General features: G+C 42.3%; 4 protein-coding genes across 5 annotated transcripts; 2 read left to right on the top strand and 2 right to left on the bottom strand.

The window, feature by feature from the left end:
* Window positions 1–4,387: 4,387 nt before the first annotated feature.
* Pak2 (p21 (RAC1) activated kinase 2) lies at window positions 4,388–71,029 on the bottom strand. Of its 2 annotated transcripts, none has more exons than XM_038345318.2 (15): window positions 70,810–71,029; window positions 42,980–43,187; window positions 31,695–31,795; window positions 29,700–29,847; window positions 28,552–28,583; window positions 27,540–27,647; window positions 25,060–25,192; window positions 23,421–23,484; window positions 21,001–21,049; window positions 20,112–20,224; window positions 17,127–17,244; window positions 13,376–13,475; window positions 11,161–11,357; window positions 7,984–8,121; window positions 4,388–6,736 (listed from the first exon to the last, which is right to left on the bottom strand). In XM_038345318.2, exons 2-15 carry the CDS (start codon window positions 43,164–43,166, stop codon window positions 6,650–6,652), a joined length of 1,575 nt encoding a protein of 524 aa, XP_038201246.1. In that variant the 5' UTR covers window positions 43,167–43,187; window positions 70,810–71,029; the 3' UTR covers window positions 4,388–6,649. The 2 variants fall into 2 exon arrangements, with proteins under 2 accessions (XP_038201246.1, XP_038201247.1); XM_038345319.2 differs by lacking the exon at window positions 70,810–71,029 and adding an exon at window positions 70,359–70,733.
* A 5,468-nt stretch (window positions 71,030–76,497) lies between these two features.
* Pigx (phosphatidylinositol glycan anchor biosynthesis class X) lies at window positions 76,498–96,467 on the bottom strand. The gene is made up of 7 exons (XM_042055823.1): window positions 96,360–96,467; window positions 93,725–93,956; window positions 92,018–92,081; window positions 86,883–87,024; window positions 84,017–84,230; window positions 78,812–78,912; window positions 76,498–76,697 (listed from the first exon to the last, which is right to left on the bottom strand). The coding sequence occupies exons 1-7, from the start codon at window positions 96,465–96,467 to the stop codon at window positions 76,554–76,556; spliced, it is 1,005 nt and encodes a 334-aa protein (XP_041911757.1). The 3' UTR covers window positions 76,498–76,553.
* Cep19 (centrosomal protein 19) lies at window positions 94,143–102,432 on the top strand. Its single transcript, XM_038345359.1, has 4 exons — window positions 94,143–94,380; window positions 96,897–96,972; window positions 97,968–98,131; window positions 100,931–102,432. Exons 3-4 carry the CDS (start codon window positions 98,002–98,004, stop codon window positions 101,287–101,289), a joined length of 489 nt encoding a protein of 162 aa, XP_038201287.1. The 5' UTR covers window positions 94,143–94,380; window positions 96,897–96,972; window positions 97,968–98,001; the 3' UTR covers window positions 101,290–102,432.
* Window positions 102,433–102,441: 9 nt separating this feature from the next.
* On the top strand, window positions 102,442–103,277 carry LOC119824837 (ferritin light chain 1). The gene has a single exon (XM_038345358.2). It carries the CDS (start codon window positions 102,637–102,639, stop codon window positions 103,165–103,167), a length of 531 nt encoding a protein of 176 aa, XP_038201286.1. The 5' UTR covers window positions 102,442–102,636; the 3' UTR covers window positions 103,168–103,277.
* Window positions 103,278–122,462: the final 19,185 nt, after the last annotated feature.

Below are 122,462 nucleotides of genomic sequence, written 5' to 3'. Positions count from 1 at the left end.
TACACAAAAAAACAAAACCAACCAAACAAAAACAAATCTTTACTTGAGATAGGGTCTCCTTTTCTGCTGTGTACACCAGACCAGCAAGCCCCAATAGCTTCTTGGGATTATCCTGTCTGTACCTCCACATCTGCCCGTGGCATGCTGGGATTACATGCTCCTGCTTACACATCCAGTTCCCCCACCACAGGATTGCTCTGTGTAGCCCTTGCTGTCCTGGAACTCACAGAGATCCGCCTGCCTCTGCCTCCCAAGTGCTGGGATTAAAGCTGTGCACCCCCCCCCTCCCCCGCCACCTGGCTGGCTACACATCCAGCTTTGATGTGGGCTCTGGGTATCTGAACTCAAGCCTTGCTCCCAGTAAGAACTTTAACCCACGGGCCCATCTCTCCTGCCCAGCAACAGCTTCTCTCTCCTTGTTTTGAGTCAGTCAGTGTTGGCGGAGGCTGTTCATTCGTTCCTGGCTGCTTAGACCTGAAATAATTACACAGAACTGTATTAATTAAAACACTGCTTGGCCAATCACTACTAAGTCAGCTTGCCCAATGTAACAGAAGTCATTCAGAAAGACTAAAAGAGCTGGTAAGGGGCCAGGGATTTGGCTCAATAGTAAATGCACCGATGCTCAAGTCTGAGGATCTGAGTTCAATCCCAGAATCCACAGTGGCAAGGAGAGAACTGACTCCTGCAAGTTGTTCTGCCTTCACACACACAAGACAAAGAAGAGCTGTGAAACTTAATTAGGAAGTCATTGGTGATGTTGGCAAGTGTGGTTTTGCTGAGATCAGAGGGAACTGTCAGAGACATCAAAGAGAAGTACAGAATAAATCATGGAAGTAGTTAATATCAATCACTGAGGCACTTTCTAACTGTTCTTAGGTAAAAGTTTTTAGAACTGCAAAAAAGTTAGAAGCCAGGGATGAAAACCTGGCCCTGGCTACTTGGGAAGCTGAGGTAAGGGCACTGCTTAATTCTATGAGCTTATGGCCAGTCGGGGAGCACAGAGAAGACCTTGCTGCAAAACCAACCAACCAAACAAACAAAACCAAACTGGGACGAGTGACATGAGAGGTATGAGGTATGTGTGACTAGGATCCTCCAAAGACACTGTACATATTGAAAAAATACAATGAAATCCATTGTGTATAATACATGCTAACTTCAAAGAGAGAAACACATGCACATAAAGTTATACCATGTTAAGAACATGCATTAATTCATCTAAGTTCCCCCGCCCCAAAATGTGTAAGTTAGAACAGAACCAAACCCAAAAGTTTAATAACCACTTCACAAGCTATGCCTTGGACCCCAGCCTAAAACAATACATATTCTGTGCATTTTTCATAGTGGACGTTCAGGGGTCACACCCAAGTTATGCAACCCACCATTACAAACAACATGTCTTAAGTAATGTACTTCAGTTTTTTTTTATTGAACTATACATTTTTCCCACTCCCCTCTCCTCTTCTACCTTCTCCCTGCCCCCATGCTACACCTCAACCAGGTAAACATTAGTTTCTCAGATGGCTTCCCTCTGGCAGCCGGGGCAGTGGGTTATGTGTCCACATATGCACTAGGAGGCCAGAGGCTGATGTCAGGGGTCTCCCCCAGCAATTCTTCACCATGTAGTTTGAGGGAGTGTCTTGCCACTTACGGGACTGGCTGGACTGGCTGCCAGTGAGCCTTAGGGACCTGCCCATCTCTACAGGTCTTCAGTGCTGGGATTTTATGTGTGAGGCACCACACCCAGCTCTTTACTTGGGTGCTAGGAACCGAACTCCAATCTCATGCTTGTTTGGAGTATTTTTAAGTTTATTCTGAATCAGATTTAGAATAGAGGATTGTGTTTTCTGTCCAGCCATAGTTTATTGTATGTTCATGACTGTTTTGCTTGCATGGATGTATGTGTACCATGCCTGGTGGCCAGGGAGGTCAGAAAGCATCAGATCCCCTGGAATTGGACTTACAGATGGTTTTGAATGCTCTGCAAGATTAGGCACCCTTCACTCCCGAGCCATCTCTCCAGTCCCCTACTCAGGCTCTCTAAGGACTCCTCTTAATTTGGAGCTTTGGTATAGAGTCAAGATAGTGCTAACTGTGGCGGCACAGCCTGTAATCCCAGCTCCTAGAAGGCTGGGAAGATCAGGAGTTCAAGACAAACCTTGGCCAGCTTGGACTACATTGAGTTCAAACAAATATGGTACCATGACACCTAGAACTGGGCTAAAACAGTCACCATTAAAAACATTAGCATAATGGGTGGGGGCGCAGTTCAGTTGGTGGAATCCTTGCTAACATATGTGAAACCCAGCATCTGAGAGCTGTACTTCGTAAGACTGAATATGGTGGTATATGCCTGTAATCTCAGCACTTGGAACAGGAGGCAGGAGACGTTTGTTACCCTAGGTTGCATAGCAAGTTTGCAGACAGCCTGGGCGATGTGACAGTCTGTTCCTTCCCCTTCAAAATCCTAGTATTTTCTTTGAAAACCTTTTTTGTTTCTGTTTCTTGAGACAGGGTTTCTCTGTGCACCCCTGGATGTCCTGGAACTCACTCTGTAGACCAGGCTGGCCTCAAACTCAGAGATCTGCCTGTCTTTAACTCCCTAGAGCTGGATTTAAATGCACGTGCCTCCAACGCCTGGCAGAAAACCTATTAAGACTTTTAAATATTTATTCTTTGACGTTATTCTGACAAAAAGTGGAAATTTAAGAAAAGAAAAAATGGACATGAAAATTTATTTCTAGCTCTCAAAGAACAAAATTATTCAGTCATGAGATACAGCAGTTAAGAGCAAAGAACAGTTAATTATGTGGGCTTAAATTAAAAATAGAAGGCAATATGAAATTTGAAGACAAAACAGAAATAAGTTACTTTTTACTCAACTCAATTTCTACCTATCAAAAGAGGAAGAACAATAAATAAATAAAAAGTGACTACTTTCCAACCAAAAATTTTGAAAACCAATTATTTGCTTTGCTTTTTGATACAGAATAAACATGTTTGACAAGGTTACCGTGTATTTTCTTCTGCTCTTTGGGTAATATAGAAAGCAGCAAATGAGAAAGACTTGAGTTCTTTCAAGGAGCAGGCCAGTGCTTGACTCTGCTCCCCAATGCCACATCATCTAACCCAGCATCTTTGCCAGAGTGGTCAACGAATGTACTGACACGAGGGGAAGCCTGTTTGGATTTTTCTTACACATGCTACACTACAGGAAAAACACTAAACTACCTATCACAGGCACAAGGGTGGCCAAGGAAGACCAATCTGTTTTGTATAGTGCCATGAAATTCTGTTAGAAAAAACCAAAAGAAGTGTTTAATTGGATTTTAGCAATAATTAATTTTTAAATTATGCAATAATGTCAAATAGCAGCCTAGATTTTTTTGTTTTTATTGGAACTAGGGATCAGCTCGGAGCTTTGTGCGTGCTAGGCAAGTGATTCACCGCTGAGCTACAGCTCTGGTCCCATTAACTACAGTCTGAACTACATTAGAAACATGTAAGTACAGGACAGGGTGGTGCATACCTTTAATCCCATTACTTGGAAGGCAGAGGCAGGGGAATCTCTCTGAGTGAGATCAGCCTCATCTACCTGCATTCTAAATTAGCCAGGCCTGTACAGAGAGACCCTATATAAAAAGAGAAGAACAATTACATTTACTCATGTGACTGTGTGTGTGTATGTATGTGTGTGTGCGCACATACATATTCAGAGGTCAGGTAACAACTTGCAGGAGTCAGTACTCTCAAATCCTAGTGGCTAAGCTTGGCAGAAAATGGCCTTAGCGGCTGCTTGCAATCCCATAACGCTTTGACAGTTTACTGACTACAGATCTCAGTACGCTTCAAACATTTTCATATTCAAAACCAGATGCAAACTGTTTAACACCTCCCTTCTAACTTTAACCATGGTCTGATAAGGTGTAAACATGTTCTGGTAAGAACACAGTGTATACACATGAGCCCATGCCATGAGAAATACTTCTAGGCAGCTTAAAGTTGCCTGTCAAAGGCAAAGCCTGTTTATAACTGGGGGTCACTAGAGACGTCTTAAGCAGCTTAATATTTTATGTTGAAGGGAAGAGGGCTCTATCAGGAACTCAACACAAGATGGCAGAGCTGTGCCAGGCACGGTGTGGAACGCTGCAGTCACTTTTCTATTCTAGGTAGGAGGATAAAGTGTTCTGTAAAAGCAGCGAAAGGAACAAGAGTGATAGATACATTTGGGCCTACCACAAAGTAAGACAATAAATAAGGGAAGTTCCTAACAACACTAGAGGACTACTAAAGTAGGTTCAATGGGGCTTCCTACTCTAAGAGATGACAAAAGAGAGGGATACAGAGGAATTATTAAAAAAAATATGAATCTCAAGTCATACAATTGTCTTTTAACAGGATCTCAACATTTTAATTTAAAATTAACTAATAAATCACAATTCTATATTGCTTTAAAGATTATTTTGTTTAAAAATGACACATCTCAAAATTAACCATTACTATTAAACTACTGCAGGTTAGTCTGTCCAGGTCAGGAGAGAATAAACAACAGTGCAGCCCCCTTAACCTCGGAGTCATGTGTGAGTGACAAAGTCCGTCGCCAGCAATGGACATCCAAGTAACCATCCAAGAAATTGTAAATACAAACCCCAAACTGCTTCTGTTGAGGGAAAAGCCCTTGTGGAGTCACAGCGTATGGCGGGGGCATCGGCACGTGTCCCCCGTGGTCTCTATGACAGGATGGAGTGCCTTCTTGAGCAGCCATGGGACAGACGACCAGTTCCATCATCTCGCTGGCGTTCTACTTTGTCGGCAGCATCACCGTTATCATCTACCCAGACAACTGTTTACAAACAATGCTCACATCTGGAACTCAAGAGACACTGCAGCTTCCCAGCAGAAATATACCAGCTGTTTCTGTACTTTAGCGATGGTTGTAGAGGGCCAAATGCAGTCCAGATAGGAAGGCAATCACAGGGACAACAGGACACTAAGTGCTCTAGGTGTGGGGTTTCACTGAGAACCTTTCTGCTATGAAAACCCCAGAGACCTCTTCTTATCCTCGTATCTGAATGGGCTCAACAGGAAATGAAACTCTGACCCTTTCCCCAAGTGCCCCAAAGAGCACACCTATTTACTCATGATTTGTACTGTGCAGAATGGCAAGCACGTGTCAACTTCTTTGAAAGGGGATGGCAGGGACAGGCGCCTGAACCAACCACAGAACTTCCTCTTCTGTGGCCCCAGGAACGCAGAATGGACAATTCCTCCTCCACAGGCCAAACAACAAAGCAATAAGGAGAAGCAGAAAGGAAAGACAGGAAGGGGAGGGCAGGCTAAGAGCTAACACTACAGGTCACAGACCTCTCATTAAATCTTTAGAATAATAAGTATCACTATCAATATGCACATTGCAGTTCTCTTTCTCCAGTTTTTTTTTTTTTTTACATGAATACTCATTTGGAAAAACAAAAACTAAACTACCCAACACCTCAAATGATCCACCAAGTACTCTGCTATTTCATCTCTCGCAGTAAAACATAACAGGTGGGAGCACTGTAACCAGCTGAGTCTACAACACTGCCATTTCATTACTACAACTAGCCCAGGATGCCAAGGTTCAAATCTCTCTTGCTTTCTGCTATCCCCCAATATTTTTCCTTTTAAAGAGAAAAAGTTCTTAACTTTTAAATTCTGAAAATTCAATGGTTATTACTTGCCCGGGTGTATGTGAAATAAGGGTTGATTTGAACAAAACCCGATACCTAAAATCGCAACATATACAGACACTCATTCCCAAGGGAACAAAAGGGAAGGGACTGGCACCAAAGGCATGCAGTCCAAGCGGAAGAACAATAAATCACTTTGGTTCCTAAAGCCAAATCTGAGGAGAAACAGGCAGAAAAGACAAAAATGGTAAGAATATACAGTCAGTGGAGTCTTTCTCTGTATCAATGATTTAGTTATAAATATAGATTATTAGTCCTTTCTATACATGTAACAAATGTCAAACTCACTACCATGAAACTTCTAAAGTTGACTTTCACATTTGTTAAAAAAGGTAAAAAAATCACATACTTTCCCCTTCAGTTTAAGCTCTAGACTGAAATACATGTACAACGCTGGTCCTAGCTTCTATAAAAAGTCACAACATGTCAAGCTCTTTGGCCAATATAAAGAGCATAATTTCTGTCACACTTGCCTTGAATTTAGGCAACAACTCAAGAGGAACAGATCAGAGGAAGGGAAGGCTACAAAGGGGAGGTGAGACCAGCAGATTAAGAAACACTCAGAAAAACTCGAATCTGACATTCAAGTATGGAAGTATCCCAAAGGAGACGACAAACAGGGTCTACTGTAGTGACAGAGTCATCACACAGTGCGCAAACGTCAAGCGCTGTCTGCTGAAATGTAAGGCTAGCAAGGCAGTCCGCAATTCCTTTTGGACCCTAAAGCAGGGGCTCATCTGGAAGTCATAATTCTCTTACTGTAATTTTCTCTTGGTCATCTTTAGAAAATAGAAGTTGGCTTGTTTTTCTCCATATGATGCAGACTGTCTCTTTACACCCCTCAGAGTAACAATTTCATGTTTTAAAAAACTTCTTTTAGAAAATGGATAAAAGAATACAAGGCCCCAGTGATGGCGTTAGCGGTTACTCTTCATGGCTTCTTTAGCTGCCAGAATCAGTGGCGTCAAGCTAGATAATGGTTTGGCCAGTTTCAGGAACGGATGCTGCCAAACGGAGGGAGAAAGAAAATATAGAAATGTTACACATTTAGAAACTGAAGCCCCAAATTACCTATGGATCATTGTTTGATAAACAAAACATGTACTTTGATTCCTAAAATTCTCACAGTCAGGACATCACTTTTACAGTGCCAAGGAGAGCTGGTTTGTCTGTGTGGCATGAGCTTGTGTGCTGTTTTCAAATTTGTGTGCAAGTGTGGAGGCCAGAGGTCAGTGTCAGGAGCCCTTCTCTATCACTTTTCCTTGTGTCTTTCTCTGACCCTGGTGTCCACTGATTGGGTACACTGGCCAACAGCCTCCAAGGATCTGTCTGTTTCCCCAACACTAGAGTGTATAGAAGTGTACAGGCACATATAAGGTGTAGATACATACAGTGTACGGATATCATATATAGTATACAGACATATATAGTGAATAGACACACATAGTTCATAAACATATAATGTATAGGCAACATACATAGTATATAGACATGTATAGTGTATAGACACATATGCTGTACAGATACATGTTGTGTATAGCCATATAGTATACACATATATTGTATAGACATCATGGTGTATAGATACATACAGCATACAGACAATGTATAGACATATAGCATATAGACACATAGTGCAATACAATGCATAGACATATATAGTACATAGACATAATGTATAGATACTATAGTGCCTAGACATATGTATAAATGGAATATATAGTGTACAGATGACATAGTGTATAGACATATATAGTATACAGACATACACAGCTACACTTGGCTTCTTGTATGTGTGCTAGAGATCAAAACTCATGCTTGGGCAACAGGCACTTTATAGAGACCTACTTGGTGGAAGGAGAACCAACTCTTGCTAGATTTCTCTGACCTCCATGTCTGTCCACACACACACACACACACACACACACACACACACACACACACACACACACACACGTTTTGTTTTGTGAGACAGGGTTTCTCTGTGTAGCCCTGGCTATCCTGGACCTCATTCTGTAGATCAGGATGGCCTCAAACTCCGAGATCCGTCTGACTCTGCCTCCCGAGTCCTGGGAGTAAAGGTGTGTGCCACTACTGCCTGGCAACCACAATTAAGTTTTTTTTAAAAAAAAAAATTTATTGCTAGAAACAAAAGCCTACAGTAAAGCAACTGCCGGGCATGTGGCAAGTGAAAAGGGAAGCATCAACACTATGAAGTTCACCCTCCAAAAGTTATCTTCATCAAAGTTACCTGCAACAGTTCTTTGGCTGAACCCCTTTTCTCCACATCCATCTCCAAACACCGGTTTAAGAAATCCCGAAATATTGGAGAAAGTTTTTCTGGATTCTGAAGTTCAGGAGTTCCATTTGTTGCTATCAGGTACAAAGCCTAAAAAATAGAACATTTTGGCATATTAAGGTCACTCACAAAATGATAGTACATCAAGTTTCATACTCTGGCCTCTGCCACCCTGTGCTCCCCAGTGGCAAGCTGCCTTCTTTCCCATAACTCAGGAACCAGAGGCTGATCTAAGACCTTCACCACCCACCTTCTAACTCATGCTATGACGGTGCATGGGTGTTTGTTTCAGCACCCAGGGACTCCAGCCAACTCCTCCCCACTCCTTCACTATAGCTCTTTACACGGCGGTCTCTCATGTGACTCCTGTCCTAACCTATGGTGATTTCAGAAGCCACAGAGAAGCGTGTCACAGTCCCCCCCACTTCCTCAGATGTATGCTATGGCACCTTCCAGGACTACTGACTGCAGTCATTTTTTTTCTAGACAGGGTTTGTCTATTAACAGTCCTGGAACTTACCGAGATCTACCTGTCTCTGCCTCCTAGGTGCTGGGATTGAGAGTCTGTGCCACCACCACCTGGCTACAGCTCACCTGTTCACTCTTAGTACCCAGTGCTAGCGGTTCTGTGACAACCCCAAGCCCCAGGTCTCTCATCTTCCCAGTGTTCATCACGCCCTGTTGTGTGTGGGGTCCATAGTGGGGACAGAACCCAGGGCTGCATGCTTGAAAAGCACTTTGCTGTCAAGGCCAGCCTGGTCTACAGTTGAGGACAGCTAGGGTTGTTACACAGAGAAACCACTTTCTAAAAAATATTTATTATGTATACAATGTTCTGTCTGTGTGTATGCCAGTTGACCACAAGAAGGTGCCAGACCTCATTACAGATGGTTGTGAGCCACCATGTGGTTGCTGGGAATTGAACTCAGGACCTTTGGAACAGCAATGCTCGTAACTGCTGAGCCATCGCTCCATCCCCTAAGAACCCACTTTGTAAAAGCAAAAAGAAAAATCCATTTTTGGCTGACATCCCTTAAAACTGACATCTGCTTAAACTGGGCATGGAATCTTGGTGTGGGACAATGGTCTGTACTCTGTCACTTATATTTTAAATAAACACTGATTGGCCAGTAGCCAGGCAGGAAGTAGAGGGGGGCAATGAGAATTCTGAGAAGAGGGAAATTTCAGTCTGCAGTCATCACTCAGAGGAAGCCAGACACAGAGCAAGCAAGATGTGACTGCCTCGCCGAAAAAGGTACCAAGGCATGTGGTTATCACACACAAGAATTAGGGCTAATATAAGTTATAAGAGTTAATAAGAAGCCTGAGTTAACAGTCCAACCAGTTTATGACTAATGTAGACCTCTGTGTGCTTCTTTGGAACTAACCGGCTGTGGGACCTGGTGGGACAGAAATATCAATCAACAGAATCTCAGCATTCCAAATGCAGAGGCAAGAGGCTTACATGGTCTATGCACAGCAAGCTCTAGGCCAGGCTGAGCTTAACAGTGCCCCAGGCCCCAGCACACAAAGAAAAAGCCCAAATAAGGTAAAAATACCACTTACTAACTCATATAGATTCTTAGTGTTCCCAATCAAGAGTCTTCCACACAAGGGTCCCCTACTCCATTTATTCTCCTTCTTTTTGTTTACTTTTCTGGGGAGTGAGATGGGGGGTGAGGTTCGAGACAGGGTTTCTTTGTGTAGCCCTGAGTATCCCAAAACTCACTTCATAGACTAGGCTGGCTCAAACTCACAGAGATCTGCCTGCCTCTGCCTCATCAGTGCTGGGATTAAAGGTGTTCGCCACCACCAACTGGCTATTCTCCTTTTCTTATTCCAGGATATATTTCATTTCCCATGACTAGATCAGTGTTAATTTTATTGTAGCACAGCAAAGGTTCACACTAGAAAATAACCCCACTCACCTGTCTCTGTCTCTGTCTCTTTTTAAATTTTACTGTTTCATGTGTATGGTTGTTTTGTCTTTATATCATGTGTCTGTATATCTAGAGCCTGCGGAGGCCAGAAAAGGATGTTGTATCTCCTGGAACTAGAGTTACAGATGGTTGTGAACTGCCATGTGTTAGAAACCTAACCCTGGTCCCCTGTAAAAACAGCCAGTGCTCTTAACTGATCATCTCTCCTGACCCTCCCCTTTTCTCTTGAGACAGCATCTTGGCTTGGTAGCTCTGGCTACTCACTATGTAGAAGAAAATGGCTTCAAACTTGTGGCTATCCTCCTGCCTCAGCCTCTTGATGCCACATTATAGGCTTGAGCTACTGTTAGGAAATTTGAAGGGAGGAAACAGTGGTAGAATCCACCCTCAAATCCTAGAATACTCAGCTCAGCTTATTCTTTTGTTGAAACACAGATTTTAATATTACCATTTAGGTATCTTACCTCAGAGAGCTAACTTTTCTCATCTTTGGGACATAGCAGCCAAGGTTCATTGGTGATAACCTTGCTATATGCAGGATACCTAAATGTGTAGGAAAAGGCACCCAATGGGCTGGGGATATGGCTCAATTAATAGTGTGCTTAGCATGCATGACGCCATGGGTCAGGATCTCCACAGCACATAAACTGGGTGGTAGTGGTACACTTCTGCATGTCCAGTGTTTTCCAGAGACAGGAAAATCAGAAATCCACAGTCATCTTCAGCTACAAAGTACTCTCTACACACAACAACAAAGAAAAAACCAACTATCTAAGGTATTTCAGCTCTGCAGAAAAGCAATTACATTCACATAGACAAAACTGTTTGACTCACTACCCAAAATCCACAAACTTTTGAACTCTACACTAAGATATAATTTTTAGATACAGAAAAGAGATTATATCTCACCAACCATATTCTAAATTCTTTTCCAAGTACACAGTATGTTTTGAAGAAAAGTTCTTCTTCCTGGGCCCAAGTGATGGCACCAGGTAAAGATACTTGCTGCCAGGTCTGATAGCTTAAGAGTTAAGGGGAGAAGCCATCCCCACAAGTTTTCCTCTGACCTTCAACATGCTATGGCACATATGTGCCCCTTCCACTCAAACAAACAACAAACGTAAAACCCTTTTAAAAAAGGGAAGCAAAGTGTTTTCTTACAGTAAAGCTAGTGTTTCGTTGGTCTTACCCTCAGAGGATTTTCATTGAGGTATGGAGGCTCTCCTTCAACCATCTCGATAGCCATGATGCCCAGAGACCATATATCAACTTTGGGGCCATAGGCTTTTCGTGTAACCACCTCTGGTGCCATCCAGTACGGTGTTCCAACCATAGTACTGCGTTTGCTCTGCTCAGGGGTGATCTGGGCACAGAAGCCAAAGTCAGCTACAGAAGAAAGCAGAGTACCAGGGTTAATGGTATCAAGGGATGCTTCACCAGTTCATGTCAGCAGACATGGCTGCATCCCATCACCCACCCCCTTCTCTGGAAAGAATGAAAATGAAGCAAAGCAGAGTGAATTCAAAATTTGAGGACGTTATTTACTAGTAATTTTCACATTTACTTTTGACAACAAAGTACACATTATCAGGTATTTTTCTTCTTAATAACTAATTCTATTCTAAAGAGTTGAAATTGAAAGTGGTAAAAAAAAAAATCCAGAAAAGAAAATAGAAAAAGAATGAAAGAAAAAAAAATTATCCAAGGTGAACAATAAAACTAAATGCAGCGAGCCAGATACTGGTGGTGCATGCCTTTAAACCCAGCACTCAGAAGGCAGAGGCAGGTAGATCTCTCTGAGTTTCAGGACAGTCAGGGCTACACAGAGAAACCCTGTCTCAAAAAAAATCAAACCAAATAAACAAATCCAAAAACCTAAACGCCATGATTAAATCTGGAAATGTTCAGGACATGGAAACTGAATTAATTTCTTTTTTCCTTCCCTTCCTTCTTTCTTATTTTTACTTTTTTATTTTTATTTTATTTTTTGAGACAGGGTTTCTCTGGGTAACAGCACTGGCTATCCTGGAATTCACTCTATAGACCAACTTGGCCTCAAATTCACAGTAATCTGCCTGTCTCTGCCTACGGAGTGCTGGGATTAAAGATGTGTGCACCACCACTGTCCCCGTACAGGTTGCTGTTTTTTTAATACTTTCTTTGAACATTTATTTGTGTATGAGGGGTGCATGTGTCATAGAGCACGTGGGAGCTCACAGGACAAATTTCAAGAGTTTGTTTTCTCTCAACATGTGGGTTCTAGGAACCGAACTCAAGTTGCCAGTCAAACACCTTTACTGGCTGAACTACCTGGCCAGAAAGAATTTTAAAAAACAGCTAAAGCTGGAATTATTATGTATCCAACTCAGCAGAAGGCCTAGAAAAAGACCACACTTAACTGTAACTGCACAGGGAAGGTGCTCCAGCTGTCTCATTTACGTTCAAGGAACAAGATCCCTGGCTGGGATGAGAATTTATAATTCTTTTCTTTCCTTCTGTTGTTAAAACTATTTAACACCTTATTTTTTAGGTTTTATTCAGACAAGGTTTCATATAGCCTAGGCTGGCTTTGAACTCAAAATGTAGTCAGGAATGACCTTGAAAGCTAGTCACAGTGCACAGGCCTTTTAATCCCAGCAATCGATAAGGAACAGGTATATCTCTCTAAGTATGAGTTAGTCTGGCTTACACAGTGAGTGCCAGGACAGACAGAACTACATAGTGAGTCCCTGCCTCAAAACAAAAACAAAAATTTGAATTTGTGAATTTGTGAGCCTCCTGTAACTCAGCCTTCTGACTGCTGAGATTATAGTATGTCCTACCATGTCTATTTGGCATCCACCGACTGTGAACTTGTTACCCTTAGACTTCAATTTTACTACATATAAAAAATATGAGCGAGGTTGGGCACTGGTGGCGCACGCCTTTAATCCCAGCAATTGGGAGGCAGAGACAGGCAGATCTCTCAGTTCAAGAAGGAGTACGCCACCACAGTTCAGCCTAGGAGACCTGTTTCTTGTCACCCTGAGGTCAAGGTCACACAAGGTCTTTTTCTGGTCAAACTGTCTCCAAACATTCCCCGAGGGTGAAGGGGCAGGCTGAGAAAACACTCCAAACAATTATATCCAATCACATTTCCTACAGAATCCTATCAGGGATATCCTCTGGATATCACTTTGTTTTATTTTAATTTTCAAAAATAATTTCCAACATTAGTATTTTTCTTATTGTTCATATGAAACAAAACAAAACAAAGAGATACCAAGTAATTTGTTCAAAATACTCATCAAGCAGTAAGGTCTGCTATGAACACAAGTTGCTGGGTTCACAAGGCACACTTAACAAGTCAACACCCTTCACAGCCAATCACAGATACATTGAAATGTCACTTCATTGCTACTCACTAAGTTTAACTGAGCCTTCCATTCCCAAAAGCACATTGTCACTTTTGATGTCTCTGTGGATCACTTGATTAGCATGTAAAAACTCCAAGGCCTGTAAACACTGAACAGAGAAAACACCTATCAATGAAACGACCCAACAAGTCCAAGGGAGGTCACACACAGTGTGAGGGTCAGGGGTGGCGCACTGCTCAGCCTGGTAGAAGCCCTCCAAGATTTAACATTGGGAGAGAAAAGATGTCCTTTCACCTGCAAAGAAAGAAAAACAAACAAAAGCTACACCTTTGTTGTGCACGATGTAACCAACACGCCTGTGTCTCAGCACTGGGAGGCCGAGGGAGGAGAATGGAGAGCTCCAGGACAGCCCAAATTGGGCTGTACAAAGCAACGCTGTTAAAAAAAAAAAAAAAAAAAAAAAAAACAAGAAAAGCAGCTAGGCATTGGTGGCACAGGCCTTTAATCCCAGCACTCAGGAAGCAGATAGGTGGATCTCTGAATTTTGAGTTCAGCCTGGTCTACAGAAAATTCCAGGACAGCTACAGCTACACAGAGAAACCCTGTTTTTGACAAATAATGAATGAATGAACAAATAATAGCCTCAAAAAAGAAAGATTGTCTCCCATTATCTGCCCTTGAACTCTACTGTGGAACAGAGGATGTTCAGAGCTCCTAATCCCCCTGCCTCTACTTCCACAGTGCTGGGATTACAGGGATGGGTTATTATGCCAGGCTTATTAAATAATGTCTCATCTATTTTCCTGAGGGGTAGGTGGGCAGGATAGGGTTTTTGTTCTGTATCCCATGCTGGCTCTGAGCTCCTAGTAACCCTGTTGCCTCAGCCTCACAAAGTGCCAGGACTACAGGTACAAGTCACCGTACCCGGAGACTTTCTCCCCATCAGTTTTAATAACACTTGCACTAGAAACTGAACTCCAGTGCTCTGGAGCTCAGGCAGCATTTTCAACCCCTGTGCCATCTTCCACTGGTTTCCAACACTTAGTCTTCAGTGGCTTTGCTTATAAAATGATGACTGGGACTATTTAACTTCTAGGCCTTTTCAGGCTTAAACGCCTAAAGTTACACTGTGCTTGGTAAGCACACATAGGCTTTTGAGAAATTATCTCAACCTTAAATGGACTGTGACCGGGCAGAGGCATGGAGGTCCCAGCATTTAGTCCCAGCCCTTAGGAGGCAAAGGAAGGAGGATTTTTGTAAGGGTAGGCAGAGCTACACAGTAAGACCTTCTCCTTCTCTCTCCTTTTTCTCCATCCACATACACACAGAGTAAATCTGTGATTAGTCCCATTAGAACCGTAGCTACCTCAAAGTCTAATTAACGTAAGACACAGCCTAAGTAGTGAATATCTGGGTAGTCTGGCCCTGCTCAGGGTTTCACTGAGGTCTAAGCTGATGTCTTCACACTTTCATGGTGGAGTTCATATTAAACGATATCTACGGTCTGAGAAAAGGAGGGCAGTGGTAGGGTTCAGTGGCACAGCACTAGTATGCACGAGGCTATGGGGTTCAATGCCAGCACCTCAAAAACAAAATAAAGAATCCTTAGTATAAAAAAGTAACTTTCTGAGGCTGAAGAGATGGCTCAGTGGTTGGGAACACTGACTGCTCTTCCAGAGAACCTAGGCTCAGTTCCTAGCACCCACATAGCAGCTCACAATTGTCTGTAACTCCAGGATCCAACAACCTCATATAGACAACCATGCAGGGAAAAACCAATGGACATAAAAGTAAAAATAAACAAACTTTCCTGATGCACTGAGTATAAAAGACAAAGTTTCTCCCTTCCTTAAACAGAAAACGAGATTTTTGGGGGATAGAGAAATGGCTCAGCCACTAAGAGTACTGGTGGCTTTTCCAGAGAACCAGGGTTCACAGTAGGGCCACTGTAACTCCAGTCCCAGAGGACCAAAGCTCTCTTCTGGCCTCCTCAGGTACTGCATGCAAACCAACACAGACTATGAGACAAAACACCCATACACACAAAATAAATAAAACCTCAAACAAAATAAAACCTGGTCCAGTGTTTTTAAACATAAAAGGGGACTATAGATTGTAAATATGAGAAAAGTCAGTTGTATTTTTTATTATTTCCATCAGAGTGGAACAAAGTTTATGTACACACCCATCTTTCTTTCTTTCTTTTTTTTTTCGAGACCAGGTTTCTCTTTAGCTTTGGTGCCTGTCCTGGAACTAGCTAGCTCTTGTAGACCAGGCTGGCCTCAAATTCACAGAGATCCGCCTGCCTCTGCCTCTGCTGGGATTAAAGGTGTGTGCCCCACTTCCAGTTTTATGCACCATTTATAGCAACTAAAAATCTTACCCCAAAGGAGACTATAAATTGTAAATCTGAGAAATGTCAATTGTATTTTTATTATTTCCATTGGAGTAGAACAAACTTTATATACCAATTATAACAACTAAAAATCTCAACTACTCTTTTTTTGCTTTTTGAGACAGTGTTTTTCTGTAGTCTTGGTTGCCCTGGAACTTGCTCTGTAGACCATGTTGGCTTGGCTTTGAACTCAGATCCTCTTGTCTCTCTGCTGGAATTAAAGGTGCATCGCCATGCCTATCAACTGCTCACTTGGGGAGAGGGGAAGAGACAGATCTATCTCAGTATACCTAATCAGTTTCTTGAGAAGGAAAAAGGGTTGGAAAATATTTATACAAATTTACAAATCTGACGCAGCTCTAAAATCCTGGCACATAAAATTAAAGTGAATGGGCAACAGAACTTCTAAAACTGTGAGATCAACCGAGAAGAAGTGCTAGAAAAACCAACGAACACAAATTTTTAAATTTTAGCCAGCTTTAAGTGACCAGCATACCCTTTAAGGGATGATGCCTTCTGGAACTATTACAGAGCTCAGCTGGTAGAGTACATGAAGTCGGGGGTAGAACTCCAGCACTCAGAGGGTCTCATCCAGGTCATCCTCCTGCACATTGTTTGGGGCCAGCAGGATTCACATGAGGCCCTGTCAACATAGCAGCCAGCTGATATTTTCTCAGAATCGTGTTTTAGTCACCTCTGGCACAAGCTGAAAAAGACCTCCTGGATGCAGTCTTTCCAGTTCATATTTGCATCCCTACAGAGTTGCTGAAGGATAAAGTCAAACCACAGAGAGCCAATAGAGTCCTGTGAACTCAGCACAAACTCCCACAAGCTGTCCTCTGACTTCGATGTATGTGTCATGGTATGCACATGCCCACACATATGCATATACATACATGTAAAAATATAGTAAAAAATTAAAAAAATGTATGTAAATAACTAGTTTCTTCACTTTCAGTGGTCTTACTAAAGCCAGGGCCACTGCACAGATTTGTAAGCATTTACATCTTGATCTTGTTTGTAACATCGGTTCTAGATTCTACTGCTGACTCACACATTTTTCAGTGGTATCCCGTTCTCCTCTGGAAGGCATCCTATCTGGATGACCATCACACTGCTCAAGTCTGCCTGTGACTTCTGTACCTCACAGGACCATGTCTTGTTCCCAAATTATCTTCCACAGGAAGGAAAGGGCTAAAGATTTTTTTGTTTTTATTGAAAACAGTCTCACTCTGCATCCCCACGCCTAGCAGGATTGAAGCTCTTATCTTGGATGAAATAACAGAAACAAACAAACAAACAAACCACAAAAAGTATACAGAGAAAAAGTCTCTGCACACAAAAACATTTTCTTTCTTCACCCTGGCTAAGCGCACACCCTACCAGCAAAGGCTGCAAACCCACCTCTCTGCACACAGCTGCAATCTGCGCTTCGTCCATGCAGGTTTCTGTTACAACATCAGTGAGTGAGCCACCAGCAAGGTACTCCATCACCACAAACAACTCATCTCCTACCAGGTAACTGGAAACAGAAGAAAATACACGTGTGTTTTTACTTTTTTCTAAGAACGTGGCTCTCTGTGTTGAGGAATTAAAATGCCAACACAATGTAATAAAACCAGGGGGCTGGAGAGATGGCTCAGTGGTTAAGAGCATTGCCTGCCCTTCCAAAGGTCCTGAGTTCAGTTCCCAGCAACCACATGGTGCCTCCCAGCCATCTGTAATGAGATCTGGTGCCCTCTTCTGGCTTGCAGGCATACATGCAGACAGAATACTGTATACATAATAAATAGATTTAAAATAAATAAATAAATAAATTAATTAATTAAAAAAAAAAAACCCAAAGAACCAACAGTTTGAGAACTAGGAAGAGCACTAGATAGGCACAACAGCACACATTAAGATGTTCTCAGCTGGGTGTGGTGTGCACACCTTTAACCCCAGCAATAGATCTCTGTGAGTTTGAGCCCAGCTTGGTCTACACAATCAGTTTCTGAACAGCTAGAGCTATGTAGTGAGACCCTATCTGAAATAAACAAAAAAAGGAAACAAACAAAAAATTAAGAAGTCCTTATTCGGGTGAGGTAGTTAGTAGACATCTATAATCTCAACACTCAGAAAGCAGTTACCAAGATCGCCCTGAATGAGGCCAGAAGGGCTGGCTTATATAGACTCTGTCTCAAACAAAACAAATGAGAGGCAGAAAAAAAAAAGTTTTAGGATCATTTTACTGTTATAGCTTGCCTGCATTGTTTGTTTGAGTGTATAAATATGTTATTGCAATTAGAATAGTCCAATATTGGTTGGGTGGTGGTGGCACACGCCTTTAATCCCAGCACTCGGGAGGCAGAGACAGGCGGATCTCTGAATCCGAGGCCAGCCTGGTATACACAGCTAGTTCCAGGACAGGTTCCAAAGTTACAGAGAAATCCTGTCTCAAAAAACCAAAAAAAAAAAAAAAAGTCCAATATAAGAATTGCCAGTAAAGGGAGGGGAGACAAGCTAGGTAGCCACTGAGGTAGGAAGCTGCAAGTTCAAATACCCTCTCTCAAAAAACAAACAAAAAGAAAATATAAGATTCTCCCCCTTGTATGTTTGTGTGGGGTGGGGGAAAGTAAACAAGTGGGAGATTTGGACTTATCCAAGGTCACACAGATAGTTACTGACAAGAACAAAATCCTAAGCCAAACAAATCAATGACCCCAAAGTTTAGAGTTTGTCTAAACTTTCATTCTATGTTGATGTGAAATAATATTTTATTTAAAATTTTTTAAAATTAATTTATGTGTATGGGTGTTTTGCCTCTGTGTGTGTCTGTGTACCGATGAACAGCCTAGAGGCAAGAGAACTGGCTCCCCTAGGACTAGAGTTAGAGACATGTTAGCTGTCATGAGGGTGCTGGGAATTGAACCCAGGTCCTCTGGAAGAGGAGCCAGTGCTCCTAAGCACTGAGTCATCTCTCCAGCTGGAGAGTGAGAGGTGAAATCCTCATTCCAGAGGATCAGAGTTTGTTCCAACACCACACCAGTGGCTCATAGCCACTCTCTCTACTCCAGTCTTCGGTTCTGACACTCTTCTGGCCTCTCTAGGTACCATCGTGTGAAGTAGTGCACATAGACAAGCAGGCACACACATACACATAAATAGGAAGTTCTTAAAACTGATGGGATAACTGATATAATCACAATTTCAAAAATAAAAAGAGATTCCAAAACCAAGCAAGGAAATGGACCTGAAAATTTTGTTTCTTTGAATATAGTCTTTATAAATAAGGGTTAAAGTCTCATATTATCTTTCCCCTGTTCTAAGCAAATTTAAATACAGAAGAAAACCATCTTCAATCTATTATATATAATGCAATCTCTGCTATCATTCACTAAAGTATTATTATCTAATAATGCTATAACCCCAGCTTCCTGAGAGACCAAAGCAGGAACATGACAAGCTTGAGGCTTTCCTGGGTTATATAAAACAAAAACTAAACTCACAGTTTAAGAACTGTGTGGCTAGTCATCTCTGAGATCACAGCATGGACCACAACCAGCCATTCCTTAGTGTCTCTGCTCTGCTCATTTCAATGAACACAGCACTGCCGGCCGTCCTTCATGGAAATGTCCTCTCGTTTGTCAAGGGAGGTCCTGTCAGATAGGCCCTCTGCAGTGTGCAGTTTTCACCTTTCTTCCCTTCCTCCTTTTGGCTTACTTTTCAGCAGGGGTATCTCAGTCTAAAATGCTATGCCTGTACCAAATAATGAAACTACACATTTCTGGGTTTTTGCTTTTTTCTTTTGTTTTTTGGAGACTGTTAAGTATTAATTGTTAAATTTGTTTTGTGTGTTTTGCTGACATGTATGCATGCATGCAGAGACTGGAAGAGGGAGCTGAATGCTCTAGAACCAGAGTCGCAGGTGGGTATAAGCCATTACGTGGGTGCTGGGGACCAACTCTTGGTCCTCTAAAAGGCAGCAAGGGCTCTTAATTGTTCAGCCATCTCTCCAACCACAAATGTCAATATTTTTATCCCAATGAATGTTTCTCATTTTTTTATGTTTTAAGATTTATTTATGTAATTTATATGTGTATGTTTGCCTCACTGAGCTTACGTGCACTATGTGAGTGCTAACGGGCCAAAAGAGCAAGAGGAGTCACAGGAAGTTGTAAGTGAGAGCAGTATGTGCTCATGAAGAGCACAAGCTATTTCTTCAGCCTCCCTTTCTCATTTCTGACTTTCACGCATTCTCGTTTTTAAAGACAGGGCCAATTAGGCTCACCCCGAACTCTTCATCCTTTGTCTTAGTCTTCCAGTGCTGGAATTACAGTCATGAATCACTACCCCGAGTTGATCTCAACTTTAAAGAAAATAAACTTTAAAGAAAATATTTGTATTTACCTGTCCAAGAAGTTGACTATATTGGGATTCTTTAATTCTTTCATCACCAGAATTTCATTAATGATCAATTCCTTCTTTGGTTGTTTCTGTAAGTTAATCTGCTTAATAGCAACCTATAATAGAAACATATTTGAAACATCAAAACAGCATTCCTAATTCTCTGACAAAGTTACAAGCACCAATTAGCTAGTTATATAATATGTATACCTTACACAGTGAGATTGTAACTTACTCATATATGTTTTTACATGTATACTGCCTATGTACAATGTTTTGTGATACAGATTCTAAATTATATTTGAATTTGTGTTTAAAACATTTCAAAATGAAATTCTGTTTGTTTCATGTGTGTGGGCTGTGTTGGTGAGTGACTTTGCCTGCTGAACTATCTGACTGACCCTAGATTTATCCTGAAGTTTTTTACTAACCAACTTAAGGTCAGTCTATACAAGGAATTACTTTTTTAAAAAAAATTCTAAACTAGCAAATATTTAAAAATATTTCCTTATTCATGATCCTGAACACATCTTTTTTTTTCCCCCTAACATAATAACTGTTGCTAAAACTAGATTAATTCTTCTAATACATTCTAAGGCTGGGGAGACAGCTCAGCTGCTAAAGCACTTCCAAGTACAAAGATCTTAGTTCCTTCCATCCCAAAATCTGCTGTGGTGGCACATATCTATACATCCAGAGCTGGGGAAGTCCACGTAGACAGATCTCCTGGTTCCCTGGTCAGCCAGCCTCACTTATTTGGTGAGGATAGCCTCTGGCTACTACACATTTATGCACAGATAAGCATATATACTCCATGACCCACAACACGGTTCTATTCATTATTCCTCCTCCCTACACAAAGAGTTAACATGAAGACTTAAACAGTAGCTACCTCTTGCCCCAGTGCTACATCGGTTGCAGTAAAAACTGTACCTGAAGCCCTGTAGGAAAAAAAAAAGAATAAAGTTCTTAAGTTACACCATTTACAGTATTCAAACACTTCAGGCTTTGAACAACTGAAAAAAGATTCAACATCTTAGACTAAGACTCCTAAAACGAAAAGAGGTGAGAAAACAGTGAGGCAATTCTTGTGGCCAAAACTCACACACAAAATATTTCAGACCTATAAAAATAAAAGGAAAGAAGAAAGGAGGGGGGAGGGGAGAAAGAGGAGGAAGAGGAGGAGAAGGTGGAAGAAGAAGTAGGAGGAAGGGGAGGAGGAGGAAGAGAAGAAGAAGAAGCAGTAGTAGTAGAAAACAGCACATCCTCAAAAATCTACTTCTATGCTTAAGTGGCAGGGCATGTAGGCACACACCTTTAATCTCAGCACTCCAGAGGCAGAGACCAGGCAGAGCTCTGTAAGTTTGAGGCTAGCCTAAGTATACATAGTGAGTTCCAGGCGACATAGAGAGACCCTGTCACACACACACAAAAACCCAAACTAAAACAACAAAACCAACCAAACAAACAAAAACCCGGCAACGAAAAACAACAGATAAGAAGCCCCTCCTCGCCGGGCGGTGGTGGCGCACGCCTTTAATCCCAGCACTCGGGAGGCAGAGGCAGGCGGATCTCTGTGAGTTCGAGACCAGCCTCGTCTACAAGAGCTAGTTCCAGGACAGGCTCCAAAGCCACAGAGAAACCCTGTCTCGAAAAACCAAAAAAAAAAAAAAAAAAAAAAAAAAAAAAAAAAAAAGAAGCCCCTCCTCCAAATGAAGAAGTAAGCCAGGGTGTACATGTTTGTGAGCCCCCCACTCAGGGTTTAAGGCAGGAAGATGAGGAGATGATACTGGCTCAGTGCTAGCTTGAGCTTCAGACTGTTTGTCTCAAGAAAGCAAAACTCAAACCAAACAACAAAATCAAAGAATGAACAACTCAAACCAAACAACAAAATCAAAGAATGAACTATGACAAAACTTGAAGGTTGCCTCTCTACCCTTTGTAACAGGACCCTCTGGCCTGCGTTCCGTGTGTACTTTGGGTTTGATGCATACCACTCCTAAACATTTCTCTGAACTTCTAATCACAAAAACACATTGATATGTTTCTCAAGAAAACATACTTGACTTCATTTTTAAACCTCACAAAGTTTTGTTTCATGAATTTCTCTGCAATTTCAACACTCAATCTGTGAGTCATTCATAGTATTATTCTTGTCCACTCATCACTATTACTGTGTAACTTATCAATTATTATGTAAAAACACAAAGGTAAGAAGCCTGAGATGTAGCTCAGTAGTAAAGCCCTTGCCCAGCAGGCACATGGCTCGAGTCTACTCTCCAGCACTGAAAACAAATGGTGACTTTCTATTTATTTTTTTTTGTTATTAAAATCAGTGTTAAATTAAGACTGGAAATAAGGGCTGGAGAGATGGTTCAGTGGTTAAGAGCACTGCCTGCCCCTCCAATGGTCCTGAGTTCAGTTCCCAGCAACTACATGGTGGCTCACAACCATTTGTAATGAGATCTGGTGCCTTCTTCAGGCCTGCAGGCATACATGCAGACAGAATACCCAGAATAATAAATAAATCTTTTAAAAAAAGATTGGAAATAAAACAGTAAGCAAATAAATAATAAATAAACTATCTTTAAAATACATTATATATGTGTAATTTTTCTACCTATCTGATCCCTCACCACTTATGGAAAATGATATACAGGAAAAAGCAATGAAAGCCACACATGGCAACACACACCTTTAGTCCTAGCACCAGGGAGGCTAAGGATAGAGGATCACTAAGACTTGGACTAGTCAGTGAGTGTGGGATCAGCCTGGGCTACATAGGGAACTTTGTTGAAGAGGACTATGATGATGGAGGAAGTGAAGAAGAGATCAAGGTCAGAGAGAGAGAAAGAAGGGGAGGGAGGACAGACAATGTAAAGTTACTATTAACCAGTGCTAGATTACTTTATTTTTATAATTTTAATTTAATTTAATTTTTTGGTTTTTCAAGACAGGGTTTCTCTGTGTAACAGCACTAGCTCTGCAGACCAGGCTGACCTCGAACTCACAGAGAATCTGCCTGCCTCTGCCTCCTGAGTGCTGGGATTAAAGGCGTGTGCACTACCATGGCTCAGTCTATTTTCTGAGACAGGGTCAGGCTATGGGCTGGACTCCAGTCTGTAACAATCTTGCCACAGCATCTCAAGTGATGGTGTTGCAAGTATGCATCATTATACCCAAATTAGAAGTACAGGTTCTATTTACACAATCTCCCAAGATACCACCCAAAATAGTGAAGTGTTCAGTGTCAGAGGGTAGATGCTGTATATCTATGAATACTGAGTATGACATCAATAGAATCAAACTTACCCTTGTCCAATTTTTTCATATCTTGTGTATTTTTTCTTAGGATCACCTATGCTCACAATAGTTCCTATTTTAAACAAAAATTAGAAGTCAGTCAAGCAAACTAAATATAAATAAAATTTGATAATTATTCCTCTTAATAATCTGCACTGATTATAAAAGTACTTTTCCCTATACCAAGTTTGAAAAATAATTTGCTTTAAACAATCAACACTAAAGAAAAATAAGCAGGGGCGAGAGAACTGTCTCAACAGTTAAGATCACAGGACCTGGGTTCAGTTCCCAACACCTACACAGTGGCTTACATCCACCCGTAACTCTAGTTCCAGGGGACACAACATCCATTTCTGACCTCTGCTGGGACCAGGCATGCATGTAGTGCATATACGCACATATAGGCAAAACACTTAATACACATAACATTTTAAAGTTGAAAGGAAATTAAGAAAAATAAGCAATAAAAGGTGGTGGCACACTTTTCCATTGGGTTAGACTTTTTTTTTTTAAGAGACAAAGTTTCTCTGGGTAGCCCAGGCTGTTCTGGAACTCACTCTGTAGACCACGCTGGTTAATCCCCCTGCTTCTGCTTCCTAAGTGCTGGGAAAAAAGGCATGCACCACCATTGCCCAGCCATCTTCTACCTTTTAATATACTTAGAAAAACTAAGTATTTTGAAAAAAAAAAAACTTCAATATATTAAGAAATAAATACTAAATTCAAGAAATTAAAAAAATAATTGAAACTCATATTTACTATTAAAACTGGAGAAAATATCTCAGCACTGTCAGCTCAAGGCAATACATAAATACATGAAGCAAAGTTATAATCTACCTAAGTACTCTACCTCCAAGCTATAAAACACAAAGCCAAGACCCACAGTAAGATACCAAAAAAAGATCTGCAGCAAAAGAGGGGCAAGACGACTAGAGGTCGCGACTAAACGCTGGCACCCACTGTTCTGGTTTATTGTGTCAAAGTAGCAGCTTTCCTAAGAGAAGGATCATTATGTATTTCTACAAAATGCCACGGTAAAAGCAGGTTCATACTTAAAAGTATTAAGGAATACTTAAAAGCAATAACTAGAGCACACCCATGATTTAAACACTATCTACACGGAGTCTTTCCTTGACACCCCCCCCCCCAGGTCAGTGCTATTGGAAGCTTCTATAGATTTGTGAACAGATATTATTGTTACCTTTTAAGGCTTGACATAAGTCAACAATGGCAGAAAGAAAAAGAAGCCACCCCCTACATACTTTAAGCTGACACATATCACAGAAGGTCGTGTTCTTTAGGAACAATTTATGTTTCTTTTTTGTTTAGTGTGTATGTATATGCATGGGTGCACGCTTATGTCTCCACAAAAGGAGGTCAGAAAACTTGGGGAGTCGGTTCTTTCCTTTCTCCATGTGGATCCTAGACACTGGATTGAGGTCATCAGGCTTGATGGCAAGTGTCCTTTTATAGGTTTGTATTGAGAAGCTATATCCAACCCCTCTGACAAGAGTCAAGCTTTGTCCTTTGGATGTGGCTGGCAGGGACCAAGGGTTTTGCATACACTAAGCAAGTGCTTCCCCCAGGCAACAACTATCCCCAGTTCCGAGCCAAATGTTTTTAAGAAAATAAAGTATAGACTGCATACTTAATTTCTCCATAATCTCTTCATCTGTCATCTTGGCTTTCTTCTTCTGTTTGTCTGAAGACTTGGCACCACCATCAACATTAGAATCACCAACTGGAGCAGGAATAGGGTCGATGACAGACCGTGTGTAAATCTGCAAAGATATAGTTCATTGCTGAGACTTGAGAGGAAAACATTATCACATGGTCTTGGTAGCAGAAAATGCATCCTTTGGACTTTTTTTTTTTTTTTTTTTTTTTTGCTTAGCAAAACTAAGTTTTTTTTTTTCCCACTGTTTGGAAGAATGGGACAGTATATTCACACAAGAAACATGTAACTGGGGTTGGAGAGATGGCTCAGAGGTTAAGAGCATTGTCTGCTCTTCCAAAGGTCCTGAGTTCAATTCCCAGCAACCACATGGTGGCTCACAACCATCTGTAATGGGGTCTGGTGCCCTCTTCTGGCCTGCAGGCATACACACAGACAGAATATTGTATACATAATAAATAAATAAATAAATAAGTAAATAAATAAGTAAATAAATAAATAAATAAATAAAAGAAACATGTAACTGCCAAGCATAGTATACACGTCTGTAAGCTTACCACTCAGGAGGCAGATACAGCAAGGATATCTTGGGCTACAATAAGACCCTGTTATAAATACTCCCACTTCCCTAAAACATGTAACCAGGAAATAATGCATAATATCTTTTTTGACACAGCATGTATGTATTTTGAAAGTATGTAGCAAAAGAGGTCTATGAAATTCCAGTGTGACTACATCTAACATACATACTGAAAACAATGTAATGAAAGAAGCACACGTTACTTCTCCAAAGAACCCAGATTCAATTCCCAGCACTCATATGGCTGCTCATAACCATCTGTAGCACAGTTCCAGACGATCTGAGGCCGTTTTCTGACTTCCATAGGCATCAGGTACAATGTGGTACACAGATACACACCCAGGCAAAATAGTCACACACATAAAATAAAAATAATAAATAAGTAAAAAGCACACACCTCTATTTGGGTGCCTAGAAACAGGCAGGAGGATCAAGAGTTCTGGGCCAGCCTCAGCTACATATTGAGTTTGAAGCCAGCCTATACCACATGAGAACCTGGCTCAAAACAAAAACAAAACGAACCCAGCACAGCTTAGGAACAGAAAAGAATAAGAGTCTTGACGTTGAAATAATTCTAACCACCTCCCCCCGTAAGTTTTACAAACTCGACACTGATCATTCCCTTTCCAACAGCCAGTCCTAAATCATAAAGAAATAACAGTCCTCTACTACCACGTCAGTCTCAGCTCTGCCTGCTGAGTAGAGCAGAGTCCTAGGCAGCAAAAAGCACATCCTGCAACCTACCGCATTACAGCGGGAAGGGCAGGACTGGCGCAGCTTCTCACTGCTTGTCTCTACTTAAGGTCCCTATGCTTAAAATTCTCTTAGTAAGTAATTTCACTCTTAAATGCCTCTTGAATAAACACACAGTTTTTGAGCAAGGATAAATACATAATCCAGGGAATAGTAATGATTTAGTTTCAGATATAATAGTTACCTATATTGAGAAAGCTAAAGAAATAGATCCTCCTTAGAATAGAGGAATAGAGAAATACAGAAAGAAAAAACCCAGTGAGTTATGTAGCTCTAGTTGCCCTAGAACTCACTAAACTATGACCTTCACTCACAGAGATCCACCTACCACGCTGGGATTAAAGATGGGCACCACCAAGCCTATTAAAGACATTACTTTTCAAAGTAGTTTTATTAATTTTAATTTGCTTATTGTGTGATGTGGGAGGGTCTTCTGTTTTAATAAAGAAACTGCCTTGGCCAGCCCTTAGGTGGGTGGAGTAGACAGAACAGGAAGAAGGAAGTGAGGTAGATAGCTCAGTCAATTGCCACGCCTCTCCTAAGTGAGACAGACTGCCATGCCTCTCCTCAGTGAGAGAGATGCGATGGAGCCAGCCGCCAGGTCAGACATGCTGAATCTTTCCTGGTAAGACACCATTCGTGGTGTTACACAGATTATTAGATATGAGTTAGTCAAGATGTGAGTAAGAGGCTGAAACTAATGAGCCAGGCAGTGTTTAAATGAATACAGTTTGTGTGTTGTTATTTCTGGGGCTGAGCTAGTCAAGCAGCCGAGAGCGGGGCGGGATGAAAAGCAGGCCTGCCTACACCTCTTCACTACAATTGTGTGCATGTACACATGCACCAGAATGTGCATGAGGCAGTCAGAGGGCAACTGGTAGGAACTGGTTCTCTCTCTCTACCTGTGGGTCCTGGGGACTGCATGCAAGCTGCCAGGCTTGGTAGTAAGCAACTTTTACCTGCTGAGTTCATTAATCAGCTCCAAAAAGTAGGTTCTGATAAATAACCAGTTTCTCCAGACTACAGTAGTTTAAGCTTGAGGGCCTTTAAACAACTTCAAGTCAAATGCAGAGCAGCGTTTTCAAACACACACAGTGAAGGTCATCAGTCAGTCACTCACTGATTTTGTATGATCAGGCCGCGGGGCAATGACAGGAGGAGCAGCATCTTCATCATCATCATCTTCCTCTGTCACTACTGCTGATGTTTCTGATCCCTTGGTATTCAGCTGCACTCATCACAGGAGCAAAAAAGGAAGATAAACCAATAAAATTAAAAGGTTAAAACGTGACTACCCTTTTAAAATATTTTAAAGAAAAACCTAAAGCTCAATAAAAACAAAAGAATTTTTAAAAAAAAGTTTATTTTTTTCAACAGCTCATTTACAAACAATCAAACTTTAGTGGTTCTGATACAATCAATTAAAAAGTAAATGAATATATGTGGTGAATATAATTTTTAGTGGGGAGGAGGCTCTGCTAAGGATCGAACCAAGTATGTGTATGCTGTAATGCTCTAGCACAGAACCATGACCATGGCTCTCGAGTATACTGGAGTACTATTCTTGCCCTTTACATATGTACACACAGTGCTCTATAAGGAAGGAATCGACTTCATGGGAGCAAAGCAAAGGTCCTCTGGATGATGTAGACACAAACCTCACTTTGAGGCATTTGAAAGATCCTGGTTTACCAGTTAATAAAGCAAGAAAAGATGCTGATATGTTATAACTACTTAGAATGTGCCATAGTTTATCATACTCTGAATGATACTGATAGGTTTGGGGAGAAGAGACTATGCCATTCAGGTCACCATATTCAAGTTCAATATTGCAACACTGGAGAAGTAGCTAAATTGCTCTGGAGGGCATTATAAAGTTTAGTGGCTTCTTCTCTTCAACTAATCAAGTAGCTAACTTAAAAAAAAAACAAAGTAGCTATTTATTTTATTTTACTTTTGTTTTTTTGAGACATGATCTTATCCAGTCCTTCAAAGTGAATTCACTACCTTGATGAGTTATGAGGTTAGAGACATGGACTATGACATCTGTTTTTATATTTTAGCAAGCAAAATAAAGATTTGTTTTAGGTAACCTAAATTAGAACATAAACTATGATAAATGATTAACTTACTGCTGGTGTTCCAGAAGGGAAGCCATCTTTCTCTAAATGTGAAACAGAAAAGACATTACCAATTTGAGAGAGAAAACCAAAAATAAATAAATGAATGAACAAAAAGGCAGACAGGGTTTTTGCAATGTAGCTCTGGCTGGCCTGTTATCTGCTATAATCCCTGCTAGTCATTCTTTTTTAATTCCTCCCCACCCCCAGTTTTAGACTTCATTTCTTTTGTGTGCATATGTATTCTGCCTTCATGCATGCATGCGCACCACATGTGTCTGGTGCTGCCAGAGGTCAGAGGTGGCACTGGATCTCTTGAAACTGAAGTTAGGGATGATTGTGAGTCACCACATGGGTGCTGGGGATTGAACCTGGGTCTTCAAAGAACAACTAGCTCTTCTTAAACTAATCCCAGAGCCATCTCTCCAGAAGTTTAAATTTTTTTTTGTTTTGTTTTTTCAAGACAGGGTTTCTCTGCAGCTTTAGAGCCTATCCTGGAGCTAGCTCTTGTAGCCCAGGCTGTTCTCGAACTCACAGAGATCCGCCTGCCTCTGCCTCCCGAGTGTTGGGATTAAAGGCGTGCGCCACCACCGCCCGGCTAAGAAGTTTAAATTTTTTAACAGATTTTTTTTTCTTTTCTTTGAGACAGGGTTTACTGTTGTGTATCCTTGGCTGGTGCAGATCTCAAAATGTAGACCAGAGTGGCCTTGAACTCACAAAGACCTGCTGCCTCTGCCTCCTGTGTAATGGGATTAAGGTGTTTTCCAGCACACCCAGATGAGTAGAAAAGCATTTCATTTCAAAGCCTGCCATTTATTTATAAAAACTCACTTCCATTTATACCACTAACAATAACCATCTCTAGCATGAGCTTGTCTATTAATTCAGACCTTTTGCCTTCTGATCCTGGAAGTCATTTAAAAGCATCAAAGAGGAAAAGACTGAATAAACAGAGTCAAAACATCCACCAACTCCATTTCTGACAAAATGAGGAGGTTAATACAACCTGCGGACACTCAATCATGACATGGGTCATCCTCATCACTTTCTAAAGGCATATTTACGCAGGAGAGGAGGGACAACAGCAACCCTTCCAGTTTTTACTTTCCCAGAAGGAATCTTTTCATCTGGCAAGGCTCTGGCACTGTCTGGTGTCTTACCAGGAGGAGTGAAGCTCAGGTACTTCTGCTTCACAGTGTTAGAGTCGTAGAACTTCAAGACATCCAGCACAGCCTGAGGGTTCTTCTTCTGCTCCAGTTTGGTTATGTTGGAGGTCTGCAGCAGTCTCGCCCACTGTTCCGGCATGCCCTAACAGGAAGAAATTCACAATTCAGTTAGGATTTGAATTGCTCTAATAAAGAACATTTTCATAGATCAATGACAACCAACCAATACACATAAATTTTAGGTTCGGCTAAAATGATGGGGATTTTTTGTTTTTGTTTTTTCTTTAAAAAAAGTTACTATTTTTTGATTTATGCATGAATGTTTTGTCCACATATGTCTGTCTGTACAGTATGTGTCATGGATGGTTGAGTTGTGATGTGAGTGCTAGGAATTGAACCTAGGTCCTCTGCAAGAACAAGTGCTAGTAACTACTGAGCCATCTCTATATAGCCCTTATTTATTTAGGTTTTTTTTTAAGCTTTATTTATTTATTATGTATACAGTGTTCTGTCTGCATGTATCCCTGCAGGCCAGAAGAGGGCGCTAGGTCTCATTACAGATGGTTGTGAGCCACCATGTGGTTGCTGGGAATTGAACTCAGGACCTCTGGAAGAATAACCTCTGAGCCAGCTCTCCAGCCCTTTATTTAGTTTTGAAACAAAGTTTTAACTATATAGCTCAGCCTAGCCTGGAACTCACAATACTACCCTCAGGTGGCTAAGTTTTGGGATTATAAAAGTATACTCTTTTCTGTTTGTTTTTGAGGTTGGATTTCTCTGTGTAGCCCTAGCTGTCCTGTAGGCTCTGTAACTGATAGGCCTGCTTCTGCCTCCTAAGTGCTGGGATGAAAGGCTTGAGCTACCACATCTGACCAAAAGTATAGCTTATTTTTGTTGTTGTTGTTTTTTTAAAAAAGGACTATGTGGTCAAAGGACAGACTCTAGTGTGGTCCTCAGATGGCTTCCAACTTTTGTTTGAAATAGGGTTTTCAACTGACCTAAAATGTTACAGGTAGGCTGGGAATGCAGGATTACTCCCAGCATAGCATCTGGATTTTATTTGAGTTTTAGGGACCTGAATTCAGATCTTTTCATGCTTACAAAGCAAGCATTTTGCCAACTGAGCCATTACCTAGACCTAAAATTCCATTTCTCTGTATCTGTTTTTCCTAACTATAATTTATAGGCTCAGGTTAGAGAAAAAGGTCATCCAATTACTAATTTCTTTAAAGGTTATTTTATGAATATGAACGTTTTGCCTGCATGTATGTAATTCAGAACCACATCTCCAGTATTTTTATGACAAGCAAAAAACAGTAAGAACTGATAACTAACACTGGTCATGATAGTCAGCGTGCAGCCCCACACTCTCAGGAGCACTCAGAGTTTCAGGCTTTACTGGGATCATAGTGAGAATTTGCTTTAAAGAAACGACAACAAAGGAAAAGAAACTAATAATCACATGGGATTATTATTCAACCCCAGTCATGTTAGCTCATAGCTGTCACCCCAGCACACAGACAGGAAGGCAGAGAGAGATAGGAAGGCTGAGTTCAAGACCAGCTTCAACAACAAAATGAGTTTATAGGAAGCCAGCCTGGGTTACATAACAATCATGCCTCAAAAAACCAGAGAGAAAAACTGATTTAAAACTCAATCCTAAAAATGCCTGAGTATGCTTTTTCGGTTTCTTGAGTGTGTGCACATTTGCAGAGGTCAGAAGATCACCTCAGTCATCACAAGGTCTCCTGTTTTCACTACTTACATCATATACCACGCTCGCTGCCCTGGAGCCTTCAGAGACACTCTTGTCTCCCATCACACTGTACGAGTACCACAATTACTTCTGTATTCTGTGTTGTATGCATTCTGGGAATTTAAACTTGGGTCCTCACACATGTACAGTAAGTGCTTCTCTTCACTGAGTGTTCCCGCAACCCTTTAGCACTGTTTAGCTGCCGTACACAAACCTCCAGTAGGTAAACTTACAGTGAACTCTCCAGTGACAGCATCAAAGCCAACATGGATGGTGTGTTCAAAGTCAGACGGGGGAGAAATCTCTGGACGTTCTTTTTCTTTCTTTTTACTTCCTAGAGGGCATGGGGGTGGGGAGAGAAAATAATCTTAAACAAGGCTATTTATGGCATTTATTATTTTGTATTTTTTGTGAAACTGATTAGGAATGAAGTTATTGCAGAAGAATCCTATGCTGGGAACAGTGGCTGACAGGAAACTGGCACACAAAACATGCATCCTGCTGGAGGGTGCCTCCAAAGACACATTTACAGAGGTCACTTGAGCAACCCAAAGTCTTCCTTCTTTCCCTCCACCTTGCTTTTCTGAGACAGGGCCTCATTCTTCAGCCTACAATGGCCTCAAATTAATGGTAATTCTTTGGTATCAGCCTACAGATATTAAGGTTGAACGCATGAGCCACCACACCTGGCGTACACTTTCCTTTTTGTTACAGTTGTAAATGTTACATCTTTAAATTACCCAACTTACCTATGGCTTCACTGCACTTTTTTTTTGCACTATCAATATAACATTCTTTGCAAATTCAAACACCAGTTCCTCCTCCTCCTCCGTCTTCCTGCTCTAACCCGCAGCTTCTAAACCCGTGGTTCTATTTCTGGATGCTCTGCTCTCCTAAAGTCATCTGTCTATCATTACGGCAATCCTGTTTGCCTTGATTACTGTCATCTTTATACAAACATTGGAAGAACAGTCTAAGTCCTTATCTTTCTTTTAACCTCTTTCCTATATGCTGGGATTATTTCAGGTTCTCTACATTACAATATGAAATTAAGAATATTTTAAATTTCTACAAAAAAACCTTCTAGGACTGTGACAGGAATTGCATTTAATTCTATGAATCAATTTAGAGTTTATTGACACCTTGCCTTCTGACTCATGACCAACAGCAAATCTGTATTAATTAGGTCTTTCTTTCAGCCATGTCTGCTAGTACTGGAAAGCAGAATACAGATTCTGCCACTACCTCCATCATACTTCTGCAGAGGAATACTTATTAATTTTTGATGCTACTAAAAATGGCAGTTTTGGGGTTAGGAAATGTAGCTTAGAGATAGCTTGCTTGTCTAGCATGCTTGCAATCTTGAGTCAGCCGCCACCAGAAAATACAAAATAAAACTCATTCTTCAGGACTGATCTTATATTCTGAGACTTTCTTCTACTTATTTTAATTTTTTTTTTTTTGAGGGCACCACAGGATTGTCTATAAAGTAACATGCTGCAGTAAAGGAAAAGCTTGCGTGTCCTTTCTAATTTGGACAATTTACTTATTCATTTATTTACTTATTTAACCTAATTAAATTGGCTAGTCCCTAGTCTACAACATGGTTCAATGAAGGTGGGTTTTTTTTGTACCCCCCACAGTTGTTTTTTTTTTTAAACCTGTGCCCTGGCTGTCCTGGAACTCACTTTGAACTCAGAGATGGCCTGCCTCTGCCTCCCAAATGCTGGGATTAAAGGCGTGTGCTACTGTATTTGGCCCTGACCTATTGCCTTTTAAAAGCACTGTTGGATTACCACTGTTAAAATTTTGCCAAGATTGTCTGTCTATGTTCAAGAAATGTGGAGCTCTCTCTCTTTTGTAATGTTTTTGATATGGGTATCCAGGTAACGTGAAGCTCATTAAATGTGTTGGGAAACATTACCTCTATTCAATTTTCTGGAAATTGTATAGAACTGGTAATTACTTCTCCCTTAAATATTTCATTGATTTACTAATGAAGCCAGGCAGGTCATAAGATTTTCTTTGTGGAAAGATGTAGCCAGAAGTTTCTGTCCCACCCAGTTCTGCAACCATTCAGTACTAAATGAACAGAGTTTTATATTAATTATAAACTATTTGGTCTATTGCTCAGGCTTATTACTAACTAGCGCTTACAACTTAAATTCACCCATAATTCTTGTCTATGTTTAGTCATGTGTGTTGGTACCTTTTCTTGGTAAGGCATTCTCATCTTGCTTCCTCTGCATCTGGCTTGTGACTGCCTTTCTTCTTCCCAGAATTCTCTTAGTGTGGTTGCCCTGCTTACTCTTCCTGATTAAACTAATATTAGTGACAAATTTTTACAGTGTACAAGAGCATTGTACAAGTATACAGCAGAAAGAGTTTAGCTTTTCTAGGAAATACAGTCTTCTTTAATCTTTTTTCTTTCTTTTTTCTTTTTTTAAACTGAGCTTTGGAAATCTGTATCTTTTAAGAAACGACATTTCAGTCAGGTAGTGTCAGCACACACTTTTAATCGCAGCATTTGGGAAGCAGATGTAGGTGGATCTCTGTGAGTTTGAGGCCAGCCTGGTCTAGAGAGCGAGTACCAGGACAGTCAGGCCTACACAGAGAAATCCTGTATTGGCAGATAAAATAGTTCATTTTCCATAACTTGAATTTATCAGTACATACTTGTATAAAACATTACCTTGTGTCTTCTCAGTGGAAACTGAACCTGGACCCTATATGTTCTACCCTGACTTTTACCCCCAACCTCAGCAAACCTTTGATTTTATCCTAACATGCAAGTTCATACAAAAACGTTATATAAAGAAGTGGATTTCCTAAAGGTAGTTTCGGCTACTTATTGTTTTTGCAATCACTCTAATCAAGTTTTATTATTCTCTTCCATCTCTTGTGTCATATTTACCTGTTTAAATTGTACAATCCAATGAATTTTAGTATATCCAGAATTCCATAAACATCATCACTATGTAACTAGCATATTTTTACCATCCCCTAAAGAAACCTTGTATCCATTAGCACTTTTACTCTTACCTTACTGTAACCCTTCATCAAATAATAATCTTTTTTCAGTATATTTATTGTCATGTGTATGTGGATATGCCTGATTGAGAACACATCCACTGCTTGTGTGCAAGGTACCCTCAAAGGCCAGAAGACAATAAATAGATGACCTAGAAATGGAGTTACAGCAAGCTGCCAGCTGTATGCTGTGAGTACTGGGTACCAAACCTAGGTCCTCTGTAAGAATAGCAGTGCTCAGTGCTCTTGACCACTGACTCATCTCTATCCTCCAGTTTTTTAAAAAAAATAATTGTTTTTCTTAACTGTGTTAGTATTTTAAACAAGCATATAAGTATACCACCTATGGGAAGTGCTCATAGAGGTCAGAAAATAGCACCGGATCCCTAGAGCTGGAGTTTCAGATGATTGTGAGCCATTCTGTGGGTACTAGGAATCAAACCCAGGTCTCTGCAGGAGCAACAAGTGCTCTAACAGTAAACCACCTTCCAGCCATGGGTCTTTCCCCCTATTATTTCTATTTCCCTCATTCTATTTAATTTGTTCATTATTTGCAACATATAACTGTTTTCGTTTACATTTCCCATCTGAGTGTTTAAAAGAAAAACTCTGGGAGAATTTTCTTGATTATTTTATCAATATTTCTCAATAATTTCCTCCTATAACATTTGTTCTGTTAATTTTAATACTGATTTTCCAAGAATTATTTCTCTTCATTCTTCAATCATTTCTTCCTTCTGAAAACTCTTGTCTTGTTCATGAACTTGTTTTTGTTCCTCAAAGACCATGTTGTAGGTAGATACATGATGCAGGCTGGGTTTTCTGGTTGTTGGTTTTCTCTGAAGTGGAAGGCTTCTAACTTTCTGTTTAATAAAATTACCTGATTTTTGGAGTCAGAGTCTTGCTATCTGGCCCCGGCTAGCCTTGATTTCACTTAGCAATTCAGGCAGGCCTCAAAGGCATGTGCTATTCGGTGCTCTAAGCGTTTTCTTCAGATGCCCGGTGACCCTCTGCTGTTCACTCTTACAGAAAAACATTACACAACTGGGAGACCAGCTAGATGAAAGATGAGGATAAGGCTCAGGGTATTTAAAGCACCTTCCTCCAGAACACTCTGCTTATCCAGAGAAAGCCCCCACGTCTATTCTGAGGGCCAGGACAGACACAAAGTACTGGGAACAATCACAAGACAGAGGAAAGGAGCTCTGTGTGATGACTTGGACCAAATCTGTATTTTTTATTCTGATGCTTCAACTTTTCTCCCCTCCATACAGTCTTAAAAACCTGAATCACTCAAGATTCTTTTTTTTTTTTTTTTTCTTTCTGATTTCTCGAGATAGGGTTTCTCTGTAACTTTGAAGCCTGGCCTGGAACTAGCTCTTGTCCACCAGGCTGGCCTCAAACTCACAGAGATCCGCCTGCCTCTGTTTCCCGAGTGCTGTGATTAAAGTCCTGCGCCACCACCGCCTGGCTGTCACTCAGATTCTTTTTTTTAATATTTATTTATTTTATTATGTATACAATATTCTGTTTGTGTGTATGCCTGTAGGCCAGAAGAGGGCACCAGACCCCATTACAGATGGTTGTGAGCCACCATGTGGTTGCTGGGAATTGAACTCAGGACCTCTGGAAGAGCAGGCAATGCTCTTAACGTCTGAGCCATCTCTCCAGCCCCTGTCACTCAGATTCTTAGAGAGAAAAATGGATCCCTTCTCTCACACACTCCATTTTGCAGTCACTGTCTCTCTGTCCACTCAGGCAGGTGTCTTCTTTGCACTGCAATCTTCCCAGTGCACGTGAGAATCTTGGACACTGCTGCCTCCTCCTTTCCTTTACCCTTACAGTGACTTAGAAACAAACGACACTTAAGCTGACATTTTAGTTGGGTCTTGGGGTTTGGCATACACACACACAACATAAAGATTTTAAAATAAAAAAATAAAATATTGCAGTATCTTAAAACCCACATTTGTTTAATTCCACTTGTTTTTCTCAAGTACTTGCTGTATTTTAGTAATCTCAGGGGTAAGAGCAAAGTGTTTTTCAAACAGAATCTGAAGAATTAAAAATGTGGTCAATATGTCATATTTGACCAACAAGACTCCGCCTCACTGCTGTGTGATTAATCTGTACATAGACATGCTGGTGCTGTCCTCTGCCCCCAGAGACACTACACCTAGCACTCACAGGAAGCAATACCATTGTGACCAATAGTGACACATTTCTGCAATGTCATGCTGCCTCTAGATTCTCCAGGTATACGTATCTACCAACAGGAGATATGGCAAGAAGGTAGGTCATGCCAACTGTGGAAGGGGTCACAGGGAAAGTTTAAGCTTGCATAAAATTTTGTTGTCTTTACTACAACACACAATTACATCTATCATAAGCAACCTTTCATTTTCCACCGGACTGAGTTGAGTAATCTCAGGTCAGGACCTCTAGTTCTTTTCATATCCCCAGGCTTCTAACTTATTATACTGCAAACAGGAGAAAGGATTTGTCAGCTACTAACTAATAGTTTAATTGTTATACCATTTTTGTAAAGATGACAGAAACAAAGCTTATGTATTAAGAAAATGTTTCTTTTTATTAATTTCTTCTTAAAAATCCGATTTATTTTGTATAGTGTTCTGCCTGCATGTATGCCTGCAGGTCAGAAGAGGGCACCAGATCTCATTTCGGATAGTTAATGAGACATCATGTGGTTGCTGGGAATTAACTCCGGACCTCAGAAAGAGCAACCAGTGCTCTTAACCTCTGAGCCATCTCTCCAGCTATCTTTCTTCTTTTTAGAAAGTCCTTTGCAAGCCAGGTGGTGGTGGCACAAGCCTTTAATCCCAACGCTCGGAAGGCAGAGGCAGGCGGATCTCTGTGAGTTTGAGGCCAGCCTGGTCTACAAGAGCTAGTTCAAGGAGAGGCTCTAAAGCTACAGAGAAACCCTGTCTCGAAAAACCAAAAAAGTCCTTTGCAGAGGCTTTTCTCCTGTTATATCAGGAACTTCTTCACCATTTCCCAATGCGTATGACTGGAAAACAATGTCATTTTCTTATATGACCTTGATCACTGATACCCAATCCAAAGTGAGCATCAACAGCCCTAGTCTCCCATTTAACATTCCAGCCAACTGTTTCACTGGGTGACTGAGCTATGCCAGAATTACAAAAAACCAGCATCGCTCCAGTGACCAGATTATGAGTAAGGCCAGCTGGTGTGAAAGTTCCCTTTCCTAACACAACGAAGAAGTCCAGTTTAAATCAGCAAAGAACAGCAAACAAGTATGGGGAAGAGGAAGAAAGAGAAGTGAGCAAAAGCACTGCTAGGTTTTACTGTATCTAAGGTTCAGCAGGTTCTCCACCTTTGGGAAGTTAAAGAATAACAGCCTAGAGATGGACCTAGAGATATCAGCCCACTCAAAGGAAAATGACGGGTAAAGATGCCTGCTGCCGGGCCTGACAGCTGAGCTCATCTCGTGGACACACATCCTGGAAGGAAACAAACAAGTCTCACAAGCTGTGCTCTGATCTCTACACATGCACCACAGTTTACAGGCACATGTATGCACACACCTATAATAAATATAAATCTTTTTTGTTTGTTAGTTTGTTGAGACAGGGTCTTTTGTCTCTTTCTCTATAGCTCTGGCTGTCCTCAAATTCATAGTGATTTGCCTGCCTCCTAAGTGCTAGAATTAAAGACGTGTCACCTGGCCTAATATATGTATATATATTTTAGAAAGTGTTTCTCTGTGTAGTTCTGGCTGTCTCAGAGTCACTGTGTAGAGCAGGCTGGTCTTGAACTCACAGAGATCTACCTGCCTCTGCCTCCTGAGTGCTGGGATTAAAGGCATGCACCAGTGCACCACTATACCCTTTTGTTTGTTTGTGCTTATCTTTATTTATTTATTTAGAGATAGGGTTTTTCTGTGTAACAGTCCCTAGCTATCCCAGAACTAGCTCTTACAGACCAGCCTGGCCTTAAACTCACAGAGATCCCCATGCCTCTGCCTTAAAGGTGTACTCCACCACTGCCTGGCCCGACTGTGTGCTTATCTTTTCAATTAAAGGAAAAAAGGGAAGAAAGAAAACGACACAATATCCTAACACTAAGTCTGCTGAAGTCCACTTGTTTCTCCACAAGTACTGGTCATATTTTAGTAGATCCTGGATGAGGGCCAAAGTTTTAGAAACAGCATCTGATAAAAAGATATGAAAGTAAGCCTCAGAACAAACATGTACTAGACAGACCTGCTCTACAGATTGGTTCTAACTCTAGATGCCAACATTGGGCAGAAATAAATAATTCTGCAAGACACCCTAGCTTTGGAGAAGAAATCTATTCATGTTTAAAAATAAGTCAACTTCCCACTTTTGCTTGTCAAACGATAATCTATAAGATGTCTACAGATAACAGATCACTTGATGGGAAGTAACAGAGCATGGAAACTTCTCTGACTCACTTCTAAAACCTTTAAATAACAAAACAGCAGTAGCAGGAAGGACAGGAGGTGAAATCTTAAAGCCACTGCTTTTTCTACAACTGACCTAGCTGGAGTCACAGAACAGCCCCTTGAGAAGCTGGGCCTGGGGGTTCATCCCCACCACTCCAGCACTTGGCAGAATGAGGCTTAAGATTGTGGTGCATTCCAGAACTGAAAAGAGGAAGAAAGAACACTTATCTACTTAAATGGAAGACTCCTCAGTTTCCAGTCCAACAATCAGTGTTATCTCCAAACTCATGAAACTAAATTTGTTCCATAACACAGAAGAAAGAGTATTTATTCTCAAGGAAGTAGGTGAAGTATAAACCAGTATTAATATTAGTACTGGATTTCTGGAAAAGGAAGGAAGTTTAAATAACATCTTCATTCTTCAAAACCCATCAGATATGTAAAGTGCACACAAGCTTAATAATTGGGTGTAAAACTGCCTCGGCTGATGAACACTCATCAACTCAACACTAGCTATCTGACTAGAGCCTATAATAACCAAGACAAGGGCTCATTGTCATTTTCATTATTGAAACTACTAAATCGGCTAAAGGCTCCCGCAAAAGCCTCAGTTTCCAAGGTAGTCTCAGACCTCCAACAAAACCTAATTTCTATACTGCTACCAGTCTCCTTAAATTCTGCAATGGTTCCTCGGGAAACAAGAAAAATCGAGTTCTATCTACAGCACAGAAGACAAGGCCCTTGTGACCAGGATCTTCCCCACTTTTTCATTTCTGTTGTGTTCAGTTCCATGTGAATGTCACACTTAGCTGTAATTGTCAGGTGCCCTCTCTTTTTAAATCACACTGGCCTGCTCTCAGTGCCATGGTATACCATGACCCTGTGGCCAGGCCACTGACCATTCTTTTCTAGGCATAGAATACACTTTAACCACAACTTTATTCTAACCCTCAAGCTCCATTTTGCCTTAGAAAGCCTTCCTAAAACTCCAAATTAGTCAGACATATTACACTACCACTGTGTCAGTCTTCATAGTTCACAATTACATGCTACCACACTCCGTCCATCCCTCAAAATGAACCTAGGGCCTCACAACATGCTAAGGCAAGTGCACTACCCATGAGTTATAGTCCCAGTACCACTAGCTTTTGGACATGTGTAGTAAGGGTAGGGACACTGTCTGCTTTACTTATCATTTAATTCCTGGTGATTCACAATGGTTTGCATAGAGTATGCAAACATTAACAGGCAACCAGAAGATCCCTTCAGTGAATTTGTTATAAAAGGCCTAATTCCTGCCGGGCCTCACTTTAATGCCAGCACTCAGGAGGCAGAGGCAGGTGGATCTCTGTGAGTTCGAGGCCAGCCTGGACCACAAGAGATAGTTCCAGGACAGACACCAAAGCTACAGAGAAATCCTGTCTCGAAAAACAAACAAACAAACAAACAAAAATAAAGGCCTAATTCCATAGGATTATGTTAAACTGACATGCTTTTCCAACACACAAAAAAAGTCAACAGACTGAGGAAACATCCTGCTGGATGGGAGAAAATATTCAAACTAATTAATCAACAAGGGATCAATATTCAGAGTATATGAGGAACTCAGCAATCAAAAAACAAAAACAAAATAAAAAATTAAAAGAAAACCCTACAGAAAACTGACAAAAATAAACAGGTGATCTCAATAGATTTTTTTAAACGAGTTTTGTTTGTTTCTTTTCTGACACAAGGTCTCACTCCAAAGCTTTGGCTGGCTGGCCTGGAGCTCATACTCTGCCTCTCGGTGCTGGGACTATGGGACTAAGGTATGTGCCACTTTAGCCCTGACAAACAGTTTTTAAAAGCAGACATGTTGACGCTTTATCAGTTCCTTCTGACTATGACAGAACATAGGACAAAAATGTTACATTACCACTGAAAAATAAGAAAAAATTTTAATTTCAAATCACAACTGTGTAAGGATCTCAGAAGACTGTATCCTACTATATAGGTCAATCTTTTTTTTTTTATGTGCATACTCTGGAGGCCAGATGTCTACACTGTCTGTATCATCCCCTACCTTACTTTCTGAGACAGTGTCTCTCATTGAACCTGGAACTCATCAGCTAGCTAGACTGGCTGGCCAGTGAACCCTTGGGATCTGCCTGTCCCCTCCCTCCCAGTTCTGGGGTTATAGGTACACACTGCATATCTGGCTTTTTATATAGGTGTTGAAGATCGAATTCAGACTTTCATGCTTACAGAACAAGCACTTTACCCACTGAATTTCATTCCATATTGCCCCTTTTTTTCTTTTATGTGTGCATGTGATATGTGTTTAAATAAGAGGACCACTTGTGGGTGTTTGTTCTCTTTCATTATGTGGATGCTAGGACTTGAACTCAGGCTTTCAAATTGCCATTCTTCTTCCTTTTCCCACTGATATAGTCCAGGATCCCAGTTAGTGGGACAACCACAGTGGGCAGGTGGTTCCATCTTGATTCTAGATCAAGCTGACAACTGATATTAACCATCATGAGCATGTACCACAAATATCACTGCTATAGTTTAGTTTATATATGACTTGTTTGTTAATGGTTCATATCCTGGAGGCTTGATCCCTAGTAAGCAGTATTCTATTAAAAAAAAAAAAAAAAAAAAGCAGGGCATGGTTCTGCATGTCTGTAATTATTCATGTTCCCTGAGAGGTGGAAGCAAGAGGACTAGCAGTCATAAGGCCTGTCTCAGCTACATAGAGTTTGAGGCCAGTCTCAGTTATAGGAGAATGTCTAAACAAAACAAAAATCAACCAAACAAAAATGGTATAGAAAAGTAGTTGGAACTTTAAAGAGAAGGACCTCATAGGAGTAATGACCACCTTCAGAATGGATTAAGGGTGTCAGAGAGCACAGTGATTTCTGAGGGAGCAGATTCCCAAAAAAGGGTGGTTGCCCCTCCTGACTCTTCTGCTTCTGGGTTTTGGACATTCTCATAAGTAGCTGGCTCCTCTTCTGAATCTTCACCATGCTGTGACACGGACCTCATTAGACACTGGGGTTGTGCTGTCTGGAGTTTCTAGCCACCAGAAGTAGACAAAATAAACCTCTTTTGGGGGAGTGGAGTGAGGGCTAAGACAGTTCACTATATACCCTTGGATGACCTGGAACTTACTATGCAGACCAGGCTGGCCTCAAACTCATGGAGAGCCACCTGCCTCTGCCCCTTGAGTGCTGGGATTACAGGTGCACACCACCACACCCACATAAAGTACCTACCTTCTCAGATACTTTGTTAAAGCCACACAAAATAGACTAGGGCAATCACAAATCCCACTAATGTCAGGAAGCTATATAAAGGTCTCAGAAAATGAAGGTAAGAATAGAAATTCATTTTCTGTAGCAAGCAGAGTGAACAAGCAATCACACTTTAATAAGGTAGTTTTGCTAGGCATGACAGCACACACTGCAGGCAGGAGGACCAACAGCTTTGGCTACACATAAGACGCTGAATGGATGAATAAGTCTTTTTTTGGGGGGGTGAGTAGGGGTAGTTGTTATTTTAGAGACAGGTTATCCCTGTGTTTTCTAGTCTGACTTTGAATTCCTGAGTTCAACTGATCCTCCTGCCTCAGTCTTCCAAGTACTAAGTAAGAGTTTGAGGCATCAAGCCCACAAGAGTCTGTTTAATAGTGCCTATTATCAAGAGTATTCTTTTTTCTTTGTTAAGGTTTATTTATTTTTATTTTTTGTGTATGAGTGTTTGCTTGTGTGTATGTACCTGCAACACATGTATGAGAGGGATAGGTGGCAGCTGTGGAGACCAGAAAAGGGTGTTGGATCCCCTGGGACTAGAGTTACAGACAGTGGTGAGCTGCCGTGTGGGTGCTGGGAATCAAACCTGGGTCATCCTCTGCAAGCAGGAAATGAGCGTAACTACTGGGCCATCTCTCCAGCCCTCAAGGGTTCTTGTCGATCTATTATTCACCATAGGCAATATCAAGATGGGAAATATATCATGAGTCAATGTGAGACTTCTGAAATTAAAGCAGCTGTTTACCTTTTTCTGTGCCTGAGAATATGGAGATAATTTTGTTCCTGGGTTTCTTTTCCTCTGGAACAGAAGGCAAAGGTTTCAAACTGTGATTGGCCGATAAAGGATCTTTTCCTCCAGTGCTAAAAATGGTACTGCTCATTCGCACAGGAGGTGCTGGAGGCTTGTCTTCTAGTTCTCCGTTATCAGACATGATTCAGAATTATGAAACGGCCTGGAAGAGAGGCAACATGCAAAACATTCAATTAATAAGAAGGTTAAAGACAGCACAGACAGTAATTACTACAACTGCAAATTAGAAAATGTGATCCAGTTAGTTACATTAGCAAAATCTGGATAGATGGTAAAAAATAAAACAAATTTGCCTCAATAAAACCAATCTGCACTGAATGTTTGAAGAATATGTTCACACTGACACATTATAAGTGATTTAACTAACCAATGATTCTGAGATGATTCCAAAATAAAAATGAACATGTTTGTGTGTTGTCTCATTTTGGTCAACATGACAGAAACCAGAATCACCTGGGAAGAGAAAACCTTAATTGAGGAACTGCCTTCATCAGACTGGCCTGTGGGCAAGTCTGAGGGTATTTTCATGACTAATGACAATGTAGCCTGCGCAGGTCCTGGGAAAGCAAGCTGTGCACGACATGGGGAACAAGTCAAAAAGCAGCATCCCTCATGGCCAGTGCTCAAGCTCCCGCGCCATTCCTTGATAGTAGAGTACAATCTATATGTCAGCCTTTTCTTTCTTTCTTTCTTTCTTTCTTTCTTTCTTTCTTTCTTTCTTTCTTTCTTTCTTTCCCTTCCTCAAGTTGCTTTTGGTCAATATCTTGTTTTAAATTTTTCATAAGGTACCCATGCTTTAACACAGCATTAGAGAAGCAAATTAGAAAAGTTCAATTTTTTTAACATTTTTATTGTTGTGTGTTGTGTTTTGCCTGTGTGTGTGTGTGTGTGTGTGTGTGTGTGTGTGCGCGCGCGCGCGTGCACGCCCACCAGAAGAGGGCGTCAGATTCCCTGGAACTGGAGTTACAGACAGTTGTGAGCACCATGTGGATGCTGGGGATCAAATCCAGGTTTTCCCCAACAGCAGCCATGCTCTTATCCACCAAGTCGTCTCTCCAGCCTGTTTGTTTTTAAATAATTAGGCCTAGAACTCAAAGGACTCCTCCTGCTTCAGCCTCATAAGCTCTAGGATTATAGGCATGACATGCCACATAATATGGAGTCTTAAGAAAAACTGATTTCTGAGGGGAACAAAAGCTCTCCAACAGCCACACTGGATATCTCTGGTAGGTCTACTGTTAGAAGCAGAGATGGTCCTCGGCTCTCCTTTATATGTGCATGTATGTGCACACATGCAAAGAAGGCCAGAAGTGGATAAAGGTGTCTTCCTCAATAACTCTATACCTTATATTTTTCAGACAGGGTCTCTTATTGAAGCTTGAACTCAATAACTGGATGGAAGGGATGGCTAGCAAGTCCCAAGGATCTCCCTGTTTATACCTTCATAGTACTGGGGTTGTAACAAACACGTGGATTTATTTGTTTGTTTGGTTTTGTTTTTCCAAGACCGGGTTTCTCTGTAGCTTGGAAGCCTGTCCCAGAGCTCCTCCTGTAGACCAGGCTGATCTCAAAACTCACAGAGATCCGCCTCCTCTGCCTCCTGAGTGCTGGGATTAATGGTGTGCTCCAGCCACCACCACCCGGCACACCTGACTTTTTATATGAGTGCTTGGGACCCAAGATCAGGCCCTGTTGCTTCTACAACACTTTACTGACTAAGCCATCTCCCCAGCTCCAGTTCCTTTGCTCTTAAACCTACCAATGAACTTCTTTAATCTGATTTGATGCACAAGAGTCTTGTGATTGATTTTAACTTAGTCTTTAATATTAACTTTTCTAAAAGAATGTAGCACTGACAGAAACATATGAAATGGAAATGAGAAGTCAAGGAATCACCTAGAGGAGTATTGGTTCTCTGAAAAGAGTAAGACGACCGGGCGGTGGTGGCGCACGCCTTTAATCCCAGCAATCAAGGCAGAGGCAGGCGGATCTCCGTGAGTTCGAGGCCAGCCTGGTCTACAAGAGCTAGTTCCAGGACAGGCTCCAAAGCAACAAAGAGAAACCCTGTCTCAAAATACCAAAATCTAAAAGAGATGATGAATTTCTAGATGCATTATAGCTCACTAAACCAAGGTGAGATTTTTTTTTTTCATATAGGGTTTCTCTATGAAACAGTCCTGGCTGTCCTGGAACTCACTCTGTAGACCAGGCTGACCTTGAACTCACAGAGTTGCTTCTGCCTCCCAAGTGCTGGAATTAAAGGTGTGCGCCACTACCAACCTGCCAAGATAAATAATTTAAGTAGATCTATAACAAGCAATGATATTGAAACAGTAATTAAAAGAATAACAAAACCCTCCCAACTAAACAAAGTCAGGCCCAGATGAGAGGCATCTACTTTCTCCACTCTTATTTCAATACAGCACTTCAAGAATTAGCTAGAGACGAGATCAACAGTTTTCCTACACACTAACTAAACATACTGAGAAAGTAGGGGAACAACCCCACAACTACACAATTGCTTCAAAATCAAAAAACAAAAAATACCTTGGAATAAATTCAATCAAAGAAGTATTAGACCTCTAAAATGAAAGAAAGAAACTGAAGACACTAGAAGTGAAAAACCTCTCACACTTTTGGATTAATACAATATTATAAAAATGGTCACCTTACCAAAAGCAATTTTACTGATTCAAGGCAAGCATCAAAATTCCAATGCCACTTTTCACAGAAGTAGAAAAAAATACCATGCGGTGGTGGCCCACACCTTTAATCCGAGCACTTGGAAGACATAGGCAGGCAATCTCTGTGAGTTCCAGGACAGCCACACACACACACACACACACACACACACACGAACGAACGAGAGAGATTAAAAAAAATCTCATAATATTTGAACTAAGTTTACTATTTTGTTTTGGGTCTCTTTCTATCCATGTGGCCCATGAACCACAGGTTAGACATGCCTGACAATATACAAACTAAAAAACCTAAATAACAAGAAATCAAACACCCTGATCAATACATGGGCTAATGAAATGAACAGTTCTCAAAAACAAAATACAGGACAGTGGGGTGCCCCAGCAGGTAGAGGTGCTTGCATCCAGGTCCGACAACATTTTGACAACCCTACAAAGTGACAGGAAGTAAACTGAATTCCAACCATGTCCTTTGGTACTGTTGCAGTCACAAACACACGCACACAAAATAAATCTGAAATACCAACAGCAATAAACATAAAAATATCCAACCTCAATAAACCATCAGGGAAAAGCAAATCAAAGCCAGGTTGAGATTCCAGCTTAACACTTGTTAAGAACAGCACTCATTAAGAAAACAAGTAACAATAAATGCTATCCGGGAGTCCAAAGGGAGCCCCTTCAGCATTACTGGTTGGAGTGTCCAGTCATTATGAAAGTAACCATGGTCGAAGAGTGGGAGGAGTGAGAACATGAGCAAAGAGGTCAAGACCATGATGGGGACACCCACTGAAACAGTTTGCCTGAGCTAATGGGAGTTCACCAACTCCAGGTGAGCAGGGAAGAAACCAGCACAGGACCAAACTAGATCCTCTGAATGTGGGTGACAGCTGTAGGGCTGGGGCAGACTGCGTGGCCACTGGCAGTGGCATTAGATTTATCCCTACTGCTTGTACTGGCTTTTTGGAACCCATTCTCTTTGTAGGGAGGACCTTGGTCCTTCCTCAAAGTAATGTGCCTTACCCTCTCTGAGGAGCAGAAGAGGGGAGGGAGGAAGGTGGAAGGTATTGGAGGAGGGGGGAGTGGGAACTGGGATTGGTATGTAAAATGAAAAAAGATTTATTTTTTTAAAAAATACAATTAAAAAAGAAAGAAAAAAAGTGACGATAGAGGCTTCTCCCAAAACTAAAACATAAACTTCTGTTGAGACCCAGTTATATCACTGATGGTTTTACCAACAGACTCAAATTCAGCATGTCACAGAGACACAAGAAGGCCAGTGCTCACTACAGCACCACTCCAGAGCTATTCTATAGCACAGACATAGGGAACCATGAAGAGGATAAAGGAAATCGGGACTATACGTGACTTGGAAGTACAAGTGTCTAAAGGACAAAGTGAACTAATGAGAGAGGCAAGGAGAATGGAGCACACAGGGCATTGTGTGCTATGGATGCTGGAGTCAGGCTCTGAAAAGCTGACACATGGAACCTAACTGATCTGAGTACAACGATAAAGGTAAATGTATAACATGCCCAAGAATCAGTGTGGCTACAATGTCAAGACTATCTGTCACCTTGTAATGCTCTGCTCAGAAACATAGGTGACACACCCCCATAGTTAACCTCATTTACATTCAAGTATAGTTATGAATTTGACATTTATATTTAAATTATTTTATGTATGTGTGCTTGTGTGAGTATATTCTGCCTGTGTGTGGGTGCCTGAGGAGGACAAACAGGTATCTGATTCCTTTGTGTTGATGTTCTCTGAGTTTGTGAGCCACCAGATGTAGGTGTCAATAACTGAACTCGGTCCTCTTGAAGACAACTGCTGAGCTGCCTCTTCAGTCTCCTGTCTCTGTTTTTTAATCTTCCTGAAAGTGTGCATGTGGATGCATGTGGAGGCCACAGGGTATGAGCCCTTGCTTTCCACCACCTTTTGAATCATTTACTGCTGAGTATGACAGGCTTTCTGGCTCTTGAGCTTCTGGGAAATTCTCCTATCTCTGTCTTCCATCTTGTTGTAGGAACACAGGGAACATATGTTACCATGCCTGGCTCTCTACATGAGAGCTGGGGATCCAACTCGGGTCCTGATGATAGTTTACCATGTGCTTTACCCACAGAACCATCTGTCCAGTCCTACCTCTGCTTTCAATTTATTTATTTTACACGTACACGAGGGAACAGCTTGAGGGAGTGAATTTGCTCCTTTCACTGTGTGGGTCCTGAGGATCAGACTCAGGTCGTCAGGCTTGGAGAAAGCTGAGCTGTCTCACTGGCTCTTTAGTCCCTATTAAAACAGTGAGCTACAGCAGCTAAAGATCCCCACCTTATGTAGATCCTGATATAAAAGTATGCATGTTAGGAAAACAAACAACTCCTCAGTAAACAAAGTTTTGAATGGTAATTGGGTATTGATCTTTTGTGAGGAAACCATCGTTTATATACAATAAAAGGAGGCCAACTGCATCCATATAAAATTTAAAATAATATTTACTTCTTCAATTTAGCTCAATTTCTAGGACTTGGAGAAAAGCAGCTATAATTTGAGAATGAGATGCGGACATTATTTCCCTCTGCATCCTGCAGCTTTTATTTCTTTCAGAGTATGTCACAAGTGTTACTTGTTCTGGTGTATTACGTTGACACACATTATCTGACACATTTGATACGTTAAAAAAATAACCTACCAGAAAATAAGAGACTTACCCAAAACCTGCACACAGATCTATTATGTGCAGCAGATCTACTACCAGAATCCAAGAATCCTAGCTCCTTCCTCATGCTCTTCTCTTTGCTAACACAGTGCACTGGATGACTTTTGGCACTGAATTACAACTGTGACAATTAGTCATGATTTGTCATTTTCTTCCCCAACATTTCACTCAGTCCAAAGGGCAAGGGCTTTGCATATCTTAGACAGAAATGCTGAGTGACTCATGCCGACCATATTCTATTCCCTGACGAAGTCCACCCTTCCTGACCGGAGGAGTCATTTTCTCACACAGCGGTTTATTAGACACAGATGAAGCATGCCATATTAACAGGATTACCTTTGAAAACCTTCGTACTTGTCCCTTCACAGCTGACTTATGACCTCAGTCTCTTCCCTACAAAACAGCTTTTTTGTGTGCTGCTTCTATTGACAGTGTTAAGTGCCTAATAATGTGATAAAATCTTTAATCTTATATTTAGGAAAGAACAATAGACACAAAAACCAATTCATGGGACTGGAGATGCAGCTTCGCTAGTAGAGTGCTTGCTCGCTCAGTGTGCATGAAGCCCTGGCTACAACTCCCAGAACTGTATACAACCAGACAAGGGGTGCATGCATCCTACCACAGGGAGGTTGGAAATAAGAAGTTCAAAGTCATCCTTGGCTGCATAAGGTGTTGAAGTCAGCCAGAGGAGACCCTGTCTCAAAAATCAAACCAAGCTAAAACAAATTTCATGATAAACTGATAATGTGCCCTATATTCTGTTCTACCACTACTCAAAAACATGTGAAAAAAAAGAAAGTAAGTAGTGTCGCTCTCCAGACTGTTCACTTTTTGCTACTTTTCAGCGACAAGCAAGCAGGCGAAACAAAAAGTGCTCCCCAAACACACTGTGCTTTTTAACAGGCTCATTGTTTAACTGTGACGAGCCTCAAACACAAACAATTACTCAATTGTGTACTGAAGAAAACCAGGGGTAGTTAAATACACCGCAGAAATAAAGAAGTGGTGTCTGGAACCAGTCAGTCCAACCAGCAGAAATTAATTTATTATAATCTACTGGGATAGACTGTGGCGCAGCAAGGGAAAAACGCATCACCAGAAAACATGGTAAGAAAGTGGAATTCTAATTCATATTTCATACTTAAATTTTCAGTAACTTATTAATGGAGCAACACTACCCAGAACTCTCGCCATAAGCTGATTATCATCGCACCCCAAACGTTAAGAACCTCTGAGAGCTTAAGTATAGATGAAAACACACCCAAACTACCTATACAGTGCTGCCACACACAGACAGAGGCTTCCAAACTGGAGAGGAAGCAGTGCGTCCACCTGATGAGAACACCAGTCAGATGCCAGGTCAATATGGCAAAGCTCCATAGCAAAGAGGCAAGACAGAGAAGAAACAAAGGGAAACAAAACTGCATCAAACTCACATAAATACAAGTTTGGGTAACTGATGAAAAGATTTTAACTCATGGGGCCAGAAGGATGGCTTAGTGGGCAAAGATACTTTCTGCTGAGCCCAATGGCCTGGTTCTATCCCCAGAATCCACACCATATATGACCTCCACACATGCATATACAAATGAGCGTAAAAACAAAAGTTTTTAAAAGTTTAGTGCACAAATGATATTAGTAAATAAATGAGAAGATTTTAGTGAGTCCAGAAACAAAGTGAAAAGTTACTCGAGAGAGTAAGCCATTGCTAGCCCACTTTTTCTCAATGCTTGACCTGCCAAAAACTTCCACTTTAATGGCATCAGAAGGAACAGGCAACAAAACCAGAGTCTGCCTGAGTTTGAACACTTTAATAGAAGTCCCTTTCACATAAAGCTAGGATCCAAAAAGCTGTATTCTACAGGCACAAATCAAAATAAATCTCTCTGGGCAGAAAATGGAAATACCTTAACTAGCAAGCCTTATAATAGTGAAAGGGAGCAAACAAAACCACCGAGAAATCCTAACACCTCACTCACCCAACCCACACATGTACCTTTGCTTGCTGTGTAGTTAGGGCTGGTCTTGAACCTGTGATCCTAGTGCACACTAAGGTTACAGGAATGGACCACCATGCCCAGCTCTAAATACATTTTAATGGTCTAAACTCATTCTGTGGGACACAGCTTCATTTGGTAGCATCCTCTGGTGAGTCAAAAAACAATACAAAACCTCTTCAGGAGAAATGAGCCTTAACAACTATCAACTAATATCTAAGAATATACACAGGTCTGATGTAGACCAGGCTGGCCTCCAAACTTGCTATTTATGGAGGATGATTTTAAGCTTTTTTGAGACAGAGTCTCACCATGAAGTTCCCAAAGTCAAATGCTAGGATTAAAGGCATATGTCATCACGCCTGGTAACTTTCAACTTCTATCTTCCAAATGCTGGGATCACAGGTGTGCTTGGCCACAGCTACTTCTTAAGATTTATTTTCTGTGTATGAGTGTTTGTCTGCATGCATATATGTGTACCACATACAAGTCTGGTGCTGGTGGAAGTCAGAGGAAGGCATGAGGTCCCCTGAGTTTGAAGTTACAGACAGTTGATTGTGAGCTGCCATGTGGATGCTGAACTGAAATGTGTGTAGCTCAACAAAAATTGACTGTGAACAGTGACTGCTAACTCTCGTCTTTACAGAGTCAGACAATAACACCTACAATAGGAACTTTCTGCACTGTGTATTAAACATAAGATTCTGACACTGCCACTATCATTACCTGATATGATGTATCTTATATCCTCTCTTGACTCTATTCTTTGTGAGGAGACACTAATTTTATAGGTTTGCAGAGGGAGGAACATAGGGTCCCTACATAGTCAAGGGTGGATTTGAACTTTGTCTTCCTCAGCCTACAGAATGTTGGGATTACACGTGTGTACCACCATGCCTGGCATAACGTTTTTCAATTAACTACAAGTACACAGCAAGGTGTTATACAGGCAATAAAATCTGAAAATGTTTTTCAAATAAATAATGCTAGGTGATTTAAACAGACAGCTGCCATTTAAGTTGTATCTTGAAAACAAAGTCAACCTTTACTTTTAGACTCTTTGTTCAATCACTAAGTAGGTTGAGTAACTCTGTATTGCCTACTCTTTCACAAAGGGTAGGGTGGGGAGAAGGCAAATGTGGAAAGTATTTTGAAGTTTCATCAGTGACATTTCTTGTTGCTGTAGTAAAATATGTAACAAAAATGACTTACAGAAGAAAGCATTATTATTCTGGCTCACAGTTTGAGTGCACGGTCCATCTTGGTAGGGAAGGCGTGGTGGCGGGAACAGGAGGCTGCTGGCCACACTCTAGCCCATTCAGGAAGCAGGCAGGGGAAATGCTAGTTCTTAGCTCCTTTCTACTTTTTATTCAGTCTGTCCCAGCCCATGGAAAGGTGGTGTCCAGAGTTAAGGTGGCTTGTCCCACAATCTAGACACTCCCTCAGACATGCCCAGAGGTCTGTTGTTATGGATAAAGATAATGTTTATGAATTTACTGAAAATTGTAAAGATGCAGACTTTCTTCAAACTGATCCATAGATTCATTACAAGCATCATCAATTCCAAGAAGCCTCTGTGAAACAATGGGACTAAAATTTATATGGAAGATCAAAAGCCCAAGGAACAGTAAGGATGTTTTGGAAGAATAATTATACATACATACATACATACATACATACATAATACATACATAATACACACCCACCTAATAGGAAAACATTTTATAATTTCAGTTTCTGATATTGTATTACTTGCTGCTTTTCAGAGCCTCTGGACACATCTTCTCAAACTACTACTACCCCAGCAAACAGCTTTTCGATGAGGTCAACTCTTTCATTCAGAACAACATGGTAACACTTCACAACGGTCACATTATGTGGTACCCAAACATGCAATCTGGTGGCACGGGGGATTAACTGTGGGTGTACCACTCCTTTCTCACCCTGTGCTGGATGGGACAATGCAAGGAGCCAATAGTTAGATTTCCCTTTGGTGACTACTCCTTCCAGGCTTTACTTACATTTCCTCACACTTCTGTTCTCTGGGAATATACTTCCTGATAAGGTAGTTACATAAACCCTCAGCCTCTGCTTGGAGGGATCCGGGCAAAGAAACAGCTCAACTTTATCTTATAGGTATAGTATCAAAAAATACTTCAAACTAAAGGCTGAATATGAAAGTAAATGGGGCTGGAGAGATGGCTCAGCAATTAAGAACACTTGCAGGGACCTAGTTTGACACCCAGCACCTGCCTGGCAGCTCAGGACTACCTATGAGTGCAGTCCCAGGGATTCAATACCTCTCTCTTCTTACCTTCTGAGTCATCAGGCATACACATGGTACTCACACATACATGCAGGAACTCACGCAGACATATAAAATATATAAAAATGGGAGCCAGAAAACTCCCCCATTTCAGGAGGGTGGCGGTATATACCATCCTTTCTAAATCAGTGTTTATTATAATAAATCTTAATAAAAATCTAAATAAATAATAAGCAAATAGCATGTGAATATGACCAACCTCAGATATGTAGTAATGCAAATAAGGTCACCAGCAGATATCACTTTATAATGTCAATATTGGCAAGAATTAAGATGACTAATCAAGTCAGTAGTGGTGGCATATGCCTGTAACTCTAGCATTTGGGAAGTGGAGACAAGGATCAGAACTCAAGGGCAATCTCAGCTACTCACATCTAAAAGACAACATGAGGCACAACAGTGGTAGGAGTGTGCTATACCCTGTCCTGAAACTCACTACATAAACAGGCCAGCCTCATACTTACAGAGATCTGCCTGCTTCTGCCTCCCAACTGCTGGGATTAAAGGTGTGCACCACCATGCCCGACTTACTTTAGTATTTTATGTGCATGAGTGGTTTGCCTTCAAGTATGTTTATGTACCACGTATGTGCCTGGTGCCCTCAGAGGTTAGAAGAGGATATTGAACACTCTGGGACAGGAGTCACAGAAGGTTGTAGGCCACCATGTGAATGCTGGGAACTGAACCCCAGCCCTCTGCAAGGGCAATAAGTGTTTTAAACTGCTGAGCCAACTCTCTTGCCCCACAGTTTTGCCCCCCCCCCCAAATATGGTCAGTCTACTGGTTCTGAAAAGGCATTTTATTATGAGTTTAATTTGATAGAATATGGTCAATTGGTGGGTATAATAGGAAAGCTTTATGTAATGATGCTGCCACAGCTCTTATAATTTTGATTATAGAAAAAATTAGCCATTTATAGTAGTACATGTCTTTAATTGCAGCACTTGGAGGCAGAGGCAGGCAGATCTCTGTGAGTTCAAGGCCAGCCTGGTCTACAGAGTGAGTTCCAGGACAGGGTTGGAGATGGCTCAGCAGTTCAGAATACTGGTTGCTCTCCCACAGCAGCTGGTTCAAGTCTCAGTATCCACATGAATAACTTCACTCACACAGTGCATAGACATCCATGGAGTCAGAACACTCATACATAGAAAATAAAAATTCTTTTTAATTTATGAAAAATAACTAGGCTCTGAAGAATATACCAGGTGTTTCTAGAATGACTTAAAAAGTTCTAAAAGTGATCTGAATAATGGGACCATCAGAGAAGTAATCACACAGCTTTTGAGTGCATCTATTGTAAAAAGCGACAAAACCATTTATAGATTTTGTTATGTTCTGGGAAAGGATTGTTTTCGTGATTTTATCTGAAGGGTTCAAGAATAAGAATATAAAAATGTAGATTCCAGAAATAGGAGTGTAGAAATGAAGAAATATAAAGTTGGAAGCCTAGGAGAATGAGAACAGACTGTCAGCAGCCTTCTCAGTATCTTAAGGATTAACTATTAACAGCGGGTTACTCTGCTTTACAACCCACAGCTCTATTTAGAAGACCAAAGCATCTCTCTGCAAACTGAGAGCTAGTCTACGGATATGAGTGAGTCAACTTTTAGGAGATAGATACATGACCTCTGGGTTATGCATTATCCCTGTATGTGTAACTGGCAATATCAAAAGAGAGAGCACAGCTTCAGTAAACACTATCTGGAAGTACCAAGAAAGATAATAGATTAAGTACAAACACTAGCTTAACTAAAAAAACTCTGTTAATGGAGATTGTAAAGTAAGGCAATCTGTATCTGAGTTTTACCTCGAGACTGTAAAAATTCCGTTGTTCAGACCTAATGCTTGGTGTCCCTACTATAAAAAGGTAGGTTTAGAAACTGGCCTTGACCAGTTTAACAGCCTTACAAAATCCATCTCTGGCTGTGGTCTCAGCTGATAAGCTTTCTGTGCTCCACAGAGATATTTTAATTTTATTTTTTCCTGGATTCTGGTTTCTGGAATAAAGTTTGCTTCTGGTTTATTAGATTTTGGTGGTCTGTCCCCATCTTTGCGTGACCTCGCTGGACCCAACATTATTCTACATTTTATACCGTTGCTTTGTTTTTACTTTCTGAGACAAGAGCTAATGATATAGCTCTGGCTGTCTTTGAACTCACAGAGATTCATCAGTCTCTGCTTCCTAAATCCTAGGATTAGCCGGGTGGTGGTGGCGCACGCCTTTAATCCCAGCACTCGGGAGGCAGAGACAGGCGGATCTCTGAGTTCGAGGCCAGCCTGGTCTACAAGAGCTAGTTCCAGGACAGGCTCTAGAAACTACAGGGAAACCCTGTCTCGGAAAAAAAAGAACCTAAATCCTAGGATTAAAGATGTGCACCACCATGCCAGGCTGTCAAAGATTTTTGGACAGAATATATGTGAGCGTATTTGGAGGGTGGTGTGCCAGACATGTTTATCTAGACTTATTCTTCTAGTAAAAAAAATCCACCTAGTGACAAAAATAATTAAAAGTAAAAAATAAAAATAAAGTAAAAAAGCTGGAGAGATGGCTCGGTGGGAAAGAGAGCCTGGTGTTAGTTCCCAGCACCTAAATGGCAGCTCACAACTATCTGTAACTCCAGTTCCAGGGGACCTGACACCCTCACACCAATGCACATAAAATAATGCTAATTTTTTTTTTCATTTTTAAGGAATTAACATTTCAGCCAGGTGGTGGTGGCACACGCCTTTAACCCCAGCACTTGAGGGCAGAGGCAGGTGGATCTCTGTGAGTTCAAGGTCAGTCTGGTCTGCAAGAGTTAGTTCCAGGACAGGCTCCAAAGCAACAGAGAAACCCTGTCTCGAAAAACAAAAAACTTTTTTTGTTTAAAAAAAAGGAAACTAATATTTTAGAAGATGATTTTTGAAAAAATCATTAAGTTTCCATACCTTGCTCTAATTTTCAATCTCCAAACTTTCTGCGACTTCCAAAACAGATTTCTCAAATCTATCACTCTAGTCTATGATTTAATCATTGCTTCCAATTATCCAAGTTTACTTTTCACTCTCAGATTCCCAGAGTCTACCCCTCACAAGGCCATTAGCAACTTTAGAAATATTGCATGGTACTGGCTCGCTGCATAAAAGCCTTTCAAGGGTTGGGATAAAGCCCACGCTCCCTTCAGGACCAGGCCACCCTCTATGCAGACGCATCATTTCAGTTCCTCTCTCAGCTTTTCTGTATATCCATTTTTCTACCAGCCACCTCGAATATTTACATATGATCTCCCCAAAAAGGTTTTCTGCTTGGTGACTAACCATTCCCTTTCCCCAGAACCAAGGATGGTCCTGGGCCATAGAACTTTTTGATGCTAAAACCTGAAGGCCTGAGGGCAAACCAGGATGAGCCAGCTAATCACCTTATTTTCTCTACCTCAATGCTATCTCTACCTCAAAGCATCCACTCTAAGGACTGGCCTGTCACATTCCCAGGAAACTACCACTATACCCACGGCATTAATGTTCTTCTAACTTAATACTTACTGCAGTGAATGAATGTTTCTTTCCTCCCTACTCATAGAGCCCACAAGCAGGGATCTAGTGAGTTATCTGGTTAACTAATGGGATTGTTTACTAGACTTAGCACTGTTCCTGGTCCACAGTAGTAATGGACAGTATCTGTTGGGCTGCCCAGATAGCTCAGCAGGTGAAAGCACGTGCTTACCAAGCCTAACAACCTGAGTTTAACCCCCAAGACCGACATGATAGGAGAGCACTGACTCCCACTGACACACATGAGCACAATGGCATGGGTACCCTCAAGCATGCATATACATTCACGCACACAAAACATAATAAAAAAACTTAATTTTTATCTGTAAAGTGAGTAGGGATGAAAGGATTTTATATTTGATGGTATTAGAGTTTAATAATGGGCTTTTTCTTTGGTCTTTAGAATGATAAAGACCCTGATATTAGAAGATATATCACTATTCTTTAAGGTCATGTACTAGAACACCAAGACAACAAAACTTTTCATTTATCTTGATACTAATAGTTAACCAAACAGGTTCTGAAGCCTCACTCTCACCACTTAAAGACAAAACCAAGACGTTAAATGCTCTGAACCTGTTCATTCAAGTAGCGATCAGCAGAAGGTGGATTTGGGCAAGAGGAATAGGTATGCTTTAACCCATGAGACTGAAGTGGGATGTCTTTTGTATGCTGCAAATATGTGTTGCTCTGATTGGCTGATGAATATAGCTGCTTTGGCCCATGGCAAGGCAGAATATAGTTAGTCAAGAAATCCAAGCAGAAAGACAGAGAAAAAGAAGACTGAGTCAAGAGAGCTACAGCCGCTGGAGGAACAAGATGCACTAGAGAATAGGTAATGCCACAAAGCCATGTGACGATACACAGATTATTAGAATGGGTTAATTTACATGTAAGAGCTAGCCAGTAAGACGCCTGAGCCATCAGCCAAACTTTTATAACATAAAAGTCTCTGAGTGTTTATTCAGGAATCAGTGGGGAGATAAACCTCAATTAACATATGAGTCAGTAAGGTCAGAGGGCACACAGCAAGTGGTAGGAAATATGGCTACATCTGTGGTGTGGGAAGTCCTTCTGCATATGTGTTGCAGTGGTTAATGAATAAAGAAAAGAAGTTGCTTGGGCCTATGGCAGGGCAGAATTGAGCAAGGCAGAAATTTTAAGCAGAGATAGAGGAGAAAAGAAGGTGCAGTCTGGGATCCTTACCAGAAGACCACAGCCTCATGCCAATACTCAGATTAATAGAAATGGGTTAATTTAAGATGTAAGAGTTATTTAGTTAATAAGAATTCTAAGCTAATAGGCCAAGCAGTGTTGTAATTAATACAGTTTCTGTTTGATTATTTGGGTCTGGATGGCCAGAAAAGGAAGGAACAGGCTCCACCTACATATCTGCAGTTCCTGGGCAACAGGAAACACCTACAAGTTTGTGAGGGGTGAGTTTAATAGTGTTTTATTCTGAAGATAAAAGCAGTATATGGCCATTCATCACAAAATCCCAATGCTCTCCAATGCTCTCAGACACATGTCCACACACATGTCTTGGGGCAGGTCTTCCTGAGGACCCCTCCCTTAAGCCTATTTTAAAACACCTTAATAAGCTGTCCAAAAATAACTCTTCTCAACACAGGATACAATCTGAAATAAAAATAATGAACACTCATAACTCTACTTTCCAGAAATAACCTATTTTTATATTTTTATACTAGAAATTAAATGATACTGCTTGAGAATAAAGATTCCTATTAATTCTTCATTCATTCAAATATTTACTTAAGCAGGTCACAGTGGCTTATGTCTTTAATACTAGCACTGAGGCAGGTGGATCTTAGTGAGTTCAGGCTAGTTACCGGTCTAAAAGAGTTCCAGACCAGAGTTGAGGCTGTGTTTTAAAAACAAACAAAACAGGGGCTGGAGAGATGGCTCAGTGATTAAGAGCATTGCCTGCTCTTCCAAAGGTCCTGAGTTCAATTCCCAGCAACCACATGGTGGCTCACAACCATCTGTAATGAGGTCTGGTGCCCTCTTCTGGCCTGCAGACATACATACAGACAGAATATTGTATACATAATAAATAAATAAATAAATAAATAAATAAATAAATAAATAAATAAGTATTTAAAACAAACAAAACAGCCGGGGGGGGGGACGGGGGGACAGAGGAAGGTGGATTTCTGAGTTCAAGACCAGTCTGATCTGCGAAAATTCCAGGACAGCCAGAGTTACAAAGAGAAGCCCTGTGACAAAGAACGAAACACGGAAATATTTATTTTATTTAGTATACAAACTTTGCCAGATCCTAGAGAGCAAAGATTTAGTCCTGGCTTTGACCCCAGTTCATGAGAAAATAGCATCACACTGCAAGAAGGCAAGGCTATGAGGCAATGAGACATGGTGGGAAAAGACCTGGTTCTACGCATTATTAGCCAGAAATCACACCTGGCTTGTGAAACTAAAGAAGGAGTTTGCCAGGTATTCAGAGGAGACAGCAAGTATAAAGAAATGCGCAATCCACACTGATACTTTCTTTCTTCATTTGTCTCCACCCAAGCACCACACTCACAGAAGAACACATGGCCAACAGTGAAGTGTCACGGCTAGGAAATTCTCTGGAAGAACAGGCAAGAACAAAGATTACTAAATACTAGAAATCTAGGTTTCCTTAAGTTTGGTCACAAACACTAAAAGGCAATTCAAAAATGGGAAAGGGAAAAATAACAACAACACACACACAAAGCAGAGGACAAAGGGGGCAGTAAACACATGAGAAGCACAGTTTCACTCAATAGCAAGGAGGAGCAAATTAGGACAATATGCTTCTTTCCTAAAAGTAATTCCATTAAAGTAATGCTCACATAGTCTAAAATAAAGTACTTTTTACTAAAGGATGAAGGTAAGACTGAGTTGACTAAGGATCATTATGTCTTCCCTTTCCTCTTTCTTTCAAGACTGGACCCCCATCTCTCACTTCAGTTTCTGGAGTGTTAGGATTATAGGGTTGTGCTACTGAACCTGGAGTGTACTATGTCTTAAAAATCCAGAATAAGGCTGGAGAGATGGCTCAGTGGTTCAAGTAGTGTGCAAGAATGAGGACCAGAGTCCAGACCCCTAGAACTCACATAAATGCCAGGTGGAGCTGCTGGCCTGCTGGAAACCCCAGTTCCCAAGCAGGTAGACACACTGAAGATCCTAGGAGCAAGCTAGTTTACCAGAGTAAGCTACTACTTACTGGCCAGTTGTGAGTTCAGCTAAAGACTGACTTACTGGATAAGGCAGAGAGGGACCAAGGAAGACACCCCATGTCAGCCTGTAGCCTCCACATATATGCAAACACACACCATAGTACTCTCTCTCTGACACAAACACATACATACAGGCACACAAACCAAACATGGCTGGGTACAAAATGTGCTTAGTATATGTAGTCTTATAAGTGTGTGCGTGTGGGGGCAGACTCTAGTAACAACAAGCATTAAATCTGGAAAGTCACATGTTTTCAGAAAAAAAGTCTTAAAAAAGATTTTAATTTATATGTATATCACTGTGTGAAAATGGACATCATGTGGGAGGCCAGAAGAGGGTGCTGAATCCCACATCTGACAGACCAGGTGCTCTGGAAGAGCAGCAATAGCTCCTAAATGAGTTTTCCCTTCAGCTGACAGGGATTAAATGATCAAACAAACAAACAAATCCTCTAAAAACCTGTGAGCGATAATTTGGAATGAAAAGATTTGAAGTCTTGGGGCTAGAGGGAGGTTCAATGGTAAGAGCTCACACTGCTCTCAGAGTCTAGTTCCCAGCACCCATGTCAAGTTGGTCACAACTGCTTGTAACTCCAGTTTCTGGGAATGCCTCTGGCCTTCATGGGCATTGTACAACTTCACATGCAGACAGACACACAGACACATAATTAAATTTTTTTTAAAAAAATTTCAAAAAAATATTTGAAGTCTTAAAAAATTTGATGTTACACATTATAGTTGGTCTTGGGCTTTTTATTACTTACTTACTTACTTACTTACTTATTTATTTATTTGGTTGGTTTTCTGAGGCAGGGTTTCTTTGTGCAGCCCTGGCTGTCCTGAAACTCACTCTTTAGACAAGCCTGGCCTCAAACTTAGAGATCCCCCTCCCTCCTGCCTCCCAAGCACTGGGATTAAAGGTATGCACCACCACCGCCCAGTTCACATTTCTTCAAATGCACATCCTGGTATAATTAAGTTACTACTCAATGATAAACCAAAAAAATCCACCATAAAGCTAAGAAAACATAAAAAGGAAAGATCACAGCAAACTGGGAGAATCTGCCTGGAAAGGCAGATGCTTCAACATGGAGCTAAAAGACCAAGATAAAATATGAATAATTTTAAAAGGGTACATTTTATATCATTTAAAATGTACTAGAGTACATTTAAATATATATATATATATATATATATATATATATATATATAAGAATTATGATATGATAGTATGATAGAAATAAAGCTGATTGTAGTGATGAGCTGAGGGCAGGCCTGCTTTTCATCCAGCCCGGCTCTCGCACAGCTAGCTTTACACCCGACATAACAACACACAAACTGTATTCATTTAAACACTGGCTGGTCCATTAGTTCCAGCCTCTTATTGTCTAATTCTCACATATTGATTAACCCAATTTTAGTTATCTGTGTAGCACCACGAGAGGTGGCTTACCGGGAAGATTCTAGCTTGAGGCATCTGACTAACTTCCCTCTTTCCCAGCATTCTGTTCTGTCTACTCCACCTATCTAAATCCTGCCCTATCAAAAAGCCAAGGCAGTTTATTAACCAATGAGAGTCCTCCATCAGCTGATGTCGGAGGTAAACACAGCAAACATTTGAGTAGCTCACAGAGAGGACAGGATGGTGAGCCAGCCTAATAATGATGGGCATGTGCAAGGAAGAAAACAGGACGACCTAAACACAAGTAATCAGAGGTATTATGGAAATGAAAGGTCAAGTCATGTTTCATTTCATTACTGAACTTTTATTTACAAGACATAAGCTGTCAAAATGGAAGGAAGGAAGGAAGGAACAGGGGGATCCTACCTACTATGATTTGGACACAAGGAATACCAGGAGGGAGTCAAAGATGACCCAAGGCAAAAGGATAAGTAGAGATGACATCGGACAATACTAACACAAGTCCTGAGGTCAACAATGCTGCAAGAGGCCTCCAAATGCTCCTATAATGCACGCTGACTTGCACATGGCCACCCTTAAAGGGAAAACCTGAATCTACTTTTACAGAATATAATTACCAGCAAAATATGAAAAATAAAAATTAAAAGTGTGGCTGTATTCAGAATTTTCAGACTGACAAATCAGAAATGTTTCTGTATTTTTCCATTAAGATTTAGAAATCAGCTGGGTACGGTGGCACATAACTTTAATCTTAGGGCTTGGGAGGCAGGGGCAGAGGCAGGCAGATCTGAGTTTGAGGCTAGCTTGGTTTACAGAATGAGTTCCAGGACAGCAAGGGCTACACAGAGAAACAAAAACAAAACAGAAGATTTAAATTACCAAGGAGAAAAGGACCAGAACTTTTCCTATAAAGTATGGTTCTGTTTGGATTTTTGAAAAGAGGGTGGGGGAAATTAGACACCAATATTCATTCAATCCAGTGTATTTTATAGAACTCATTCATTTCAAACACCTGAGACCAAAGGAAACAAAATATACTTTACAAATTCAAAACATAAAACATTGGTAAATGAATTAGTGAAATTTGGTACATTTCACAATGTGATGAACCCTGAAGACTTTATGGTACCTTAAAATAAGTCAACCACAGAAGAACAAGCACTGTATGATCCCACTTTTATAAAACATCCAAAAAGAGGCAAATTCAGAGGCAGAACGCAGAGATGAGACATAGGTTATCAGAGGACGATCACTAGGCAGACTGGCTAGGTGTTTCAGGAAGTGAGTGCTCTTGGAGAAGAGGCACTTCTTGAGAGGATGACAGTGATAGCTGTCCAATGTTAGGAGTGTATCTAGTGTTTAAGAATCACCCCTGTGAAACTGGTGCCAGCTCCCAGAAGGCCACCAACCTTCCCCTCCCTACAGCAGCAGCCTCCATAGCTCTAACAGCCTCCTGTGTGGTCACCATCTCCTAGCACTGGCAAATTTCCCCATAACTTCCTATCACACACAACTCCCCATACCTTCCAAAGCCTGGGGAGTGGGCCAGTGCCCCCTCCTGGCCCCAGGAGGCAGCTTAAAAGGATGGGGGCAGATAAGAATTCCTGAGTAGAGACTGATTTGTCCAGCCCAGGAGAACCAACCCCTCTAGAAACTAAAAATCTCACTTTCCCCTCATCTTTGGAACCAGCCACCCTCATCTCAACTCCCTGCCTGCAAAATGCTGCGAGTGTTCAATCTGTATCTATAAATGTGGCCTAACATGAAATCATATATGTAATTAAACAAAGAAAGCCAGGAGTGGTGCCTTACTCCTTTAATTCCTAGCACTGGGAACCAAAGGCCTGAGGATCTCTGTGTGTTCAAGGACAGCCTTGTCTACAGAGTGAGTTCTAGGACAGCCAGGGCTACACAGAGATATCCTGTCTTGAAAAACCAAAATAAATAAAACAATAAAGTAAATAAGCAAATGATACAGGAAGTGTTGGGGTCGGTGGAGATGGGGGAGGCAACTCAACTTGGCAGTTTTGAAAAGGGAACTTTATAGATGACTGTCATAGAATATTATTTAAGATGTGTTACACTTGCTTATGCTGTGGAACATTTGTTTAATGATGAAAAGATGTGTTGCATTCTTGTAGGTTGCATTTGTTTAACTCTGTGAAGCTGTGTTACTGCGCCTGTCTAAAACACCTCATTAGTCTAATAAAGAGCTAAATAGCCAATAGCAAAGCAGGAGAAAGGATAGGTGGGGCTGACAGAGAATAAACAGAAGGAGAAAGAGAGAAAAGAAATCAAGGAAGGAGAAAAGGAGAGGAGGACTCCGGGGCCAGTACCCAGCTATACAGACAGACACGGAATAAAAAGGAAAGAAAAGATAAACAGAAATAGTGAAAGATAAAAGCCCAGAGGCAAAAGGTAGATGGGATAATTTAAAGTTAAAAAAAGCTGGGGAAAAAAATCTAAGGCCAGGCATTTATAAGAAAGAATAAGTTTCACTGTGTGATTTGTTTGGGAGTTGGGTGGCGGTCCCCCAAAAGAGCAAAGAATAAAAACAGACGACAACATAGTTCATGCACTAGGAGAGGTGTTCATTTCCTTGTCAAGCCCAGATCTGGGGAACCAGAGAACAGCCCCTCCCCTACACCAATTCTGACAGGAAAGGTAGGACAGAGGTCTGTAGTTACTGGTGATAATGTAAATTATTAGATATTTTGGTTGCATTTATATTGCAACTTTTTTCCTTTTAGACAGGTATACTATGTAGCCCTGGCTAATATGGAGCTCATAGTCCAGATGGCTTCAAACTCCTTCTGCCTCAGCCTCCTGAGTGTTAGAATTAAAGGCATGCACTACCACATATGCCTTTTCTGTTATTTTTGAGACAGGGTTTCTTTGTGTAGTCCTGGCACTCGCTCTGTAGACCAAGCTGGCCTCGAACTCACAGCGATCTGCCTGCCTCTGCCTCCCAAGTGCTGGGATTAAAGGCGTGAGCCACCAATGCCTGGCACATGCCTTATAAAAAACCTTTTTGTACCATAAAAAAACAACGTTAAGATAGTCACTTCACAGCACATAGGTTCAATAAAAGTTTAATAAAAACCTTCTGACAGTAATTAAGAAGGCAATCTTTAAGTAAAGCAAACATTAGAAACCAATCATTAACCATCTATTACAATAAAGCATCAAATTTTTACAGGCTTGTTTATTTATTATATATACAGTGTTCTGCCTGTACTGCCTGCATACCAGAAGAGGGCACCAGATCCTATAATAGATGGTTGTAAACTACCATGTGGTTGCTGGGAATTGAACTCAGGACCTCTGGAAGAACAGCCAGTGCTCTTAACCTGAGTCATCTTTCCAGCCAAAAAATTTAAAAACCCATTTTTGACTAAAACAAAGATAAACTGTACACAGGTCTTTCGTACGAATATGTAACCAAGGCTAGGTTCCAACTTTCCATCTTCTTGCCTCAATCTCCCACGTACTGAGATTATAGGCACGTGTACTACCACACCAGACTACAATTTAAAAGAGATAACAAAACCAAAATGGAAAAGAAGAAAAAGCTTAATCTACTGAGCCAAAAAGACACAGATAAGATTTTAAGACAAAAATCTAAGGTAGCCTGGCAGAATTGCACACACTTGTAACGCCAGTTATTCCAGCACTTAGGCGGATGGGTGTAAGGGGTTAGGGGGGAAGATCAATCAGGAGTTCAAGATCACCCTCGGCTGCAGTGAGTTCTAGATTAGCTTGGGCTGCTTGAGACTCCTCAAACAGGAAACAGAATGACTGGTGAGATGGGTAAGGCACCTGATGGCATGCTAACCACCTGAGTTTCGTCCACTGAACCCGCATGGGGAAAACTCTTCAAGGTGTCCTCTGATACATCTGTGCCTCACCACAGAAATAAATACCAAAAATAAACACTTCATGCAAAAATATTAAATAGGATAGTTATTTTACTGATAACACACAATCTGTAAAAAGGATCAAGCAGCGAAGAACAGTCACCAAACACTCTCGCATCCAAGCACATCATAAAGCCATCAGTTAGGAGACAGAAAAGATATTCACGATATAAAAGACTATTATATGAAATACAAAGAACTCATAACCCAGTAATAGGAAAATGACAACTTTAGTAAGAATGGACAAAATATTCAGGTGGTGGCAGAGCACACCTTTAATCTTAGCACTTGGGGTAAAGAGGCAGGTGAATCTCTGTGAGTTCAAGGCCAGTTCTGTCTACAGAACTAGTTCCGAACCTCCAGAGCTACACAGAGAAACTTTGACAAAAAAGAAAAAAGAAAAAAAAAGCTAATGAGACACTTCTTCAAAGATGACATACAAATGACATATAAAAAGATGTTTAACATCATTATGAGATTTTAAAAGACAGTAACTAAGCATATACTGCTACTAAACGTTTAGAAAAGCTAAATCGACCACATGCTAGCAAGGAAGTGGAATGCAAGAAAATGCAGCTTTGAGAAACAGTACAAAGTTTCTCATGCAACTAAATATATCACTGCCCAATCCAGCTCCTTAACCCCATCAGCAGGAAAGTTATGTCCTCAGAAAAACTGACCTATAAGAGCCTGAGCTATTCCTCCAAAGATACATGACAACTAGCACACAAATGTAATCAAAACTACAATCAGATACTTTATACACATTAAGATGGCTACTGTTAAAAAAAAAAAAAAACAAAGAGAAAACTAAGAACTGGCAAGGATGTGGAGAAACTGAAGACTCTGTGTACTGCTGGTAAAATAGTCAAGCAATACAGCCACCATGGAAAAGTTTAGTGATTTCTCAAAAAATTTAAAGTAGAACTTGGGAGGTGGCTCAACAGTTAAGAGCACTGACTGTTCTTCCAGAGGACCCAGGTTCAATTCCCAGCACCCACATGGCAGCTCACAACTGTCTGTGGCTCCAGTTCCAGGGGACCTGACACCCTCACAAAAGACATATATGCATGCAAAACACCACCGCACATAAAATAAAAATGAATTTTAGAAAAGTAAAAGTAGTTGCCATACAAGCCAGCAGTTTGTTCTGGAGAAAACGACATTCTTGAAGAAATATCTGTCTATCTATATTGATATCTGTATTGCATCATTCAAGTGTGCTTTGACTCTTGTGGTTAAGCAAATTATAGTAATACACAGAATGAAGTATTCAACCATAAAAGGAAGGGTACACTAACACATGCCACAACATGGATGATCACTGAGCATATTAGGCTAGGTGAAATAAGACAAAGGTAAAATTAACTTATATAAGTAGTCAAAATCATGGAAGTAAAGCAAGGAATTACTAATCAGTAGGCACAGACTTTTAGTTCTATAAGATGAAAAGAGCTACAGAGCAGTGTGGTAGTGGTGCCGTGCAGCACAGTGAAGACATGCAATGCCATGGCACCGTAAATTTAGAAACCGTAAGATGGTAAGCATTCTTAGGTTTATTTTATACCACAATGAAAAAACTGAAAACAAGACCCTGCGCTGAGAAGATACCTCAGTATGTAAAAGCACGCACTTGCCATGGAAACCTGATGGCCTGAGTTTGACTCCAGAATCACAAGAGCTAGACGCTGTGTGTGGCATGCTGCTACAGTGGGCCAGGAAGCAGAGATAGGAGGATCACCTGGAACATGAGGCAGACAGAACCAAGACATGACTCAGTAGTCCAAGGGCCCGAGCTCACCCAAAGGCTTGAGCTCAGTCCCGGCTACGTGCTCAAGAGGAATGAATAGAAAGAATAGACAATTCTTTTGATTTGCTTTATAATTTTTGAGACAGGGCCACTCTATACCCCTGACTACACAGGAACTCACTGTGTAGACCAGGCCTGCCACTGCCTCCCAAGTGCCAGGATTAAAGACCTATACCACCATGCCAGGCCAGCACAAATAATTTTGATTGTATAGGAAATGATTGTGTGTGTTTATTCAACACATTATCATACATTTGTTATTGAAATAAAAAAAGCATTCAGATATGAGGTGGGGCACTTTCATTCAAACCACATACAAATACATATATACATGCACGCATATAAACAATTATAACTAAAAGTTCAAAATAAAATAGATTTTATTTAGTAAAAAGTGTAATAGACAAGATTTTACAACAGAGGCAAAATGAATACCCATTAGATAAAGAAATATAGATGAGAAAACATACATTGATGAAAGCTTTCAAAAAAAAAGGTTTATTATGTATACAGTGTTCTGCCTACACATATCCCTGGCTGGGCAGAAGAGGGCACCAGATCTCATTACAGATGGTTGTGAGCCACCATGTGGTTGCTGGGAATTGTGCGAAAATACACAACAGGAACACTCTACTCCACCAGAAAACCATAATGAGCAGATAGAGTACCATATAACTGGGTAACTCATAACTGTTATAGAGACAAGGTACCACTGTATGTATTGATGTGGAAATCAACACACAAGCCCCCCACCCCACCCCATTTTAAAAATCAAGGTAAATAGGTCATGGTAGCTCAACCTATAATCCAAGCACTTGGATGGCTCAGAAAGAGAACCACCGTGAGTTCAAGGCCAATCAGACTACACTTGGAGACTGTCCAAGAAGCACTAAACAAAAGAATTTAAATCAACTAAAAAATACACACCCTGAACAGATGCTTACTTCTAACTTCTTATTAAACAAAACTGTTAGCAATGGGGGACTGGAGAGATGGCTCAGCAGTTAAAACCACTGAGTGCCCTTTTAGAAGACTAGTGTTCAGTTATCACCCATATGGTAGCTCACAACTGTCTGTAATTCCAGTTCCAGGGATCTGACACTCTATACTGGCCTTCATGGGCATCCACATGTTGCATATACACACATGAAAGCAAAAACACATACACAAAGAACAATTCCTTAAAAAATAAAGAGGAGGGGCTGGAGAGATGACTCAGGTAATAGTACTGACTGCTCTTCCAGAAGACCCAGGTTCAATTCCCAGCACTTACATGGCAGCTCATCTGTGACTAGAGTTCCAGGACTTCTGACACACAGACATGCAAGCAGACAAACACTGAACATAAAGGATACAGGAACTCAGAAGCACAATTTACAAACAACCTTCCTCTCATTAGATAAGAATCAGCTAATTCTGTTAACTAGAAGCACTCAAAAGGGGAAAAGACCTGATCTAATCTCAAGATTTGAACCAAAGTCCAATTTAACACAAAAACAGAAAACTCAGAAAGCCAAAGGAAATGTGTACTGAACATTACTACTGTAATAATCATTAATGATGAAGATAGTAAGGATTCAACATACCTACTTGTTTTATACTTGACTACTTATAAAAGCTCTTGACTTCTGTGAAAGTATAATTCAAAGTTTAGCTAACCAGAACAAGTTCTAAGTTCCTTCACTTAAAACATGTAATTGAACTGAAATATAAACTACCCTCATCGTGTCTACTTGGAAACCTGCCTATCATAAAGATCAAAGAAACACGAGAACTCCCACTCCTTTAACAGACATATATCAACTAAAAACTATACTTCATGAATTTAGATTTGCAGTGTTGGTAACATGTAACACAAAATCCAGAAGAATTAATCTCTTTCTCTCTGAGGGTAAACTTGGAATCATGGCCCCAAGAGAAGTAAAATACCCAAGAATTTATTTTTTTTAAGTGTCTGCTTGCTCACCACAATGGTACACATACCTGTGATCTCAGTTACCAGGAGCCTGATACAAGACAATCTTTTGAGTCCAGGAGTTTGAAACAAGTCAGGGTATCATGAAAAGAGCCAGTCTCAAATAAAAAAAATTAAACGAACACCTGCTTTTGGAAAGAAATGAGTCATTCTTCTGATACAGGTTCACAATCCCAGATACTAGGAAGGCTGAGACAGGAAGAACACCAGTTCAAGACTTGCCTGGTCGAGAACGAGTTCAAGACCAGCCTGGAAAACTAAGTGAGACTCTGTTTCAAAAGTTAAAGAGGGCTGGGTTAGAGCTCAGTGATAGAGAGGTTACCTAGCATCAGAGGGAGGGCTTTGGTTCAATGCAGTATAAGGGGTTAAAAAGAAAAGAAATAGCAGAAGGTGACCTCAAGGTACCTTTTCATTCCCTGGCATTTCTACATCTAAACCTCTCACGGCAAGACATGTCATTAGCGTAAGAACAACTGACAGTACCAAAGAATGACAGGACGTAAGTACTGGGCCGTGTCCCCCACAGCCCAGTAGAGGGAAAAGTAATAATAGACTGTTTAGGGAAAACAACAAAGCACTCTGAATCAGGTCAACCTCTTACCAAAATCCAAAAGTTATTTTAAAATGGGTATCTACCTAAGCAACAACATGAAATTCAGTACCTACCTACCTACCTACCTAAGCAACATGAAGTTCAGTTTCCATGACGTAAATGTACAATAGTGTTCTTGGCTAATTAATCTCTAGAAAGATTTAAAAGCAGGGGCTGCCAAATATGTTAGCTCACGCGTGTAATCCTAGCGTATCACATAAGGCTGAGACCCCTAGGAAGTGTCAGGCCAGCCTGAGCAGGAATGAGGCTCTGTCTAGAAAAAAGGCAGATGGTTGTAAAGCAATGAAAAGGCTTTTCCCTTAACCCCCCCCCTCTCTCTCTCTCTCACACACACACACACACACACACACACACACACACACACACACACACACACTGAAGAGCTGGGCAAGAATGTTCTACAAATGCCACAGGGCTTCTGACAAAGTTGACATGCCCTAACCTGCTTTAAAAATTACAATTCACTGCCTTCATCCCAACCTAATTTTATTCATGCTATTCTTTTGGATAACTCTACCAAAAAAAAAAAATCCCCAGAGCAAATTCTTGTGTATTTATTTCAATATCCTGCCTACTTATAAGAGCGGAAGAGTCAAACACAGCGGGGGGGAAAACGTGACGTGCACAACCTTCATCCAAAACACAGTTCGTCGTGGGTAGTCTAGGTTTAGGCCTAACCGGTTTGGTTGTCATTTTTTAAAAAAAAAAAAGGTTAGAAATTAAAAGACAGAAAATTTATAGGTCACTTGTAAAGAAGAACCTGGCCGCAAATAGGAGTTGGTTATTTATCAAAGAGGAAACAAATCTCTCCCACTCTACCTAGCCCTATTAAAATTAAGATAAAGGATGGGGAGAACCTCCCATCAAGCCACAATGGCAACTGTTTTATAAACTCTGTCTTGGATGACTGATCTCTAAAGAACTAATCAAAAGGTTGAGCCCACTAAGTTATTTGCGGCAACGTATTTGTGAGTGAGGGCGCGCGTGTTTCAGACAGCCAAACATGGTGAAAAGCCAACCTCAACCCAAGTTAACCTTAAGAAGCAAACATTCACCTCCTGGCTGAAGATCAAGCAAAAACTATGAGAAGATCTTTAAGTTCTGTTCTAGAGCGGAGGCTCCCGGAACCCTGCAAAACTTTATCCTGATGTGGAGAATGAGGAAGAGCTCACAGACGGAACCTAAGGGGCTCGCGACAGGAATCCGGAGCCACAAGGCTGCTGCGAACGCAGCTGGTAAAGGAGGGAACATCCTGGAACAAACCCGAGCCGTCCGGTGCAGCGCCGCGGTAGAGCAGGGCGAGGACGGCCGGGTACAGCCAGGTACGCGCAGCCCCGCGAGCTTCCTCTCGGCAGAGGCTGAGAGTCCCGGAGCAGACAATGAGCCACCGCCCGGAGCCGAGGGCCCGCTCGCAGGTGCTTGTGTCCCGGGCGGCTGGGCCCAGGCCGCGGAGGCGGGAGGAGGGCGGCGGCCCGGCCCGGCCCGGGCGAGAGAGTCCGCACTTACCAGAGAGGGAAGGTCTCCGCCCGACCCGGGGCGGGCTGCCGGGACGACGCGGGCGAGCGCTGCGCTGGGCGGCAGAGAGGGAGGAGGGCAGGGCAGAGGGGAGCGGCTCGGGGCGCGGCCGTCGCTACCGAGGCCGTGAGGCGCGGAGCCCCGCGGGCCAGGGAGGGGAGGGCAGGAGCCTTCGGCAATGGCGACGGCCCGGGCCGGAGGGGAAGCGGAACAACCGCTGCCGCTGCGCGTGGCCACAACCCTGGGGGAGGGCGTCGGCGGGGCGAGGGGCGGGGCCGAAGCACAGACCCGCCCTCGCCGGTGGCGTCACTCCCGAGGGGCGGGCTCGCACAGGGCTGCTGGGAACCGTAGTCCAGTCGTCTGCTGGTGGGAGGGTGGGCGGGGAGGTCGTTCTGGGATTAGAGAAAAACTTGTCCCGCATTTAATTCAGCATTCCGCATTGTCTGCAGTTCGTTTTACCTACTGAAGATGCCAGCGGAGAACATCTGATCCCTATATGTTTGCGTATACAGGATCTTTGTTTCTTTTCTTTTTTTTTTTTAAAATTTATTTATTATGTATACAGCTAGCCAGAAGAGGGTTCCAGACCTCATTACAGATGGTTGTGAGCCACCCTGTGGTTGCTGGGAATTGAACTCAGGACCTTTGGAAAAGCAGACAATGCTCCTAACCACTGAGCCATCTCTTCAGCCCAGGATCTTTGTTTCTGAGCATTTATCCATTTACCACTTTGCTTTTTTATAAACCTACAAATTAGACCAGCTAATGCTGCTAAATTAGGTCCTCCCTCTTTGCAAACAAATACCTTTGTATTTTATCAACGGAGGAGTTAATTTATATAACTTTTTGTTTTGTTTTTTGAGACAGAAACTCTCTGTAGCTGTGGAGCCTGTCCTGGAATTATCCGCTTGACTATGCCTCCCGAGTGCTGGGATTAAGAGCGTGGGCCACCACCGCCAGGTCTAATCTATGTATTCTTATTCTACAATTATGTCAGTGTATAATGCATATAAAGGACACCTTTAGGTACCAGGGATTTGGGGATGGACATGCTTTACCTAGTCTTTCTAAAGTATAAATAATGAAAACAAAATAAAGCATTTATATCTGTTACAAGGAAAAAACTGAGGGAGATTACTTTGGACAGAGGTGACATTTAAAGTGAAAACAGAAAGAGAAAGCCAGAAACACCCAGAGGAAAGGATTACAGGCAGGAAGGAAAAGGAATGCCATGTCGGTTAAGAAGACCCACATTGCCCAGAGGTAGAGCGCAAGCGCAAGGCCCTAGGCTCAGTCCTCAGCTCCATGTAGGGGTGGAGAGATGACTCAGCCACTAAAGGTTAGGCTCACAAAAAACCTAAGGAGACCTGTGTAGATGCAGTCTGGTGCAAGATGGGTTTATGAGGAAATCCTGGAGCACAACAGATATAATGGAGCAAAGCGGCAATCCCAGCACTTGGGTGGCTGAGGAAAGATGAGGAATTTGAGTACGAGACCCCATCTCAAAAAACAAACAAAATAGCCAAACAAACTTCCCAGCAGACAGGATTGATATGGTAAGAAATGTGTCCTTTACTTCAAGAAGCCATTAAACAATGTTTAATGTTAACTACTGGTTTACCCTTTAAGCTCATGAAATTGTCAGATTTGATGGTGCATGCCTATCAGCATTTGGGAGGCTGAGGCAGGAATGTTCAAGACTAGTCTGGATCACGCTTAGACTTAGCTAAAAGGAAAAAAAAGGGGAGGCAGCTAGATAGCTCAGCAGGTAAAGGTACTTGCCACCAAGACTCCACCTGAGTTTGATCCACAGGGTAGGAGAGAACTCTGACTTCCATACCTGCACCCCCGTCCCCTTCCAAAAAATAAAATAATGAGAGGGAAATGAACTAGGGAGAGTGATTCCAAGAGATTCCAGAAAAACAGTAGTGGCTTTTGCTGTTTTTTTTTTTTTTTTTTAACTGCTATGAAGATCAGAGAGAAAGACACAAGATAACTCAGAAGTGCTTGCTCCACTGACAGACCCAGAAACACTTGCTGAAGTGACATCCTTGTAGAAGCGCAGCTGAGTTGTCACTAGCAAAGAATGCCTCTCTCTGGTAGCTCTCCAAGGCCCAGGCTCAGCCCCAAACAAGGAGAAAAGCAGAGAGAATGAAGCCGTGTCTGCTGGGGTTAAAAGATACCAACTTTCCTTGGAAATCTCTAGGGTTTTGATAGCTGCTTAGGAGCTGCAGAATACCAAAGATACAGCAACCAGGGGAAAAAATTGAACAAAGACAGTTCTCCACAGATGAGCAACTACTAAACTCACACCAGATTTCTTAGCTGGACATAGTGCGTCACACCTGTGAATCTGAGGTCAGGCTGGGCTATAACAGGCGACCCTGTCCAAAGCAACCATGGGTGCCTGTCTGTAATGGAAGAAATGCCCAAAAGTACTGAGAGAAATAACTTAGAAATGTGTATGCAGCTGAATCATCAAACTAAAACACAAACATTACCAACAGAGATCGAGAAAAGATATAATTCATGCCAGGCAGAGTGGTGCCAGTTGGAAATCCCAGCACTTGGGAGGTAGAAGAAAGATAAGGAGTTCAAGGGTTACACACTGAGTGGGAGACCAGATAAGCTATGACACCCAAGCAGGGGGCGGGGGTGATTAAGGTAAAGGAACATGAATAAGATGAGTAACTATACGCTCACTGCTTGGACAATTCTGACGTGCATACTCAGTGCATACCATTTTACTCTCTTGTAGTCTACCGAAGTCTGCTTCAGCCGCCTGCTGGCAACACAGGATGCATGTCTGAGAGACGGATGTTCGCCACTTTATTCTGACTCCATTTCCATATAATTAGCACTGAACATGGATTATCAAAATAAGTAGCTTCCCTAGAAAAGTCCTTAAATTCCTTATATTCCAAGTCATTAGGGCTGCAAAGGATCATTCTAATTCCTAAAGCATGTAGCATTCTCCAAAACGATTAGCTGAACGACTAAGATACGTAATAATACACATGCTTAGCACCACCCTAGTTGAGTTGTTTTCTGTTCTCTGCATCCAAAAGAGCCTAACACAAATCCTTAAGATAAATAAATTACAAAAGTGGAACAAATACTGGGACATAATGAACAAGACAGCAGTATCCATTCTCTTGGCCTGAAACCAAAGGACCACACGTGGAGTTACAAAACTGACTGAAAATATAAAACACCTACTCATGTCTATCAAAGGGAGATGATATGAGGAAGCCAAACACAGACATGTGCTTGTATCAAAATTAGGCAGTGAGTCATATCAATGTTTGTGTTGTGTCATTCCCATGGTTTTCGTGTGCTTCTTGACGTCCATATGAAGGACTACAAAACTGGATTATGTAATAAGACACAATCTTAAATATTAACTTTACACTTACAGACTAATGAAATTTGGTTCAACTGAAAACAAATACTTTTCTTAAATGCACACATTGGTAGAGGCCGCTCATTCATTCCCAGCTGCCTAGACTCGAAATAATCACTCAGAAAACTATTATTTACAACACTGCTTGGCCAAGGATCCTAGTGTATTCCTAGCAAGCTCTTACATCTTACATTAACCCATTTCTATTATTTTATATTTTACCATGAGGCTCGTGGCCTACCAGCAAGGTTCCAGCTGGTGGCTCGCGTCTTTCTCCTCTGGCGGCTACATGCTTCTCACTGACTCCACCTTCTTTCTCCCAGCATGCAGTTTACGTTTCCAACCTAGGTCTACTATGCCCTACCACAGGCCAAAGAAGCTTCTTTATTCATTAACCAATAAAAGTAAAACATAGAAGGATTTCCCACAAAACACACACACACACACATATCCATGCTTAAGCAAAGGTGGAGTTTATTAAATAGAGGTTTTAGAAAGGCTGGAGAGACGGCCCAGCAATTAAAACACTGGCTGATCTTCCAGAAAACCTGTTCATTTCCCAGCACCCATGAGGCAGCTCACAACCATCTGTAACTCCAGTTCCAGGTGATCTAATGCCTTCATCTGGCCTCCACGGGTACCGAACATATGCAGTGCACATACATTCATACAGGCAAACACTCAGACACATAAATAAAATAAAAAGGAAACTTTTAAAATGCAGTTTGACTCTTCATAGGATAAAGGAGTAAGTAGTAAGTAGTATGATCTAGGCGTTTATCTGACTAGTTTTTTTCTCTGCTTTGTTTTTTTTTAAAATCTTCCTTCTGGGGGTTGGAGAGATGGCTCATTGGTTAAGAGCACTGGCTGCTCTTCACATAGTCCAGGCTGACCTTGAATTGGCTATGTAGTGCAGGCTAGCTCTCAAAGCCTGATTATCTTCCTCTACTATTAAGTGCTGAGATTACAGGTGTGAGTTATCAACCCCAATACCCTTCCCACTCTAAACAGCCTATTTTTTGTTAGTTTTTGTTTTGGGGGAAGAGGGTCTCCCTAAACACAAACATACAACATAACAAAACAGGGTCTCACTAAACACAAACACACTAAACAAATACACAAAACTCTGACTGTACTGGAATTCATTATGTAGACCAGGCAGGCTGACTTTGAATTCACAGAGATTCACCTGCCTTTGCCTCCCAAGTGCTGGAATTAGAGGCACGAGCCACTATGCCTGGCTCTAAAACTTCCTGACAGTTATCCAACGTTTGTGAATCTAGTGGACTCTGCCTCTCTGAAGACACTGTGATTCTATTTGAGCAAGCTGGAAGTTTAGTTTTCCAACCAACTAACCAAATTTCGGCATTCAATTCTTATATCCTATTTAAGTATTACTGTGACTTTAAAGAAACTATCAATTCTGAAGTAATGAATTTTGACTGAATTTACCTTTTAAAAACCACTTTTTCTCCCCCAGGCAAGAGTTTCTTTGTGTAGTCCTGGCTGTCCTTGAACTCACAGAGATTCACCCGCCTCTCTGCCTCTGGAGTGCTGAGACTAAAGGAATGTGTCACCACTATCTGGCAAAAAACACTTGGACTTTAATTGTGTTGTAGAAGTATATAGTAACAAACATTTGGATGTTTATAGACATTATTTCCACTCTAGCCGATAAATTCAATAAATGTCATATCCCCACTCCAAAAAATAAAAAAGGAAAAAAGAAAAGCTAATCCCATTTCAGTGTCACATTATTAATCCCACAGTTAATGCTTGTAAAACATAGGCTTAGGGGCCTAGAGAGATGGCTCAGGGGTTAATTGCACTGTCTGCTCTTCCTGAGGACCCAGGTTTGTTCCCAGCACCCAGATATCTGTTAACAATTGTCTGCACTTCTGTTCCTATGGAACCAACACCTCACACAGACATACACACAGACAAAACGCCAAGTACATAAAATGCAAGTAAATAATTTAACAAAAAGCTCATTCTACTCATTCTATACCAGATGAAGACAGCACTTCTAAGTATTAATCTAACACAAAGAAGCGTCCTCTACCAGACTCCCCAATAGTACTTGAGGGTTATAGAATACAACACTAAGTTCAGCTGGCAATGACGCAAAATTTCTTCTAGGAAACATAATTTTTTGTTGTTTGTTTTATTGGACAGGTTCTTACAATGTAGACCAGGCTAGCCATGAATTGACAGAGCTCTGCCTGGAAAGGAAATCTTAACCATAAGAAGACGAAACAGCCAGTTACCACACCTTGTCACAAACGAATCAGTCCCGTTTATTAGGGTCATAGAGAACATAGCTGTATAAAACTCACAGGGAAAAATGGCCATATTTGAAAACAGCTACAAGGATCAAAGAAGAGCACAGGATGGTAATGAGCAGAGTCACAGAACACACTAAAGAGGTATGGATCGTCAGTCCCACTGGAACTTGTAGGGTCAAATTCTTACGGATCTGTGGAGAGAGGGAAACAGAAAATCAGAGGCATTTAAAAACTCCAGGTGCTCATCTTCATCAAGCTCCTGCCAACCAAGGCTAGAACTCCTCACAAGAGGGACAGAAAGATGGAAGAGCCAGAAGGTATGAAAGGCAGCTGTGGAATGCATACTTCTGGACATGACATGGCTGTTGTCTGTATGGGCTCACAGAAGCTGGGGTTACATGCACAAGACATGTGTAAGATCAAGCCAATCAAAACTCCAGCATAGTTTGGGGCGGGGCCTCTGAGGCTCCACAGCTAGTGAAGGAGCTACAGCAGTTAATGGCTGCTAAGGGAGGAAGAGTTAGTCTCCTTTGGGGACATGTCACTGGCAGGCTGCTCATGCCCCTGTGGATGGCCACACACCCACAACACTGACTAGATTCATTAGGTTATACATACTTTTTCTTTTTTGGTTTTTCGAGACAGGGTTTCCCTGTAGTTTCTAGAGCCTGTCCTGGAACTAGCTCTTGTAGACCAGGCTGGCCTCGAACTCAGAGATCCGCCTGCCTCTGCCTCCCGAGTGCTGGGATTAAAGGCGTGCGCCACCACGGCCCGGCCTATACATACTTTTTTAAAGAGGACATGAACTTGGGAGGGTGTGTGGCACTAGGAGGAGATAAATATACATTGCATAAAGGGTTTTTTGTTTTGTTTTGTTTTGTTTTTTTTGCGATTCAAGACAGGGTTTCTCTGTGTAACAGCCGTAGCTGTTCTAGAACTTGCTCTGCAGACCAGGCTGACTTCAAACTCAAGAGATCTGCCTGCCTCTGCCTCCTAAATGCTGGGATTAAAGGCATGCTTCATTACTACCCAACTTTGTTTTTGTAAAAGACTATTCTTTTTTTATTTTTAAAAGTTTTCTTTTCTTAGCCCGGTATGGTGACTCATGTCTTTAATCCCAACACTTGGGAGGCAGAGACAGGCAGATCTCTTGAGTTTGAAGCCAGCCTAATCTACAGAACAAATTCCAGGACAGCCAGGGTACACAGAGAAAACCTGTCTCAAAAAAAAACAGAAAAAGAAAAATTAGAGTCACTTAAATGTATATCTCATGGTGATCTCAATGTTTCTTTGATTCTCTAACTCAAAAGTTTGCATTACTTCTAACTTTATTCTTAAGAGACAGGGTCTTGGGCTGACAAGATAGCTTAGTGGGTAAAAGCACTCGCTTGCTATCCAAGTCTGATTTCCCAAACCCACAGTGAAAGGAACCCTTGTTGTGCAGTGGTGGCTATGCCAGGTCACAGCAGCACATGTCTTTAACCAGCACTTAGGAGGCAGAAGCATGAGGATCTGAGTTCAAGGCCAGTCTGGTCTACAGAGCAAGTTCCAGGACAGCCAGGGCTACACAGAAAAACCCTGTCCAAGGACAAAAAATAAAAGAGGAGAAAACTAACTCCTAAAAGTGTACTCTGACCTCTACATATACACATACACACACCACTAATAATAAATAACAAGGAAAATTAAAAAGAGAGAAAAAGAGAAGGATCTAACCTCTCAAACTCCCTATGTCATCCAGGCTGGCCTGGGTCTCATATTCCTTGTGCTTTAACCTCCTGAGTACTGGGAATACACACATATTACATCATACTTTCATTTAAATTTTTAATTTTTCTATGTTGGGGTTCAAACCCAAGGTTTTTCACTTGATAGGCAAGCACTCTTCCACTAACCTACATTCTGGGTCCTCCTTTCCTAAAAAATGGCATATTCCTTTATGGTTTTGTGTTATTTTAGTTTAATGCAAGGTTTCACCCAGCATAGACTGGCCTCGAATCACTATGTAGCAGAGGACGGCCTTCCTGCTGAGGGAAAACTGAATGCATCTGCAGTTTTTTTTTGCTGTGTCACACCTTTACAAAGTATCCCAGCAACACGTATACTCTGAACCAACGAGGCACGGGACTCACTCCCCACCAGCTCCCAATTCAAATGACACTGACTTTATTCACTGTGATCATCAGTAGCAAAGAATCTTAAAACAACACAGGTGCTCTGTATTAGAATACAGCATGCTAACCTTTCAACACAGCAGAGACCGCAGTGAGACAGTGCTATTTAAAAGCAGCATAAAGCATCTTACTGATTTATACTGCATGCTCTTCCACCGGCACATCTCCTCACTTTTCAAAGCACAAGGAGCTGTTACTTCTGACTGACCCCAGCATTTCAAAACAGGGAACTCTGAAAAAAAGGGGGAAAACAAGACATCAGAAACCTCATCTTTGGATTCAAGGCTACAGCTTGCCTTGCACTTCATCAGGAACCGTTCATACTGGGATATGAGAATTCAGACATCTCTACACACAGCCTAGATGGCTTGGACCCACCTGTAGATGGAGACTGCACTTTATTTCCCGACCGCCCAGGCTCAAATAATCACACAGAAACTATGTTAATTACAACACTGTCTGGCCAATAGTTTAGGCATATACTGGCTAGCTCTTACAGCTTAAATTAACCCATTTCTATTAATCTGCGTATCGTCACAAGGATGTGGACTATAGGTAAGGTTTTCTGGTGTCTTTCTCCTACATGGCATCTCCTTGACACTCTCTCTCTCTCTCTCTCTCTCTCTCTCTCTCTCTCTCTCCCTCTCTCTCTCTCTCTCTGTGTGTGTGTGTGTGTGTATGTGTGTGTGTGTGTGTTCAGATTTCCTACCTAGCCATACTCTGCTAAGCCACTAGCCAAAACAGTCTTATTCATCAACCAATAAAAGCAACACATATACAGAAGGACAGCCAACATCCATCATCACATGCTGGTATGCTGGTGTTCTTTCTTATGTGGATACCCAAGAAACATGAAATTGCAATGGTGACCGCAGAAGTGAAACATGTTTTGTTAACAGATGCCATTAAAAATATAATGTGACTTTTTTGAAGTATTACTTTAAAAAAAAGACATCATAGCCGGGCGGTGGTGGCACACGCCTTTAATCCCAGCACTCGGGAGGCAGAGGCAGGCGGATCTCTGAGTTCCAGGCCAGCCTGATCTACAAGAGCTAGATCCAGGACAGGCTCTAGAAACTATAGGGAAACCCTGTCTCGAAAAACCAAAAAAAAAAAAGACATCATTACTTCAAAAACATGTTCTAAAGAATATAAATTATATTCATAAAAATGAACACATCTTCAATACACAGCCTGATAAATTTCCATATCAAACATCAACACAAAGCACTCAGATCAAAACAAACTATCAGAATCCTGTGTGTTCTCTCAGGAGAAACACTTCTTCAAAGCTTAGATAGGACAAGCAATGGCATCTTGAACAGGAGCAGAAAACATGACTGGATAAAGAAAGTGGACAGAGTGGAAAAGCCTTTAACATTCCTGTCAGGAAAGGCTGAACAGCAACAATATAAGATTAAAAATCCCTCTCTGCTGTCTAATAGTAACAACCCTGTTAGCTCTGTAAGAAAGCAGGGACTGGTCTCTGCAGTTAAGAGCATTTGCTCTTCTTACAGAGGACCTAGGGCCAGTTCCCAACACCCATATGGTGGCTCACAAGCATCCATAGGTATGTATGTGGTACATATACATACATGCAAATACTTATATATAAAATATATCTAAAAGCAAAACAGAAAGCAGCAAAGGGGAGGTAGATCACTAAAAAAGGAGATACCCTCAGAGTATAGCGATCCCACCACTCAGGAGTATGGGCAATAAAGGAAGTTTAAGGCAAGACTGGCCTACATGGGAAGATCCTATCTCATTCCCTTTCCCTGAAAAGAGAAATGGCCAGATATTACACGTCTGCTCATAAAAGAACTTAAGTATTACCTATGGTCTTGCCAAAGGAACAAACATGAATGAAATTGATCATATGTCTGGACTGGCACCCAATGTGCGGCAACTACATTCACATAAAACCTGAGGGAGCTTGACAAGAGATTCTAGACAGAAAAGAACAGAGTTTAGTGCAGCTTCTTGCATTTTTTTTTTCCCAGATGAGCTCTGTTTGCTGGCAGCAAGCAGGGGTGCCACAGCTCCTTTAAGAAAAGGCTTCTGGACTCAGCATAAGAAACAGTAGCTTCCTGGTTAATGCTGCCAGTACAAACTTCAAGAGGCCAAGCACTTGAATGGGGTTTGTGAGTAGCGTGTTAGAAATTGCTTAATGGCACAAAATAGACCTGCTGCATACTTGCATGGCTTGCAGAGGCAGTGAACAGGCCTCTGCCATGTTGGACTGGGTGGAGCCAAAAGGCAAAGCAGCCTTAGTCCTAGCTATGCCGCTTAGCACGTTAAGAAGCAGTCCTGGTCAGAGAAGGATTACAGATATACAATAAAAACAGATTCAGATGAAAAAGACCTCTGAATGGGTCACAGTGTTGGGTAAATGTACGTAAGCTTGAGAGAGAGAGAAGAGAAAGAGTATAGACAGTCATAGGTTAAAGGAGTAAAGATAATAAAATAAATGTTGAACTTGTAGAAAAAGTAATAGAGTAAGAACAATAAGCCATGTAAAGATGGAATATACACAGAGAATCTGGATTATGTATATTATTGTGTTTTCTTTGAACTTTTTGACTGTAAATGAGCTAAATAAAGAGAGACATTGTATGGGCTGCTAAGCTAAACCAACATATATATTTTAAAAGTATCTTGACTTCAAATTTTGGGTCTAAGGGTATGTTGCTTGGGAAAAGATGTTCTGTTTTTGTTTCCACACAGGATGAGAACCTGTGGATTCCTTCCAGACTAAAGTGGTTTGATGGACCAAGATCCCCTGAAAGGTCTCTGTAAATCCCTAAAATTACTTTGCCTAACAAGAAGCAGTAAGCAGTTTGGAGAGAACTATGCCCAAATTTCAAATATTGTTTATAAATGTTTATTTACATTTAAAGGGGGCTATGACTCTCTTTATATATCATCTCTATGATGAATGCTTTGCATTCATATGGATCTTGGTTTATTGATAAAAATTTAAGGCCAATTTTGTATTAAGGTACTGTTTGTGCAGCTCATTTAATAATGTAATGTATAATTAAGAAATATAGGTTAATAGATAATCATCTATAATAATCAAGCTTGTAGTCATGTTAGTTAGGTTTTCTAGATATAAAGAGATATATTTCAGATAGGTATTTTCCAAATCTTTCAAAGACTAACGGAATATGGCACTTAAAATGTTTTAAGAACTTAGGACTTTTCATGACAATGAGACACATCTGCTCCTGGCAGCACCAATTACTTCAAGAGGAAGATGAGCATTGAAGAGACCCCTTATGGAGTTTGTTAGCCATTTGGGCAAGAAGCTGCTCTTCCCAGGACTACCTGATGTTATGCTATATGAACTGGACATGCAGAATCCACAGAAAAATGACTGCTGAAGTTGCCTAAAGAAGGTGAGACATCCTTCAGGGTTCCCATTTCATGAAAGAGTCTGCCAGACATTCTGCAGGACACAGAAGAAAGTGACTGACAAACTGTCAATATAGGCAGAACTGTCTTTGAAATTTCCTGCTTCATGGAAAAGTCTGCCAGATACTATGGGCCTGTAGACTGAAAATGGATACTCCAACATTACAGAAGAACTTTGGGTGACTGCTCAGGCAACGAGATATCTCTGTCAATCTTACAGTTTTGGAAGTTGCTTACAATGCACTTCCTGTTTACTTAAGTAATATTATATCCTTCTTAAGTCTTTGATGGAGTTGAAGAACAGATAGTCATAATTATAGTTTTCCTTAGTTATGATAAAAGATAAAATAGATATAAATATTATAACTCTAATTCTTGTTTGATAACTGGTTTGTTATATGTAATTTTACTATGTTAAATTTAGACAGAAAGGGGGAGGTGATGTGGGATTCCCCTCTGTGTGCTGTGAATATGTTTTATTGCCATTCATTAATAAAGAAGTTCCTTTTGGCCAATGGCTTAACAGAGTAAAGCCTGGTGGAAAATCTAAACAGAGATGTAGAAAGAGAGAAGGCAGAGTAAGAGAGAAGCCATCGGCTGCCACAGGAGACAGATGCCGGATGGAAGCTTACTGGTAGGCTACAAGCACATGGCAATACACAGATTAATAGAAATGGGTTAATTTAAGACATAAGAGTTAGCCAGGAATATGAATAAGCTGTTGGCCAGGCAGTGTTGTAATTAATACAGTTTCTGTGTGATTACTTCAGGTCTGGGAGGGCGAGAAATGAGTGAGCAATCTCTGACTACATGAAGTCAATCCCAGGAAATAAGCATTTTACCTGAGTGCAAATAGAAAGGCCCAAACTGTAAGAAACAAACCTTCAGATCAATGGGCCTTCCAAAAGAATTTTTAAAAAAAGAGAGAGACAGGAGAGAAACAGCAAAACTAAAGAAATGTAATAGAAATAACATTTTTTGTTGCTATTGTTATGGACAAGACTAAAATTATAGTATTTAAGACTCATGCTCACAGACAGGTGGTGGTGACACACCTTTAATCCTAGCACTCAAGAGGAAGCAGCAGGTGGACCTCTTGAGTTTGAAGCCAGCCTGGTCTACACAGTGAGTTTTAGGACAGTCAAGGATACACAAAGTAACCCTGTCTTGAAACGCACCCAAAAGATTCATGTCCATTAAGGAAGTGAGGGTCGGGGATGGGGAGAAGGCTCAGAGGTTAAGAGCACTTCTTGCTCTTCCAGAGAACCTGTGTTGGTTCTCAGCATGCACAGTGGGTGAATCACAACTGCCTTTAACTCAGCTCTAGGAGACTGGACACCTGCTTCTAGCCTCTCCAGGCACTGTACTCCCAGGTTCACATAACCACAAATAGACATCCAAATATACACAGAGTGTTAAAATCGTAAAATAAAAGCGGAAGCGACGGATAAAGTCAGTAAAATGAGTTAGTCTTAGAAAGGAAAGAGGACACTATGATAGGGACAGAACACATGGGCTACCTCTGAGAGCAGGTGGAAAAGTCCTGTTTCTCCTTTAAAATGTTTGATTACAGTTTGTGTGTGTTTGTGTGTGTGTGTGTGTGTGTGAGAGAGAGAGAGAGAGAGAGAGAGAGAGAGAGAGAGAGCGTCTGCATGCACCCAACACACATGTGGAGGTCAGAGAACTTGCAGGAGTTGGGCTCTCCTTCATTATGCATACAGCTGGTCAGGCCTAGCAATAAGAACCTTCACCTTCCAAGCCGTCTTACAGGCCTGTAGTTTTATTTTCTGACCTAGGTGGAACTTATAGGTATCTATCTCACAACAACTCACTACAAGTTAATAAAGGAAAACGTGTTTGCCATTCTGTCCTTGACTAAGGCCTGCTACCACACCTTTAGTCTTAATTCTAACCCTCACCTTGGTCACAGTACATCAGTAAGTCTGGGTTGTTGACCACAATCAGGGTGTCTCCATCCTTCCTATGTGGCCGGTGATAGCGATAGTGCACAGGCAAAGAGGCCTGGAAGCAATCGATGCACTGTGCGTCTTGTCGTGCATAAATGAGGACTGCAGATTCTTTGGACAAATAATTGGGAGCTTCTATATTAAAACTTTCTGATAGCATCACTGCCTGTGGAAGAGAAAACAAATATTAATCAAGAAGAAAATATTAATGAAGAAAAATAAAAAAGACAAAGGTAAAACCCAAAGACTGCTGTACAGATAGGCAGAAACATCAAGTGTATTCCTGTTATGGCCATTTCCACTCCGTTTTCATCCTCACTTGTATGTAGAAAACACAGGATATGATCCACGAATAATAAAAGCAAACGGGAGAACAACTATGACAAAACCGTTTAACTTGTGTTAGGTTGAAATGACTGGTATCATCCTGGCCATTTCCTGTTCTTCGGTGAAGTAAATGATGGTGAGTAAGCCAGAGCACCGCAGGCAGGAAGCCAGGCAAAGGTCAGCAACTTTCTAGAGTGGGTATACAATGGAAATGTGAAAAACAATTTTATTTTTGTGGTGCTGGGGCTCAAAACCAGGACTTTATACACTCTAGGCAAGGGATCTACCACTGAACAACACTTACCAACCTCAAACAAATTATGTGCACACACACACACACACACACACACACACACACTGTCTCACTGTGTAGCTAGGGCTGGATTTGAATTTACTCTGCAGCTCAGGCTGGCCACAAAATTGCAAATCTCCTGCCTTGCCCTACCCAAGGGCTAAAACTATACTATACTTACATCATTCCCAACCAGCAAACTACATTCTTTTAAAAAACTCTGAGGGATGCTCCATAGACAGAAGGACTTGTCATGCAAGTCTGAGCACCTGACTTCAAACTCTGGAATACACGCTGGAAGGAGAGAGCTGCCTCCCAGAAGTTTTCCACCAGGCTAAAGCGATGGCTCAGTGGTTAGGAGTACATGCTTCTCTGTCTTCTAGACCAGCAATGGAAAGAACGTTGGGTAGCTCAAAAACACCTGGGAACCCTAGTTCCAAAAGATCTGACATCCTCTTCTTAACTCTGTGGATACCCATGTGCACAAACACACAGACACATGTAAATATAAATACTAAAAATATAAACAAATCTTTTTTTAAAAAAAAAGTTGTCCTCTGATCTCTATGTGTGCCACGGCATGCACACTGGCACACAACACTAAATAAAATAGGGGCTGGAGAGATAGACGGCTCAGTGAGTGAAGAGCTCTTACAGTGGACCTGAGTTTGTTCACAGTGCCCACGTCGGTCAGCTCAGAACTGCCTGTAACTCCAGCTCCGGGAGATCTAATTCTTCTTCTGGTCTCCACAGGCATCCACACATACAAGCACATGTCCACACAACACACACACATATGTATACACAACTAAAAATAAAATAAAAATTATGTGTTTTTTTAAAAAAGTACTAAGAACACATGGTGGCACAAGCCTTTAATTCTAGCACCTGGAGGTAGAAACAGGTGAATTTGAATGAGTTCAAGGCTAGCCTGGTCTACATTGTGAATCCCAGGTCTGCCAAGGATACATGGTGAGACCCTGTCTTAAAAAGCAAAAGCAAACAAAAATTAAATGTGTTAGAACTAATTCAAAATAACCATCCTAAGCCAGACATGGTGGCACACACCTATAATACCAGCACTTAGAAAGCTGAGGTCCTTTTTGTCTGCGTGTGAGTATACATGCGTATGTGCACACACACACTCAAAAACATCCATGTGCAAATCTGTGTATCAACAAGACAGCTCAGGTGTCAGTCTTTGCCTTCCAACTTATTTGGGATGCTGCTATGCAAGCCTAGCTAACTTGTGAGCTTCTGAGTTATTACTAATTTTTTGTTTGTTTGTTTCTCGAGACAGGGTTTCTCTGTGTAGCAGCCTTGGCTGTCCTGGAACTCACTTTGTAAACCAGGATGGCCTTGAACTCACAGAGATCCACCTGCCTCTGTCTCCCAAGTGCTGGGATTGAGCCGCCACTGCCTGGTTCAGACCCATAATTATTTATTTGAGATCTTCTTTCTTAGTCATTTAGTGCTATGAATTTCTTCTTAAGTATCTTAAGTTGCTACTTAATTAATTAATTAGTTAACCCACTAATTGTGAGGGTCTATTTTCACTTTTCTTTAATTCACTATTTTTTATTTCCCTTAGAAATATGTATTATGCTGGGTGCACGCCTTTAATCCCAGCACTCAGGAGGTAGAGGCAGGCAAATCTCTGTGAGTTCTAGGCAGTCTGGTTTACAGAGCTTGTTCCAGGACAGGCTTCACAGCTACAGAGAAACCCTGTCTTGAAAACAACAACAACAAAAGTAAGATGGAGAGACAGAGGAACACATCCTGTGTCAACCTGTGGCCTTCACATGTGTGTACAGGTATATGCACAAATGCTAGCACACATATACACTAAAAAAGAAAAACAAAAAGCCAGTATGTCTTTCCTATTAACAAAGCTAAGCACTATTTATTAATCCTTAATCTTAGATGCAGAGACATACACAAATACACATTAACTTTCTTAGTCACTAAACTATGACCTATACTGCTGAAAAGTATTGAGCTACTTCAGGTTAGGTGGCTTAGTCCTGAAAAATGTCATTCATTTGTTGAAGAACGGACCTATGCTATTGCAAAAAAAAGGACTTTTAAAAACTTCAACAAAATTTAAACTATAGTGTTGTCTTACCTAACATTTTACCTTAATCCAAATCATTGCGTGCCTATATTAATTTCTCTTTTAAAATTCCCCAATAGCTATACCTCTGTTACGTTTCTCTCTCGTAATGAAGCCAACTCATAGGGATCCACAAAAAGTCCTGCTGGGATGTGATGTTTAATTAACAACCGGCAAGTCTGTAAGTCCTCAATGCTTTCTCCAAATTTCACTTTTATTAAAAGGTCTCTGTAAGACAAGGACATTTAAATCTCTTCACGCAGTTATTAAGTAAGATAGATTGACATAACATCCATTATAGCAAAGACACTACATTTCAAATTCATTTTCCAAGAGTAGATTATCATGTCAAGTGAAATATTTACACCACAAGAGACCACCCATTGGGTGTCTCATAATTCCTATCATGAGCCATAGCACAGCATTAATGTAAAAACACATGAAGATCAACAGAAAGAAAATCCAAAAGAAGTCACACACATATTAATATTCCAAGAAAAGAACTAATATTATTTGACAGGAAAGCAGGGTCTTTTCAACAGTGGTACCGACAGACACTGGCTGTCAACAAAGAAAAGGAGCAATGACGTCATAAACATCTACAAAAATTAGCTTAGGTCTGCAGATGGTTCCGTTAAGAGAGTGCTGCTCTTGAACAGGACCCGAGTTCAGTTTCCAGCGCCCATGCCAGGTGGTTTACACCAGTCTGTAACTCCAGCTCCAAGGGATCAGATGTCTCTCTTTAGGTACCTGCACTCATGTACACATACCCACAGGTACACACTTACCCACAGATGCACACACACAACTGTACTCACATACACATACCCACAGGCACACACATGCCTGTAGGTACACACACACAATTGCACTCACATACACATACCCACAAGCACACACATACTCACAAGTACACACATACCCACAGGCACACACATGCCCACAGGCACACACATGTCCACAGGCACACACATGCCCACAGGCACACACATGCCTGTAGGTACACACACACAACTGCACTCACATACACATACCCACAAGCACACACACTTGCATTCACGTACACATACCACAGGTATACACACCTGCATTCACTTACACACATACCACAGGTACATACACCTGCATTCACTTACATATACCACAGGTACACACACATGCATTCACTTACACACATACCACAGGTACAGACACCTGCATTCACTTACACATACCACATGTACACACATCTGCATTCACTGACACATATCACAGGTACACACACTGATGGAGGAGGGTCACCTGTCTATGTGTTATTTTCATTGGTTAATTAATAAAGAAAACTGCTTGGCCTGATAGGTCAGAACATAGGTAGGTGGAGTAGACAGAACAGAATGCTGGGAAGAAGGCAGTGAGGCAGTCGCCATGATTCTCCAATCCGAGATGGACATAGGCTAGAATCTTTCCCAGTAAACCACCACCTCGTGGTGCTACACAGATTATTAGAAATGGGTTAAGCAAGATATGAGAGCCAAGAAGAGGCTAGAACTAATGGGCCAGGCAATATTTAAATGAATACAATTTGTGTGTTGTTATTTCAGGTGTAAAGCTAGCAGTGCGGGAGCTGGGTGGGACAAAAAGCAGGCCTGTTCGTCTTATCACTACAACACACCTGCATTCACTTACACATACCACAGGTACACACACCTGCATTCACTTACACACATCACAGGTATACACACCTGCATTCACTTACACACATCACAGGTACACACACCTGCATTCACTTACACACATCACAGGTACACACACCTGCATTCACTTACACATACCACAGGTACACACACCTGCATTCACTTACACACATCACAGGTACACACACCTGCATTCACTTACACACATCACAGGTACACACACCTGCATTCACTTACACACATCACAGGTACACACACCTGCATTCACTTACACACATCACAGGTACACACACCTGCATTCACTTACACATACCACAGGTACACACACCTGCATTCACTTACACACATCACAGGTACACACACCTGCATTCACTTACACACATCACAGGTACACACACCTGCATTCACTTACACACATCACAGGTACACACACCTGCATTCACTTACACATACCACAGGCACACACACCTACCCAGCTTTCTGTTCAGAGGCAAATTCTGGACTATAGTGCAGAGGAGACCCAAGCACAGCATGGTGGCTTCTGCTTAGGGAAATAGCAAGATGAGCTGCTAGAGATGGTAGTGGCTGGGAAGCCATATAAGAAAATCCAGAAAGGAAGGCGCTTATATTAAAAATAAAGGGGGGGGGGGGCTGCCGTTGGGATATATGAGAGAAGGATAAATGAATAATTTTTTTAAGTTAAAAAAAAGCTGGGCAGTGGTGGTGCACACCTTTAATCCCAGCACTTGGGAGGCAGAGATGGACAGAGCTCATGAGTTCGAGGCCAGCCTGGTCTACAGAGCAAGTTCCAGAACAGTCAGAGCTGTTACACAGAGAAACCCTGTCTTAAAAAACCAAAAAAGTTTTTTAAAAAGTTTCAACTAGAAATTCCTTACTTTTGCTGAATGCTAAGGTAAGTGTAATTAAAAAGTTAAGAAGAACAAAAAAAAGTGACTAAGGAGCTGAAAAGTAAAATATTCCAAATTTTCATGCACGATCAGAAAGCATTTTAGTTCTAACATCAAAACGTAAAACAGAAACATTCACAGCAGACCCCAACTGGGTAAAGTCTTAGACAGATTAGCCCTGAAGCGAGGAGCACTGTAACTTTATAACTAAACAAACAAAAAGCTTATAGGATCAGGACGATAAATTAAAACCAGAAGAGTCCAACAGTCTTTAAAGGAAGTAAAACAAAGTCTACAACTACCAAAGCTTTGGCAGGGTTCAGCGTTCAATCAAATATGACTACATATGTCAAGAGCCAGGAAAATATTATGAGCAACAACCAGAAAAATACCAGCTGACAGGAAAACCAACACGGACCTGCTGCTTTTTGTCTTGTCATGTAATTGATGTACGGAGCTACCTTTTGATTTAGTCAGCAAGAGAACCACTACCAGGTAGAGCCTCTGGGGCTGGTTAGGGTTTTGTTTTGTTTGTTTTTGTCAACATAAGTTAGGGTCTATGGGAGGAGGAAACATCAGCTGAGACAATGCCTACATCAGATGGGGCTGTAGGCAAGTCTGTGGGGGAATTTTCTTTAATTGAGGTTTGATGTGGGAAGGCCCAGCCCACTGTGGGTGGTGCCACCCTTGGGCAGCTGGGCAAGATAGCAAACTGAGCAAGCCATGAGGAGCAAGTCAGTAAGCAGCACTCCTCTATGGCTCTGCTTCAGCTCCTCAGTGATGGAGTGGGACCTGAGTTGTAAGATAGAAACAAACCTTTTCCTCCCCATGGTGCTTTTGGTTCAAGTGTTTGATCACAGCACCAGAAACCCTAACTTAAGACATAGTTGAACCTCGCACCTCCAGAATAAGGAGCCTAAACAAATGTCTTTTCTTTATGCTGTTAAAAAAGAAATGGAATGGCAGGTGGACATTGAAAGTCTTTATAAGGGACAGGAGAGATGGCTCAGGGATTAACAGCACTGGTGGCTCCTGCAGAGGACCCAGGTTTGATTCCCAGCACCTACATGGTGGTTCACAACCATCTGTAACTTCAGTTCCAGGGGATCCAATGCCATCTTCTGACCTCCTTGGGCACCAAGCATGCATGTGGTACACACACACAAACACCACATGCAGGTAAAATACCATAAAATAAAATGAATAACAAAAATTTTAAATTTTAATAACAAATCTTATAAATATACCTAATATGTGAAAAGATTTAAAGATAAGCAAGAATATTATGAGGAAAAGGGAAGTGTTTTTTAATAATTATTTATTTTCTGTGTGTATACATGTGTGGGCATGCACTTGCCGTGGTTCACATGTGAAAGTCAGAGGACAACTTGTGGAAGCCAGTTCTCTCCTCCACCATGTTAGTTCTAGGGCCCAAACTCAGGTTATCAGGTTTGGTGGCACGCACCTTTACCATTTAACAGCCCAACTTTGTTTTTAATTTTTAAAGACTTGATTTATGTAACTTCACATTACATAAAATAAAATTTCTAAATGTATGAGTAGAAGCAATTAAACATTGACTAATAAAAGATCAGTGGCTTGGAGGCAGCCACAGAAAACAAGGAAAACTGGAGCATAAAAAGGAGAAAAATAAACAACAAAAAAAAAAGACTGGCAGGGAAGAAGGAACTGAAGCAGTGAACTCAAAATAAAGCACACAATCTAGGAACCATTTCAATGGTGTCCAGGAAAGACAGGGCAGGGAACAGAGACATATGACCCCAAATTGTCCAGATTTCATGAGAACTATGATTCCATAAGCCCAAGAAACTGAGCAACCCTCAGGCAGGGAAAACACAGACAACACCACACCAAGGCATGTTACTGTATAGTCAGTCACTGGAGACAAAGGTATCAAAACAAAAGTTCATACAATGTAGAGAACAACAGAGTCAAGAAAGTCTGGAATTAGCTATCGGGATCAAAATTCTACAAAAAGAAAGTAACATGCAAAGTACACTTGATCATAAACAGAATGCTGAGAAATGACTTTTTTTTTAAAAAAGAAAAGATAGTTGATAACAAAAATAAAAACAAAGTCAGTCAGGAATCATGGTATACACCTATAATTCCACCAAGTTGAAAGGCTGAGTCAGAAAGATTATTTTAAGCTCCAAGCCAACATGGGCTATACAGCAATACTTTGTCTCAAGAAAGAAAAAGATAGGCAGTAGTGGCGCACGCCTTTAAACCCAGCACTCGGGAGGCAGAGGCAGGCAGATCTCTGAGTTTTGAGGTCAGCGTGGTCTACAGAGTGAGTTCCTGGACAGCCAGGGTACACAGTGAAACCCTATCTCAAAAAAGCAAAAACAAAAACAAAAAGAAGAAAAAGAAAGAAAAGAAAAGAATAACAATAATAATAAGTCAGGTTTGGTGGCACAAACCTGTAATCCCAGTACTTGAATGAGCAGGAGGATTAGGAGTTCGAGGTTATCCCAAACTACATAGTAAATTGGAGGCCAGCCTGGACTTTATGAGATTTTGTCTTAAAACAAACAAAAATGAAAACAATTTTTCAATTTCTTGCTGTAAATTATGAGCCAGTATTTGAATATAACTAGAAATCAGTGGGCAACTTACCTGTGGAAACCATCTTTCAAGAATTCTTGCCTCAAAATGATTTCAGAACAAGTGGCCCTTATACCTATAAAGATCAAGACATTAAAAATGGAAATAAGCATATTAAGAGAACTATTAAATAATTAGAAAATAACTACTAGAAAAAGCTTTATTTGTTAGAAAAATCGAATCATCTAATGGAAAGGTAAAAATTTTCAATGTAAGCAGTTTGAGCTACATAAATCTATTACATATAAACCTAGCATGGAGGTTGAGAATGTCTGATTTCAACTTCTAGTCCACCACTTAACAGCTGTGTCTTTGAGTGAGAGTTCCTTCTCTGAGGTTGTCCATCTTCCTAGCTCACCAAACCTCATTAGAGACATAACAGCAACCTCTGTATTCCCTGGTCCATGCCTACACATCTTGGAAGATTGTACACTCATGCTTTGTGAAGATGTTTGGAGAGTTAAAGGGGAAAAAAAAGGCAAGAAAAGGAGAGGCACCTGAAGATTCAAAGAGCTCATTTACAAACGTGGGGTAAACAGAAGTCTTCATAAACTGATTCCATGCATATTTTGGCTATTAAAACTATTACTCAATGGGTAAAAATTCAAGACTAACGAGACCTTTGTCAAAAATTAAAAAAAAAGAAACAAAAAAGGGAAAAAAGACATTAAATATTCAGTTGTCAGATACCTTGCTATAAAACTTTGAGTAGAAATGTGTGGGAAGGACAGTAAGGGAGTGTGAATCACTGCAATAAACCTGTTACGCAGGAACTTGAAGAAAGCTTGTGAAGCCAGGAGAGTAAAACTTGTAAGATTCTTGAGGGTCCCTACCAACCCTAGGAAAGGGAGTCAAGAGTTGCTGGGGACAAACTGCACAAAGAGATGGGGGGGGGGGAACCAGACGCTGGGGCTGTGGAGCTGCCTACAAGCTGCTTAGTGAGCTCCAGGGTTGCAGTTTCGGGGTGGGGGTGTCACCCATGTTGGGGTGGGCTTTCTAGTGAAGCAGCTTCTTTTGCGTTAGCCCTGCTCCTTGTAACTCCTCGCCCACATTTCCACTGGTAATGCCAATAAAAAATTCATTGTTTCATCAAATTGGATACTGGTACAAAGGTTACCTTTCTGAATGAGTGCTCTCTCTCTCTCTCTCTCTCTCTCTCTCTCTCTCTCTCTCTCTCTCTCTCTCTCTCTCCCTCACCTCCCTTCCCTACCCTCTCTCGTCTCTCTCGGTCCCCTCTCCCTCTTTTCCGCCTCGTCCCGTTCTTCCCTCTACCGTCTCGCTCTCTCTCTCTCTCGCATCTCTCTCGCTTCATCACGCTCTCTCTCCTCTCTCGTTGTGGTGTGTGTGTGTGTGTGTTGTTGCATTTCCCTGATAAGTCTGTCACGCATCACACTACCTCACCCCTTCTTCTTTACACGCTGTTTGGGCATTCTCACACGTCCCGGGACTCAAAGGGTTCCCTGGCCTCTCAGCCTGCAGAAAGCAACTTCGGGGGTACCATAAGCATCCCAAGACGCTTCGTGGCTGGACTTGTTTAGTACTTTTGCCACAGTGTGGCCAGACCGCCTCGGAAGGACAAAGCCCGGCTCCGCTGTCCGGGATGGAACACCGCGCAAAGATCACGGGGAGGGCAAGGGCGCACGCGGCCTTTGTTGCTAACCTCCTCCCGGCCCTGGTACCCGTAACACCGCGCGCAGTCCCTCAGTCCCCGGCCCTTACCAGAGCTGAAGGGGGCGTCGCTAATGTCCGCGGCGAGCCTGCCGACCAGCCCAGCCGCCCAGAGGAGCAGCCAGGCCACAGCGCCGGCAGCCAGGACGCCGGAGCGCCGACGCCCGAGGGGGGCGCGCGGGACGAGCTGCGGTCGGGGAGGCAGGCTGCACTCCCACCGGCCCCGGTGACTGGGACGAAGCGCTCCGTGCACGAACGTCCTTGAGCCCACCGAGCGCTCCCACTAGGCAGCTCAGAATCCCATTAACTCCAAGTCCCCGAGAGGACCGCATTTGACTCCGCCCCTTGCCGTCCCAGCCGGGGCGGGGCGAGAAGCTGCGCAAGCGTCGTCCGCGTGCTCGCGCTGTTGCCTTGGAAACCATCCTAAGGGGGCGCCCGACCGGCCTCTAGACCCAGCACGGTCTCAGGACCGCACTCACAGAGCTCTGGCCGGCTTCCTGTCCGCAGCCGGGTGAGTGCGGGCTAGGCCTCCTGCCTCTGAACTCACCCCATGGTTACCCCTATAGGGTATGGCTGTCGCTTCTTCCTGCAGCGCCAAGCTCCGCTCCACCTCAAAGTCGATATAATGAGTCCTCTGTGCAATGCGGTTGGATGGAAGCACTCCTCTCACTGCTGTTCAGATGTGCGCTTCCTGTACTTCTTCAAGGGTAAGAAGGGTCGCCTTGCACCAGTGAGGACATCAGGAGGAAATCCGTACTCCCTTAGGTGCTGTGAGGGGCAGTCGTTGATCCCTGGGAAGAAAAGTACACATGCGGCCAAGAACAGTTAGGGAAACATGCTGTCACTCCTCCCAACTCTGGGACCGTGTTAGCAGTTTTGGAGAGTGCTAGTGTTGACCAGGCTATGAGGTCTCGGAGTGGGGAAGGGTGTAATATAACACTACAAGCCTGCAGTTAAGAAATATGGGCAGCCAGGTGTGGTGGCGCACGCCTTTAGTCCCAGCTCTTGGGAGGCAGAGGCAGGCGGATCTCATGAGTTCAAAGCCAGCTTGGTCTACAAGAGCTAGTTTCCAGGATGGCTAGGGCTAGACAGAGAAATCCTGTCCCTAAAAATAAATTCAAAAAGGAAAACTCTATAGTGAACGCCCTACATTATCGTCAGTTGTATTGACAAGTGTGGTCATCTGTTATAATGTGTTTAGTAGTCGTTTTAGGAAGTACACTAACATCATACTTTAATGAGGTGACCTGGGAGTAGTGCTAGTCACTGACTCAGATCAAAGGCAGAGCACAGTAGTCTGAAAAGCAACTCTTTATTATGCCTACTCTCAGAGGAATACAAATTCTCACCTCTAACAGCAAAGGTAAGACTGCAGATTATGGTCCTGTATGGCAAGTCTGCTTGGCAAGCATAAAACATAAAGATGGAGTCTAGGTGAATATTTCGTGTTTTCTTCCTCTCTTTTGTCCCTGTTTTTCTATAATGAACCAATACAGATACTGTCAACTTCTTAAACAAAGTGCCTATGGTTGTTCTACAGAGCTAAGTTACAGGTCCCGGGGCCATGAGCGGCTCCATTCCTGCAATGGATAGTCTTACTGCTGTTAGACCAGGGTACGAGAACCCTGCGCTCTCAAGACCTGGGAGCGCCCTGAAACTCTTCAGCACCTAGGCCTCATAATTTCTCTACTATTTCTGCTTCAGTTGCTTTCTTAGGGTTTCTATTGCTGTGAAGAGACACCATGACCACAGCAACTCTTATAAAGAACACATTTAATTAGGGCTGTCTTACAGTTCAGAGGTTTAGTCCATTATCATCATCATGTAGGACATGGTGGCATGCAGGCGGACATGGTGCTGGAGAAGGAGCTGAGAGTTATACATCTTGATCTGTATATGTATATGTATGGAGGAGGTCACACCTCCTCCAGCAAGGCCACACTTCCTAAGAGCGCGACTCCCGACAGGGGCCATTTTTATTCAGACCACTGTAGTGGGGAGCTGCCAGCAGGCCTGTTTTTCATCCCGCCCGGCTCCTGGCCGCCTGGCTAGCTTATGCCCCAAAATAACAACACACAAACTGTCTTCATTTAAACACTGCCTGGCCCATTAGTTTCAGCCTCTTATTAACTAATTCTCACATCTTGCTCTAACCCATATTTAGTAATCTATGTAGCACCACGAGGGGTGGCTTACCAGGAGAGATCTTAACCTGCATCCATCTCAGAGAGGAGAGGCATGGCAACTGCCTGAAGCAACTGCCTCACTTCCCTTCATCCCAGCATCCTGTTCTGTCTACTCCACCTATCTAAATCCTGCCCTATCAAAAAGCCAAGGCAGTTTCTTTATTAACCAATGAGAGTCCTCCTTCAGACCACCACAGGTACCTATTCTTGGAACCTTCAGTTGCCTTCATGGGCTGTGACTGCTGCCACCAGGATGGAGGCTGCTACCAGCGTGCAGTTTTACCATGTCTTCTTGGAGTTGAGAGCTCAGTCTGGTCTGCTAGTCCTAAAGATCAAAAGTGGGAAAGAAAAGACCAAGACTGTTTGAAAAGCCTTTGAATGACCCTAATGTTGTAACATGGAGCACTTGGAGCAGAACAAAGAGGGTGTATCACAGGTGACTCCAAAACTGAGCGGCCAGATGGATGCTAGGCAAGGATGCTTGCCCCGAGGACGTTTACACAGCCCTTCATGCAAGTGGATGTCATGATCTGCATCCCAGAGCTGCTGCTGAGCCACCGGGATGACTGCACACTGGCCCTGGCATGGGTGAACACAGGGTTACTCATGCTTCGTGAGGCTATGCCCAGCGTGTGCTTTCCAAGGCCTGTGCCTGCCGGCTGGAGTGCTCACCATGGCTGTCTTCGGCTGTGGTTCTCTGGCATCCTCAGAGAAACAAGAAGGAAGGAAGGAAGGAAGGAAGAAAGGAAGGAAGGAAAGCTGTGTCTGCCCAGTGAAGGGGCTGCTGACAGGTCCCTGCTCCGGGCCCTAGGTGTAAGAGAAGGACCTGTGAAGCTACTGCCCTACATGGTCTGAATCATTCACAGAAAGAAGCCACAGAGAGCTAACAATCCGACCAACAGTTAACGGTGCTTAATATTATTTCACAATGTGTAACAGCACTCAGCTCCTGCCCCAGTGCCCCAGGATAATATATAGAAACCTCCGTTTATATGAATGCATAGCATTAAATAAGTATTCCCCTTCTTGTGTTCCAGATATGTGCTAAGAGCTTAATGAACTGGACACACTCTTGCCTTCCCAGAGCAAGTAGACTAACAGGGATGATAGATGGTGAGTAATGATTTTTAAAATAACCTTTTTTCCTTTCCTTTTCTTTCTTTCTTTCTTTCTTTCTTTCTTTCTTTTCTTTTTTTTTTTTTTTGGTTTTTCAAGACAGGGTTTCTCTGTAACAAACAGGCCTAGCTGTCCTGGAACTTGCTCTGTAGACCAGGCTGAGCTTGAACTCACAGAGATCCGCCTGCCTCTGCCTCCCAAGTGCTGGGATTAAAGGTGTGTGCCACCACCATCTCCCTACTGCTTAAAATAGCCTCTTGATGAATAAAAGAATTCATAAAGTATGGGGTGGGGTAGATCTGGTCTAGTGAACCTCTCTCTATAAAATGTTTATTTAAAAGAAAAAAGTGCTGGAGATGTAGCATAACTGGCAGAGTGCTTGTCTGGTATGCACGAGACCCTGGGTTCCATTTGCAGCACCCCATAGACCAAGCTTGGAGGCACATGCCTGTAATTCTAACACTGGGGAAGTTGAGGCTGGGGGATCACAAGTTCAAGGTCATCCTCCATTACATAACAAGTTCAAGGCCAGTCTGGGCTATATGAAAATCTGACTCAAAAGAGGAAAAAGTTTAAAAGACTATAATATTAATAAGAGGGTAATTCAGACATCCTTTAAATGAAAAATTAAAATGCTTCTGTAGGCTAGCAGGTCAGTTGTTGGGCTTGTTTGAGGTTCCTGTGTAATCTCTGGTAAGAATGCAGTACACTAAGGGTCCAGACCGAAGGGCATTACCTAGCTCATGTGGGAAGGACCTGCATCCCAACCAAGCAGAGACTCAGAGGTCCAACAAACGAGGCTAGCCTTGGCCAGCTGAACTTTCAAGGTGGCCCTCAAAGTCTTGAACTTTGTTAGCTGAGTGTGTAGTTCCAGGGCTGAGACTATAGCCAGATCCGCTGAGGAGAAGGAGAAAGCCCATTTATTCAATACCGACCTCAATTTGGGTTTTCTTTTTCTGAAACTGGTTCCACAGCTATCCCATTTTTCTCAGATTTCCTCCAGTTTACACTGAATTGTATGTCAAAATGAAATGCGTTGCCAAGAAATGTGGAATTAGATTCCAGCCCCCGGCTATTGTCTTAATTTACGACAATGAGACCGAAGGAAAGAGCCGCCAGCGCATTATGCCAGTCCGAAACTTCTCCAAGTTCTCAGGTACCCCTTGTTTATCCTGCCTCTTGTCTTGTTTAATTTATGTATACGTGTCTCTGTGAGTGTTCGCCATGCATGTGGGTGTCTTCAGAGCCTGGAAGGACATCAGATCCCTGAAACTGGAGTTACGAGCCTGTGGGTTGCTAAACTTGGAAACACTGCAAGAACAGCAGGCACACCTAACCTTGAGCAATCTCTCCAGCCCTTGCCTCCTGTCTTAAATATTCTTACGTCACTTAATAAAAATAGCCTGACATAATCAGGTATGGCGGTATATACCCATAATCCAAGCACGTTAGGAGGCTGAGGCAGGAAAATTGCAAATTCAAGCCTGGATAGCTTGAGATAACCTGCCTCAATATTTGGGAAGAAAAAAAAAAGATGGGTTGGGAAGGGAAAGTGGTAGAGCACTTTCCTAACACGTATGGAGTCCTGGATGCAGTCCCACTGAGAGGGAGAACCGAGGGAGTGAGGAGACAGAGAGCGAAAGAGAGGGGGAGGTATTTAGTTTCGTGCAATGGAATGAGAGGTTCTTCAGAGTTAAACTTAGGTTTAAATCATGACTATCAGGGACCAGATTGTTCATAAACTTCAGCTTCTGTACTGGTATTTTTATGTCAGCTTGACACAAGCTAGAGTCATTTAGGAAGAGGGAGTGTCAATTGAAAAAAATGCCCCCAACAGATAGGTCTGTAGACAAACCTTTGGTGCATTTTCTTGATTGATGTGGGAGAGCCCAGCTCACTGTAGGTGGTGCCACTCCTGGGCTGCTGGTCCTGGGTGGAATAAGAGAGCAGGCTGAGCAAGCCAGAGGGAAGCAAGCCACTAAGCAGCACCCTCCCTGGCCTCTGCACCAGCTCCTGCCCTGTTTGAGTTCCTGTCCTGACTTTCTTCAATCATGTACTATATGACATAGAAGTGTAAGCCAAATAAACCCTCACCCCCCAACTTGCTTTTGGTCATGGTGTTTCATCACAGCAATAAAAGCCCTAACTAAGCATTACCCAATCTATACTTTTTAACAGTCAAAGAATTGATGATTTAACATTTTAGAATGGTTACATGAGTTAAATGATATACTACTGTAATAATACTAAATTTCCTTCTCTCTCTCTCTCCAAATGTTTTTTTTTATTTGTAGACAGCATTTTATTAGTGTCACATGGCTGCCTTTTAAAAACTATGCGGGGGCGCTGGGCAAGTATGCCTTTAATCCTAGCCATGGGGGGCAGAGGATCTCTGAGAGTTGGGGGCCAACCCTGGTCTACATAGTGACTCTAGGCCTACAAAGGCTACATAGTGATACTCAGTCTCTAAAATTAGTAAAAATTATGGCATTTTTCATCCTTAGACAGTTTCCTCAGTTGACAGTTTTTAACATCCCACAAAGTAATTTTTGGTTAAGAAAGTACAAAAAAAAAAAAAGAAAAAGAAAAAAGAAAAAAATCCATTTGTCTTTCTCTACACCAAAACTAGGTTGGTTGGTTGGTTTATTTATTTATTTAAAATGTTTCATTTGGGGGCTAGAAAGATGGTTCAGCATTTAAAAGCACTTGCTACTCTTATAGCTGGGTCCAGTTCCCAGCACCCACCTGGAGGCTCACAACCATTTTCTAACTCCAATTCTAGGTTATCTGATGCCTCTTGTGGTCTCTCCTGGCACTGCACGCACATAGTGTGCATACATACATTCAGGCAAACACTCATACACTGAAGTTAAAGGTGTGGGATTAAAAGCATTGACACCACCAGCCAGCTCTTTTGGGCATTTTAAGATCTCTCTATGTCACCTCCCTGATGCAGGGATGAGAAGCAATTATAAACATGCACCACCATACCATGCAGTTATGGTTTTGTTTAGAAGGCAGGATCTAGTTAAGTAGCCCAGGCTAGCCTCAAACATTCTATCTTCCCAATTCTTCCAAATGCTATAGAGTACAGGTGTGTGCTCATTGTGTGACAAGCATTTCCTAGGGAGACACTACATATTTACGTGTGTTTATCTCAGATAGGGAGGCCATGACAGATAGCATTGAAGTTCAGCTTGGTGAACCAATGAGCTTTAGTGGGGTTACTTACAGGACTATGGATGAGAGGTTACTTACGGGAGCAGAAATGACTCACAGACAGCTGCACCACTGACTTCTACCCCAGCATGGTGACAGCTCATAAAACTGGGAACCTGGAGCACACCGCACAGCCTGCAGGCATCTCAGCAGGTGGGAGAGTGTCCTTTTTAGTTGGCTCTATTGGTCTGAGCCTCTTCTAGGCAGTTCCACTGGTTTTTGATTCATTTAGGCTGTTTGGCTGGTCTCCAGAGTCTCTTGTGTAGCTTGGCTCCTCTGAGAGTGGCCCTCAGCAGTCTTTATTCTAGGGAGGAAGGGCCTAGTGAATCTGGTCAGCTTTGGGGATTTCCTGGAGTTATTTTAGATTGTTTAGTTTTTGTGTGAAGAAGCTTCTCTATAGAATGGAATGTTTGTTTTGTTTATAATTAATTTATTTATTTTACATTCTAACTGGAGTTTTCCCTCCCTCCTTCTCTCCTATTCCCTCCTCCCCCACCAGATTGGTTTGTTTTAATCTCAGAAAAAAATAAATAAACTGCTATATAACAGCATGATTATACCATACAAAACTCAATTTACTATAAAACTATAGTTCTAAAGAATAATTATTGATTTCAATAGGCCCCTTTAGGCAGTTGGCTACCTTGGAGCTGGTGATCTCATGGTTTTGGTCTGTCTCAGTCTTTCCAGTATTGGTGACAAATGTGTGCTGTCTATTCACTTTTCTTCCTCCTAGACTGCACCAGAGCTGCTGAGCAATTAAAGAATAATCCACGGCACAAGAGTTACCTAGAGCAGGTGTCCCTGAAGCAGCTGGAGAAGCTGTTCAGTCTTTTACGAGGTTACTTGCAGGGGCAGAGTTTGGCAGAGACGATGGAAAAAATTCAACGGGAAACAACCATTGACCCCGAGGAAGACCTGAACAAACTCGATGACAAGGAGCTGGCCAAAAGGAAGAGCATCATGGATGAACTTTTCGAGAAAAATCAGAAGAGAAAGGATGACCCCAGTTTTGTGTATGATGTTGAAGTTGAGTTCCTGCAGGATGAACAGCTGTCCTGCAGCTGGGACACGGAGTCAGCTGACGAGTTCTGAGACCTCCTGCTCCATGTCCACGAAGAGAAAGCTCGGTCCCAGAAAATCTGTGAACACGAACAGACATATAAAACCAAGACACTTGCATGTGTTGTGTAGGCCTATGAGAAACACAGAAAAACAGCTTAGGAATCCCATTAGAGATGGCAATCCAAAGGGAAGGTAACTCAGAAACTTGTAAAAATATTTTTAAATAATATTACTCAGGAGAGGGATTAGAGCCGGGTTTCCGATGAAGGCTGAAGAAGGTGAGAACCTGGATTACCGCGGGCAGAATAGCAGGGAAGACTTCCCTCAGCAGAAAGGGGCCTGTGCATGGCCCCCGAAGGCTACAGATGTTTCTAGATGAAGCAAAGGGGGAGGGTGTGGTAAAGGGACACGGCATAGACATTTTTGAGAATGAGTGAATAATTATAGTCCGGCAAGATTGGAGTTAACCCGTGTTCATTATGTCTGCAAATTTAACTCTGGGGTAGACAAAAGCACCTGCAAATGCCTCGCAGCTGCCGGTGCATGCAGCGCAGCAGATGAAGGCAGTTCTGACCCTCCACGCTCAGGAAATGTACACTAAAGTTGTTCTGAAACCCAGAACCACTTCCTGTGAGAGGCTGGTTTACACAGTGGGAAGTCCACCCGCAAGTGAGCAATAGGTTCTGCCTGTTGAAACCTGCTCAGGAATTTAGAGGTGCAGTGATCTCTGTTTAACAAGGCCACCATGTGCAGGTGCAGATGTGTTTGCTCTTATTAGAATATTCTCTGTGATAGAAAGCATCTGTTTTCTACAAGAAAACTATCATTCATTGAGTAAAGCTGTGCCTGTGAGTGTTGAGTCTTACCAGTTTTTCTTTTCCTTTCCTTCAGTCTAGTGTTTTGTTTGCCAGGGTTCGGGTAAGTTAGCAGACAAAGCAACATGCTTTGTTATGACATTTTCACAGCTGCATCTATATTGTCTGTTCCTGCTCCACCCCCACTCTGTGTCCCCTTGTCTTCTTGCTGATACCCTTCTTCCCAAGTCACCCCCTTTTGCTTTTATGTCTTGTGTGTGCCATTACCTTCTGCACCCCTTAAGCTCATTCCTCCCCCTTCATAGTGTTCTCTCTGGCCCCACCCCAACACACATCCCTACCCATATAAAAAACTAGAGTTTGGAGCAGCCTTTGGAGATCCCGTGGATCTGTGTCTTGCTTCAACAGTGTTTGGACGGAACAGACCCGGGGCCTCCCTTTGTTAGCTTCCACCGCTCCTCATCTGCAGTCGCAGCCTCCGGGACCATTTCCTCGCCGCCTTCGGCTCCCAGGACCAGCCAGCACCGTTTCTTTGCGGGTAGCTCCAGACTGCGTCTCAGCCATGACCTCCCAGATTCGTCAGAATTATTCCACCGAAGTGGAGGCTGCCGTGAACCGCCTGGTCAACCTGCACCTGAGGGCCTCCTACACCTACCTCTCGCTGGGCTACTATTTTGACCGGGATGACGTGGCTCTGGAGGGTGTAGGCCACTTCTTCCGCGAATTGGCCGAGGAGAAGCGCGAGGGCGCCGAGCGTCTCCTCAAGTTGCAGAACGATCGCGGAGGCCGCGCACTCTTTCAGGATGTGCAGAAGCCATCTCAAGATGAGTGGGGTAAAACCCAGGAGGCCATGGAAGCTGCCCTGGCCTTGGAGAAGAACTTGAACCAGGCCCTCTTGGATCTTCATTCCCTGGGCTCTGCTCGCACAGATCCTCATCTCTGTGACTTCCTTGAAAACCACTTCCTGGATAAGGAGGTGAAGGTCATCAAGAAGATGGGCAACCACCTGACCAACCTCCGCAGGTTGGCTTCTGGGCCCCAGGCGTCTCTGGGCGAGTACCTCTTTGAGCGGCTCACTCTCAAGCATGACTAGGAGGCCTCTCCTTCCGAGGGGCTCCCACCTCTGCTCTGCACCAGCCGGCCTCAGGACCTTCACCCGAACCTCTCAAGAAGCCACTAGGCAGCCTTGAAATGCCCTGGAGCCCCTCTCAAGTCTTGGACCAAGTAAAAATAAAGCCTTTTGAAACAGCAAAAAAAAAAAAAAAAAAAAAAAAAAACTAGAGTTTGGCCAGGTAGTGGTGGTGCACCCCTTAAATCCCAGCACAAAAGAGGCAGAGACATATAAGTTCGAGACCAGCCTGGTCTACAGAGCGAGTTCCAGAACAGCCAGGGCTACAGAGAAACCTGTCTCCAACAACAACAAAAACCCTAGATGTTGTATAGGAGAGAAAATGTGGCCTTTGTCTTTCTAAACTTGGTTTATTTTATATAGCATAATGATTTCCTTTTGTCTCCTCTTCCTGTAAATAAAATTACATTGTGTGTATGTATACATTTCCTTTATCAATTTCTTTTTTTTTTTCCTTTATCAATTTCTTGATGGACATCTAGGCTGACTGCATTTCCTAGTTGTGAATACAGGAGCAGCAGACATGGACGTGCGAGTGTGTCTGTAGTTGTTGACTTAGGAGCAGACATGGACGTGCGAGTGTGTCTGTAGTTGTTGACTTAGGAGCAGCAGACATGGACGTGCGAGTGTGTCTGTAGTTGTTGATGTAGGAGCAGACCTGGACGTGCGAGTGTGTCTGTAGTTGTTGACTTAGCAGGAGCAGACCTGGACGTGCGAGTGTGTCTGTAGTTGTTGACTTAGCAGGAGCAGACATGGATGTGTGAGTGTGTCCGTAGTTGTTGACCTAGAGTCCTTTGCGTCTTCCCCTGGGAGTGTGATACCTGGGTCATTTGGTTGTCCCGTTTGTAGATTTTTTTTTCTGAGCGTTCATACAAATTTCCACAGTGGCTGTTCCAGCTTGCATTCCCACCCTCATGCACAAGGTTTCCTCCTTCCTCTCATTCTCGAGTCATTCTGACTGGGCCACAAAGCAGCTCAGTGTGTATTCTCTAAGGGCCACCGATGGGAACACTTCTCAATGAGTTACTAGCTATTAATATTTCCTCTTCTGAGAACTGTTTAGTCGGCTTTTTTGTTGATTGTATGGTTTGGGGTGGGAGTTTGTGAGTTCTCCATATAATCTAAGGTCTTTAATAGAAGGTGATAGATTTTTAGATATATAATGTGTAGTTGGTAAACATTAGCTCATTGTTTTTAGATTTTTTTGTCATTGTTTGATTTCTGTTGCTATGATAAAACACTGTTCAAAACAATTTGGGGAGGAAAAGGTTTATTTCATCATACAGTTTACAGTCTACTGCAAAGGCAGAAATACTTCTAGCCAGCTTGCTCCTCCTAGCTTGCCCAACCTGGACCACCTGCCCAGGAGTGACACTCACGGTGGGCTACATCCTACCATATTAACCGTCAATCAAAATAATGCCCACAGACAGGCCCACAGGCCAATACGATGGATGTGATTTCCCAGTGGACCTTCCCTCCTCCCAGATGACTCTAGGTTCTGCCAAGGTGACAAAAAACAACCGGCACATTTTTTAAAAATGTGTGTGTGTGTGTGTGTGTGTGTGTGTACAGAATTTTTCTGCCTTGTCAGTCAGCTCTTTCCTGCCACCTGGCTCCCTAATAACAACACAGAGACTTATTAATTATAAACACTTAGCCAAAGCCAAATGGTGATGGCACACACCTTTAATCCCATCACTAGGGAGGCAGAGACAGGCAGATCTCTGTGAGTTTGAGACCAGCCTGCTCTCCAGAGCAGGTTACAGGACAGGCTCCAAAGTTACACAGAGAAAATCCTTTCTTGAAAATCATAAATAAATAAAAATAAATAAATAAATAAATAACCTTGGTCCATAGCTTAGGCTTATTACTAACTAGCTCTTACAACTTAACCCATATTTCTTACCTACACTCTACCACATTGTGGTACCCCTTTTCAGCACAGCATGTTCATCTCCTGCTTCCTCTGCATCTCGCTGGCAACTCTGTTCTCCTTCCCAGCATTCTCTTTTTCCCTGTTTGCAAATCCCAACTAACCTCTTCCTGCTTAGTTATTGGCTATTAGCTCTTTATTAAAACAATGAGAGCAAACCATAGTCATGGTGTACAAAAGGATTATTCCACAGCATATGGTTAGGTCAGGTGCTGCTTGAGGATTCCAGAAAAGAGCATCACATTCCCTAGAGCTGGAGTTACAATGTAGCCACCCATTCCAATGAGCCATCCATTGCAGGTGCTAGAAACCGAACTCTGTAACAGGAGGAGTGGGCTGCTTGTCCTGCCCGCCCAGCTATCTTACACCCGAAATAATCACACAGAAACTGTATTCACTAAATTATTGCTTGGCCCATTATCTCTAGCCTCTTATTGGGTAATTCTCACATCTTGATTTAACCCATATCTAATAATCTGTATCTCACCACGAGGTTGTGGCTTACTGGGAAAGATTCAGCATGTCTGACCTGGAAGCTCCATGGTATCTCTCTTTCACTCTGCTTTCTTCCTCCCAAAATTCAGTTCTGTCTTCTCTGTCTACCTAAGTTCTGCCCTATCAAAAGGCCAAGGCAGTTTCTTTATTCAACCAACGAAAGCAACACAAAGACAGAATAACCTCCTACACCAGAACTCTGAGCCTCTGCAAGAGTGGCATATTTTCTCACTCCTTACTCCTGTCCCATAGATTATCTCTGTATTGCTGTACAGAACTTTTGTCAAGTTTAGGTTATTTACTATGCCTGTGCTGGGGTTAAAGGAGTCCTTTCTACAAAGTCCTTGCCTTACACCTAACTTTAAAGTCTTTTCTTTCAGCAGCGTCGGAATTTTGGGTCTTACATTAAGGTCTTTGATCCATTTGGAGTTGGTTAGTTTTTTTGGAATTTATTTTTGTGTAGACTACGAGATACGAGTCTGGTTCATTTTCTCTATGTGGGTATCTGGTTTTCCCAGCGCCATATGTTGAAGAGGCTTTCTTTTTGTTCTAATGTGTGTTTTCAGTACCTTTGTTTAAAACTAGACGGCTGTAGCTATGTGGATCCTCTATTGTGCTGGCTGACATTCTTGTTTGGGTGCTATTCTCATGAGGATTTTGTTACTATGGCTCTGTCTTGTAGTTTGAGAACAGAAATGAAGCATTCACCATTGTTCTTTCTTTTTAGGATTGTTTTGGCTCCTCAAGGTCTCTTTCTTTCTTTCTTTCTTTCTTCCTTCCTTCCTTCCTTCCTTCCTTCCTTCCTTTCTTTCTTCCTTTCTTTCTTTTTCTTTCTTTTTTTTTTTCAAGATAGGGTTTCTCTGTGGCTTTGGAACCTGTTCTGGAACTAGGAACTAGCTCTTGTAGATCAGGCTGGCCTTGAACTCACAGAGATCTGCCTGCCTCTGCCTCTAGAGTGCTGGGATTAAAGGCATGTGCCACCACTGCCTGTCCTCAAGGTCTTTTATGCTGTCATGAATTTTAGTACTGTTTTTTTTACCCTACATCAGTAAAGAATGTCACTGGAATTTTGATAGGGACCACATTAAATCTTTACATTTCTCTCAGTAATACACAATTTTTCTAATATTAATTTTTTAATCCATAAGCATGAGCAGTTTAATTTTTTTCCTTCAGTGTCATTCTTTTACCTCCTTAGTTAGGTTTATTCCTAGGTTTATTTCTTTTTTAAAAAGTTTCATACATGAATACAATGTGTTTGAATCCATCTCCACTGCCCACTCCCTAGCTCCAACTCCTCCTAGACAACACCTCCCCAAATCTCCTTCCCACCTTCATGACTTATTTTTGTATTTACATTGAGTCCAGCAAGAGCTTTCTGTGTGTACTCTGCAGGGTGCCATCCACGGGAGCATGGGCAACCTTCCATGGGCCACACCAGTAAAACAATGGACTCTCCTTCCCCCAGTGGCTATCAACTGCCAATAGTGTCTCAGCTAAGGGTGGGGCTTTTGGCTTTTGTTTGGTTGGTTTTGTTTTTGAGACAGGGTTTCTCTGTGCAGCCCTGGCTGTCCTGGAACTCATGCTGTAGACCAGGCCGGCCTTGAACTCAGATCCGCCTGCCTCTGCCTGTGCTGGGGTTAAAGGTGTGCGCCCCCACTACTTGTCTCAGCTTCACTTTTTGTGCAACCCAGGACACCTGCCCAGCGGTGGCACCACACACTGAGATGGGCCCTCCCGCATCAATTATTAATCAAGAAAATACTCCACAAATTTGCCTACAGGACAGTCTAATAGAGACATTTTCTCAGTTGAGGTTCACTGTTCACATGTGATCCTAGCTTGGGTCAGGTGGACCAAAAACCGAACCAGCACACTTTCCTCTTTGTTGCCTTTTTATTTCTTCGTGTCTCACTGCTTTAGCTGAAATTTCAAGCAGAGAACATGCCTACTGTAGAATATTAGTTTAAGATGTGTTACATTTGTTTACGCTGTGGAGCAGCTGTTTGATGATGCAATGATGTGTTACATTCTCTTATGTTGCATCTCTTTAACTCTGTGAAGCTGTCTTAACTTTGCCTGCCCAAAACACCTGATTGGTCTAATAAAGAGCTGAGTGGCCAATAGGAGAAAGGATAGGTGGGGCTGCAGGCAAAGAGAATAAATAGGAGGAGAAATCTGTGAGATCAGAGAACAAGAAAAGGAGAGAGGAGCGGGACAGTGGTGGCGCATGCCTTTAATCCCAGCACTTGGAAGGCAGAGGCAGGATGATCTCTCTAAATTCAAGGCCAACCTGGTCTACAGAGCGAGTTCCAAGACAGGCTCCAAAGCTACACAGAGAAATCCTGTCTCAAGAAACCAAAGTAAATAAATAAATAAAAACGCTGGCAATAAACAAGCCAAGCTAAGACTGGGCATTCATAAGTAAAAAATATGTCATCTCTATGTGATTTGTTTGGGATCTGGGTGGTGGGCCCCCTTAAGAGCCAAAAAAACCCAAAACAACAACAACAACAACAACAAAAAACTCCAACTACAGGTGCCCTTATCTCATTCCTGATTTAGAAGAAATGCTTTAAAAATTTCCCCGTTTAGAATTATACTGCCTAAAGGCTTGTCATATGTACATCTATTTTATTTTTTCACGAGCAAATAGACATATTTACTTCAGCAGGTGAAAAGCCAAGGTAAGCACACTCTGTATTGCAAATGGCAACAGTGATGTGTTTGTCGCGTTGTGATATTTCCCTTTATTTCTAGTCTCTTTGGGACTTAATCATGAAAGAATGTTGAACTTCGTCAAAAGCTATTTCTGTACTGAACTGGTCATGTGATTTCTATCCATTTATGTATTGTATTACATCTATTAATCTGCATGTACTAAACCAATCTTACATTCCTGGGATGAAGCCTAGTTGGTTATGGTAGGTCCTTCTTAATAAGTTTTGAGGTATTTTATTTAAAATTTCTACATGTATGTTCATGGAAATTGGTCTGTGATTTTTTTTGTTTTTTGTTTAAAAGATTTATTTATATATTATATATACAGTGTTCTGCCTGCGTGTGTGTCTGCAGGCCAGAAGAGGGCACCAGACCTCATTGCAGATGGTTGTAAACCACTGTGTAGTTGCCGGGAATTAACTCAGGACTTGGGGAAGGGCAGCCAGTGCTCAGAGCTGGAGCCATCTCTCCAGCCCCCTGGTCTGGAGTTGTGTTGTTGTGTCCTTACCCAGCTTTTGTGTCAGGGCAGGCTGGCTTTGTGGAATCCCTTCTCTTTCTGTGATTTGGAAGAGTTTGAAAGGTATTGGAATTAGATTATCCTTAAAGGTTCTGGAGAATTCAGCATCGACTCCATTAGGTTCTGGGTTGTTGTTGTTGTTGTTCTTTGTGGGCACACCTTACCGGTTCAGTCTCATTGTTTCTTATGGATGTGTTTAAGTTGTTTATATTTTCTTGATTTAATTTTGCCATGCCTTGTGTATCTACAAATTTATCCATTTACTCTAGATTTTCTGGGTATTTTTTAATATGAATTTTCAGGATTCTATAACAGTACATATTCAAGACAGACAGAAAAGAGTGTTCTTGAGGTGAAATGAAGGCTCTTTATTTCCTGGACACCTGATCTAGGAAACTTTCAGTTTCTAGGATGAGAATTCTTAGGTTAGTTTATTTGATTGGAGCTGCTTCTTCATTGCTCATGACCTTGTCAGTTATAACCAAATGTAGTTTGATTATATGCTCTCATCTTAGAAGGAAATTTTAACCAGAGCCAAGAAATCTATGATTGCTATTATTACATATTTTTTAATTGCATTGTCCTCTTCCCTAATGTATGCTAGGTGCTAGGGAATCCTCATGGTTAGATTGGATTCTCTACTCCCCCCAGCATTGGTTTTAGTGTGGTGGCACTGTGCTCTCGTGACAGGAGGGTCACGAGTTCAAGACTAGTCTACCCTATACTTTGAAATCCTTCCTTCAAAAGCAAAAGTATCTTTTATTTCTGATAATGAAATAACATAAATAAGTAGATGAGTTAAAATTCTAAAATAATACCACACTGATATGTATGATTTGTGTGTGTGTTTATGCATCAGTTGTTAAAAAAATTAAACTGATGTTTTTTTTGTAAACGTGGTGATGTCTGTAATCCTAGTACTCAGGAGGAAGAGGCAGGCCAGCTACAGTTACAGAGAGAGACCCTGCCTTTAAAAGGTAATATAAATGTAGCTTGACATGGTGGTACATGACCTTAAACCCAGCTTTCAGGAGGTAGGATCAGGTTGATTTTTATTAGTTCAAGTCCAGCCCGGTCTACAGAGTGAGTTCCAGGACAACCAGAGCTGTTACACAGAGAAACCCCATCTTCAAAGCAAACAAACAAACAAAAACAAAGAAAAATGGGAACAAGTTAGGGTGCTGTGGGATAACCCTTCTGTATGCTGCGAATATATGTTGCTCTCATTGATTGATAATAAAAGGTGCTTTGGCCTATAGCTATGCAGAATATAGCTAGGCGGGAAAGCCAAACTGAAGACAGGGAAAAAGAAGGGCAGAGTCGAAAGAGATGAGAGCCCGCTGCCAAAGAAGCAGGATGTGTAGAAAATGAGGTAACAAGCCTGAGCCACATGTAAACACAGATAGAAATATGGGTTAAATTTAAATGTAAGAGCTAGTAATAAACCTGAGCTACTGCTTGAGCATTAATAATTAATATCAGCCTCTGAGTGATTATTTGGAAGTGGCTACGGGACAGAGAAACCTCCATTTACATTAGGCAAGGCAATAAAAAATGAAATCTTAATATAATCCTCAAGTTCATTTTATCCCAAACCCCTAATCTCTTTTTCCCCCATTTCCTCTTTTCCCATCACTCCTCACAATTCCACCACACCCTAAAAGTGGGGTCACCAGCTAGTAACAAGAGGAAATGTATCCACTTATAGTGATTGTCCACATTTCAATTTTATGAATGAGGCAAGAGGTAAGGAAGGCCATGTGTCTTCTCTAAGCATTTCTTAGAAGCTTCATTTGGGATTTTTAAAAAATATTTATTTATTATGTATACAATATTCTATCTGTGTGTATGCCTGCAGGCCAGAAGAGGGCACCAGACCCTATTACAGATGGTTGTGAGCCACCGTGTGGTTGCTGGGAATTGAACTCAGGACCTTTGGAAGAGCAGCCAGTGCTCTTAACCACTGAGCCATCTCTCCAGCCCCTCATTTGGGATTTTTTAATTCTGAGGTTCAGACTAAACCCAGCACTCTACCACTGACCTAAACCCAAACCCTAGTCTTCTGTGACATGACTGCGTAACTTTGCTATTTACATTTTCTTTTAGAGCTCAGGTATTGTGCATTTTTATGTTAACTTGAAGGTCTCTGTCCAATAAAGAAGATAGCCATAGAGAATATGGCTTATTTTCCTATTGCCATTAGCCAGTCTATGTCTCACCCCAAAATAATTTTAACATCTTTCTGTAAATGCCTGTAAATTCTCAGTTCTTCAAGATTATCTGAATCAACAAGAAAAAGGGAAAGGCCACATAAGTTGGGAGAGAAAATGGCGGAGGGAAAGGGGAAGAATTAGAGGGGGATGGGGGCTGGAGAGATGGCTCAGTGGTTAAGAGCATTGCCTGCTCTTCCAAAGGTCCTGAGTTCAATTCCTGCAACCACATGGTGGCTCACAACCATCTGTAATAGGGTCTGGTGCCCTCTTCTGGCCTGCAGGCACATGCACAGACAGAATATTGTATACATAATAAATAAACAAATATTTTTAAAAAAAGAATTAGAGGGGGCGGAACAGAGAGATACACACATGGGATATTTAAAGTACTTAAGCCAGACTTGCCTCTTATACTAGTCATTAATTAATACATTTTTTTTCTGAGACAGGGTTTCTCTGTGTAACAGCTCTGGCTGTTCTAGAACTCACTCTGTAGACCAAGCTGACCTCAAACTCACAGAGACCCGCCTACCTCTGCCTCCTAAGTGCTGGGATTAAAAGCACATGCCATCACCACCTGGCCCAAGTTAATACATCTTAATACGTATCCATTTTATATTTACATGAGTTCTTTATTTTTTCAGTTGCATTTGTGTGTGTGTGTGTGTGTGTGTGTGTGTACATTGTAGAAAAGTCAGAGAACAACTTGTAGGATTCTTTCCCCATCACTCTGTGAGTCTTGGATCAAACTCTGGTCATTAGACTTGGTGGCAGGAGCCCTTTCTCACCAAACCATCTCTCCGCCCTCCTCCCACACACAATGGTCTAACTGTGTAGTCCAGACTGCTCTGGAACTGCTGGGCTTAAACAGCCCCTCTTCAGTCTCCCAAGGATCTGGGATCACAGGTACGCATTGCTGTGGTCAACCTGAGTTTTATCCTCGTTCTTTTGTGACATAGTCTCATGTAGCCCAGGCTGGCTTCAAACTCACTCTGTAGTCAAGGCTGGCCTTGAACTCCTAATCCTTTTACCTCCACTTCCTGAATACCGGGATTACAGGTATGTACCACCATACCTAGCTTGAGTTTCTCTCATGTGTAGAGATCAGAGGACAGCTAATGGCAGTCCGTTCTGTCCTGCCACTATATGCATCTTGGAGCTTGAGCTTGGGTCATGAAACTTAATGCGAGGTTCCTTTACCCACTAAGCCATCTCAGACATGCCTTCCTAATTGCAATTTGAAACTTATTTATTGATTGATTGATTTTTCAAGACTGGGTTTCTCTGTGTAGCACTGGCTGTTCTGGAACTCACTCTGTAGACCAGGCTGGCCTTGACCTCAGAGATCTGCCTGCCTCTGCCTCCTGAGTGCTGGCTGGTATTAAAGGTGTGCGCCACCACTGCCTAGCAAATTTTATTTATTTTATAATTTGATAGGCATGACTGTTTTGCCTACCTGCATGCATGTGCACCACATGTGTGTCTTGTACCCTGGAGATCTAAAAAGGGCCTTGGATCCCCTGGGACTGGTATAGATGGTTGTGAGCCACCCTATGGGTACTGGGAATTGAACTCAGGTCCTCTGAGAAAAACCAGGTTCTCTTAACCGCTGAGCCGAACCTCCAGCCCCACCACCCCTGTTTTGAGACAGCATCTCACCCTATCTCAGGCTGTCCTCAATTGTCCTCATGTCTTAGCTTCCAAAGTGCTGGAAGCTGGAAACAACAAGATCCAGCACCTCACCCCAAGATGAGGTGTCTCTGTGTAGCTCTGACTGTCCTGGAACTTGCTCTGTAGACCAGGCTGGCCTCAAATTCACAGTGATCCACCTGCCTCTATGTCCAGAGTGCAGGGGTTAAAGGTGTGCGCCACCATGCCTAGCCTGCACTCCTATCATTTTCATCGTAAGAGAAGCAGGATGCTTATTGCTGCTGAAACAAAAAGTGGAAGGAAAAAAACCTACCATCAGAGGGCAGTGTTTTTCACTTATCCAAAGGCCCCTTCACTAGGCGCAGAAGGATGTCAGCAATGTGTTCTATAATCTAGGCAATGGGCCTTAGTCAACCTCTGTGGTGAGCCTTGCTCAACCGCTAGGTGCCTTTTAACAGTCTTCGAGATGCGGGGATATCTGGATGTATTAGAGTCTTTCTTTATCCATCTGATCCATTTCAAGCCCAGACAAGATGCCAAGTGCTGTCCCCAGTAATCAAACACCAAGGACAAGCAGCTCCCATTTCAGTAAGGAGAGATGTCAATAAAAATATCAGATGGCTGTAAGTGCTGTGCGGATGGAGTGGGTGACGTGAGGTCTGTCCTCCGCCATCGTCACTCCCGCTGCAGGCTCTGAAAGTCAACGAGGAAAAGCCCGAGCTCAGCAAAGAGCCGCTGTTTGCCAACACTGCACGACCAAGTCACGTTTCATAAAAATTCATGCTCAATAAGTCCAACTTTATCCTTGTCATTCAGCGTTCTTTCCCTCTGGCTTCATTCACAAGGCCGGAAGCCTGTCACCCCGTGTGGAAAGGGCCAGCAGTTCTTTTTCCTTCCAGATCAGGTCAGAGATCTGACCCCTGCCAAGCCTGGCACCTCCTCCTCCCCTGAGACGGTAGGCTGTAGCTCAGGCGTCTGCATAGACAGCGGCATCCGGCATCGGTAAGCTTGGTCATCCCTGAGACTGGTGGCCCTGAAAGAAAACCTCAGTTCTTGCCTGGGCACCACTTTTACTTTTGAATTCATATTTCTTTTGGGGATGGGGTTCAGCACGTACCAGGTGTGTGGATGGAGGTCTGAGAACAGCTCCCGGGAGTCTGTCATCTCCTTCGGACACTGATTTCAGGGCTCAAACTGGCTTTAGCTTGGCGGTGGGTCCCTTCCCACTGACACCCACTGGCGCAGAAAATGGGATAGTAGCAATTGTTTTCCACTTCCTTCACATTTCTGAGACTTTTGAGTACAAAACTCACTACTTTATCAAGACACGACCTTCGAGCCTCTAACTCAAGCTAGTCAGGGTGGGCAGACTCTCCCATCACCACTCAGGTCACTGGCCCAGGGCTTCCGACTTCACAAGCCTGGGGAAGGATAAAAATCCAGCATTCTTTTTGTTTGTTTGCTTGTTTTGTTTTGATTTTTGGGACAGGGTTTCTCTGTGTAACAGCCCTGGCTCTCCTGGAACTTGCTCTGTAGACCAGGCTGGCCTCGAACTCACAGTTCCACCTGCCTCTGCCTCCCAAGTGCTGGGATTAAAGGCGTGCGCCACGACGCCTGGCGGTCTAATAGTCCCCCGGACCACACTTTGGGAACCACTGTACTAGGCTTTTGTTCTAGTAGCTCCACCATAGCCCACTGTGGTGCTCTGCTTTATGGAACACTCACCACAATAATTCTACTAGATCCAGGTTTACTCACGGCCCTCCATTCAAACCTCCCCATAGCCACAACCCTCTGGACCTGTGAGGATTCACCCTCACCTGTGAGGATTCACCCTCACACAGGCTCTATGCAGAGGAAGGAGTGAGGTACGCTGGAGACAACTGGGACTAGGTTCAAGTTCATCCTCCAAGGGAAATTTATCTATGCAGGAGGAAGAGGGACGGGCATTGCTGACACGGGAGTCATGTTGTTGGTGACCCGGAAAGCAGGAGCAAGTCCTGGGACAGCACTAAGGGAGTACATTATTCCATGGGATGGGCCCGTCTGCTGCCAGAACCACTGTGACCTGCGCAAATCATCCTGACTTTTGTCGCAGCAGATTATTGAGCACTCTGGGAGCCCCTGGGCGAGACAGTGTGCAGCCACTAGGGGAACCGGTATGTTTCCTCAGGCCCAGGGCAGATCCTCCTACTTCTTCTTTCTGTGGAAAAAGGGTTCGCCCCTGCAGGGTGTGACAAGAACTGACCTGGGGAGGAAGCTTTGCTCAAAAGGAAATGAGATACAGTGGTAAAATGGGGAAGCAAGACTGCCCGCCAGTTTGACGGTTTTGAAAAAAAAAGAAAAAGAAAAAAAAAAAAACGAGTGAGAAGTGACCATTAATGGAAGGGGCCGCTGCAAACAACCGACCACGTAGCCAGCAGGAAGACATCTGCGAAATCAACTGTGGAGCTGTGGTAGCTGGATCACCTTCATTTCGGCTCTGGCGATAGTGTCCTTACAGAGCGATTTAGGTGGAGTTTATCCTAGCTTCCACTTGCAGGCTGCAGTTCTCGACGGCAGGGAGGTCCCAGTGGCAAGAGCTTGGAAGAGCAGGTCACATGATAGCCAGGCGCGCAGAGAGAACTAGTGCGCGTGCACTCGTCGGCTCAGTAGTCCTTTTTACTGTCTAGCGCCCAGCCAAGGAAACGGTGCCGCCCACAGTCAACAGGAGTCTTCCGCCTCAACTAAGAAAATTCCTCACCTGAGGGCCACCCTAATCTGGACAACTGCTTGAGACTCTCTTCTTGGGTCAAACTGATGGTTAAGACTAACCCATCATGCTGCTGGAGGGTGATGGCGCCCACCTTTAACCCCAGAACTCGGGAGGCAGAGGCAGGTGGATCTCTGAGGCCTTCCTGATCTACAGAGCGAGTCCCAGGACAGCTAGGGATACACGGAGAAACCAGGACTCAAGAAGGAGAAAAAAAAAAAAAAACCAAAAAACTATCACTCTATGCACACACCGGAGACGCTAGCAAAAGCAGGGAACGCCAGAGCAGTGACCTGGAAGAGCTTCGGGCTCCGTGACTAACTGAGAAAAAAGCAAGTTGCCAAACAGCAAGCTTATTCTAAACCCCTCCCACCACCCACCCCACCACCTGACCAGCGCCAGTATGGCAGCCAGCTGCAGAGGGACAGAACCAGAGTTGGGGGTCAGCACTTAAATGCAAAGACTTGTTTTCTGCCTCTTCTTCACTCAGACCCCATCTCTAGACTCCTCCTTTCCTCTCTCTCTCTCTCTCTCTCTCTCTCTCTCTCTCTCTCTCTCTCTCTCTCTCTCTCTCTCTCTCTCTGACTTTTTAAAGGAGAAAGCCGCCCTGCGGGACTTCCATGACTCAACTGCTTTTCCCTTAATTAAACCCAATTAATCACTTTACTGCTTTGTTCAATCTTGAATCCATTCCCTGTTTTTCCACCTGCCCATGTCCTGTAGGGCCTACTCATTTAAATTGTTCTTGGTTGGATTTTGTTTCTCTCCCAAGGCTTGGACTCTGATCATATCCCCTAATGACAGGAAGACAGGAACAGATCCAAGTTCACTAAAGGAGAATTAAAAACAAAAACAAAAAACCTGCGGAACTCCAATTCCTGTGAGTAGGTGGGCGGCTTCTGGAACTTCCTGCAGGGCATAGTGGACGCTGATGGCATAGGACAGGACAGGGAGGCAAGAGGATTTCGTTCAGTGGTTTCCCCATCCTTCCCCACCACCCCATGCTTCTGTCCCTGTCTGCGCAGTTCTAAATATTGCCACCAGGGGACAGTAGTGTTCCGGTGACTCACCATCTTAACCTGCCAGGGTTGGACTTTCTCTGAGCTCCTTAGTAGGAATTTCTGGTGCCCTTATACGGAAGTTACTTAGGAGTGGGTGAAGTGAGCAATAGGTGACCTAGAAATTGGCGAATAGCAGAGGCATCAGTCCGTGGCTTGGAGCTCACTGGAAGTTATAACTGATTTCTGCAACCGCCCTCTTGTTAATTAAAGAAAACATCAGACCAGATGGGCAGTGGAGTCTCACACCTTTAATCCCAACACTTGGGAGGCAGAGTTAGGCAAATCCCTGCAAGTTTCAGGACAGTCAGGGCTGTTGTTACATAGGGCGACCCTGTCTTAAAAAAACTAGAAAAAAAAATTAAAAACTAAATTAAAAAATTGGACAATGTTACTGTATTTTTTCCTGTTTTTTCCCCATTTATTTTTATTTATGTGTTTGTGTACATGTATGTGAGGCGCCTGCAGCGGCCAGGACATCAAATCTCCTGAAACTGGAGTTGCAGGTGATTGTGAACTGACATGTGGTGGGTGCTGGGAACTGAACCCAGTCCTCTGCAGGAGCAGCTGTACTCTGAGCCACTGAGCATCTCTCTAGCTCTCCACACCCGTCCCCCTTTTAGAGAGAGTCCTGTGTACCCCCGGCTGGCCTCAGGCTCACCGCGCAGCTGGAGATAACCGTGCCCTTCTGAGCCCGCTGTCTCCCTCTGAAGTGCAGGGATTACAAGCGAGCAGCGCCTGGGATAGTGGTTTTATCTGGTGCTCCGATGGAGCCCAGGGCTTCACACATGCTGGGTAAGCGCCCTACCAAAGGAACCAGATCCCAGCTGAGGTTTTATCATCTCCAGTCCTTCCTGCCCTGTACTGAACAGCAAAGAGAGAGGCTCGGCCACATCCACTAACCTTGACGTTATGTTTTCCGCTGAGAAATCACGCCATTGCCAAGCAGGGTCACAGGCCTGTGGCACCCGTGCCGTAGACTGAAGGGCCGTCTAGCCTCTTCTACCCGTCCTGATGACTAGAAGGCCTTGACAAGATGGGAGCTGCCTCCTTGTGGGAGGACAGAGACCCAAGGCCTCATAAATCCACAAAGCATGTTTTAAGATGATTTCTCTCTGTACCTTATATTAAACATTGTACACATGTGACCAAATTTGGACTATTTCCTTTCTTTGTGGCATCGAGGTAGCAGGTCAGTAGACCCTAGTCGCTGTAATTTGCCTTAGGCTGTTGCGTGACATCTCGTTCACACCTGTTTCAGCAGAAATCTCCCTAGCGTACATATTTTCTAGGAGAGAAAGCTCTTCACGTCCTAGTAGAGGAAACCTCTCCCCTTTCCCTGGCTGTCCTGGAACTCACTCTAGTGACAAGGTTGGCCTTGAACTCACAGAGGTCCTCCTGTCTCTGCAGGAATTAAAGGCACTACCACAGCCTGGCTGAAGGACCATTCTCTACAGCATGCGTTATACACAAGCTGTGTTCAATAATGAACAAGCCCTGTGGCAAATTTTTCTAAGGTAGATTGTAACACTTAGGTAATCCTTTCTTCCTTCCTTCCTTTTCTTTTCTTCCTTCCTTCCTTCCTTCCTTCCTTCCTTCCTTCTTTCCTTTCTTTCCTTTCTTTTTTCTTCCTTTCTTCCTTCCTTTCATTCTTTCTGGTGTTTATTTTTTGTTTGTTTTTGCTTATAGGATATCACTATGTGGCCTTGGCTGGCCTAAAAATTGCTACATAGAATCATAGAATTGAATTCAGAGATACCCTTGCTTCAGTCTGAATGTGATGGGATTAAGGATGTGCTCCACCCTTCCCAATCTTTTGTTTTGTTTTTTGAGTTTTATTGTGTAGCCTGGCTAGCCTGGGACTCACTGTGTACTGGGGCGTCCTGGAACTCACTGTGTACTCGGGCGGGGGTCAGTACCGGCCTGCCCTTGGGGTCCTGACAGGATACGTTCTCAGCTGCAGCCACTAAGAGCCCCTCCTATGTACATTTGCTTACGCGTTCATGGCTGGATGCGAGTTTTAGCCCTTCCATTCTTCTAAGGCGATGTCCTTGTAGGGTCTTCCCCGTCCGCAAGGATCGTCCTCCTGAACCTCACCTTGTGTCCGCATCTGCTCTCCTTGTCTGCTGTCCGCTCTCTAGTTGTCTGCCATTGTTATCCTGGACTCATTTCCACTTGATGGAAGTACAGCAAGGTGCACCTGCCTTCAGTGTCCTGCCCAAGAAACACACACCTGCGTGGTCACCTCCAGGATGTAGGTACCTCACCTCCCTAGTCAAGGTCCAGTGCCCCAAAGGCAAAAGCCGTTCTCAATTCCACACACCGTTGTTTCCATCTTAAACATCACTGGATCTTTTTTTTTTTTTAATATTTTTATTTGTTTGTTTGTTTGTTGGAGGTGGGTAGTAATGCATGCCTAACACAGCGCAAGTGCATAGATGGGAGAACAACTCGCAAGAGTTGGGCCCCTCCTTCTAGCATGTGGGTACCGGGGATTGAACTCGGGTCCTCAGGTTTGGCAACAAATGCCCTTACCCTCTGAGCCATCTCACCTGATGCAACATCACTGGGTCTTGCAGTGTGCACTCCGGCAGCGGATTTCTTTGCTCAGCCCAGGACAGTGAGATGCAGACATTCAGTGGCGTGTGACACGCAGTGGCAGCCTACCATTTTGAATTGCTGTGTGGCATTCCATTGACAGCTGTGTTACAGTTTGGTCATCTAGCCCCCTGTGAACAGATTTGTAGACTCTTGCCAGTTGAGGGTGATTGTGAATAATGCCAAGTGTTCATCTAAATGCCTTTGTCAGGCTTGTTTTCCCTTGTGTAGCAGGAATGGCATTGCTAGATCATAGAAAACATACATATCTATCCTATATTTGCATTAGTAGATAATATCATAAAACTTCCCCAGATTGCCTCTGTTTGCCTTCCTATCAGACATTAGTGATTCCCTATACTGAAAAAATTGATATCACAAGTGTTTTTTAAGACAAGCCCTTTCTTGTAGGGGGGGGTGTTAGTAAATTATTGGAGGTTGAATCTGCATCTTATGTGTTTTCTGCTTTATTTGGAATCTTCTGATTCTGAGACAGGGTCTTGCAACACAGCCCTGGCTGGCCTCAAACCTGTGGCGATCCTCCTGCATCTCCCTCCTGAGTAGTGGCACTTTAGGAAATGAGCCACCTTGCTCAGCTGGACACTGGAGCTGCAGAGATGCTCGACATTTAAATGCACTTGCAGCTCTTCGAGAGGATGGAAATTTGACAGCCAGCACCCACATGGAGAAGCTCACAACCACCTATAACAGATTTGTAGGGGCCTGTGGTAGTTTGAATAGGAATGGCCTCCATAGACTCATGTGTCTGAATGCTTGGCCCAGAGGGAGTGGCACTATTAGGAGGTGTGGACTTGTTGGAGGAAGTGTGTCACTGTGGGGGCGGGCTTTGAGGTCTTCTATATGTTCAAGCTACACTCAGTGTGGCACACAGACTCCTGCTGCCTGCAGATCAAGAAGTAGAACTCTTAGCTCCTTCTCCAGCACCATGTCTGCCTGCACACTGCCATGCTTCCCACCATGATGATAATGGACTGAACCTCTGAACTGCAAGCCAGTACCAATTAAATGTTTTCCTTTATAAGAGTTGTCCTGGTCACAGTGTCTCTTCACAGCAATAGAAACCTAACTAAGACAGGACCTTATACCATCTTCTGGCCTCCAGGGAATCTGACCTCACATGGCAGACACTCATACAGATAAATAAACATTAGGGTGCTTGATTTTTGTTTTGTTTTTTTGAGACAGGGTTTTTCTGTGTAATTCTGCCTGTCCTAGAATTCTCTCTGTAGACTAGACTGCCTCTGCCTCCCGAGTGCTGGGATTAAAGGCGTGCGCGACCGCCGCCCGGCTAAGCCTATATATATTTATACAACACTGTGACCCATTCAGAGGTCTTTTTCATCTGAATCTGTCTTTATTGCATATCTGTAATCATTTTCTGACGAGGAGCACTTTAAGAAAATGCTAAGTGGGCATGGCTAGAATTTGTTCTGCCCAGTCCAACATGGCGGAGGCATGTTCACCACCTCTGCAAGCTGTGCACACTGCCCCAGCTCCAGGGACTTAGTGGGTCTATGTCACCATTAAACAATTTGTAACACACTGCTCACAGACTCCATTTAAGTGCAGGACCTCCCGAAAGAGCCAGAGCTCATTCTGCTAGCATGAACCAGGAAGCCGGATCTTAAAGGAGCTGTGCAATTTTTTGTCACTAACACTGAGTCAGTAAGCCTCTTAAAGGAGCTGTGCCTCTGCTCACTGCCAGCAAACAGAGTCTATCTGAAAAAGTGCAGCTACCAAGAAGCTGTGCTTAACTCTGTTCTTTTGTGTCTAAAATTTCTTCTCAAGCTCTCTCAGTTTTTATATGGATATAGTTTTTATATGGATATGTTGGTGTGCCATTTTGTAAACAGAGACTGCTTGTTCATTTCCAGACCCAAATAATCACACAAAAACTATATTAATTACAATACTGCTTGGCCTATTAGCACAGGCTTCTTATTAACTAACTCTTTTTTTGGGTTTTTTTTTTTTTTTGAGACAGGGTTTTTCTGCAGCTTTAGAGCCTGTCATGGAGCTAGCTCTTGTAGACCAGGCTGGCCTCAAACTCATAGAGGTCCGCCTGCCTCTGCCTCCCAAGTGCTGGGATTAAAGGCGTGCGCCACCACCACCCAGCTTTATTAACTAACTCTTACATCTTAAATTAACCCATTTTTATTAATCTGTGTATCAGCACGAGGCTATGGCTTACTGGTAATAATCTGGCATCTGTCTCCTTTGGCAACTACATGGTGTCTCCCTGGCTCTGTCTACTCTCTCTATATCTCTTCCAGCCTGGCTATATTCTTCCCTGCCATAGGCCAAAGCAACTTTATTCATTAGCCAATAAAAGCATCACATATACAGAAAGACATCCCACATCATATTAGTGATTTGCCTAAATGCATTTATGTGTATCACATGCATGTCTCATGCCCTCAAAGGTCAGAAGAGTGTAGCAGGATGCCCCAGAACAGGAGTTTTAGGTGGTTGTGAGCCACCATGTAAGTGCTTGGCGTTGCACCCAGGTCCTCTGCAAGAGCAACAAGTGCTCTTAACTGCTGAGCCATCTCTCCAGCCCCTTTTTACTGACTTTTTATTGATTTTTATAAGTTGTTTATATATACAGATAGTGAGTCCTTCATTGGGTACACACACTAAGAATCTCTTCTCCCAGGTCAAGTGATGTGGGATTCCCCTCTGCATGCTATGAATATGTTTTATTACCATTGATTAATAAAGAAGCTGCTTTGGTCTGGGGCAGGGCAGAATAGAGCTAGGCGGGAAAACTAAACTGAATGCTGGGAGAAAGAAGGCAGAGTCAGGCAGACACCATGTAGCTACCCATGAAGCAAGATGTGAGGTAACAAACCATGAGCCTCACGGTAAAATATAAAATAATAGAAATGGGTGAATTTAAGATGTAAGAGGTAGCTAGGAATAAGAGTGAGCGGTTGGTCAAGCAGTGTTGTAATTAATAGAGTTTTGTGCGATTGGGTCTGGGCGGCTGGAAAGTGAAACAGCTTGCAGCTCGAGGTTCGCTTGTCACCTTTGAAGTAGCGCCTTTAATACACAGTCTCAACTACTTATTTATCTTTATTTTCTGCAGCTGTCACACTCCATAGCCCAGGTTTATTTGGATTTTGCTCTTTTTACTCTATAGCCCAGAGTGGCCTTGAACTCAAAATCTTCCTCTGCTTTGTTCTTCTAAGTAGTCATCTTGATTTTCTTGTGTGTTTGGGTGAGCGCACACTACAGTCTTGCCGTCATGCTTCTGATATCGGGGCCATGAAATGACATTTCTGTATTAATGTATTGA

This window comes from Arvicola amphibius, chromosome 10 (assembly GCF_903992535.2).
Source record: "Arvicola amphibius chromosome 10, mArvAmp1.2, whole genome shotgun sequence".
NCBI lineage: Eukaryota > Metazoa > Chordata > Mammalia > Rodentia > Cricetidae > Arvicola > Arvicola amphibius.
Note: the sequence above shows the minus strand (reverse complement) of the source record. Positions and strands in the feature narration are given on the sequence as shown.

Coding starts and splice junctions, on each gene's coding strand:
- Pak2 (XM_038345318.2), bottom strand. CDS start 43,166: ATGTCTGATAACGGAGAACTAGAAGACAAGCCTCCAGCACCTCCTGTG. Junction 13,476..17,126: donor TTGCAGCTGTGTGCAGAGAG/GTGGGTTTGCAG, acceptor TTCTCTGTTCAG/TGTTTACAGGCCTTGGAGTT. Junction 8,122..11,160: donor TCAATGAAAATCCTCTGAGG/GTAAGACCAACG, acceptor TCTATTTTTTAG/GCTTTGTACCTGATAGCAAC.
- LOC119824837 (XM_038345358.2), top strand. CDS start 102,637: ATGACCTCCCAGATTCGTCAGAATTATTCCACCGAAGTGGAGGCTGCC.
- Pigx (XM_042055823.1), bottom strand. CDS start 96,467: ATGAGTAACCCTGTGTTCACCCATGCCAGGGCCAGTGTGCAGTCATCC. Junction 87,025..92,017: donor TTGAAAGATGGTTTCCACAG/GTAAGTTGCCCA, acceptor CTTGTCTTACAG/AGACCTTTTAATAAAAGTGA. Junction 78,913..84,016: donor ACTGATGTACTGTGACCAAG/GTGAGGGTTAGA, acceptor CCTTTTTTTCAG/AGTTCCCTGTTTTGAAATGC.
- Cep19 (XM_038345359.1), top strand. CDS start 98,002: ATGAAATGCGTTGCCAAGAAATGTGGAATTAGATTCCAGCCCCCGGCT. Junction 98,132..100,930: donor AAACTTCTCCAAGTTCTCAG/GTACCCCTTGTT, acceptor TCTTCCTCCTAG/ACTGCACCAGAGCTGCTGAG.